The following is a 144,179-nucleotide window of genomic DNA, read 5'->3' as shown; positions in this document are numbered from 1 at the left end:
TTTGAATGACTTATATTTTAATTGTTTTTTTAACATCATCACTGTATTTTATATAGTGATGATATAACACTTGATTCAGTGCAACAACAGAATTTAAAGACAAAAAGTCAAAGGTGTAAGACTGAGGACATTTTTTTTCAGACAGTAAAGGAACTACACATCTCACAATCCATTGTGATTCCCATGATCCATTGCCTGTGATAGCTGTTCAGACTGTTGAACCAAATAGGGACCTACTTTCTACATTTATCTTTAACTGTCAATAATAGCCTGATAAATTGCAGTTTGCTTATAGAGCATTGCATAGTATACCAGCATGCATTGTTGTCTTCAACAGCTGATGTCAGAGGTTATGGTCAGTATTTCAGTGGAAACTCTTCGTTTCCACAAACTTATTTGACTGATGACTGTATTGTCGAGTTCACGCGGGAATAATATGTCAACAGCGGATGATTTTACCTTTTGGGGTTAATTTATCATCCTTAAAAATCCATGATATTACTACTTCCCCCATTGGATAATTACAGTAGGAAGTTAAAAGGTTAATGTTAGCTTAAAAGATCTGTGGTTTTTTGTAAAATTCTTTGGCTAAATGTCCTCAGAATTTAACTTTTCCTCGTCAGTGGTGCCGTTGTAGCTCTATGACCCACTGACCTCTCTGTGACCCTTTGCTCTTGCTACAGGATGAGACGTAATGTTGATATAGTGATGATTTACGATCGAGAGTCCATGCGTTGTGTTGTATTATGAAAGAACCAGATATTCTTGTGACTTCCTGTCTGGAGCTTTCTGATCGATGGGAAATGACGCGGTTTGGCAGCGGCCAGTGCTGAAAAAGACCTGCAGCGTATCTCAAACGAAGTGGAGCATAGTGGCGCTCCAGGGACACGCTGCTGCCGGACTGAAGCGCCGGCTGTGGAAATGCTCTGATAGACGAGAGAGGGAGTGATTTGCTCCACAGTACGATGGTAGTGTCAGAGTTTTTGTAAGCCAGAATTTGGCTGGTTTCACAGACGGAAATCAGATAAAAATATTAATAGTCAAAATGTCTGGCCTAAAAATAGGCTAAGTACCAGATAAGTAAATAGTGAATAATAAATGTTATTTATTGTGTTACCTGGATGATATGTTGGAAGAATCCTTCAGTGTATAACACAAAGTAATCTACTAAGAATTAGTTTTCATGCAGTGGTTGGGTTGTTTGTACTCAGGCATTAAACTGTAAGTAAACCCCCAGCTCAGAGCTAACTCTGCTCATTTCAGAAATGTTAAAAAAGGCACAAAAATGGGCAATTTGGTACTGAGAGGAGGGGGTTGTGTAAGGATCACTCTGACGTCCCCTTGCCAGAAAGTGACACATCGTCCCGCAGCACTGCTGCCTCAGAGCAATCAAATGAGGTGGAGGATTTTTCCATCACAAAAGTAGTGCCTTTTCAGAACAGATTTTTCAAAGCCAATGTCTGTTTGAGCTTATTAAAAGCCATAAAATGCAGATTTTTATCAGTTTGATGCAAATGTCAGAAATGACACCAGCACTGATGTGTTTTATTATAATTCAGTCGGTTACTTCAGTGTACAGCTGATTTTTTTTTGTTTTGTTTTCACTACCTCTTTAAGCATATGGCTAATTTAGGTGCATGAATATTCATGAGATCAACGTGGATCATGTCAAACAAAGCCTAGCTCTGGGGAAGTTTAGAGCTACTAAAAACTATGCAGGGAAATGTTGGCCAGGATACTATTGAAAAAGAGATTTTTAATCTCAGTGAGGTTTTCCTGGTTAAATAAATAAAATGAGCGGTACAGAAGTATTTTGAGTTTGTCATCGTTGAAGCCGAAACAAAGGGAGTTGACGTAGATAACTGAGTGGCAGCTGCTGAGACATTGGCGGGCCAGTGCCGAGTAGAGTTGTCGTGGACTTCAGTGAGAGTGTAGATCTACTAAGACCAATTCTCAGATAAAGTGGAGCTGTATTCAACACAGAACCAAACAGAGCACTGGTTAGTTATTTGTTTGTATGATTCGTTGTTGTTTTCAGTGGAGGATGGTATTTAGTTGTTAACAGCTGCTAGTAGTTGCTAATTCACTGACAGCTAATGGTGCTAATGTGAATCTAGGTGCTGTTATTTGTGTGATAAACATAGGTGTATATTGTATAACTAACTGCTTGTGTGTAAGGAAAATCACAATTTTCATCATGTTTGTTTAAATCACTTACACAAAGATAAAATAATTTAGTAGCACAGTCATTTCCGAGGTTTGGTCTTTTGTTAATGGGTCTAGCAGGCTGTAATGACAGGGTAAAATTACTCAGGTTTAGTCTGGCTCGGTCTCTACTTTCTAAGTCTAGGGTCAGGTTCAGATAGAAAAATATTTCCTCGGTCCTGTTTTATGTTTGAAGGAGGGTTTCTGATTAATGTGTTTTGCTGCTGTTAAATGCTAACCTGGCCCGCCAAATGGGTTTGTTTCACACATCCATCTGGTAAACCACTCATAAACAAGGGCAGAGCCTTTGTAAAAAAAAAAAAATTGAAGGGTGACTGGATGAACGTTCTGTGTCACATCTTTACAGGCCAATTAGAGCAATAAAACACGTGACAGCGCTAGAAATGAGCTGTGCCCCTATAGAAGGAGTAAACTCTGCGAACCATGGCGACTGTGGACACATCAGTACATGACTTTTGTCGTTTTTTAAAAGAAAGTAACTCACTGCTGTTCTTTGTTCTTCTTTAATGAAGAAATTTCACCAATTTCTGATGTAACTGGCGCTTCAGCAGCATTCATGCTAATGTCTTCCGCCATAATTGCACCAGCCTCCTAACCCAACACACCAGATGGATTTGTTTCCCACATCCATCTTTAAAACCTTCGATATACAGCGTTTGGGATAGGGCAGAGCCTTTGAAAAAAAAAAAAACATGCTAACGTCTTCCGCCATAATGGCACTGGCACTCTCTGCTGCTTGCTTACGGAACGACTCCGCCGTACCCGAAAGTACTGCCCCTCTTTGCCGATTGGTCCTGCCACTTTCTAACCGGGCCCAAACAGTTCAGATGGGAGCTTTGCAAGATGGACTTGCTAGTGAGAAACACGGAAACGGGCGTATCTATCTGCTTTGCAAGGTTAGTTAAATGCAGGTTATTGGTCCCACATGGCTATCTAAAGCAGATGTCTGGTAGTCGCCCTGAATGGCTGAATTAATTGAGGACTAATGGTAATTTTGGCCTGAGACCAAAAAGTCTAGTGGAAACTCTGATTAGTGAGGCAGTTTTTTTTTAGGTCACTGCAAATTATAATTGCATTAAGCCGACCAGTCTAAAGTCGATAAAACACATCCTATAAACCAACTTCAAACTGTAATGATGCTAAATTTGTTTACAGATTCTGGCTAGTGCTAGCTCTGGTTGCCTTTGATCCTCTTTAGAGGTTAACATCCATATTCCAGTGATGAATATCGTTATATAACCTGACTCAGCCTCTGAACAACTATATCCCTGTTTTCTACATCCATATGAAAACTCATGCTGTTTGTTCCCCAGGGTTCGTCACTAGTCAAACCTTTATGGCAAAGAGCAACTTGAGCTGAAGAAAAGCATACAGCAAAAGCTACACAGAAATGTTTTGAAGACAACGAGGTGAATGTTCTGGAGTGGCTGAGTCAAAGCCCGGACCTCAATCCAACAGAGGATTTGAGGCTGGACCTGAAAAGAACAGTTCATTCCTGATCCCTGTGCAACCTGACAGAGCTTGAGCAGTTTTTCAAAGAAGAATGGAGTAAAATTGCAGTGTCCAGATGTGCAAGCCTGACTGAGACCTATCCACACAGACTCACATGTAAAGACATATGTTACTGTGAGTAATGATGGACAAATGCAGAAAGAAAGAGATGATAAACAAAAGGGATCTGCCTCTTGTTATTAGAGTGACAGAATCAAACCACTACCACTTTAAACACACTGCAGTGAAAATAAATTAAAAAACTAAAATCAGTCATTTCTGCTTCTTCATAAATAGATTTACATCTTAAACCACACATTTTGCTTTTTACTTTTATACTTATGGGCCAGACAGGACAAGCACACTTGTTTTGAGGAACTGAAAAATAAGTTTGCTAAGTTTCTGCTGTCAATAATAAAGTGCTCTGTATGTGTCAGCATTTATGTGTGCTCCTCTTGCTCTGTGTGTGTGTAAACCAGTGTGTGTGCATCTTGGCATCCAGTGCGTGGTCAGTGAAAGACATTCTTGTCTCGCGCCTTTGGTCTCTGTGGTCCCAGGGAGCGGCTGATTGTCCCACTGGCAGACAGGAGGAGGGCACACAGCTGCCACACAAGCACACACAGCATAGAGACGATTACACACACACATTAACAACTCCATAACCCTCACACTCATGCCCACACATAGAGGGCTAGCCAGAGGGCAGCGTGTCAGGAGGGTGAGCACGGACGAGAGCGTAAAAAATGGAGCCAGGACAGCGCTGGAGCTCTGCCACTCACACAGCGTCAATATCTGTGCCAAGGAGCAGAGCAGAAAACAAGTCTGGACCGACCTCCTGATTCTGGCCTGCTGCTCTGCCTGATCCTCAGCCAGGAAACTCCTGGTTGGACCTCCATAGTGCTCCAGAAATCATGATCATGAATCTTTCCAGATTTTAAATACAAGGTTTTTGTCCTGAGGCTGCTGAATTTTAGGGAGCAGGTTGGATTCTGACTTCAGTGAAGAGTTCCTACGCCAAATCCTGTACATCATCTAAACTTATTGATGTTTTTCCTTAAATCCCTGTCAGCAGAACTCAAGTAAACTTCACTGACACCTCAAGCCATGTAAGCTTTAGCTAACTTTACCAACATGAATCCATAACTGTGAGCATTATCCACAATTTTTAAAGTGCAATCTGACCAACTGCAAGTTCATCTGTAAGTTTTAGCTTATTAGTTCATAAATATTTTAATATTTTCAGCTCATTAGTTTAGCTATAAATCTATAACTTTAAGCCAACACTTGACCGTACTTCTAAAGGCTCATTTTCAACTATGAGTGGAGCTTTCTGTCTGTACCCTGCATTCATTTTATCTCTATTTATGCAGTTTCTATTGAAGCCTACAGATACGTACCAAACATTGCAATACCACCTGTAATCATGGATACAATCTTGAGTAATGTGAACAAAAAACTGTTGGTCAAGATGCACAACACTTACAAAGACTCTGCAGTCCATGCAGTAGAAAGGCTGATGTTTTTTTATGAAGTATTCAACATGAAATTTGTGTTAATCAACATCATTCCAGTAAATTTACTTAATTACATTTCTGTCAGCAGCTGAGTCTGTACGCAGTCTGGTATAGCAGGTAGTGGTTTGCATGTAACTGGTTTTACAAACCTGCCAAGAAGAAGAAGAAGCTACCATGGCAACCACTTGGGCCATGACCTGAGTGAACATTGTTTATGTTTTAACCCAGCGAAAAAGTCCATCCTTCCAACATAGATGTTTAAAAAATCATTTTTTGAGAAGCCAGCAATGTTGCTCTGTATCTACACACTTACCTTCAGCTCAGTGGACTGTATGGGATCATGCTTCGCAGATACAATGTTTTTTTTTTTTGAGGTAACAGGAACCTTTTTTGCCTTTGCATCTCATCTTGCTCACTCCAACTTTTGTTCACCTATAAGGTGAGTCATAACAGTCCGTTTGTTGACTTGATTCTGATTATTTCCACCTGTTAATTGAAGAAAAATGTGGACAAACTGCCACACCAGGGAATAAAGTTTAGTTTTCATGATGACATATAGCTGACGTGACTCTCTGTCGTGTAACAAGGTACGACTGCATTCACATCTCATCCGAACAGAGCCAGACTCAACTGGAATTGCACCAGAGACCACCTCACCAAGTGGGTAGCAAAAGGTTTGCTATGAAGGATGTGTGGTTTCAAAATTCTGTGGCTTTCCACCTCAAAAATGATCTTTTCCTCCTCAGTGGCTGTGTAGTAGCTTTGTGACCCACTGACCTCTTGATGACTTGTGCTTGCGCCAAATGATGAGAAGTAATGTTGAAATAGTGTTAATTTTACTATCTGGAGTCTTAACATTGTGTTGTACTTTGAAGTTAACTGAATCTTTTGCATGTTAGTTTGCTCTGCATGGATTGATTTGTCAGTGGTCGGTGCTGAAAACAGACCTACAGCGTACTGAAACTCCAGTGGAGAAGAGTGGCGTAGCGCTTCTGGGACAAGCCAGACCAGAGAACACAAGTGGATTTAGCTGTGTCTTTTCAAGAAAACTGAACTCTATAGGGTGTAGGCACTAAACAGTAAGCCTGCGGCATTTTTACATTTCCTTACCCTCTCAAAATGTGAAAATCATCAAAGAAAATGAAATGGTTTGCTATATACTGTAGTATCTACACCTCATGGGGCTCAGTTTTTATGAAAATGCACCTCAAGCAATAAAAAGCACCTTGTCATTGCAGTACTTTTGCAAGGAAACCGGTTCCATCTGGTATTTTCTTCCACACAATAGGTGATTAAATTTTTTCATGTTCTGATTCTTGTAAATTTACAACTTTTTAAACTAAAAGATTTTGAGTTTTTCTAAATAAATTGAGACTTTCTAGCTGAAAACAATCCAGTTTTTAAATTTTTTTTTAGTGGCCCTAATATGCTGTCTTAATATATCAATTGTGTAAATGGACTTTTTTTTTCACAACTGGCAAGTGTATGATAGATAAATGAAAAAAGTACTATCTGCATCCAGGCAAAACCTTGAAACCAGGATTTCTTTTACTATTTAGCCATAAGCGTTTGTTTTTTCTCACACAAGGTCACTGAAAAAGCCAAAGAGAGTTACTGAAAGGCAAAGCGAAGCCCAACAAATGATGCTGGATGTTCCCTTCTGACTTCATTATGCATTTGCGTGTAATTGAGATCTTATTTTAACACAGATGCATATCCCTCACTGCGTCTGTCTCAGGCAGCAGTAAAAGGGGCAGCTGTGTGGGTCTGTCCTTACACCCTTACCTTCTATCTAAGACCTCTTGAGGCCACTAGACCACCTCCACCACCCCCTCGTCCAGACGCACACACATGCAAACACACACTGTTCTCTCATTCTTCTTCCCGTGTCTGCTGGCTGCTGAGGGCTCTTATTTGATTAGCTGCGATTTGCTTTGTGAAGCGATGGAGCATTTGGCTCACCGGGGGATCTGTACACAGCACACACACACACTTTCACAGGCGAATGCGGGGGTTTCTGAGAAATCACGCACTGACACTTGCAGGCTACATGCACAAAGGTACATTTTAAATCCAGCTTTTAACCCAGCCTCGTTTGGTACCTTCAGCTGTGCAGTGAACAGATTCCAGAAACATGCAATTTTGCAAGGCTGAGTTACATTAGCTCTCAATGAAAATACAACAAATCAAATGTTCCCCCACTAAAAGTATGAACCTTTTTTTTAACGGCTGTTTACTGGCTGTGACCTCATCCAAGCCATCTCAGGAAATCACCTCTGATTACATAAGGGTGACAGCATCCTGACACCCAATCTACCAGGCCTTAGTTGAACTAACCATCAACCTTTCAATAATGCATGTGAGGTCAATGTGTTGGTGAGTGTGCGTGTCTCTGAGGTGTGTGAAAAGGACAAACCATGGCTGTCATCATGTCAGTGACAGCCTTTGTGTTTTCATTAATGCACCATTTGTCAGTGAAGATAAACAAAAAATAATGTATCAAGGGAAACTATTATTAGGTCTTCTAATAAGGTGATGACTGGGTTGAGCGTACTCAACTTCTTCCTACTGAAGATAATTTTGCATTCATTATCACTGAGGGCAAGGGCGAGACGAACAGAAGGGAGTAGGGGTGTAAACATTCACAGAGATCACAGTTTGGTTTGGTCCAACAGGGAAGAAGGCAACAGGAAGTTCTGGTTTCTACGTCTCTTAATATTTTGAAATGGTAGTCATGAAAGTTTGTTCCATTTATTGTTATTTAAAACTGCCTGCAAGAGTGTAGTGTAGTGTACTGAAGATTTAAAGTGCATAACAAAATAGCACAAAATAAAAAGCAACACACAAAAATATGAAACATTTCCAGATTATAGAACAAATATAACAGAATAAAAGCAAATCAAAATATGTGCACCCTGGGGGCATAGACAGCCTTTCCAGCATGTCTCATCCATCTCTCTCACTCCTGTGTCTAACTCTATCCACCGTCCTCCTTTATCAACTAGGCCACAACCCTACAAGAGTTGGCTCGGACGGCCAGAGTCAAGCTCAGAGTTGGTATATGCTAACGTGTGTGTCGTTCAAGGTCAAGCTAGATGGCATTTCTTTTCCTGGGCCTTTTCACCCCTGGTTTTACGTCGGGAGACCACCAGGGGTTTTTATACCTGAGGGGAATCCACAACATGACCAGGGGCTCAGGGCAATTCTACTACCTGTTCAGACTGTACCCTAGCCTGACTAGCCTGATTTGTTAAACATTCAGCATAAATTTCATCAAATGAACATGTTTTTATTTACATACAACCAATTACACACACATATATTTGTATTTTCATTTACAGTTAGTTAGTACTTACGGTTGGTGGTTGCACCAGTCAAGCAACAAAGCTTGGGCAGGAATTACGTGCAGCATGTGTTAAAATCACATCATGTGGGGACGATGGGCTTTTCTAACCTGACAAGCCCAGATGGATTTGTTTCACACATCCTTCTGGTAAACCATTCATAGACAGCGTTTGGGAAAAGGCAGAGCCTTTGAAAAAAAACTTGGAGGGGGATAGGATGAACGTTCTGTGTGTCACATCTTTACAGGCCAATCAGAGCAACAAAACACGTGACGTAGCCGCCACCGAGGTGCCCCTACCGAAGGAGTAAACTTCATAGAGAACTGCATAACACAAACCATGGCGACTGTAGGCATGTCAGTACACGACTTTTGTCGTTTTTTAAAAGAAAACAACTCTCTGATGTTCTTTGTTCTGCTTTTAACAAAGAAATGTCGTCAAGTTCTGATAAAACTGACGCTTTAGCAGCATCCATGCTAATGTCTTCAGTCATTATAGCACCAGCCTCTTTTCATCAGAGACATTTTGGGGCACTGAAAATGGTAGCCAAAAGTGGTTCATTTTTGGGGTTTTAAATTATTTTATTTTAATTTTTTCAATTTAAAGAATTATTCTCCTTACCAGTGATGCAAAATGCTTACTAATGGTGGAATATTGTCGTATACCTTTTAAATACAAATAGTATTTGCTCAATCTTCTTTCTATGCGAAGAGTCCTGTGATAACTTTAGCCAGGGTTTAGCATTTTAGAAATATAACTTTTTTTGAAAACACTAAAAAGTTAGTGCAGTGTGTTTCCAAACTTTTAACATGGAGTTTTATTCCAGCATTACAGCCAAATATCTACCTGACTTTTTTTTCTGTGCATACGAATGGTGACAAGGAGATTTTTAACCAACACTTTGCTCAGAGCAAATAAGAACTGAAAAACCACTATTTCAAGAGTTTTAGTTTAACCTTATTGACCTCTGCAGCTCTAAAGTAAGAGGGTAACAATGTTTTAGCAGGAAACTTTTGCAGAAAAAAAGAGTCATGGTTAATGAGGTTCAAAAAATAAAAACCTTATTTAGATCAAACATTAAAACCTCATGCTTTGCTTTCAAGCCAGATGAGTATTGTGTGACGGATTGTATTTAATTTATGTTTCATGCTCATAAAGTGCCTAACAATAGTTTACACTAAGGCTGGGCAATTAATCAAAAATTAGATAAAACCGCACTATGGTCTGCTGCAATGATCAAATCACAACAGGTGCAATACTTCTTTGACCTGAAATTTGTGTCAAAATACCAGTTTTAAATTTTGTTTTTGCAGCAGATGGTATGCATGTCATATCATGCAATCATTTAGCTGCCATTTGTTTAAAAATAGTCTACAAAAAATCCTACCTTCTTCATTTTTGTACTTTTTTCTTATTAAATATAAGAGTGGCAAAAACCCTTCGATGCAACAGTTCATATCCAATGTGCAATACAAGTCAGAATCATCAGAATTTGACACTTTTAAAGAACTGTTCAGCCCTTGTTTAGGAATAAAAGAAAGTTAAGGAATAATCGCATATCAAATCACAATTGCAATATTGGGGGAAAAAAATCGCAATTAGATTATTTTCCAAAATTGTTTAGCCCTAGTTTACACTGCCTTTCAAAGTAAGTAGTTACGTCACTGCGCTACGTACTGACACCAGAGGCTGTTAAACTAAAAGTACGGAAATGCATGATGGCCTCCACGTGTCCCTTGCATTAGTTTGGCATGTCTGCTGTGCATGTCTTCAAAAATTAATGTTACACAGACACGAGATGCTCTATTCACATGTGTTGTAGCAGCAGTCTAGAGACAGAGGGGATGTGAGAGTGAACAGAGCAGCAGGAACAGCAATAAGAGTTTTAATACACCAAGTCCACAATTATCCACCTTGTTACCGGGTGTTGTTGTCACTGTAGAGGCAAGCATGTCTGTAAAAGTGGCTGTCACAGATTAAGTTTGCTTTTTAAGGCAACAGTTGAAGCTGTAAAAATAATGGAAATAAGATCAGTGTATTGGTTCAACCAGTCGCTGTAAACTTGTGACTCACACCTTTCTGCATTTGTTCAAGTTTTTTTTTCATTTTATACCATCTGATGAGCTTTAATTTAATCATGTATTAAAAACCAAAGAAATGGTATTTCACAAGGACTTTTTTTAATTGCTGTTGTAAGTACAACTCTTTTGAATGCATTTAGTTGTAAGTCACCAGCTAACACAGTCACTAATTTCAGTAAGACACTGGGGCCATTACCACCATGCACAGAAATGGAGATGTAATGGTATTGTTAATTTCACGGTATTGCAGTGACAGAAGCATGTCTGTACAGTTGTGAAGGGAAGTAGGAACTACAGTCATCACTGACAATTCCTGGCTTGATCTAATAATGCCAAATGGTGGATGTTAAAAGTGGCAAAAGTGAAATGAGTGATGTTTTTGAGATTGTGAAGGAAATTTGAGCAAAAAAATCAACCCCAGCGGAGATGACTCAAAATTTGATTAAAAAGCCATGACTTCAGAACTGTTAACAAAATCGAGCAAAAAAAAATTTGCCAGGAAGAAATGACTCGAAATTTGACCAAAAAGGCATGGCCGGCGTGACCTGTTGCCAAAGTTTAGCAATAAAACAAAACTCGTGGAAACAACTCAGGATTTAACCAAAAAGTCATGACTGCAGACCTGTCACCAAAACTAAACAAAAAAATTGAGTCCAGCAGAAAAGACTCAAAATTTGACCAAAGTCATGCCGCTGAACCTGTCGCCAAGTTTTTGAAAAAAATTGACCCTGGGGGAAGCAACTTAACATTTGACCTAAAAGTCATGAGCCTGTCACCAAATTTGGGCAAAAAATGGAGCCAGGAACAAAGGACAAAATTTGACCCAAAAATTGTGACTGCAATCCCATTGCCAAATTTGAGCAAAAATTCTACCTCGGCACAAACAACCCTGGCGGAAGTGACTCAAAATGTGAACAAAAAGTCATGCTTAAATGGTGGCTCGCTTTAGCTTTGTTAGCTTTAGCTTAAGCTTGCATAGCTATGCATAGCTTTAGCAACGCAAACTTAATCAAACATAGCTAAAGCTAGCGCAAGTACATAGATAACCTGCCTATTTCGTTTGTGTAACTCCTTTGTGAGCTATGGCTACATATGCTACGTAGCTCCATTATCTATTGCTATGTTAGCTTTGGCAATGTGAGTTTTAGCAAATGTAGCTAAAGCTAACTTAAGTATGCAGACAACATAGGTAATGTAGCTTATGTAGTTGCTTTGTGAGCATTTAGCTGTGTTAGTTATGTATTTTGGTTATCTACGTAGCTTATGCAGCTAACAGAGCTACCTAAGCTATCAGCTTAATTTGCTTTATAAAACATTTTTTATTTATGTTTAACAGGTCAGGTTTTTAAGTCTGGCATTCAAACTCTTATCTTTACCCCAAACAGAAGTTTTAATCTGATTTTTTTTAGAATTTTAGTGTGTATTTCTGTTATGAGATATTTGGCATCTCCAATGATCGGTCTGCAACCAGACCATTTTAAAAATGAGATAAAACAATCTAGTTGAATCTTCCCTCTCCTGCTGCCTGGATTCTACCAAGAAAACGAGAAAATGCTATATAAAAAGGTAGCCTATATCGACACGTATATGGCCCGCACATGCTTACAATAATAAAATCATGCAAAAAGACAAAGCAAATAGTCACAAGTACATATAGCAGTTATAATATACAAAGCTGGTTGGTGCAATGCATGCATACATAAAACCTATATGTAAGCATGCATTGCACAAAGACAGGAAGATGAAAATGTATTGAGGCTGTAGACCAGCCTGGGTCCATGAATGACCTGTAAATCCTATCTGCTGTCCCATCTAAAAAATAAATTAAAAAATGTAGTCAGACCTTGACTTTCTGGTCAAACTAGATGAATTTATGTACATCGTATGGGTTATATTTTTCATGAGGATGGCTGTTCTTTACTTTGTCATCTTAATTGCATTCTCTCGTTCTTGTCCAGTGCAATGACAAGCAGAAATTTCTCCTCCCCTGGATTTCTTATTCCCTGTTTCTGCTCTCCTGTCTCTCTCCCACACCCAACCCCCACCACCACAAGGGGTTAATTAAAACTGATTGGGTCCTCTGAGGCCACACCTGCCTCTGACAGGTAAGGTATTGGGCTCATCTGAGCTGTGTATTTGTGTGTGTGACTCTGTGGATATGTGCTTAGCACATCAGTCTGTTAGCACATCGTGTGCTCTGCTGCTCTGGGTTAAAACACTCCCATTAGAGCGCCATAATAGCTATGAGCATGTATGCATCTGTTGGTTATTACATAGGTGCCTAGTCTTTAGTGTTGAACTCTGCATTTGCATGAGATTTGTGTCTGTAAATACATATGCATTTCATTGTGTGCCACATCTTTTTTAGGACCACTTAAGGTGCTCATGCTTGATGTGTTGATTAGACTCTGCACACTGGAACCAATCGCAGCTCGGCTTTTACTTCACGCCTGCTCGCCTGCCTGTCATGTCGAGAGCCACTGGAGTAGGAGACGTATACACAGTTTAAAGCTCAGATCATCATCTCTGCCATCGCTGAGAGAACATACACGACGTAAAGTATCATCAGTTCAAGTGTCATCACCCCTCACATGAATGCAGATGGAACTAACGTCTGTGCACGCCCATGTAAACAGTTGAATGCATGAATGAAACGGTGATAAAAGACATGATGGCACACATTAAGACTGTGATTTTATGTGTGTGTGCATATTTGCTGGCAAGTGAGGTGTTTGTGTGTGCAGGCAAGAAGTAGTGTTGTATAACAGCAGCTGGCAGGGGAGAAGTGCAGCACTCATACACACACACACAGCTCCTGCTGCTAGGCTGGCAAGTAGAACAGTCAAATTAGCCACTAGAGAACAAACCGATCCAAGAGCTCTGCTGGGAAAAGGTGAAGAAAAAAAGTAGGGAGAGAAAGTGATGGAGATGGAAGGAGGGATGAAGAAAGAAGAGCACCGACATGACAGAGTGGAGGAAGATGAGAGGCAGCACCGTGGGGCGAAGGCTCGACAGTTGTAAATGAGTCGGAGAAAAATCGAGGAGGGGGAAATGAGAGAGGCTGAAGAGGTGATTGAGAGAAGGAAAGAGAGCAATGCTGGAGGAAAAAGAGCCGATAGGAGTGAGGAAATGGAGACAGAGACAGTGTAACAAAAGGAGATACACTATGGAGAAAGAAAATACTTTTATGCATCAGAATAATGTGCAACCAAGATCAAGGTGAGGGTAAACATGTTCTCCCCAATGGTGCAGGGTGCCCTTCATGGCCAATTAGCGTCCTTACAAAATGTTACTTTGTGTGCCTAAATTTGTCAGGCACCCTTGGGTCAGGCATTCTGCTTTTGAAGATGCAACGGTGACTGGCATTACTCATCAAAATGCTGTTCATGTTCAGAGAGACAAATGTGTGAGGCTGAGATCCAAGACGAGCACAAAGAAGCTCTCTCTGTTTATCATATAAATGTGCAAAATATAAGGAACACTTTTAACAGTGTTTTGGACTCAAGATCTTTACTTTAAATTTGGTTACAAGACATACCTGTCATGCCTTCATGAGTTCTTATCAGTCCAAAGAATGGACAATGCAGCACTTCACTAGAAGTAGAGCCAAAGTATGCAGGGCTGCCTAGTTTCTTCTGAGGCATAGGTCATAACCTGACTCCTCACTGTAAACAGATGGGACATTGGGCAACCTTTACAAACAAAATATACATAAAACACATTTTTTCTTAAGCCCTTTTTGCGATTAGGGTTAGTGAAAGATAAGAGTGATGTAAAGGTGCTAGTTTAGCTCAGTTGAGTAGAGCAGGCGCATCTAAAAACTGAGAATATCAGGTAAAAGTTCATTTTTTTTCCATGTGATTTAATTCAGAAAGTTAAACTTACATATATTCTGCATTCATTTCATACAAAGTAAAGTATCCCAAGACTTTTCTGTTTGATTTTGATGATTACAGCTTACAGCTCACAAAAATCTTAAATCCACTTGCTCATAAATGCTACCCCTTAGAGCTCACCTGTGCTGCAGGCACGCCCCTTCGTTTGGTAAATTTTGAACCGTAAGTCGTAGGCACTTACTTGTTTTTCCATGTCTTGGTAGTTCTTACAGAACATTTTCTAGCCAGCCTGGAACTTGCCTGACTTTCCAGGGTCTTTAAAGATTAAATCCATATCAGTAACTTGGATATTGGACGTCTTTTTATCCATTTATAATCAATTTTTGATTGTTCCTGCAGTTAACCGGTTAGCCCAGCGTCATATAGTGTGTTTGTATCCCAGGATGCTTTGGGACTAGGCTGTGACAGCCAATGAGAAGCTGTTCCGTTGTCATGTCATGCTTTGCTCAACAGCGCATGTGCACAGACTTAGAAAATTAAGAAGAGAGTCTGAATGACTTATAATAAACATAAAGAGACACAGAGAGGCTGTGATGTGTCCCTCAGAGTGACTGCACTTAAAATAATGACAAACTATATTTTTATTCAGATAAACATTATGGTGAATGTATTAAAGCACTCTTGCAATGTTAATCCTTTTCCCCCTTTACTTTCTTCTCTACAACAGGTAATGTGGGAGCAGAAGGCACTGCATATTTGACTGCATACTAGATCTGAAAACAACAAGTCAGCAGTTAGGGGTGAGCAGCTGTGAATGCAGTGAGAGTCAAGCCTCTTTAACATGACACAGGAGTCAAACAAAAACCAGCGTAAAGAAAATGACATTGTATCTCAGTCCGGATCAAAGCCCTCCATGCACGGTGAGACACTTTGTACATCTCCAACGTTGGCATTGCAAAAGAAACGGTCCGTTTCAGTCTTTTTCCAATCTAATTTCTACTTGTCTCATTCAAAGATTTTCTTTGTTGTTGATTAATGTGTGCTTTCCCTAAAAAAGACCAAACATCTGTGCCATACCTCAGATAAAATGTAATAGATGAAAGATGAGGAGGCAGGACAGACAGGCGTTTTCTGTAATGAGTTGGGCTGAGCTGGAGCCAAGCCTGGACTGGACTACAGAAGCTCAGTCCAGCTCATTATGCAAGACTTCAGACGGCTCAGAAGACTGACAGGGATGGTGATAAAAAAAAACAGGCGAGTATGAAGGGAAAGAAAACGAGAGAATGAAGAAGAGAAGATGCAGTCAGAGGAGGCAGACTAAAGACAGTGATATTTGAGAGACAATGTGGAGGGGACACACACACACAGGGTGAGAGAGAGGGGGGATGGACACAGCAGAAGGGTTGAGGTTTGTCCTTTGGCCGATGGTCAATTAGCAGTGGGGAGAGTAGTAAGCTGCAGTGGTCTGAGGGAGAGAGCTCTCAGCTTGTTTACTCTTCTAGTGAAGGAGACAGCTGGGGCACCTTCAACACTGAGGCTGAACAGCATCATTAGAAGACGAACTAATGAAGTCACAGTGAGATTAAATGTTTCCTTTATTGTGTTATAGAGCGCTAGCTCTAAATTATGATAGACTGCTTGGTGACCTAGATGTAGCTTTGGAAAACATCACAGCTGCATCTGCTGTGAATGATAAAACTTGAATTTTATGCTAATTTCAACTTTCTATTAAAAATAAAGTGTGCCAGTTCATATTAGATGTTATTTTGAAGTGTTAAGTATTCAGTTGGACTACAGTGGCTACAGGTGATGCTGCTGCTGTCACAGATACACCAGCATGATGCTCGAGACAGACACTCAACTACTCAGAGCTGGTCTTAAGTGAGTGTTTTCCCTATTGCAGCAGCACCTCGTCCTTTTGCTCGTTAATATTATGTATGCTCGTTAATGGCATAATCGGGCTGTTTGTATACTTAAAAGCTGTAGGTGTGTGCTGCAGTGTATGACTGGCTAAGGCTGGTGAGGTCAGCCAGAAATTATTTTGAATGTTATTAGAAATAGTTGATGATGTTTGAGTAACACAATGACAAGCAACAAGTTTATTTGTAACATTTTTGTAGAAATGTGATGCTCAGTCCACCTGAATTCTCTCTCCTCTTTTCCTTCTCTCTGTGTCGAGTCGCTGCTTAGAACGTTAAAACAGTCTGTCAGCAGACCTCAAATCTCAGAAGACCCCTTTGCAGACCACTACGGTGAAACACCATCTTTGTCAAAGTGGAAACACATGGTAAGACTTTCAAAATAAAATCAGATTAAACTTTCATTTAGGGTTATGGTAAGAGTTGGGCTACAAAAAGTCAAAAGTGAAAACATGTAATAGAGCCAAGAAAACAGTCTGCTTACAGGAATAACGCTTTTCCTCCATGAAAACACTAACGCAGCTATCATAGTTAAGACTTAAAGCCAAGGAAGCTTTGTTAGCTGTGAAAACTATGCAGGTATTGTGGCTATGTGGTTAATACAGCTAAATTAAAAGCTAACAAAGCTATGTTAGCTTTGTTAGCTTTATTTAAAACTAATGAAGCTAAAACAAGCGAGAGGGGTCTAGCTGCAGACCATACATCTCTGACAGCCACTCTTACAGTGGTTAATCTGAGAAGCCTCCTCTTTTAGAACAGAAATACACTTTACCTCTACGTCACATAAGCACCGCCTTCTCAGAAAAGATTTTTCAAAGCAGATGTCCATCTGAGCTAATTAAAAGTTGTTAAATGCAGATTTTTATCAGTTTGGCACAAATGTCAGCAATAACACCAGCATGGATGTGTTTTATCATAAATCAGTCAGATACCTCAGTGTTCAGCTGAGAAAAAAAAGTTAAAGTGTTCACTACTTCTTTAAGAAATTCAAGAAGGGGGAGACCGGGGTCAATTGTAACATTTTTCACACTTTCCTTCACAACTCACAGATTACTTGGAGCACAGACGCCATTTTTAAATATAAGAAAAATCTATTTTTGCACTAGTTAATAAAGCTATTGCTGTATTTTACCTCATAAAGGCATGTCTGTTTTGTTCAGTTCAATCAAAGTAGTCAGGGTGTTACAATTGCCCCCGTTATGGGGGCAATTGTAACACCAGACATTGACCAGAAACATCATATTTACCCTCTATACTGTAGCATTTCTGCTACAGTATCACATATATTTACCAAAGTTTTTTCTAATATTGTGTCTTATTTTCCCCCAAATTCAAGTAGGCTATAATATGAAGTCAAAGCACACAGTAAGAATTATTTCTACTCAATACATTTTTATTATTTGGTTTTATTAAAATAATTTCAGATTCATCAGTCAAGAACTCTCTGTAGGCAAACTTTAATAAAACTGCAAAGAGGCACATGAACATCGCTACACAAACAGGATTAATCATAATGCCTTTTTTCTTTTAAAATTTGTGAAATATATCTATTCTTAAAAAGAAAAATTAAGTCAGCATTTGGTTACATTAGCAGTAAGGCTTTTAGTAGGCTATGGCAACTGCAACACAATTGTAACAGAGTTACAACTGCCCCCAACCAAGCAGCCATAATAAAGTCTCTCATGCTAGCTACTAGCACTTATGTTAGCATAGGTTGTTTGTGTTGATTTTTTTTTTTACCAAAAGGCCAGGGATAAAATTAAAAAGAGTTTGACTTTACTATCATCTAAACTTTAGACAGTAGAAGAAAAACATCTGTCAAACTTAAAAGTAACTTTCATACCTCAAAATCTGTTTCATACAGCTTCTGTGGTGTGGAAGTATTCCAACTGTGTTTGCAGTGGGCAGAGAACCCTTCTGAGCATGTGCAGAGTTAGTTTCATCACAGCTTGTTTCTAATTGGAGGAACTGAGTGTGTTACAATTGCCTCATGTTTTAACTCCTCTGAACAGTCTGCTTACAGGAAAAAGCTTGTTCTGGATGAATAAAATCTAACACAGTAAGTGCAGCTAACATAGCTCTGTTAGCTGTGTAAGCTACATTGAGTATCCAAGTGTTATTAATGTTTGCTGAAGCTCACATTGCTAAAGTTAACTTAGCTACATTGGCTTATGTAGTAATGCTAATTACGTAGCTAGCATAGCTGTTTTAGCTTTAGCTTAAGCTAAAGCAAGCTACATCAGACCTTTTTCCTGTTTTATTGTAACTGCAAAAACTGCTTATGAATAAAGTTGATTTAAAACAAAACTTCTAAAACGATGAACCGGCAAATATGTCCCCTCCAGTCTGACAGAGGTAGTGGTCTGCTTGAGGGATTGTCTGAGATCTGTGGTCTGCAGCCAGAACACTCAAAGAATGTGGTACTTGAAATCCAAAAATGACTAAAAGACCTAAATAAGGAAAATATAATTGTTTGATTTAAAACTAAATTGATCTACATGAAACAGCACTGCAATAATCTGGTTTAGTGTCACAATTATTAGCACAGCGTTTAACCAGCACTGTAGGCAATAATAAAGGTATTAATCAATATAACCAGCAAGTAATTTTAGGGCCCAACTATGGCGACAACTTTTAATCATTTATGGATATCCATTAAGGAAATAGGTAAAAAGTAAGATAAATTGCTGACATAAGCCACTACAGTTATGGAGAAGAAATACAAATTGCTTATAATTATTCTTTGAAGGCAGAAGGTTGTAGAGAAGTGGGAGAACAGCTGAAAAGATAAATGCTAGCTGAAGATGCCAAATGTTAAAGTAAGCTAAATGTAACACAGGTTATATGTTTGGTACAATAAAACTTTGGATACAGACATGGCACTGGTGTTCAGTATTATGCTGTAAGTAGAGTAGCATTGGTTGAAATTAATCAGAGTAAATTAACTGGCGCAAGGGAGACAGAGAAAGTTGGATACAATGTTTCTGCATATAGAATTGTTTCCTTTTTCCTGTAGTTAAAAAAATTTAACACTATCTTCCCATTGCTAATACCCGTAAAATGTAAATGTGATGTGCGTAAATGTCAAAGCTTTGGCGAAGTGTCAGACACTTGTTCACGTTCCAGCATTTTCTCTTTGAAACTTAAGAGTCAGACAATGAAAGCAAAGAAGAAGAGAAGCCCCCATTTAACTGTTTTTACTCCTGCAGGGCCAGTTTACGCGTCCCTGGCCAATCTCTATTGAAGGCTGGCTGATGTGGGCAGACGTACGGTTTGCACCGTCCTCTCCCAGCATTCCTCTGTTTGTCTGCACCTCCAATAAGCACATGTAGTCTGGCCATTATGTGTTTGTGTGTCTGGCTGGCTCGCTGGCTGGCATGGGCTGGGCAAAAGATGTGTGGGCAGAATGCTAACTCAGTTTGATTGTTTGGTGGTGTTGAAGTGTGTGAAGGTGTGTATGTGTGAAAGTGCAAGACTGTAGCGTTTTTTTGAGGACACCAAGGTCAAGACTATCTTTGACAAATGGCTTTAAATGACTGCAGAAGTGTAAGTTCTGCGTCTTTCTACAACGTACCGAGCATTTGTGTTGTCCTTCATCTAATGCTGGTTTGTTTGGAAGCTCTGTGTTCACGTTTAACGGATAAAAGAAGCAAACAGACGTGGAGCAATGACAAATAAACCTTCTCAAGCTTTTCGGGAAAGGATGAAAAGATGATGTCAGCAGGCTTTACGAGAAAAACTGTCAGGGAGAAGTAAAGAGAAAGGCAGGCAAACACATGTGACGGAGGACGACAGGGTAAAAAGAGACACGTTAAAGGGTGATTTGTATAGAAAACGAGACGTATTTACTCTGGCATTGCATCAAACTTTGAATGAAACTGCCTCTAAATGTCCTTCATTCTCGGAAATATGGGCCTTTACTGCTTGACTCTGCATTTAATTTTGACATTCTAAAAGGGCTTTCAGTATTTAAATGTCCCTTAAAATCAAAAAGGATGCTTTTGTATTGTCACTTATGTGCCAGTATCTGGCTGAGCATGGGAAAAATGTCTCATAGTTGATTTTCTTTTTTTGAAGATAGATACTTCAGCAATAGTTTCTTTTCCTGGAAAATGTAGGGGAAAGAAGCATTTAAGGCAGTTACTTATTTGGCAACCTATCAAATACCTCTGACGTTTATTAGTGTTTGCATTTCTTGATGTTTGCAGGTCTCAATAATGGCTTCTTAACAGCTGTTCTTCCTTTTAAGCCTTGTTCTGTCAGTCGTCTGCATGAAAATTTCTTGGGCTCACAAAAAATGTTTAAAATGCTCATGATTATTACATTTATGGAACTGCAAGTGCATGTGAAATAATTTGGCCAATTAACAGCTGAAGCCATTTAAAGCTGTGGTATTTACACCCCTTTGACAGTTCAACCTTCATTATGAACACAGAAGTGTAAAGGGGATGTGCTAGTGTAGTGTAGTGTTGTAGTCCTCCAGACCGGTCTCAAGACCAGGTTTTGAATGTCTTGGACTCAAGAGCATTGTTCGGTCTCGGACTGGCTGGACTCGTGTTTTTTCTATCAAGGCCAGTCAAGACCAGCACTGATCTGTTATTCTTCGACTTCTTTACTGTGATAAAACAACAAAAACAACAAAAGCTACACCTGCAACAACTCAGACATCAGTCCATCTTATTTCTAGTCAGACATACCTCTGAACACTAACTTTAGGCCTCATTCACCTGACAAAACTATATAAAAATCTAATTTTCAGATATTTAGAATAATTCCAGACTTGTCAGTGGCTTTTATATACATACATGGATTTATTTTTTTACAATAAGATAGTTGAACAAATTTGTTAAGATTTAAGATTTTTGCATGTTGTGCTTTGAAAGAGTTGTAGAAATCTGTATTATCTGTCAAATGTATAAAAAAGAAAACTAAAATTAAGGAGAGAAAGCTTTTTAACCATCAAACCTTGCCATGGTTTTTTAAAATGGTTTTTATGGTCTTGGTCTTAACCTCCAAAAGTCTTGGTCTTGCCTTTGTCTTGGTGCACCCTGGTCTCAGGCAAGTCTTGGTCTCAGATAGTGTAGGCTTGAGTACAACACTACCCATCTGTGGTGTCTTCAGAAGAAAGAGAAGTGAGAATAAGGTCAGGGGAGCCAATGGGAAGACAGAAAGAAATAGGTACAACTTATGTTAATTGAGAAAATCAGTGATAGTCCATCAGTTCACAAAAGCCGGGTTTACTTTGGTCATTCTAGCCTTGCTAGTAGTGATGGAGTTTTTCTTAAAGATCTGGATAATTTCCCCGAGCTCAGTAATAAGAGACAGTCTTTAGGCTCTCAAATGGCTCTTCGTTTGGTACCTTTTTGGCTTTTTAATGTACATTAACTAACAACATGAATGGAAAAAAAGGAAACCAACTGTCGAACCTGAGTTGGCTCATTGTTCAAATACAAGAGCCAGCTTATTTCCCGATGACACAAAACTTTTTGATTTGTTATCAGAAGAGGCACTGACAGAAGCAACGGGAATTCAGGCTTTTTTTAGTGATCTGGGTCATTTGGCTCAGCCCTGCAGAAGAATCGGCTCTTTCTGCTTCCAAACAGCTCTTCATTTGGGTTCCAGTTCAGTTTCATTTGGCCTGCCAAATCTAGCAGAGTTCACGTACAAGAGTCGGCTATTTGTACCAGTTCGTTCATGAAAGACATCACTAACTGCTAGCCTCTTAGCTCCTGGTAAAGTCGGCCCCATTCATTTACACTTCAGTCATGTAACCTTCAGGGGTGCTTAACCACATGCTAGAAAGGCATAAACAAGCCTGAGAGCTACTGAAATGATGTATGGGCTGTTTTTCACAAAACAGTTGTTGCATAGTATGGATGCACATACTACAGTCTGGTCAGCTTGGTATCCAAGCGCTCAGAATGGATGTTAAAGCAAACAGCCCCTGAGATTCATAAGCTAGCAGTAACCTTGGCAGTGCAGGTTGCCATAATTTCACTTCCCAGTTTGATGAATTGTTGCTGTTATTGTCTGCAAGTTGTTGGGTTCAAGCGGGAAAGTATCACAAAAACTAATGGTTGTTGCAAAAAGGAACCATAATCTACCAAATGGCCCTCACATGCATTATGATTTGACAGAAAACACACAAAAACATGAGATCAAATAGCAATCTAATAACTGTTTATGGGATACAAACTGGACTGGAAAACTGTCTTTTTCAGCCCATTTAGAAAAATTTAATCCAATGCTGGCATCTTTAGTTGTCAAGAAAACAAGAAATTTGTTCTCAGTGTTTCTTCTTCTTCTTCTGGCTGTCAGAGTTTCAGTAGACGGAGCCTTTTTATTCAGCAGTACAGTACACTCTCTCTGTGTAACACAGCACTTTTCATTTTCTCGATTTCCTGTCAGCGAGCAAAGGGGAAACCTCTTTTGTTGAAGCTCCAATTCCTCCGCTACACCCCTTCTGTGCTTCCCTGTGATTAGGTTCAAAGCACGTCACAGGGGTGAGGGGCGTGAAATCATTTGTGGTTGTAATTATGGGCTCCCCTCTCCAGAGTAATCATGAGCTATTAAAAAGCACCCTCCGCTCAGCCCCCCAACAATGCCTGTTAACATCCATGTTCCTCAGGGAGGCGGCGGGGAAGAGGCCAACTACCCACAAACTGCAGCAGGCACAGAGCTGTTGGTGTGTTTGATGTACAAGTGTAGCAAGCTCTAGGCATTAGTGTGCAAGACAGACGCTCTGATAAGAAACAAAAGAGAAACTTTACACTGAAGTGTGAACAGCTGGTGATAGTAAAAGTGTGTTCAGACAAAGGAAAAAGTCTGTAAATTAATCCTTTGTTACGTTATTGCAGCCAAAACCAGAAGAATGTGGTTATAGTCAGCCTGTTATTTATGATACAAACCGACATATTGATACAACACCTCACACTCAGTCATGCTAGTTAGTCACAGCTAGAAAAGCAAACTTCTCTACAGTCATTGACTTTCACCAGCAAAGTCAGCCGTGTACTGAATCTAAAATTTTCTGGGGCTTTCCAAATGTTTGTGAAAATCTTAACAACACCCTTTAAGTCTGTACATTTAGACTCGAGACACTGCAGATTTTCACCTACCAAACGATACATCCATGTTTGGTGCTTTAAACAAAGAGGTTCTCAACTGATCAACATTACTGAAAATATTTAACCAAATAAATTCAATTTGAAATGAAATTTTCACGCCTTCATTTGAGGCCAAGACCCCTTAAGGGAGCAATCCACTGTTTCCAGGCAGACAACCTTGGCCTTTGACTTGGAGATGCCGACTTTCATCCTGATGCTTTGCACTCGGCCCTGCCTGCTGGAGGCCTCAAGCCAAGGAAGCCAACAGAACCATATCACCAGCAAACAGCAGAGATGAAATTCCAAATTCCCTGAACCAGAAACCCTTCTCCCCCCAACTGCACCTTGAGATCCTGTCTGTGTAAATCAAAAACAGGATCTGAGACAAGGGGCAGCCTTGGGAGAGGCCAACACGTACTGGAAACATGTCCGACTTTCTGCTAGGATTGCTGACACAACACTTACTTTGGTTAGCGACCTATCTTTTCCCCAAGTGAAGGACTTCAAGTCTCTCGAGGTCTTGCTGAGTGAGGGACCATGAGATTAACAGGTGGATTGGTGCAGCATCTGTTGTGGTCAAGAGGGAGCTGAGTTGGAAGGCATAGCTTTTGTTTTACCAATCTATGTTCCAACCCTCACCTATGGTCATGAGCTTGGTGTAATGACCGCAAGAATAAGATTACCAGTTTTAAGCGATCAAAATACTGTATGATTCCTCAGGAGGGTGTGGACTCAGCCTTAGAGATAGGTTGAGGAGCTTGGACATCCAGAGTGATCTTGAAGTAGAGCCACTGTTCCTTCACAATGAAAGGAGCCAGTTGAGGGGGTTCGGGAATCTGGTCAGAATGCCTCCTGGTCACCTCCCTGTGGAGGTCTTCCAGGCACATCCAACTGAGAGGAGACCCTGAGGGTAAACCCAGGACTCGCTGGAGGGATTGTATATCACATCTTGCCTGGAAGCACCTTGGGATCCTGTTGCTGGAGAGAGGGATGTCTGGGTTTACTTACTTTGTCTACCATCACCATGAGCCAACCTCGGATAAGTGGGAGATGGATGGATGGGAATCTTCAGTGTGTGATCATTTCTACAGATAGCAGGTGTGTGGTCTCATAGTCTGATTGATGCGTTTTGAATCTGTATGACACTAAACATGCCTCCATGCAAACACCTCAACAAAGCGCCCCCTGCTGGCAACAGGAAGTGACACAAATGTGCCATTTGTTTATTCCTCTTACTGTGATGAACATATCAGCTCAGATTTAAACTGAAATCTGCAACATCTGCCCACAACACTGAGATATTTCATTAAGGGTATCCAGCATTGTGAGTCTTCGCCAGTTTCACAGGAAGTTGGTTTAACTCTCAAATGAAACATAAGATTTGCTTCAAATCTCACATGTATGATCAGGGTCTGCCCCTCTAAGACATTTATTTATTGGTTTTTCTGTAGTGCCAGCTACTCTAAGAAGACAGTAACACCTCTAACATAAAATGTCCCATCTTCTTTGAAATTTGCATGATAAAAATATCAGTGCTGGCCTGATCAGTTCTACATATTACCATCTTGCTTTATCATAGGGCCTTTGTTGCTGTTTGCAGCCCTAGTTTCTGTCGTGTTTCATCAGGTGCCTTTGATGAAACATGGAAAATGTTTACCAAGCAGCAGGCAGGACAAATTGTGGGTAAGTTTAAGGTGAAAAAGATTACTGTTTTTGTTCACACATGCTGCACACCCTGAAAAGAAACTATAAATTTTTTCAGCATTTTGTGAATGTGTGAAAGTGCTATCTTGATTTCTGCCCTTCACTCCCTCCCTCTCTCCCTCCTATGACAGTTTCATAGAGGTTGTGCCACCCCTCGTCGCACCCTGGTTGGATGAACACAGTCCCATTATCAGTGACAGTCAATTAAACATCTAAATGCCAAATTCTGAATGCTTGATGCTTTGACACAGAGGGCAATTGAAGATCCTTGGCCTGAGACTGATTGGCCCGTCCACTTCAGGGGGGGGGAGATACAGCAGTGGCAATGTTCAAGCGTCAAATGTTTGAGTCCTTTTACATCTCCGAGAGCACAAAACTGAAATAATGACAGGCAAATCATGTGGAGGTGACAGAAAGTTGCATCCACAAAAGATTGGTTTCTGTTGTCCGCACCACAGCTTGAGAGCAGCATTTTCAGAAAATTACACCCGTTCTGAATGCCCCAAAAATGCCGACATAGTGGGTATATAGAAAAGGTTTGTAGTCTTCTCAGCGTGGTCAAAGAAACAGAGAGAGATGAGTCTCACAAGGTGGTCTAACTGCTTACAAAGACTACAGCAAACAATACAAGGAGAGAAGAAGAGAACAAGAGGAAGACAGACAGGCATGACAGCAGAAAGGTCATATCAGACATGTGTGTTTGCTTTATTGAGAGGGAACTCTTGTGAAAATCTCTGTCACATTGTATTGACACAGCAGGGAGCGAGGGAGGAGAAAAGGAGTGAAAACGACACAAAAAAGGGTGAGAGGAGAAGTGTTTATTCTCTCTCTTCCCTCCACTGCTCGGTCTTTTCCCTCCCTTTTTGTCCGGTCTGTGGTGTGTTTTTGTGTGTCTATACGTGCACACTCTGGCACACTTGAGTCTTTTACTGATTACCTCACACACGTCACGTCTTTCTGAAGGGCTTTTAACGGCGGAGGATTATCAGGCAGTAGGAGCCTTTTAACCCTTTCCATGCCCTTTCTACCCCAGCAAGGCAGCTGAAAAACTCTCCTTTTATGTTTCAGGGCTAAAGGTACCAAATACAGTTTTTTTTTTAAAGAAACTCAAATAATAAATGCAGCGATACCGTGTGACCTCTGCAATGGTTCTAATGACAGTACACAACACACCATTTTACCACCCATCTTTAGAGCTTTATTTCTCCTTAGGAAGGTTTTGCACATATTCTTATACACTGAAATCTGTGTATAGATGTTTGGGAATGTTGATACTAACGCTACTAATGCTAAATGAAATAAAGTTACTCTGAGTACCGGAGAGAGTTGTGAAGGACCTGATACATTTATTTTTTTTGTTGATGTGAGTTAAAGCGAATGACCTTGTCCAGATCATGAATCAGTTTGTTTCATTGCTGTGAAATTATGTCAAGATTGGAATATGTTCACACAGGGTAATTCACAAAAGGACCAAGATGTGTTGCACAAGGAAGATGCTATTTTAAAAGTTTATGTATGCCTATACAAGTATACAGGTGTGCAACTTTATTTAAACCTGAGATAAATACAGATTATATGATTAATTCTAAATCACAACAAATAACTTAAGTGAATAAAATATCAAACTTTATGTAAATTTCATCATGCATCCAAGCATTACAAATCAATGTGATCAATCTATTTTTATTTGCATAGTGTCAATTCATTCAAAAAAGCCTTTTTTTCAAATGAACTGATGTTTGGTGCCAAGCACAATAACCTCAGTCATATCTGTTAATTGTCATTTCTGATCATTCAGGTCTGAATGTCTTTAAAGCATGCCTCTAGTTTATATAACTGATTTTGTCATCCGACTTCATGGATATGTACAGTTGCACATCATCTGCATATGAATGGAAATCTATGAAATAGTCCCTCATAATGTTACCTAGAGCTGTGATATTCAGATGTTTTTTGATCAAGGCACATCTAAGGTTGAGCCAAAATGTCAAGCCATGCCATCTCCATATTCCGAAAAATTTTCTTGACTTGTATCTTTATTCAGTGTTTAGTTGATGCAATAATTCATGGTTGGTCAAATTCACAACACGTACCTGGATATTGCTGATCTTCACCATTTGGAAACACCTGAAGTACACAATTACTATAGATTATTAATGTTTTTGCAGTGTACATTTCTGCAATACCTACCTTAGTCACAGTTGTTGATAAAAAAAAAAACTGCAGCAGATAATAGCAAATCCCCCCCAAAATGTTGCACCTGCCATTAGGCATTTTTACCAAAAATCATCCAAAATTTGTACATATGAAATAAAGGCAGAGTTAGACAATACCAAAAATATCACAGAAAAAACACTGCTTTCTAAAAGGTTGTCAAATTTTTTGTTGCTTTGTAATATTGCACGTTTTCAAACTATACTCTTATGGCTATCTTAATCAGTGATGGATAAAAAACAGTGCAAGCACACGTTAAAGTATCTTAATTTGTTGTACAGTCAAAGTAATGGCTATACAAATTCCCAAGGCACACCAGTGTGCCTCACCACACCTTTAAGAACCTCTGACCTAAAGGAACCATTATACAAAGTGAAAAGAATCGGTCCTAGCACAGAGCCTGGTGGAACGTTGGTTAACTTACTCTAGTGTGCACAGAAGGCTTATCACAAACACCAGGGTTGCCAGGTCTGCTTTTAACATGTTGCCAGAGGTAGATTTTTTTGTACATGGGTTGGTGGACCCATTTTTGATGTCTTGAGAATGTGTGTTTTATATCCAAAGTAGAATAAATGACTTTATTTACCCTCAAATCCAACTAAATCAACCAGCAGAAAAGCAGGAACTAGCTGTACTTACTAACAACAGCAGAATATTGCATTTTATAGGAGAGATTAAAAAAGGCAGTCCACACAAGAGTAACCTGTAAATTACACATACTCTGTTCTCACAGTTGCAGTTTTGTTTTAACCAATAGCACCTGCCCTAGCTCACTAGATGTGCCAATTTCCTTAAGAAAATCTTCATTCATCTTTAATGATTTAACATTTTAAAATAAAATAAATGGTTATAATTGCACCATTTCTTAAATATACCCTTGACAAAGTCCCCAATTTGATGGTAAACAGTGTCAGTTCTGCTGATGCTGACTTCTCTGAACAATAGTGAAGGTTTCACCATGGATTCATGGTTTGGTGAGTAAGACTGTAATATATGCCTGGACTGAAGCCTCTCATGTCCTCCTCCAGTTTACATTTGTGCCATCTCTGAGGTGGTCGAGTGTTTGTCCCCCCACTCCCTCCTCTCCTCATGTTTTCCTCTGTTTCATGTGTATGTCCTGCCCATCCTCTTCCATTCAATCCCCATCTTACCATGACAATAGCTGCCTGCTGAGACCCTCTCCCATGTATAGCTCTGACCACCGCTGGCTGCTGGCAGGGGCCCATTCCCTACTGCAACCCAAACCATAAAGGGCCGGCTCGCCCCCCCTGTAGACAGCCAGCACCACACTTGTTGTGTCTGTGGGCTATACTGTGAGGAACGGAGGCAGGATGGAGGTGCTGCAGGGTTTATGTACTTGGTTTTGTCAGGGGGAAGAGGAGGGGTTTGGTTTTATGTACCCAATAGAATAGACCTGCAGTTTGAATGGACAGGAAAACAGTTAAGGACAAATTGTTTGGTGTTTAACTTAAGAGATGGAATAAAGGAAATGGATGATGAGCAGACGGTTTCAAGACCAGACATGGTGATTGAAGGCTCATTGATATGTATGAGCACGGCCTGTCTGAGGGTCTCATTTTGCATCAAACTTTGGAACTTTTCCATCCTGGAAAAAATGTAAAAATCACTTTATTTATACATTTTCTACAAAATATAGTTAAAATTAGAATTTAGTTTTTGCTGATAAAATAAGGAGGACAGATAAACCCTACAGAAAGGCCTGAAACCCTCAAGAAGCCCCAAACTTTCTCCTTATCAAGCAACTTACAGTCTGGTAGATCCCTATAAAAATGTTTGCCCTCAATTAGCAAACCTTCGTAGAAATAAGCGTACATTTAGGAGTAGAAATCCTGTGGTTTTTGAAATGTGCGTATCTGGCCAATCATGGCATACAACTAACTAGTTGTTGGTTAATGTGGCGGCTGGAAACAATCATATAAATAATACTTAAAATTCAGCTGGCCTCACCCCCAGAGTTCACGACACGGAAGTACTTGATACGGCAATGAAACCGGCCCCCCTTATTGTGGTTTCAGTCTCCAGGTCAGAAAAAAAAAGAAAATTAAATATTTGTGGCATTAAAGTGAACCAAACAGGAAATCAAGGCTGCCATTGTTACAACAAAATTGCAGCTGATATTAGAATATATAATTTATACATCCATGATAAACAGTGCATTCAAAAAGGTTTTACCTTTTTCAATTTTGTTATGTTGCAGCCTGAAACCACAATAAGTGAGGCAAGTGTCATTACTCCACCTCTGACACCACCGTGTCTTGAACTCTGGGGGCGAGGCTGACTGAACTCCAAGTATCTAGGAGCTTGTTGTTGTTATTCAAATGACAATATTTTCAGCTGCAGCATTTATCAACAACTAGTCAGTCATACGCTGTGACTGGACAGATACGCTCATTTCATAAATCACACGTGGACCTTGTCCTTGTGATTTCTACACCCAAATCTACGCTAGTTTCTAGGCACGTTTAATGAATGATATACAGTATATATAACTATCAGGAATACTGTTAATTTTGGGGTTGATTTAATAACTTTAGGGACTTAAAGACAAAAGATACCCTAAAAAACACTCCATCTTTTTCCCTCCTCACATTTTTCTGAATTTAATTATCTTTCGGGGACATAATGGGGAGCGTTTAAGGGCCTGGCCCGGTCAGCGTACTTTCTGGCAGATCCATTTCCTGGTTGAAACCAGACTCAAAAATCGTGAGAAACTCTCGTTTTTCTGCTTTTTCGTTTTTGACCAAATATGGAAAAAACTGAAAAACAAGCTGTGAATGGCTCTTGTTTGACATAGAGGTCACTTGATCTCCTTCTCCTCAAGTATTTCATCAAATGAAGAAAACAGAATAACAGAATATTTAAAAAAAAAAAAAACTGGACCCCTTTTTCCAAAATGTTATTGTTTTTTTTTCCATTCTTGCAACCAAAATGAACAACAACAACAAAAAAATTGCTCATTTTTTCATTTTTTCCATATTTGGTCAAAAAAGAAAAACGGATAATAAGAGTTTCTCCCAATTTTTGACTCTGGTTTCAACCAGGAAATGGATCTGCCAGAAAATACACTGATGATGACTGGTATAGAGGATATGTGACATTACCAGCAGTGTGAGTCTCTGCCAGTTCAGCCACTGAGTGGCAGAAAGTTCATCCTGGTGACACGGTCACCATGGTCAGTATAGATCCTCAGCTGATGGAATATGTTCATAGAAATGTTTGGAGTCTTAACGGTATGTTATTAAACCCACAAGACAAAGCTGGCCATTAAAGTAGCTGTTAAAGAATATAAGCTAAACCCCACTTTATTTAACTTCCTCTTACCTTATCTTAACATAAAACTGAGACCTTAAATTTAAGCAGAACCATACAGTAAAAATATTTAAAGTGATGAGGCATAATGACAACAGATTATGTTTAATAGCTTTAAATATAGTTCTTCGATGTCTGTTCAACGCAGCTGTTTTTATAGGAAAAGAGCAAAAAAGTTTTTAAAAAAGGAAAAAAAAAAAACATAATCTATCATAGATAAAATGAAGTAACCTTTGTGAACTGACATGATTTATATTTGGTTTAATACTGACGCTATGTCTGTGAATGTTTATTGAAGTGAACATATCCGACTCTTTAACAGTTTTTACCACAAAAAGTTACGAGCTTCACTGTGTGAACTGGTCACATTAAAGATAAAATGAAGGTTTCAAACTAGACTAAAAAAGAAGCCAGAAGAACGGTAATTTTGTTTTGAAATTCAGACTGAATTTTTGCAAACCAGTTAAACAACCACGGAGCGATCTTCTCACAGATTACCTTAGGTAGTAAGGGTTAAATAAATGACTGAAATACAGAGAAACAGTGGATCTAAAGCTTCCAATTAACAAAACTTTGACATTAATTCAGTTTCACATCCATCACTGATGAACCAGGCTGATTTGAGCCTGAAATCAGGTTTATATTAATGTCAGAAAACTTGATTTATTATCACATATCAACATCAATGGTCCAAAGTGTCTTTAGGAAAGAGTATGAATCCCTGTAAAGGCCAAGTATCCCTACTTCAAGCAGATATTAGTCTGGCTTCCTCCCAGATAGCTGTTTTTCTGAATGCTGAGAAATTCTACATCATGGTGCCCTCTGTCCTTGCTGTCCTTGACAGTAGCTGGAGGTCAGATGGGTTAGCGACTCACGCCACTTTAGCAGATACCGCGCATGATTGGCCTCATCTGAAGAGCTGCATTCTCTCCAAAATCAGCAATTTGGTTGTGGGGCATTTACAAGGTCTGGATTTGATTGGAGGAGAGGTTGTGTTGTTGTGAATGAATTTGTGTATGTGTGTGTTTGTGTGTATGTGCATGCCTCAGACCTTGGGAGGGCTGGCTGTGCAAGCCCAAGCTTGCCCCGACCGCGCCACAAAGCCCCGTCAGAAATGAAAGATGACGGCAGCAGAGCCAAGAAGCAAAGGAGGAAATGCACCTGTGATTCTTATGAGATCAAATTTAACAGCCAACTGTCACACAAAAGATGTGATATATGATATACATGATGTTACAAAACCTCTGTAGCAGAGGGAGAGAGAGGAGGAAACAAAGAGCGAGGTGCTTATCTTGAGGAAGAGCTTCATCCAGAGGTTATTGACGCAGGTGACCCACGGTAAACAGGTTGAAGGGTTTAAGATAAAGCAGCCAGCTCGGACAGGTGTTTATGTAGCACAGTGTGTGTTCTCTACCTCACACAGGCAGACGTTTAAAAAAGACACAATAAAACACAAATAAATAAATAAAAGAGGGACGCAGCATGATAAGTAGTAACCTTAATCCTTCTTAAACATATTGACAGAAGCTGAAGGTAGTGATCAATTAGAGGTGAGAAGGCCGTGTTGGTGGAATTTTCCACCGGTTTCAACGAGTAAACAGAGACATTTCTTCACCTGTTTTTACACATGCACTTCTAATACTTTCTGTAAATTTTTGGCATAGCCTCCTGTTTAAATCTTAAATCTCACACCTTGGAGTTTCCCCTCAGGATGCCAGATAAAGCTGGGATACAACAAGCCTTCAGTTTGCAGGCCTCTGCTCTGGGTGATGACCAATATATCTTTGAATTCATACACATGTCTGGGCCATTCTTTTGAACACAGGTGCATCTTAAAAACATAGAATATTATGTAAAAGTTCATTTTTATTCACAAAGTTAAATTTCCACATATTCTAGATTAATCTCATACAAAGCATACAGTAATCATTCTTTTTCTCTGGTTCAACATAGTCATCCTCCACAAGGCAGGCTGTTCTCAGAGGCTGTAACAAAGCATATTTGTGCAAAGTTGACAGGAAGAGAAAAGTGTGGTAAGAAAAGGTGCACAACCTGGTCCACTGTGCTTTATCAAGTCTAGAGTCAACACTGTCAGCCGTCTACCAGGATATTTTTGAGCATGTCATGCTTCCATCAGCTGAAAAGCTTCATGAAGATCTTGATTTCCTTTTCCAGCAGGACTTTGCATCTGCCCACAGTGAAGCCAAATCTACCAGACACTGGTTTGGTGACCATGGTATTACTGCACTTGATTGGCCAACCAACAGGCCTGACCTGAACCTTGTGGAAAATGTCAAGAGGAAGATGAGATACACTAGACTCAACAATACAAAAGAGCTGAAGGCTGCTATCAGAGCAGTCTGGGCTTCCTAGCACCCCGGCAGTGTCATGGACTGATTGGTTCCACTTCACGCTACACTGATGTAATAATTTGTCCAAAAGGAGCTCCAACGAATTACTGCATTTCTAACCTGACACACCAGATGGATTTGTGGCGACTGTAGACGTCAGTACAAGACTTTTGTCGTTTTTGAAAAGAAAACAACTCAAAGCTGTTTTTTGTTCTTCTTTTAATGAAGAAATGTTGTTAAGTTCTGCAAATACTGGCACTTTAGCAGCATCCATGCTAATGTCTTCCGGCCTCTTGTTGCTGCTTGCTTACGTCACGACTCCACCGTGCTCGAAAGTACTGCCCCTCATCGCTGATTGGTCCTGTCACTTTCCATGAGAAACATGGGTGTATCCATCTGTATTTGCAAGGTTAGTATGGTAGGTTTGGTTCCTGATTAAAAATGTTCATATAAAGATATTGAGAATTGTCCATGGAGGTTTTAACACCAAATCTACTCTGGAACTAGAGCTGTTCTTAGACAGCTTATGGCACATTCACACCAGAGCTGTTTGGTCCACTTTAAATGAACTCTGATCCGTTTCCCCAGATAGTCCGGTTTGTTTTGAGTAGTGTGAAAGCTCACACCAACTCTGGTGCGGACCAAACAAGCAGACTCTGGTCCGCTTGAAACAAGGGATCTTGGTCCGCTTCCTAACGAACCCTGGTGCGGTTCATTAAGAGGTTTGAAAGCAAAGCAGACCAACTTGTGAACAAAGACAGGAAGAGGCATAAACGGTGATGATATACGGATTTATATGTGATTTAATACGCCCAAATTCATGTCAGTACCTTGCTTCGCGTCTGTGTATCCACGGCAACATGTCGTAGTCCATGCTGATTTATTCATCTCGTGTAAAGGACAACATGCTGGACAGCTCACCACCTTGCCAGCTGCTCATAATGCCAAAATGCAAGAGCAGAAACCAGAAGACAGCATAAATTCTGTGTTTTTTCATTGTTTATGTGGAAGAAAAGACCGGCGGAAGGAGTTTCGTCTTCTGCTACGTTTGTGGCGACAGCATGTAGGTGTTCAGACGGTTTGGTCCGTTGGACCAAAGAGAGCAATGCGAACCAACCCAAAGGAAAGTGCAACAACATTGCAATTTCTGTTCCAAAACGGACCGAGTCCCCAGACTATCAGGTGTGAAAAACGACCTTACTCAGATTTTGGACACCAATACAAAGTAATGTTTCTCACGGTCTTGTGTCCTGTGCAGTGATACGATGGGATTTTACACACAGTCTGTGAGTCAAGGATAGACTGACAAGCTTTTGAAGGTCAAAGGTTGAGGTCGTTAGGCCTCATGTTTATCCTGTTCTTGTGAATGTTATCTCAAGAATGATTGAGGGATTTTCCTCAAACTTTGCAAAAAATCCACTCTGAAACAAAGATGAATCGAGTATACTGTGGAGGTACAAGGTCAACGGTCTCTGCATTCCAAATATTGAGAGAACAATAGTTTAAGGATGCTTTAAAAGGTTTTTTTTTTTTTTTTTTTGGGCAAATTTGACCTAAACCTGCCTGTGGTCTTGAATGTAAACTTTTAGATTTTGGATATCAAAGTCCAACCGTTATTTTATCATTTCATTTTATGCATAAATGTAGCTGCACTACCCTGAACTACTTCTGTAACCCTGTGTTTTAAAAAGCATGCACATACACCATTAGAGAAATAAAGTGCCTACCAATCCCACGAAACACTCCAGTCTGTATCTGAAACCACCACTGTGCTTTGACTGTCCAGCAATCCTTTACCTTGTGGTAGCATACTGCTGGTAGTTGTAGTTTGCATTTATAACAGTGCTACATAATTTGACATTTTACTATATCAAGATGGACCCCCATCCCCCCTCAATTGGATGTGGACATTTTTCAAGAGATCTGGCAGAAAATTTTTTTTTTTTTTTACCAAGTCAAGGCAAATAATGTGGCTATTTGAGTTTTGTGCAAGAGAACTTCTTTGACTTTTCTTTCCACACTTGATACAGATTTTTCTCGGTTATCAGAGTATGTGGTAAGTTGATTGCTGAAGAAACTTTAAAATCTATTTTAAACTCCTGTTGAAATGGCTTCATCACACCAAAAATGAACCCAATCGATACTGTGGCCCATCAACATCAGTACCGTCTACTTTCAGGGATGGAAAGTTAAAGAGAAAATTGTACTTTATATGGAGTTTTGAAGATCATAGCAATAAAACTGATGGTGTCAAACCTTGGCTCATCTTTCGGGGCATTGTGTCCTCCAAAAATATTCATGAGACATAGATTTGGGTATCAAATTGTGTCTGGGACAGGGGAGCCTCTGATTTGTAACTCTGTAAGGCATAATGGAGGAAGATGGGATAGTAGAGAAATTTAATGTCACGACATTTGAATCTGCATTATCATCACCACAGAAAGGCAGAATAAATGCATTATCTTTGCATATATTTGCTGAATACTAATCGAAGCATTCATTTCCTGACTTTTGGAAGTTTGAATATCTGACCCTATTTCATGTTTGTCTTGTCATGGGTTTTGCTGATGATTGACCAACAAAAATGACCATCGGACATGCTCGGAGAAGTGGAACAGCATGTTCTGCTGTGAGACATGAAGACTGGAAACATGGAGTTAATATTATTGGGAGGCAATGTTTGGTTGGCTGCATTTTTGTGTTTATGTTTGCAAAGGTTAAAAGTGCTGCAGGGATAAACTGTACATTCACAAAGTATTCTGACCCCCTACACTTTTAAAATTCTGTTCTTTTGCAGCAAGATACTACAACCCTTTAAATTTTTTTTCTCTCATTAATCTACAATCATTACCTCATTTTGAAAAAGTAAAAATATATTTTTTTGCAAATTGATTTAAAGGGACCAGAAAATCTTGTTCCTCACAATCTGAGGGTTTGTCAAATGTTTTTTGCAAACTCCAAGTGGGTTTTCATGTATTTGCAGTGATGGTTGTCCCTCTGGAACTCTGCTCCATCTCCACACAGGATCTCTGGAGAGCCACCATGGAGTTCTTGGTTGGCTCTCTGACATAGGCACTTCTCCCCCGACTGCTTAGTTTAGCCAGGCGACCAGTTCTTCTTCTATTAAAGATGCCGCTGTGCTCTTGGAACCCTTCAGTGGAACTGATTTTTTTGTAGCCTTCCCCAGATCGGTGCCTTGCAACAATCCTGTCTCTGAACTCTGCAGGCCTCATGATTTGGTCTTTAGAAATTCTCAAGAGAAATGGGAGGCATATTTTTCAAATACTGATCATTTATTTTGTCAAACAACATCTAAACCCCATTTCCTTTCTGAGCTCCCAAATGGTAGCCTTTTGCCTTACAGCTTCTAAAATGTAGCATTGTCACTATCCAGGAAAGTTGTATCATTGGCCTTCTTACACCTTCCTTTTCACTCTTATTGAATAACTTAATCACATTTTCAGGCTTCAAATGTAAATTGAGGGAATCACTGGAAACTGGTGGCGGGGCTTGATAGATGTCACTTGTATACATATTTTTTGTCCATGTCAATGACCATGACTCAAATGAAGCAGGAGCACATCTAGGTCCAGCCCACAATCAAAACATCAGAGAAGGCCAAAATAAAAATAAAAATTGCCTTTGGAGAATATGTAAATGTGTTTGCTGAATTGGAATCCTTCTTAATTAAACTGTGTGTCCTTGTCTTTGTGTTTCACCTTTGCTGAGTCATGACTGCCCATCACACCACCTTGACTGATTGAACAGCCAGCAGCCGCTCCTGTGTCCGGGCAGGCCTAGACTTGCCTTGAACAATGATTAGTCCTGCTTGTCTTACAGGGGACACAATGGTCCCCTCCTCTCTGCCAGGCATCACTATTGACCCATCGCTAACTATCTGGAACTGAATGAAATGTTGAAGGAGAACTAGATTGTTTCGTTACAAACAATAAGAAAAAGCAATGTGGGAGAGCTGCACTCCTCTAATGACTGTAAGGAATATACTCACAACTTCAAATGGGACGGGTGTGTATTGAATTAATCTGTAAAAACTGGGGTATAGTTCCAAATGCTCCTTTTAAAAGCAGTCTGTAGAAAGTTCAGCTTGTTTTCTTTAAACCATAACTGTCATAATATAGATTTCTGGTCCTGATGCGTCTCCCCCTACTCTTATTCCTCATGTTTCCTGTGTCTCTTCAGCTGCCCTGTCTAAATGAGCCAAGAAGCAATGAAAAAATGAGCAACAGCAGAGAGGGGTCTGGCTCTCAGATCATTCATCTCTCACAGCCACTTTCAAAGACATTCATCTGAGACAACACAAAAGAAGTGCCATAATTTGCCAGTACAGGGTATTTCTGCTTTTAGATTTTTTTTAAATTAAACTTTATTTATAAACAATGTTTAGTTCCTGGGTTGCTGAGGTGTCCACTCCTGTTGCACATCACAGCACAAACTTTATCGCTCTTCTTTTGGTTTGCCATTCGGTTTGTTTGCAGTTGTGACTGCTGTGCGTGCAGAGCACTATGTGCTTTTACTGGCCAGTGTCACTGTAGTCATGAAACAATTCGCAGAAAGCAGGACAAAACTCGAACATAATAGTCTGTCTATCAACTGGAGACAGACCAACAGACTTTCTGGGGAAAAGATGGGTCCCAAAACCCTACAGCTGTCGGGTCGGGCTATTATTATTATTATACTGAAGACGTGTGACCTCAGCTAAAGCTCTGTCCTGCACCAGGCCCAGGAAAGGGTCCAAGCACGCTTAAATACTGTTGCTTTATCCACATTAAATCATTAATGTTGTTTTGATTATTTTTTCAATATTGGTATGTTTATTAAGCTCAGCTGAGACCAAAGATTTGCTACATAACAAGATCATTTTATAACATTGCTGGGGACAGTTGCAGCTGTGTGAACTGAGTCGTGTGAACTGTGATTCAGTCAAGCTGCTTACAGCTGGTTTTAGAAAATTGCAATCAGAGTAATGTGAAATTGAAATTTCATTCTGAAAGCCTAAAAACCAACAATTTTGGTTTGAATCAGAGTATATTAACTGGGTAAAAATTGTGATTATCTCTCTTTGTTTGAATAAACTTTTTCCAATCAGGAGTTAAGATTTTTTTGGCCATTCCTGAACACTTGTATGAGACGCTTCCTAGATGAATGTGAAATGTATCCCATGCAATGGGTGTATGAAAGAGCCTATCAGGCATGTCAGGTTGTTGTTTGGTGGCTTTAAATGAATTTAGGAGAATATTACAATTGGATTTTTTTCTCATCCAGTGTGTAGAAACTTGACTAAACATGAAAACTTCATTCACATTAACATCATGGTTAAAAATGGAAATAAAGATATAAAAAGATTCAATATCTTACATGCACATGTAACAAAACTACAAATTACTCGAGCATTTTTTCTCAATACCTTCTAAAATATATTGCTATTGTCTCTATGATAACTTAAAAGACTCACAGTATTGTCTGTCATATGCCTCTCAATGGATAGCAATAGATTCTCTCGTCAGCTGTCTAGCTGAACTGGCTGCAACTGTTTACTCATTCCCCCAGAAATGGAGCCCGCCCGCGAAAGTTAAGTAAGCCAGCCCAGGAAAGTGACGAACGCCACAAGGCCCCACAATACTTCAACATGATTTTTGAAGCTACGCTGTTGTTTTTGAATCATTTCTGACATGTCATTAGCATACACTTGCCATAATATTTTATGATAGTGTTATGAGGCTAATTAGTATGCAGCATTAAAAGACATAGGTCTTAGCATTGATCCCTGTGGTACACCAATAGTAAACATAATGGTTTCCTTTACTCTCCATTTTTGTACCATCCAACTTGTTTTTTCCTACTCAATTTTTCTACCTTATTTCCATGGACTATTCCACCCTGGATCCTTTATGTGCTTTGTTAATATCAGATAATTCCACAAAATTAATCAGCTGAGACATAGCCCGTACAGGATGGGGGGAAGCCAGAGGAGGGGGGTCATGTACACTTGCATACACAGACAGAGAGAGCCAACGAGAGAATTACTAACCATCACATAGATCCTCAAAGGGCATTCAGGGGAAAGAGTATTGTTAGAGTGATTACTAATGAGATGTGTGTGTGTGTAGGTACCACCTTGTGTGCGTGTGTGTTGTTATGTGTATTAATAACTGGTAGCCAATAAGTGGAGGAGGTCTTCAGTGCGGCTGGAGGGCACATGGCAAGGAAAAGGAGGAATATCCTCTGGAGATGACAGGGGAATGGGTGTGTGTGGGTCTGTGCAGGCGGGGTAACACAAAGGAAGTAAGTCTTATTAAAATGCTGTATAAAATCTGTTTGTTCCCCCTGGTTTTCCCCTTGATAATGTATAATCTCAGAAGAGTAGCATGCAATCTGATGATGGTGTTGCTCAGGACTTTTTGTACTTTAAGGCAGCAAACCCAACAAAAGACTCGTTGGATAATTCACAGAATCTCAACAAATGTTATCTAAAGATGATGTACAAAAAGAACAGGCCAGAGCTCTGTTACAATACCCATCCAACTACTGTTTGAATGAAAGCATGAATGACAAAATCACCATCGCTTGGCCTTATAATAAAATATTACTTGTTGATTCTACAAGTTATTTGTTCCTAAATGCTACAAATACCTTTTGCTGGCAACATTGGCTCCTTAAGAAGGCTGCTAGAAAGTAAAAACCAAGAGGGATACTTCATCTGTTTTGTTGTCTGACTCTGTCTACATATTTGGTATTTTGAGATTGTGAATATTCTGGACTCAAAGTTGAAAATAATCATGAATTTCCAAACTGTTTTACCAATTGTTCCAGTACCATATGAATTGAAAGGGGGGCAGCCGGAATTTCTAACAGCAAACAACAATCAAAACAACAGCAAAAAAAGTTATGGGATTTGGAATATCATTAACAGAGGCGACTGGTCAATAGAGGGAGCTAGAGAGCTCTTGACAAGGACAATAACAGACTTCCACTGATTAAAGGCTTATTGAAAAAAAATAGAGGGAAAATAGGAAAATAGATATTCAGGGCAAGAAATACAATCCCACATTCCAAAAAAGTTGGGATATTGTATAAAATGTGAATAAAAACAGAAAACAGTATTATGCAAAGCTTTATTATTCAATGGAATATGGCACAAAGACAAGATCTTTAATGGTCAAACTGATTAACATAATTTACTTATTTCCAGGAATTACATAACCTGACACGCCAAATGGATTTGTTTCACACTTCCATCTGGAAAACCTTCGATATACAGCGTTTGGGAAAGGGCAGAGCCTTTGAAAAAAAAACTCAGGGGGTGATTGGATAAACGTTCTGTCTGTCACATCTTAACAGGCCAATCAGAGCAACAAAACATGTGACGACATCGCCGCCACCGAGATGCACTTGTGCAGCTACTGAGGAATAAACTCCATATAGAACTGCATGAACCACGTGGATTATACACGTCAGTACACGACTTTTATCATTTTTTAAAAGAAAACAACTCACTGCTGTTTTTTGTTCTTCTTTTAACAAATATGTCGTCAAGTTCTGATAAAACTGGCGCTTTAGCAGCATCCACGCTAAGGTCTTCCGCCATAACGGCACTGGCCTCTTGTTGCTGCTTGCTTACGTCACGACTCCACCGCGCCCAAAAGTACTGCCCCTTGTTGCTGATTGGTCCTGTCACTTTCTAACCGGGCCCAAACAGTTTGGATGGGAGCTTTGCAAGATGGATTTGGCAGTGAGAACAAGAAAACGGGTGAATCCATCTGCTTTGCAAGGTTAGGAATTACACACATATTCTGAATTTGATGCTTGTGAAACATTCCAAAAAAAGTTGGGACAGGAGCATGTTGGCCACTGTGTTACATTATCTTTTCTTCTAACAACATTATGTAAGCATGTGGAGACTGAAGACACTTGTTGATGTATTGAAGGTGGAATTATCTTCAAGTATAGTGCAAAACCACTGACTCACTGTACGCAAAACAAAAATATAAGCTTGACAGATTCCTCGCTAACTAGCAAAATAAACATTTACTCACAAATACTATTAACATATAATCTTATTTTTATTTATTTATTATTTATTTTTAACGCCACATAATTGTGCTTATATGACATTTACTACCTAAACCTTCATGCACTTTAGAAACGGCAGCACTTGAAAAATTAATGAACAGCAAGCTAGCTATGCACTTGAGTTTACACTGCGATATGGCCATAGCCCGCTAGCATAAAGCTAACACATTAGCTTGAAAAAAAACGAGTGGCTAATATCATCTAAAACTCACATTTAACAACATTTATAATCACTCAGTCACTTGTGGCATTTCTACCATAGTTCATGAATTAACCTGCTTGTATTTTGTACCACTTAAATGTGCTTTTACACATTTTTATTAGTGTATTAATCTGAGAACAAAGACAGTAAGTCACACAGTTGTAACATCATGTATTGATTTTAGAGACTGGAGACACTTGTTGATGTATTGAAGGTGGAAGTATCTTCTATTGTTGCCTGATTTACATTTCAGACTTATTAATAAAAACTACAACACCTGCATGTGCAGGTGCATCCCAAAAAGTTAGACTAAGTTGTTATTTTCCCACTTATTAAGTCAGGAAGTGAAACATTCTGATATTCTGGATAAATCTCATGCAAAGTGAAATATTTCACAACTTTTTTTTTTTTTTTTGATTACAGCTCACACAAATAAAAAACACTATCTCAAAGTAGTTTTCAGATCAATGCATTCTGGTATCAATTGTCAAGTTTATCAAGTTAAAAAAGTCTCCTTAATTAAAGTAGTCATGCTAACGTAACTAACAGCATTTGCCATTATGTGTTAGCACGAAGCTAATGAACTAAGGTGGCCCATCTGTCAGAGATTGCAAGCCCCCTGCAGAGTCCTGCACCAGCTTTCACTGCTCATTAATGACAGTTTTGGAGAAAGTTTGAATCAGTTTTGTCAAGATGTAATATTTAAGTTTAGAAAAATGTCTTTCTCATGTAAAGAGTACAGTCTTCAATATGGGTTGTTTGAAATAATCTCTTCTGAGACAACTCATTTTTCAAACATCCATAACCAAGTAGTCATTTTCACACATGTATATTGCAGAATATAACGAATCAATATGGTAGAATTTAAGCCACAAAATATGAAGCTGTATGAGGGGAAGAAATGAAATAGAAACCATATAAAATGATTCAGTGAGCACAGAGGAACAGGCTGAGGAGGTTTATCAGCAGGAGTCCAGGTGGTGGATAGGACCATGTGGTTTCATGGGGGCCTATAACGTTACTCTCCATCAGCTCTGTCATAGGTAAGATCATCAGACAGGTGCATGCTAGGCCTGCCTTACCCCCTCCCCCCTTAACTCTCTCACACACAAACACACCCCTCCCCCCCTTTTGCTTGCCCTCCTTCACCTGATGGTCTGGGTGCTGAGTCTGAGGAGAGCGCATGTGTGTGGTGTGTTTAAGTGTAGGGTTGATCCAGGCACAATGAAGGGAGAGGGTCTGTCAGTGACCACCTGTTGGCCAGCTGTCAGGGTCCCATTTCAGGGTCGCCTTTCCATTTAGACAAAAAACAGGAGATGAAGCAATGTATTTATTTATCAATTTATTTACCTGTGTCTGTTTTCATGCATGCACACATGAACATTATGTTTTCTCTGTCAGACTAGGGGCGTGCTGGAAGACGAAGCAAAGTCTGTTAGCATTATGATGTAACGTTTTTGCACTTAATAGAAGTGTATGCTATCGAATGGCAGTAATGCTCAAAACTGCTAGCTGCTGTTCCACAACTACACCATATAGACAATAGTATTCCACCGCCTGACCATAGCACCAACGGGGACTATAATAGCATTGTGGCCCCCCTTTTGCAGCCTACACTCTTCCTACAAGGCTTTCCATGAGATTCTGAAGTGAATGTGCCCATTCATTCTGTAGATCATTTATGAGGTTAGGCACTGATGTTGAATCTCCATTCCAGTTCAAACCAAAGGTGCTTGATGGGGTTGAGGTCAGGGCTCTGTGCGGGCCAGTCAAGTTCTTCCATACCAAACTCGTCAAACCACGTCTTTAAAGTAAATCTTTTGGGGCACAGTCATGCTGGAATAGAAAAGGGCCTTCCTCAAACTGTTGCCACAAAATTTGCCCTTCACTGGAAATAAGGAGCCCAGCCCAAACCCCGAAAGACAGCCTCATACCATTTTCTCTCCTTCACCAAACCACACAGTTGGCACAGTGCAGTCAGGAAGGTAACGTTCTCCCAGCATCTGCTAAACCCAGGTTTACTCATATGACTGCTGAACACAGAAGCGTGATTCGGCACCCCACAGAAAACGTTTCTGCTGCTTCACAATCCAGTGTCTCCACTCAATTCAACACTTGTTCACGTTATTAACAATAATGTTTATAATCTAAAATATTTTTAAATATTCTGATTTTTAAAAATCAAACATCAAGACTTTTGTTTAACAGTATAGTGCAAAACCACTATTAACTCACTGTCAAGGGGGAAAAGCAAAACAAAAGCTTTCAGACAGATTTCTTGCTAACTAGCAAAATAAATATTTACTCACAAATTACAATTAACAATTAAAACATTTAATGTAGGCTATAACAGTGTTAATGACATTTTAGTATCGTATTTTTCGGAGTATAAGTCGGTCCGGAGTATAAGTCGCATCAGTCAAAAAAATGCGTCATGAAGAGGAAAAAAACATATATAAGTCGCACTGGACTATAAGTCGCACTTATTTAGTGTGTTTCTAACACACTGTTGTCCACGCTCTGATAGAGAGGTGGTTGCGTTGCATGAAGCTGTAACACCAGGAAGGCTCGCCTGCAAAGTCATTTATATTCCTCTCCATGGCAACTACCAGGGCGTGGAGACGTAACTGCACCGTTGACAAGCCTCTCCCGGCAGCACGTTGTTCAAGCCCCCATCTGTGGGCTCGTTCCTCCTGCTCTGGCCATCTTGCTTTCAGCCCGTGTTTAGCTTTCTTTGTGTTCTTCATTGCAGTAAAAGTAACCTCTGCTTTCCGCCCGTCCCTCACAAGTTTCTCACTCACTCCAAACTTTTTTTCTGTTTTCTTTAAGTTAATGTTTCAGTTAATTTTTTCAGTGGTACAGGAGCAGCATACTAGTATAGTTGTCACGAGCCTAGAGCACCCTCTAGCGGCTATAGACGGTAATGTTTACTCCTTGGTTCATGTCAGTCAGTATGGATTAACATTTAAAAACATGTTAAATTATATATATATTGATATATAAGTCGCACCAGACTATAAGTCGCAGGACCAGCTGAACTATGAAAAAAAGTGTGACTTACAGTCCAGAAAATATAGTATTAAAGGGATATTTCAACATTTTGGCAAATTTGCCCATTGCCATAATCCCTATAGTCTTAGTAATAGGTTCGTTAACTTTAGTTGTCCGTGCAAGCTATTTTTAAATCAGCTGCCGAGTTCGGAGCTGCTGTGCCAACTCAATGGAGTCTTATGGTATTCCAGCTTTTCCTCATCAAACTCATCAAATACACAATACAACAACTCCAAAACGCTCTCGTGGACCAGTTGTGACCTGCACATTCACCACGCTATGAAATAATAACGTATAATTATTTAACATTATGACACATGAAGCAAATACTCGGAACTACTTTCCGAGTAACCCACAGGGCGGAGTGACACATTGCGCGCCTGTGGCAGTACCGTAGTTACTTGGTAGCTCCGGCTTTGCATTTAGCTTTAAAAGCATCTCCGTCTCATAATGTTCCATGATTATTTCATAGCATGTTGAATGGAGAGGCATCTGGCTGCAGCCCCCGAGCAAACCTCTATGCGGGGGCGTTCGGCTGGAGACCTCTATGGTGGGACGGAACCTCTATGCTGGGGCGTGACGTATATTACCCGCGATGAATTTTCAGCTCTATCTGCTTGCCGACAGGCTGACCCTAAATCTAACCAGTTGGGTTTTAATGCCTAAAACCAACCAGTTGGATTTAAATGCCTAAACCGAACCAGTTGGGTTTTAATAGGTGGGTCGGCGTCTGCTACTGCACGGTCCAGTGTAGACCCCTAAGTTGGGGCGTAGTCCAGCATACAGGGCTATGCTAATGTGTCATAAGCACAGCAGTGTAGTCATGCTAACAACAGCTAGATCATGCTAACAACAGCTAACACGCTGCACGCCCCAGCGTAGGCTTGGGCAATGTACATCACACCCCAGCGAAGAGGTTTTGCCCGGCGTAGAGCTCTCCAGCTGAACGCCCCAGTGTAGAGGTTTGCTTGAGGGCTGCAGCCAGACCCTCTTGGGTGAATGTGCAGGTCACAACTTGTCCAGGAGAGCATTTTGGAGTCGTTGGATGGCGTATTTGATGAGTTTGATGAGGGAAAGCCAAAAATACCATCTATCTCCATAGCGTTAGCTGCGCAGCTGGTATATCAGTCTCCCCAGTTCTAGAAAAAGCTTGCACTGACAACTAAAGGAAGTGAACCTACCTACCTACTAAGACTATAGGAGTTATGGCAATGGGCAAATTTGTCAAAATGTTGAAGTATCCCTTTAATAAACGTATTTTTAACATCACATAATTGTGCTTATGTGACATTTACTACATCATCCTTCATTCACTTTAGCAACAGCTTACTGTAGCTTTAACACAGCACTTTAGGTATAAATGGACAGCAAGCTAGCACCTGCTAGCATAAAGCTAACACGTTAGCGTGAAAAATCAAGTGGCTAATATCATCCAAAACTCAAATTTAACAACATAATCACTCAGTCACTTGTGGCATTTCTCCCATAGTTTATGAATTAACCTGCTTGTATTTTGTACCGTTTAAATGTGCTTTAATCAGTGTATTAACCTGAGGACAAAGACGTCACCCAGTTACTAGCGCGTTCTGACGTTCCTGCTGCTATCTAGCTCTTTAACCCCTAGCCCAGAACTAAAAATTCTTGTCACTGTGTGTGTAGAGCACCATCTCCTGGACATACTGAGTATAGCATATAAGTGTGACAGATATTGGTTATTTAGTGACTTTCTATTTTATAAAATACACATGAATTTACACAAAAAAATACACTTTAACATTTTTAAGGACTATTGACCAACATATAACTTTAAATAGAGTGCAATTTCAAGACCTGTACATGAGGCTTGCATGCAGCTGCTCGGCCATGGAAACCCATTCAATGAAGCACCTGCCATACAGTTTTTGTGTTTTGTGCCAGCTGTGGTATGCTCTTCACAACAACCCATTTGTATCACAAATGTTTGCAAATGAAGACTGAATTCAATAATTATCAGATTTGACCGAATACTTTTGTCCATATAGCTTATTAACAATCAGTAAGTTCACATGACATTTTAAAGAAGTTGATTTATTGTGTTTGTCTGACTAAAAATTGACTTCTTGTAGGCTGAAATATGTTTATGTCAAGAAATTACCGAGGTGAAAATACCTTCCTCTGGAACTGAAAATACAAATTGGATTATGATATCAGGCAGAAAATGCAGCAAAACTTTAATTTTCTTCCTTAATTAAAGATCAATTTGAAATAAAATGAGGCAAGGAAAGGAACAAAAAAGGAACAGGTCAGAGAAGTACCTACGAGGTACCTAAAGTGCCTCGTTTGATGCTGATCAATGGTTCGTGGATACCATCCTCTTCATGTCACATTACCATCTCTATAGGAGCCGTGATGGAGAGTCGAGAGCACTGGAGGGGGGAGGGGTATTGGGAAAACCAAGTGATGAATGAGTGATGGAAATTGGGAGGCATGAAATGAACAGGAGGACGACGTGACAGGATGAATCTGGACTGAAGCAAAAAGGAGAAGAAGTGTATGCGTGTAAGAGGGGTGGGTGGATGTGTGTGTGTGTGTGTGTGGGGGGGTAATTTTCTTTAAGGAGTCTGCAGGGGATGGGGGTGGCGGTGAGACGGGGGAGGGGGTCTAATAGCTTTGGGTGCAGCATCTATTAGACAAAGCACCCACAGATGACAGAATAAGATGAGCCCGTGGATGATTTTTCAGGACCTGAATGTCGGCGGGTCATTAATTTGTCTCTATTAGTTTCTCCAGCAGATTTTAGAGTGCCAAAAAAGAGGAGGGGGCTAGTAATATTAGATCACACAATGTCACATGTGTAGTATATGACACTTATATCTCATTAAGATCTGCATGAAGCAGTAATGTTATACAAATGTATGAATATGACAGTCTGCTACTGATAAACCCAGAGAGATGTATCGGTTGACACTGCAGCTCCTGTTAGCTCCAGAGGGCTTTGTAGCCTATAAAGCTTCTTGTTTTTGTGCCCTAGCTTGTTATCTTACTCCTAATACTATTTGAAATGTACATTTTACACAGTTCACAGCAGAAATAAGGTGTTAAAACCAAAAATTACAACTACGTAACTGCCCACACCATGAGCAGAGAGACACGTTAGCCATTAGCTTCTTAGCACAGTGGAGCATTTAGCAGCTTAAGAGCCAGATGTTTGCACAGGTGTTCATTGAGATGAGGAGGACATTTTGGTCAATTGCTTGCTAAAAGATTACTCTTGATAGATACAACTAAGCTAAGAGCTATAATTAAGCTATATTTTATTAAGTAGAGTCTGCTAGCAACAGCTTGCTAACAAGCCTAAACTTGCCATTTAGAAAGGCTCCAATTTTCATGTTGCGTTAACAGCTCGCCTATAATGCAACTTCGCTAAAGTATCAAGCAAATGAACTGATAATTATCAATCATATTGCTAGTATGAGGTGGGGTTTTATTTTTTCTTTTATGTCCTGCATGCAATTTGTAGTGAGACTGTATATTAAAATGGAAAGAGTTGGCACTGAAACTTGTGAAGATTGTGCCATGCTTAACGCCTCTTAGGATCTAAACAGGTGTAGTTAAAGCTCACGTAACATGACTTAAAACATTATTTAGTAAACTGTGTTTCTTCATATTAGGTTGTGATCTAACCTGACATGGAAGATAGACAGTTTCACATATCAATGTCATGGTTTCCATGGCATGGGATATATGAGGTATGGCTATAAGGCTAAATAATCAGAGTGGGCTTATAAAATGGATTATTCCATGTAGTTCACAGTAACACTGAGTTTTATATATAAAGGTTGGGTTTTCACACACAACTGCTGGAGGGGTGTGCCATAAGTGGTTGGTGAATTGTTAGTGGTAAACCATCATCTACTCATGATGGTTATTTTAATTTACCTACCAGGTTAAAAACCCACAGCTCTAGGTGAGGCTTGAACTCACAACCTCAGCATCACTGCTGGTTACTGTCTTAAAGTACAACACACTGACCAATTGCACCACTAGAACCAGACTATAGGATAACAGGGTAATGTTGGTATGGATTTCTTTCTTGTGGGACAATAAATGTGCATACTTTTATTTGGTTTTGTTTGATCATAATTCACTAACAGGATAGCCAGTGTAGTATAAAAGGAAAAAAGAAGACCTCAAACAAGTGGTCAAGTTAACTGAAATATTTCATCTATTTATTTGAACCTGGAGTGGGACAGACATGGATGTCATGAAAAAGATCATTATAACTATGTTCTTAGGATTAACATTGTTAGTAATATAAAATCCCAATACAAAAAAACTTGGGATAAGTCCACACCAAACATCAGGCTCCAGTGGCGCAATCGGTTAGCGCGCGGTACTTATAAGACAGTAACCTGCAGAGTGATGCCGAGGTTGTGAGTTCGAGCCTCACCTGGAGCAACTGAGTTTTAATTCCAGATTAAACATCAAACAAACAGGGTACCTGCTTAACTGTGATAATACAAAAAGAATCAGTTAAAGAAAACCCAGGATTGTTGTCCAGCTAGAATCCCACATCAGATAAAAATGCAACATTCCTCTGTCGAAACTCCAGCAACTGGTCTCCTTCACTTTCCAGACATTTGCAGACTGTTGCTACACAATGGTAAACATGGCCCTGTCCCTACTTTTTTAAAATGTGTTGCTCAAATTCAAATGTGCTTTTATTTTTCACAAAAAAGTTAGTGCAATACAACACTTTTACAAAGCTTGAAACACATTTACAATAACCAAAACATTTTTTATAATTCATGAAACAAATTCAGTCTTAAAAACACTTTTATGAAGGATGAAACAAAGTGGTTACTTACCTTTTACGTCTGTTTTTTAAAGTGTTTCAGATCTTGTACATTTTTAACTGACTTTGTAAATGTGTTTCAAGTGTTGTAAAAGTGTTGCAGACATTGTTACCTTGTCTCAGACTTTGTAAATTTCATTCAATCTTGTGAAAGTGTTTCAGACTTTGATATTTTGTATTGGACTTTGTAAATCTGTTTCAAGCTTTGCAAAAGTGTTTCAGACTTTTGTATCGGCATTTGTAAATTTGTTTTAAATTTTGTAAAGCATTTCAGATTTTGTAATTTTGTAATAGACGTAAATCTGTTTCAAGTTCTGTAATAGTGTTTCAGACCTTGTTAATTTGTTTCAAGTTTTGTAAAAGTGTTTCAGACTTTGTACAATTTGTTTTAAGTTTGTAAAAATCTTTCAGACTTTGAAATTTTGTAATGGACAAGTTTTGTAATAGCGATTTAAACTTTATTTTATATCCAACTTTTTAAAAGTATTTCAAATTTTGTAAGAGTTTTTTAGACCTTGATATTTTGTAACAGACTTCAAGATCTTGTTTCAACTTTTGTAAAAGTGTTTAAGACTTCCTAATTTTGTACCAGACTTGTAAAAGTGTTTCAAGTAGTAAAAGGGTTTCTGACTTTATTTTTTAATGGACTTTTAAATTTGTTTAAAATTTTGTGTAAGCGTGGGGCGCAGGTGGTTAAGGCACACCCCATGTACGCGGACAGCCCAGGCTCAAATCCGGCCTGAGGCCCCCCACCACGTGCCTCTCCCCTGTCCCCGTTTCTGACTCTATCCACTACCAAATAAATGCCCAAAAATAAACCTTTCAAAAAAAACTTTTGTAAAAGCGTTTCATACTTTATTTTTTATCCGACTTTGTCATTTTGTTATAAATTTTGTAAAAGGGTTATAGACTTTGATATTTTGCAATCGAACCGACCTTGAAATTTTGTTGCAAGTTTTTTAAAAGTGTTTCAGACTTTACAATTTTGCTTCTTGTGCTGGCTTCATGAGCTACAGACTTCTGAGCCGGATTAAAGTTTTCATCAAGCTTTTCTACTGAGCCTCTTTTTAATTCTTTAACCTCCGTAGATAAAATGTCAGCAGTGTAGGCTACATATGAACAAAACTTCATAAAAAGAGGAAAAAAGATGGACAGCAATCCCATCAGCCCTTAGGTAACCTTATGACCAAAATGTCAGACAATCTTTAGACAATCAATAACAGTGGCTAGCCGTAGCAAAGGTCTCCATCGCTGCTTCTTATTATTTCTGTGTGTGTGTGTGTGTTTGTGCGTGCGTGTTACATCGGACAAGTTTCTCCCTGAAGGCCACACCGGTACAATTCACTATGTGACTAGTTTTTAAATGAGTCCTGCTTCAGATGCATGAATTTTCAAAATGCATGATGGTTAGATATTGAAGCAACTCCCACAGTTTTAACTTTTTTATTTCCATTAAAACATTATGAATGTTTGACCTTTGACACCTGGAGAACCTGTTAGACAGTTACAAATTGATTTTCTGCAGTCGCCAGTGCAAAATACTGAGTTATATTTGTATTCAGATCACTCTGAATGCTCCCAGAGCTGCCCTCTATCATAAGTGCACACTTATTTAAACTTAATTACAGACAAGACTTAATGAATGCTAGAGTGATTGTGTTTGCATGCATGTGTATGTGCATGTGTGGGTGTATGTGCGATATCAAACCCAGTGGAGCAACACACATGGAGAATCAGGGAGCAGCAATAAGAGTTCTGCACGCTAATAAACCTTCTGCTTGAATTAATGACATTCAAATCCCAAAGAACAGCGCAACAATGCTGCAGAAATTGATGCCTTCTTACCACAGCACTAGTAACACTTGATCTGGAGGTTAACATGCTTGGGGCGCCATCTAGTGGCCATCCAGAATCACCTTTAGCTGTACATTGCAGTCACAACACCAGAATGAAGTCTTCTGTGTGAAACTAGTAAAATCAGACCATATTCATGCTTGTTTTGACACCTTGTCAACAAAAATAGAAGTCAAGAAATACTGGTTTTTATTTGCATTTAGTTCTACAAATTAGCAGAAGCATGAAAAACATTTCTAATGATTTTCTGCAATTTAGACAGCACACAGAAGTTTGCTTGCAGTTTTCCTCTCCTATGCACTTGTCCAGTGAAAAAAATTTCACTAAAGACTTTTGAAATACCACTCTAAGAGGGGTTTAGTGTCTCCCCTTTGCGGAATAGCTATGGCTGGCTCTCAGATCTGCTCAGAGAGTAAAAGACTGGCATGGTGTGAAGATTTTAACAATGTAATCACAGTTGAAGAATGGCAGAAAATCTATTTAAAGGCTCAAATATCCATTTTAAATTTATACAATTCAAGGGGCTAATGGGGACATATGTAACACCAACCTTATTGAATACATTTGACCCCAGTATCCCCTATACTTGTGGTAAATGTGGAGTGAAAGGTACACTGTTTCACTGCCTTTAGGACTGCCAAACATCCAAATTTTCTGGATGGAGGTCTTGGAAAACCTTTCATGTGTTATAGGTGAAAATCTAAGACTATTATTTGGACCAGTGGTTCTCAACAGGCCGGCGTGAAGACCCACCTCCACCTACTCACGAGAAATCAAATTCCTTTAAGTGTTTAAAGAAATACGTTTTTAAAAGTTCTGCATTACAGAGGGGCAAGTGTGCATACATTTAGTGTAATCCTTTTTTCCCAAGACAACATGGAAATGTGGCAATTTCTCAAAAATTTCCTAATTATCTTGGGAAAAAAGGTTTTGTTATCCAGGAAAAGGAGATCAAATAAGTTGAAAACCTCAAGCTAAATCCACTTGCCATTATAAGAAAACATTCACTGGAAACCACTTTGCCACCCACTTTTGAGGTTGAAAAAATACACAACTATTGTATACAAGTAAAAGAATAGTTAATCTTGTTAAATTTACTTTAGAAAAGGTAAAAGTACTGTTCAAAAGATCTACTCAAGCAAAAGTAAAAAGTATGAAATTTAAAGTTGACTTTAAATACTGAGTGTTAAGTAGGTACTGAGAAGTTGTACAGTAAAAATGATCTTTCCTTATTGACAAGAACAACAAAAGAATACGACTCCAACCAGGTTGTTCATATCACACCTCTATACTAAAGTAAAATACAAGGCAAAATTGGAAGTGTAATGCAACTCTTATAGAGTTCAGTTGAACCATTTTCAAGTGTCTTTGCTTGACCACATCACATATAGTTTAGCTACACTTTGAAAGGGTTAAATATTTTACAATATGACAGAGCTGCAGTAGATCTGTGGCAAGTTGTGGCAATATGATCTACGGGTTCTTAATGAACATCTAAAGTCACAGACAGGAACTCTAACTCAGTGGATAACTTCACTCATGGTGCAAATGTAACAGTCCACTGGAAACTTGACCTGAAGAACCACAGCAGGGATCACTGTAGGCAGCATCCAAGCACAACTGAAAATGTAGAAAACACTTCTAAACACTCAGCCCAAGGGCATGGTGGGTAACTTCATAGATCAACTGACTCTTTACAGAGCTGAACTAACACAGGTGGATCAACACTGTAAAATAACTTCAACACTGAGGACCGTTTCACTCAGAATGGGGTTTAAAATACACTTTAGGAGTTCTAGTCAACTCTGAAATGCTTAAGCCTGAGCTGTTTTAGGATGTAATGTGGAATCATTCTCTTACTTTGTGCTACAGTGTAGTCAACAGAGGTTGAAAAATACGGAGAACATTTTCAGCATTTCAAGAAGAGAGAAAGGCCACATGTCCTAGTATGTTGACATACTGATGATGTTACATACACATTTTGCTTTTGGTTGATTATTGTGCCTTTAGTGACAGAACATCACCTGCCTCGAATGTTAAACTTCTCAGCAAAACCCCTGTCTTGTTGGAGGGACACTGACCATTCATCTACTGACTTGCACCTTACTTGTTCCTTTCAACTTATCTTATTGTAAATGCTGTAATTTTGAAAGTTCAAAAAAACATATTTGTCGACTTTTTAAATGTTTTATTTCAGACAGGTCACGGATAGAGTCAGAAATGGGGAGTGATATAGTGGGGAATGGTTTGGGCAAAAGGAGCCAAAGGCAGGACTTAAAACCAGACTGCCTGCTTTGAGGACAACCGCTTCTTCACATGTGCTCCATTAACATAAAAACATACACCCAATTTCTTTCTCATTCTGATGCTCAGTTGGAGCTTCAGCATTATGTTTAACAGCACTACATGTGCAAATGCATTGAAGTTATGTGTTTGGCTGATTATTGTGATTATGATTATTGAGCAGCTGAAGAAGAATACCTAATGAAATGGTCTGTGAATTTATTGTCTTCATGGTGGGAAATCCTCATCTACACGAGGTTGTTTATATTCATCTAACAGGTTAACACTCAGCTGCTCCAGGTGAGGCTTGAACTCACAACCTCAGCATCACTCTGCAGGTTATTGTCTTATAAGTATCACGCACTGAGTGATTGCACCACTGGAGCCTGATGTTCAGCTTATACTTATGTTGGTAATGATTTTTTGTGCACTGATAACAACCTTTAATTTGGTTTTCTTTTATCAAAATGTACTAACAGGATGGCCACTGCTGAGCAATTGTCGTTTAAATCTTAATAAATAGATAAAAAAAAGCTAAACAAGTTGTCAAATCAAGTAAAAGTCTCCAAATAACTAAAATACTATGACTTTTTTTATACCTTAATGTTCATCCACTTTTTTACTTGTCCTAATGTCATGTGGATATCTCTGCCAGTGGAAAATCTGCCCAAAAATGCAGGAAAGCCCTGTGATCATCACAATTTACATAAATGTTTTATATACACCAGTGAATGTGATATTTTTGAACAAATGGTACTTGTCTGAAAGTAGCCTGCTGAATTAAGACAAAACTGCTGTCAGCACTTGCTACACACAAGACAGTAACCAGCAGTGTGATGCTGAGGTTGTGAGTTCACCTAAAGCAGTGGAGTTTTAACCTGTGATGGATAAAAACGTGTCTGTTACTGAGAGCGTCATGATGGCTCGGCAGTTCAGTGAGTTAGATCTCAGACTGTGGTTTGGAAGTTTGGGGGTTCAAATCCAGAGCTTGGTTTGTATCCAATGTGTGACACATCTGTCTCTTTCTCTGATATACAGGAAAAACGCATCTGCTGATTTGACCCTGTAACATAGGCGAAGTAGTTTTGGGTTAATGTATGATATAATCTTATACAATCTGTTTTTATGTGTGCCATTGTATTTAATTGAAACACGTAAAACAAACACAAGGTGACAAATACACCAGCCATACTTCTTACTACTGGAATATTCTTCTATCTTCTATCAGTAATATAAATGAAATGGCTGCATAAATATCCACCCCACTTCAACTCAGTAGTTAGTATTTCCCCCTTGGCTGCAATCCCAGCACTGAGTCTGTGTGGATGTCTCAGTCAGGTTTGCATATCTGGACACTGCAATTTCACGCCATTGTTCTTTGCAAAACCGCTCAAGTTCTGTCAGGTTGCCCGTGAATCAGGTGTGAACAGCCCTGTTCAAGTGTAGCCACAAATTCTCTATTGGATTGAGGTCTGGGCTTTGACTCAGCCACTCAAGAACATTCACCTTGTCTTAAAACTATTTCTGTGTAGCTTCCGCTGTCTGCTTCAGTTCATTGTCTTACTGGAAAATTAATCCTCCTTTAATTGTTGTCATTTTTTTTATGTTCTTGTGTTTCAAATACATGGGCCAGATGTGGCCATAGAAAAGGCTGGGTTAGATCTGGTACCGTGCAGTTCATAGAGCACCTCCTCTTTTTGCATTCTTTGCACGGGATGGAAACAAAGTAACGTTGGTTCAGCACGTCGATCAACCGTTCGTAGATGTACAGCAGAAAGCCTTTCACAGTAAGGATGGGAATCTTCTTCTTCTACTTCTCTTGCAGACTGAATAAGATTGTCCTCCAGGATTTTCCTGTATTTTGCAGCATTCACTTTACCCTTTACCTTTACAAGCCTTCCATGGCTGGCTGCCAAGAAGCCCACAGCATGATGATGCCACCGTGCTTCACAGTGGGGATGGTGTGTTTGTGGTGATGTGCAGTGTTTGGTGTCTTGTTTGATGGCCAAAAGCACCATTTTGGTCTCATCGGACCAAAGAGCTTTCTTCCTCTTTACTTCCACAAGGCTTTTGTTTAGTGAATTCTAGTCGAGATTTGATATGAGTTTGCTTCAACAGTGGCTTTCTGCTTTGACTGCTGAAGAACCCAGACAACAGTTGTTGTATTCAGAGTCTCTCCTGAAGCTTGTAACTCTTTTAGAGTAGTCTTAAGGCTGGCTAAGACTACGCAATAGTTTGGGCATTCATGACAGCACCATGTCAGACTTTGCAACAAAAATCTTGTCCTGTCTTGGCCGGCCAACTAAACTTTCCTATAGAAAGAAATGCTGGTTTTCTGCTGCTATTCCAAATACCTCTTGTTGTGTTTCCTAGCAGGCTCCAGTGGCGCAATCGGTCAGCGCGCGGTACTTATAAGACAGTAACCTGCAGAGTGATGCCGAGGTTGTGAGTTCGAGCCTCACCTGGAGCAACTGAGTTTTAACCTGGGCTGGGAATCACTTGTAGTATATCACATCAGCAGAACCAGAACCAGCAGGAAGCTTATTCTTTGCATGTAACTTCTTTGAACCAGCAACAAAAAAACACAATATTCAGTGTGTCTTGTTGAATTTATTTTCAGGTGGCTAAAACGCCACCATAGTGTAAAAAAAAACACAGATTCACCTTAGTCACAGATACTCACAATGAAGCATATCACTTTGCATTTGTGCTCTGTACAGATTACTACATGGTGCATGTAAAAAACAACCCATTTGAGATTGAAGTGCATCAAAAACAGTGGTAAAAATGGCATTTTTAACCTCACAACACTGGCGTAAAAACCTTTTTATTTGACAACATGAGTGTGAAAAGAATGTATTTAGAGCAGCAGAACTGCTGACACAAACTGATCTATGGCACTAAATAACATGTTTGGGGTTGTGTCAATAAGGCACATTCATGTATTTTAGAGTCTCAGTTCTTGGCGAGTTTTAACTCTTAGGGCTTCCAGAAAAAGGACAGAGCTGGTTGGATGTCAGTAAAAAAGTAGAAAAACGCAAATCCACAGTAGCTATTTCAGAATGCACTGCTCCCTTTGGCCACTAGGCGGTGCTTTTTCCTTTTTATCAAAGAAGAGAGGTAAATCATCTGGCAGGAAACAACTCTGTAACTCTCCTCTGATATGACTGGTCAGTCATTAGCCCAGCTACAGATCGGCTAAACATAAATTAAGTGTTAACTTTGATCATTCTCTTCACGTGTTGTAATCTTCTTGATTAAAAGCCTAAAGGCTTTTTTTTCTTTTTTTCTCTTTTCAGACAGAAATGCACATGAGAAGATATGAAAATCAAAAAAAAATACTGGTCACTTCAGTAGGAATGTTCTGCAACGCTCAAGCTAATTATCAGTGGAGTAGCTGATGGGTCAAAGGAGGTTAGCATTCAAGTCGTACTTCTCGCAGAACTTGTCCGTGATGGGGATGCAGGTGAGGTACTCGCACCAGTCACACTTCACGGGGTAGACGTAGAAAAGAACAGCCAGAGCAGAGAGCAGACCCAGGAAGACCAGCAGGAAAACACAGATCTGGACCCGTTTCCGGTACATGTCAGAGGTCCCAAAGCTAAGGGGAAAAAAGGCAACTTTAGTTGATTTATAGAGAAGCAAATGAATAAAACGGAGTTCAGTAAGAATGGTATGATTTCACTATGTTAAACAAATGTTTTTGCAAAGCGAAGTACTGCTTTACACTGTTAAGTGGTCAACAGTCACAGAGTTTCTCTGATGACCACAAACACCTCTATAATAAAGTAAAATACACAGAAAAATTATCTTTGTTACTTAAACTCACATAGTTAAATTCAGCACTTTGAAAGTGTTTATATTGGTCCAGGCAACATAAAAGTAAACTACACTTTTAAATTGTTTAATATTTTACATTATGACAGAGCTGCAGTAACTCTTTTAAGTCTTTCATAACGTGTCTCTCCCCTAGCAAAAACAACGCAGAGAGTCAAGCTCATAGCAAGACAATATATACTGATGAAGACTACGAGACTATGCACTGTACATCCTTATATGAGCACCTAAAGACACAATTAGGAAGTCTAAAGCCCAAAAACACCCAGAGGAACACATCGCCACATCTTATGACGAGACTTATTTCTATCCCTAGCACGCCAGCAGCAGCGCATCAACAGTCAAACTCCCCAGCTGCCACTACTGAGTCAGGTGCTTGATACCAGAGCTAAAGTCCACTCTGGGCTCACTTCCCTGCCTCACCTGGTTGGTGAAAAATGATAGGAGCAGTGGTGTTTCACCAGCAGCCGAGGCCTCTCCCTTATTCTACAACTTGGCAAAAGATGAATCTTTTTTCTTTGCTCATTTGGACGCATGTCGACAATTCCAGTTCATTTTGGGCTTAACTCAGTGGACAACATCACTCATGGTGCAAATGTGTCTTAACTAAAAAGCAATCCACCAGAAACATGAGCAAAAGAACCCCAGCAGGGATCACTGTACAACATACAAACACAACTAAACATACATAAAACACATCTCAACGCTCTGCCCAAGGGCATGATGGATACTACCCCACACATCCCCCCAATGGCAATGGCAGTGGTGGATAAACACTGTCAACTTCCTCCAACACCCAAGACCATTTCACTTTGCTTGCTTATGCTTATGTGTGATCAACAGAGGTGGTAAAAGTACAAGAGTATTGTACTCAACTAAAAATACAGTTACTCGGGTTAAAACTTAATTAAGTAGAAGTTAAAGTAGTTATTTCAAAATGTACTCAAATAAAGTACAAGTACCCAAAAACTACCCATTTACAGTAATTCTAGTAAAAGTAGTTATTTACTTTTCACCCCTGAAAAAAAGAAGCAAATTTCCATATTTTAACAGATATGAACTAGTCGTTCCTAACTTACAGTTGTATCACAGAAATGACCTTTTTGACAGATAAAGCAAATATCCAGTATGTTCCCTCAGTAAGCCAACTGCAGCAATCCAAGATTACCCACCTGATGTATGGTAGAAAGGCAAATGACAGGAAGAACCCTGACACAAAACCACAAACATGGGCAAAGTTGTCGATCCAAGGGAGCAAACCAAAGGAGAAGAAGAACACAGAGATGGCCAAAAGCTTTGCAAATGCTCGCCATGGTCGCTCCAGGATCTGCCAGCTCTGAAACAGCTCTACAAACAGACAGGCCAGGATGCCGAACTGACTGCCTGCAGGACCCACCTGAGACGCAAACAAACATGAATTTAACAGCAGCTTTTACATTTTTTTAAAAGTGAAGAGTGTCATATGAGGTTGATGTACCTCTGCTCTGTAGGGCAGGAAGATTGCTGAGGCCAGGTTGCCGGTGATGCCGCTCAGCATGTAAATGATGGAGATTCTCAGCCAGCCAGCCAGCTTTTCAATGTCTCTCAGTACCGTCATTTGAAAAAACACTGACACGAGACAGTGCAGGATCCTACAGACAAAACACAACACCTTAAGAGAATGTTTACCCAATCTATTACCCTTATTATATCTTAAAATATACTGCTTTACTTAACCAACCCTGCATGTAAAAAGAGAGACAGCCAGAGACGAGAGAACTGGTCTGGGATCTCTGGGTTGAGGAAAGGCAGTAAACCACACACATCATCCATACAGGCCACCTGAAAGAGAGAAAGATATTAGGGGTGTTAAAAAGGCACTCTGAAGTGAAGGAGCACCAGAAAGCCCACTGCTGCCATCCTATGGAGGAAAATGTGAAAGCTGAATTAAGTCCAAACTCACTTCAATCATCTATTTACCCTAGGCTCTAGTGGTGCAATTGGTTAGCATGCAGCACATATAATACAGTAGCCTGCAGGCTGAAGTTGAGAGTTCAAACCTCACCGAGAGCATGTGTGTTTTAGTGGGTGTGGGTTATAATGCTTCTCTGAGCAGCAGAAGGTAGTCTGAGACTTCTCATTGGGGAGATCAGGCTTACGGTCATAGAGGCTGAAAATAACACCCAAAAACTGGGCACTTTGCACCACTTGAACTGGTATATAAATGAGAATACTGACAGTTCACATTGTTTGGAGGCCTTGCTTTTATGAGGCCCCCTCCTGTTTTGAAGCAAACTACCATTTAAATCAACATTGAGTCATAAAAACCAAATCCTTTTACTGAAAAATCTCACTGTCAGCTTTTGATTTTGGTCATAGAGAATGAAGGAAATCCCACTGAGTTTATCCAACATTATTTGGTAACTTTAAACATTATTTACCTAGACATTCCAAGGAAAATAAAACAGGTCTTGTTAGTCCTGGTCAGCAAGCATCAAGCTCCAGTGGCGCAATCGGTTAGCGCGCGGTACTTATAAGACAGTAACATGCGGAGCAATGCCGAGGTTGTGAGTTCGAGCCTCACCTGGAGCAGCAAAAGTTTTAATTCAAAATTTCCCAGCAAATGAAACTATAAAACACATGTTAATTACATCTGTAGCAACAGTCTTAGTATGTTTGTCCTACCTGTGAGCAGAGAGTTGCCTCTTCATGGAAGTAGCCGTGCATAAAGTCACAGTACTCTCTGGAGGTGATTTCACACCTGCAACATAAAACAAGTCAATTCAGCATCTCAGGTATGGAAAGGTTTGCAGTGGGTCAGTGACACTGCTGCTTACCGTCCTTTGGTTCCTATACAGCAGGGCCGGCCTGTGATGGTGCAGTCTATGTGAGGGAGGTTTGTGTGATTCCCAGAGTTATATCTTGTACAAATCTATAGAAGAAAAGATCATAGAAAGCTGGTATTTTTCTGTAGTGGTGTTCTGAGTATTTCATTGCTCATAAAATATTAGCTCTATGTTTGATATGCATACAAATATGGACCAAACATTGCATGACCACTAGTTAGATTATGGGCAGTGTTGTACAGTGTAACCTAAAGTTTAAGCCAGAGCAGCATGATACAACGACAAAGAATACTTTGGAAAATGGAGGAACTTTTTGAAGAAATTAGTTGTTACAAATAATAAAGATTCATATGGTGTTAGCTCACTTAGGCACAGGGACAGACAACTATAACAGAATAGCTGGGCAGAAATCAGACGAAGCAGGAGCAAAGAAGAGGTGGAGGTCCATGTGAGACAGTTACCTTTAGTGGAATAATTTGTTTACTTCCCTAACATATGTGCTGATGTATTTTTATCATTAAAGAGGGCATAAATGAGCCTTAAAGCTTTACAGTTCCTGAAAAAGTATATCCAATTTTGTACTTACTGGCCACTTGGTGATGTCATCAGGCCAATCATGAGGTGAAACGGAGGCCGGCTCCAAACAGATTCTACAAAAATTAAGAACAAAAGTATTAAAAAGTCAACATTTTTGCATCTGCATTCTTCTCAGCCTCCAAATATTAATACATATCAGTGAATACTAAAAGAACTGTGCATGTTTAAAACTCAAGAGTCAAATGTAAAAAATGAGTTTTCGGTAACAGTATTGTCATGTTACCTGGGGTCCTGATGGCAGACTGCCCCATGCTGGCGGAGAGTACCATTCAAACTGGGGGCACTGGGGTGTTGAGGCCACTTTACCCACACTGCTAGAGTGCTCTGCAGGGACACACAAACAGGAGTGTCAAAGCTACAGTTTTCTCTGCTCACTTGCTTGAACAGTAATGACTTCATGTGGCAACCAAAATGGCTGAAGATGCTCCATAAAAACTGAAATGGAGCAAAAACAACTTTATCTCCTTCAGTTTGTGAGTTCATGTTTTCACTATGTCTCTTAATTTGTAGCATATTCATTTTTTTTTTTTTAATTTTGCATGAATTAAGAAATAGAGATGGGGCTTACTGGTTGCCTATACTCGTTTTCTGAGTATTTAAAATACTCTGAAATGATGCAATTGTATTGGAACTGAATAACTCACAGTAAAGAATGTTATATTAGAAGATGTCTCTCATGTTCGCAAGGGTGGAAAGAAACTAATTACATTTACTCAAATTACTGTAATTGAGTGTTTTTGGATACTATTAGTTTATTTAAGTACATTTGGAATTAAGTACTTTGACTTCTACTTAAGGAAAACAAAGTTTTGACCAGAGTAATTGTACTTTTACTTCAGTACAATACTCTTGTACTTTTTCCACTTCTGTGGACTACTTTAGCACACAGTGAGGGAATGATTCAACATTACATCCCAAAACAGCAAAAACTGGAGTGAGAGTTTATTTTAACCCCCAAAGAATAATCTTAACTAAATTTTTTTTACACCTAGTTAAATTTTATCCAGAGTTACTATACTTTTCTTGAGAACAATAGTCGTGCACTTTTTCCTGCCTTTGCATATTACACTTGTGACATTCAAACCACAGTGAGCAGACTTGAGTTAAAAATCTTGTTTGCTTTTTCACTAACCGAACACTCCTCCTGAACAGTCTGCAGGCAGCCGGAGCGGTCGTTCCTCACGCAGCAGCCTGACTCTCGCTCCCGTGCTTTTTTCTCCTGGATTAGTTTGTGGATCTCTTGGTCTTGACGCATGCAAGGTGAAAACTTTGCCCCGAGGTGAATTAGCGCCTCCTGCAGGGCCGCAGTGGAAGGTATTCAAAACTTGGTGAGGATTTGGATCTATACAAGTGGCTCACAACCACAGCAGCTTTCAGTGATGTGTAAATTTATTTCTAAAGGGTTGATATTTAAAGCTTGTCTAACAAACCTTAAAGTCATGCTACTTCTGTAAATTTCAATATCTTTATCCAAAAAGTCTAACATGCAACCCACAATATTTGTTGGAAAGTGTTTAAAAGACTAATATGTCAGCTTGTTAATGGCTTTGTCCAATACCTCTGCTTAGAACAGTAGCAGCTATCATTGACCACTACATGGAGCTTCAGCACTGGGCATTTTAATGATCTATCTCTTCAAGCTGCTGCAAATTTACATCAACTTTTTGTATCCCTGGACTCTTAAAAAGTACCTGGAACAACATTTAAATCATTAAAAATGAGAAAGTTTCAGGCAGAGATGCACTAATTGTGAAAATCGCTAACAGTTTCAGCTATATACAAATTACTCTGTAGTTAATACTCCTGATTTGTACAGCTGGAAACCCTCACTTATACACACAAGACCTTTTTTCAATCTTTACAAAGACACCCTGCTCAGAAGAAGTTAAAGGAAAGAAACATAATACTTACTGAGTTTGGACCCACCCAGAAGTTTTCTTGTTGCACAAACTTGACGTTTTCATAAACTCCCTTATTCCTCAACACCTTAAATAAAATTTAAAAGGACATATACTGTTTAGTGAAATTTCCTGATAATATTATACGTGACTGAAAATAATAAGTGACTGAAAATATACTTACAGAGTCGACAGTTTCATGTTGTGAGAAACCAATAGGTGCAATGCCGTAGATAGTTACAGCCAAAATGGTGATGAGCAAATGGACAAATGTGATCCAGTAGGTAAAAAAAGGCCTAAAGAGGACAAATATTCTATCAAATGTGACATATTTAACTTGAAACATCCAACTATTCAGACTGAATCAGCTGTCTTACCTGTGATCGTCCATGTCCTCAATCTGCTTTTTGACAAAGCTGTCGATTCGCTTGCGGTATGATCTGCTTGTAAGACGTCCGACCATGCCGAGCCCATAATGCCTCTTCTCCTTGGCAAACAGCCTCTTCACAGGAACGACGATCCTTTGTCCCCTCTGTTGGTGGCTGTTAGAACTCACTACTTCCTGTTTGAGGCGCACCCTCGGTTGGACCAGAGATGCATCTTTAGTTTTTCGCCATCCTCGCTCTAAGGGTCTGGAGTCAAGGGGAGGAGGAGAAAAGAAAGGTCATAACACAGTACTTTCACACCTGCAGTGTCAAATAACTAAGTGTTTAAGTAAATGATAGTGTAAAAATATGAACCCACAGCATGAGGTGACTCCTCTCTAGTTCATTTTTGTCAAGAGCACTTCCTGTGAGCTCTCTCTCATCCAGCTGTTTGAGGTCAGCCTCTGAGGGTGTCTCAAAAACTTCATCAGCATAACTAGACAGCTCATCCTGCAGGCCGTCCTACGAAAGTGTAAGCAAAGCAAGGAAGATTTACAACCATATCATCCAAAATTATGTTCTGTTTGACAGATCTGATTTGTTTTAAACCTCCTGAGACCCTGCGTAACCATATGGGGACACTGTCAAATTTCTGCTTACCCACAACTTAGTTCTATGTTAAGCATATTTTAGATAATTGTCCAGAACTTCCATAAAAGTTTAAATAATTAGCTTTTGAAATTTTCAGGATTATTTTTGAAACTTTATGCTTTGAAATTTTTGGTGCTTTCGTTTGATTAGATATTTGGATGATGAATTTGTTTTGAAATGGTCCTGAATTTTCATTGAATTTTTAGGAGATTTGCTTTTAAAGTTTGGTGAATTTGACTGGAAATTTGAATGGGGAATTCCTTTGAAAATTTCCTGAATTTTCATTGAGTTTTTTTAAGGAATTTGTTTTTAGGTTTGGGAGATTTACGATACAATTTAAGGTGGAATTTGCTTTTGAAAAATTCCTGAATTTTCAGTGATTTTTCTAGGGAATGAAATCTGAAGGTTCAGGGGAATATGGTTAGAAATGTGGGTAAAATTTGCAAAAAGAAAAAAAAGAAAAAATTTTTTTGTAATTTAAGATTTTTGGGTTATGTTTTGGAGTTTTGGGTGAATTTTGTTTTTTTTATGTTTCAAGTCCTAGTCCAAGTCCTCCAGAACTTTAAGAGGAAATTTAGTTTATATCTTGCCTTACTGACTAAACGGCCCAACACTAAAAATATATTAAAAAAGAGAAAAAGCTGTACGTTGTGTGGTAAAATAAGCCTTTTGCCCTCATATGCAGACATCTCTTTTTCGTGAAAACCTGTTCAAAGACAGGGCTTAGGTTTTATATAGGGCTTAGATTTTTTACCATTATTGATTTTTCCTTTTTTTTTTGTAAATTACTGCTAACAATTTCATACACAATGATAAGGTTGTTTTTATCTGCCTGTTTATTGTCTGTACCTTGGCAGCATTAAATATGGGGTTTCTCCCTCAACCTGTTTTCTGAGGATGTAAATAAATAAAATGAAAAGAATCAGGTTCCACTTATCCTTAATAAGTGGTATCAACCAAAAAATGCATTCCAACAGAAGCTTTGGTCTCAGGACTTTATGCAAATAAAGATTACTACCTCTGCCAAACAGTCAAGTTTAAACTTAAATCCGTCAGTTGAAATTCTGGCAGGTTTGTATTTTTTAAAAGCACAACTTTTAAATACTAAAAAATTGGCACGTTATATCTAAAATCTTAATAAAACACTTAATAAATCCTTTATACAAAGATCTATTGTTGTATACGATGTGCTGACCTATTGTCTTAGGGTTTTATCAACGACACAATTCAAATCAAAAGTAAAAAATGTAAATATATATTTTTAAATGAACATTTCCCCCACAAATTTAGAAGTTTTACTCAAATGGTTGAATTCTCCACCCCGTCTTTTTCTTGGCAGTTCCCACATAAAATTTCTATTAGGAAGCTGATGTGAGACAATGTGGACATACCAGGGAATATTCAGGAAAATTCCTCCAGTATTATGAATGGGTACAACACCACTCAATAACACTGTTTTGTAGCAGCATGCTAGTGTCAGATATGGTGTCACGTTGTGCAGCATCACACACTGGCTGTCAACACTGCATCCATCAAATATTTAATTCTATGCCCACGGAATTTAAGGGAGTGTGGAGTGTGTGCTTTGTACTGACGAGCCTTTGGAAGCTATGAGCTGCATAGTTTGTCTCCCTGTTTACGTAAGTTAGAGCATAATATATCAGAGACAGATATTATTAATGCACAACTATATCCACTTTGTGAAAAAAGGTAACAAGCTCTGTTGATTGAGTAAAGTGAAAGAGCATTGAAAAAAATCTTCCTGTCTGACACTCCTGGTACCATGTCATCTCCCTCTTTCCTTATTCCTTATCCAAGTAAACTCTTGCGACAGAGAGGAAAATAAGAACAGGGTTACAATGTTACAATGTTACAATGTCATTTAGCAGACGCTTTTCTCCAAAGCGACGTACATTTGAGAGCAAGAACAACACAAGCAATGATCTAGACAAGAAGAAACAACATCAGTAAGTGCCATCAAGTGCTTCAGGTTCAATTGGACGCAAGTGCTGCCGTGTAGAGTTTAAGGCAGAGTACCTAAAATATACTTTTTTTTTTTTTTTTTTTTGTTTTGTTTTTATGTTTTTTTTTTTTTTGTTTGTTTGTTTTTAGACAGCAACAATGAATCAAGGAAAATGTGGGATCACTAATTGCCATTCATTAGGCTTCACAACAACTATTTACCAAGTACCAAGTGCTGGATCATTCCCAAAGAGCTGGGCAAAGAAATCCCAGAAGTAGAGCAGGACAGTGCGAGCTAACTATAGTTGGGAAACTCATTCAACCACTGGGGACAGCAGTGGAGAATAGTCTGGCTGAGACTCAATCTACTACTGGGGACAACAGTAGAGAATTGCCTAGCTAAGTGCAAAGTGTTCTCTGAAGAGCTGGGTCTTTAGCCTTCTCTTGAAAGTAGACAGGGAGTCTGTAGATCGAATGGAGTTGGGTAATTCATTCCACCATTTAGGGACAACAGAGGAGAAGAGTCGAGCTAGTGACTTAGGAGCATGATGTGCTGGAAGTACCAGGCGCCTTTCGCTGGCTGAGCGTAGTGGGCGAGAAGGGGTGTAGACCTGGATGAGGGACTCCAGGTAAACAGGAGCAGTTTTAGTTACTGCTTTGTAAGCAATGATTAGAGTTTTGAATTTAATGCGAGCTGCAACTGGAAGCCAGTGTAGAGCGATTAAAAGAGGCGTGACATGAGCTCTCTTGGGTTGGTTGAAGACCAGACGTGCTGCTGCGTTCTGGATCAACTGCAGAGGTATAACTGTGCATGCAGGTAGGCCTGCCAGTAATGAGTTACAGTAGTCAATACGTGATATTATAAGAGCCTGTACTAGGAGTTGTGTAGCATGCTCTGTCAAGTAGGGTCTGATCCTCTTGATGTTGTAGAGGGCGAATCGGCAGGACCGAGCAATCGAGGCCACATGGAGCTTGAAGGTTAGCTGGTCATCAATCATGACACCCAGATTCCGGGCTGACTTAGTGGGCAAGAGATTATTTGATCCAAGCTGGATACTGATCTGCGGTTCCATAGTGGGACTGGCTGGGATGATAATGAGCTCCGTTTTGGGCAGGTTGAGCTGAAGGTGACGTTCCCTCATCCATTTAGAAATATCAGCAAGGCAGGATGAGATCCGAGCTGAGACAGTTGTGTCATCTGGTGGAAAGGACAGGAATAGCTGTGTGTCGTCTGCATAGCAGTGATAAGAAAAGCCATGGGAGCGGATGATTGCACCAAGTGAGGTGGTGTATATTGAGAAAAGTAGGGGACCAAGCACAGACCCTTGAGGCACCCCTGTTGATAAGCCATGCAGTTTAGACACTCCTCCCTTCCATGATACTCTAAAAGATCTCCCTGTGAGGTAGGACTTAAACCACTGTAGGGCAGATCCTGAGATACCAAGTGAAGAGAGTGTGGAGAGGAGGATTTGGTGGTTTACTGTGTCAAAGGCAGCAGACAGATCCAGCAGTAAGAGAACTGAGGACTGACCAGCTGCTCTGGCCAAGCGAAGTGATTCCGTTACCGACAAAAGTGCAGTTTCAGTAGAGTGGCCCCGCCTAAAGCCAGACTGATTCTGATCAAGTAGATCATTGTTCTGCAAGTGTTCTGAGAGCTGGTTGAAGACTGTGCGCTCCAGTATTTTTGATAGGAATGGGAGAAGTGAGACCGGCCTGTAATTTTCAACCAGGGCTGGGTTGAGAGTGGGTTTTTTGAGCAGTGGTGTAACCCGCGCTTGCTTGAAAGCAGCTGGGAAAACACCTGTGGACAGAGAGGAGTTAATGATACAACTCACAGCAGGGCTGATAGTGGGCTCAATCGCCTGCAAGAGATGTGATGGTATCGGATCGAGGGGACAGGTTGTGGGCTTAGAGTCAAGCAGAAGCCTGGTGACCTCGCTCTCACTTAGTGGAGAGAATGAGCTAAGTGATGCATCACTAGCTGGTGGCAGAAAACTGAGTTGGACAGGCTCAGAGAATTGGTTGCTGATGGTAGAAACCTTGTCAGTGAAGTAGGAGGCAAACATGTCTGGAGTCAACATACTAGAGGGTTGTGGGTTTGAAGGAGAGAGGAGCGAGTTAAAAGCAGAGAAGAGTTTGCGTGCATCAGTGGCAGCACAGATCTTTGATTGATAGAACGCCTTCTTAGCAGATTTTAGAGCAGAGGTAAAACAGGACAGTTTTTGCTGATAAGCACTCAAGTCAGTGGTTTGTTTGGATTTACGCCATTTTCTCTCTGCCGCTCTGAGCCCTGCCCTTTGGGTTCTGATGACCTCAGTGAGCCAGGGACAAGGTGGAGTATTACGAATAGGCTTAGACACCAGAGGGCAGAGTTTGTCCAGAGAGGAGGTCAGTGAGGAGCAGAATGTGTCTGTGGCCTCGTTAACAGTGAGTGTGAAGGACTCGTTACATGAGGCTAGTGCAGCTGAGACCTCGTCAGACAGCTGTGTTGGGTCAAGTGACTGAAGGTTTCTGCGGTATGATCTTAGTTGAGTAGTAGATTGTTGAAGTTCAGGTAAGCCAAGTGAGAACTGAATGAAGTAGTGGTCAGAGAGGTGAAGTGGTGTTACACTGGTTGCAGCACATTGCATCACTCACAGGCTGTCAGGAATCAGTGTCATCAAGCTGATTTGGTGCAGACCACTGCAGTTAGGGCTCTGTTAAGCAGCTTCACACTCTCTTCTGCTCGCTACTACTGCCATCTATTTACTCACTGATATTAAAACAAAAATAAGTAATCACAGTGTAGGACCATGTTGCATTGTGTTTCTGTGGCATCTTTTTAAAGTCATATCTTGACTCCTGAGAATCCCTATACTCCCCTTGCTAAATTTTCATTTATTTGGTCACAAATTTCTCATCCAAAGTGACAAGTAAACCTAAAGATCTTATCTGAACTTTTGTTTTGCCCAAACAAATGATGACAAAGTTTCTTGGCAGTGTGTAGGATTGTGTGTAATGCTCACTCTGGTGAAGAAGGAAGTGTCCAGATCATCAGGGAAGTCCACAGTTTCATCTTCAAAGAAACTAGGAGGCATGAAACTCCGTTTGCGACATTGTCCAGTCGTGCTGTCGCCTAAAGTCCGGCCCTAGCAAAACAGCAGCAAGAAAACAACAATCAATAATGATATTGCCAAACACAGTATGCTTCTAAAGCTGCCATGATGGCATGTTTCCCAGGCCAGAAAGTTTATCCCAGGGAATCCCTAATTGTGCTTTACTTTCTTAATAACTTATGCATAGCAGCACAGAGCTCAGTGGATTAGCTCTGCCTGTCCAGAATATCCTATCAGACAGATAGCGGAGCACTTGTGTGTTATAAAGTACCATCTGCTAGTTAAACGTCCTCAGTAACCCCCAGCAAACATATGATGACAGATACTCTCAGTGAACATCAGTTCATCTCTTCATATATGTAAAAGCAGCAAATGGTCCACATAGAGACATGTACTGTCAGGTTTTTCATCTTGGTCTAATCTGCATTACACCAGCTGATCTCATGGTTTACATAACATAGCTACACAGATATTAATGCACAGACACAAACATAGAACCACAGATTAAACTTACATACTCTATGTAGGAGACAGAAACATCAGAATACAGATGCAGATTTCTAGGAATCCCTCCATAAAGACATGCCATTACAGAGATTACGGATGTCTGCATGTGCTTGGAAAATGTTTTCAATGTGTAAATTACAGGCTTACTTTGCTACTGGCCTTTTAAATATTTATTATAAACACAATAGAAATGTTAAGCATGTATTAATCCTGTGATCAGTCCTCTTTTCTGATAACAGACCTTGATAGACTGGCAGATGCTGTTTTCCCATACTGGATAATGGCTTTATCCTGCCACCATTCAATAGCATTAGTTTTAACAGCTGCATTCACATAATGTGGAACAGATAAGTAGTTGCAATTTTGAGAAAAACAGCAGCTAACTGGGGGCTTAGCAGGGGCAAGGGAAGTTTAAAAGATGAATTCAAAGCACAGATTTTGCAAAGCTCACAGTATTTGATGACTGCAAAAAGTAAAAAACAAACACCTTCATTAGCGCCGCTGCAGCCTTTAGACTCATGACTGCAACTGACTCCCGTTTGCGTCTTCGGGGCAACCTGTTGAGGCCGGAGCGGGAGCTGGAAAAGGAGCAAAGCGAGGCGGTGCCGGGCGTGATGGGAGTTTGCGGGACACTGAGGCCGTCCGTCTCTTCCGCTGTGCGGAAAGCACGACCCCGGGCCAGGGGGTCTACGATCTGCACGCACACGCACAAACAAAAACAACCACACACAGTTCTTATGATTCGGTTCAGGAGAGGTTCTTTCATACTCGACTGTGGAGCTGGGTACAACAGTAACAGCAGAAGCACAGGGACGAACAGAACACATCAAAGCTAGGGTTAAACTGATGTAACAGAGAGTTTATGAATTTTCATAATATGTGAGTAATAGAGAATTTAGATTAACATATGTAATAATTATCTTATGTAATAGTTTTCCACTAGCAATTAATGGGCTGTATATGAACTACACACACCTATAGGGCAGTGGTTCTCAACTGGTGGGTTGGAACCCAAAAGTGGATTGCGTGTGTGCATCTGGAAAAATAATGGTGGTAAAAGATTTATGAAGTACTTCACTCCTTAGTAGACATTTATCCATACAATCTATTTTACTATTTTATCATAGAATGGGCAAATTTACATGTTTTCTTCATATTTCAACTCTTTACCTCCTTTTCTTGCAACAACAAAGCTGCTTTTCCCATGATAAGGAGGGAATTTCTCAAGATATCTGGAAATAGGCAAAAAAAAAAAAATTAGCTGTTTTAATGGGGAAATGGGTTGTAAAACATGTCAGTTCTCTCCTGTCCTTTTATTCAAACATATGTTTTTATGCCATCCCAGATCCAAACTGCAACATTATTCATAGAATAAACATGTCTTTTTTTTTATTTTGGGTAACAATTTGTGCTTGAAGAAACTGGTGGGTCCAGAGACTAGACTAGTTGAGAACCACTAGTTTAACATTAGTTTTGGGTTAAATATTTAGATTTAACAAAAATAATGTAGCCTACGTTAAGTGAAAAGTTACATTTATGGTTCAAGCCTTTTTGGCTTTTATTGTGTCAACTCTATTACAAGGCTTTTACTTTGAAATGAAACACATGGCAACTCATTTAATGATGAAAACCTCTGGTTTAGTATGAAAAAACAAGCCTTTTCCCCTCTCTGTCCTAAAACTGTTTTAATTTTTGAAACAGCAAATGACACAATTTTATGTTTTTTCCCATCTGATTTTAACTATAAAAAAAACCCTGCATCTCAACTTTGATTATTGTATTTCAGCATAAAAATTATATTACTGTTTTTCATTACGGGTGAATATACGCTCCTGTGCATAGGTAGGGCACTTCTTCATTTGGCCTAACGTGCCACAACCCTGGGATGGGGGTTGGCCAGAGTCAAGCCCAACATGTCGAGGCTCGTGGGAACCCTACTAGCCAGCTTGACTGTATCCTAGGCTGTGCTAACTCTCCACATCCACCCCTTGCTCCACCCTAAAAGTGGGGACTATTTTTATACAGAGTATTTTCTAGTTAAAAGTTAAGAACATCCAGAGCATGACCAGGGTGGTGTCAATCCTCCTTTCTGCCCTTTGTTTCCCTCAGATGGGCTTCTTTGCCATTTTTTTTTTTTTTAAATTCAGCTTCAATTTTGGTTTTGCTAGGTACTGTATATATTCAAGAAACAATAATCTGGTGACTAAAAGATACACTAACCTTTTTGGCTTCATCAATAACCATTTTGAACTATATAAATTAACAAGATATCTGTATTATCAGCATTTACACATATTTTTAGGACTTTTTTAATAAATGAAATGATGATCCACTGTTAATGTCCTAAACAGACCATAGTTAGGCAACCCTTTAAGCATTTCCCACATTTAAGATGGCCAGTCTGTCACTGATGAAACTCAAAGAAAGTGTAATAAGTTAAGTACTTATTTTACTTATTTTTACTTATTTTGATGTAGTATCATTTCAAAAAACATTATGTCTGCCTCATAGTCTTTAAAAATCATCAATTGAACCCTAGGTGCACAGAAGAAAGCAAGCTCCAAAAATCAAGAGTGAAATGAAGAAAAGGAGTGAAGTAGTGAGGGAGAAAATAAGGAAGAGGTGAGAAAACAGAGAAGTGAAAAGCTATCCTATCTTCGTCTCCATGCCTCAAACGTGCCCGAGGTGCTGGCCTACCCTCTGCATGCCATAGTGGTGGTGACTGGGGTGGTGGGATGGGAGGTAAAGGGGAGGAGGGGTCTCAGTGCTGGCCAGGGAGAGGTTGTCTTGGCTGTGTAGCTCCATCTCCCTCATCACCTGCGGCTTTAGACCCCCGTACAGATGGCTGCAGTGCTGCAGGCTCTTCCTCCTCCATCGCTGGGTGCTGTCGTTGTCTTTGCTCACCCCAAACCAGTCGGCTGTACCCCTGAGGAAAGAGGGACTCTGGTTAGTAAACCAATAAAACCTCAATATCAAACATGACTGTTCAGAAGCATTACATGACAATTTCTGAACTGCCTGCCAAAGGACTATTAACAGATACTCCAGTAACTCTCACTGAAAGTGGCTGAAAAGTTTACATTTCCCCTAAAGCTTTCACAACAGGGCAAGGGACTTTTAGAACCACCGTAAACTAAAGCAGTGGTTCCTGATTTGGGGTCCGACCTCTCTTGGAGGGGCGACAAAGATGCCAGGGGACTCAAGGCACTGTCTCTTGTCGAAATTAGTTTCAAAAATTCAGTACGATAACAATAACAGACAGTCACTCCTTGATAGTTTATCGAAAGGATTGAAGACAAGATTGCACAAAAATGTTTCCTCACTCCAAAATGTTAGACTACTCCACAAGCTACACTTGTAATTCAGGTAAAAATTAAATAAATTGAATTCTGCCAGCTTTTTTGCCTTGGGCACAAGAAGGGAGGAGATTCCAAGTTAAAAAGAGTCTACAGCAATGCTAATGTTAGCATGCTAAAAAAACTCCCAATGCCAGTGCTTACAACCCGATAACGAGCTAGCATGCAAATAACCACAATTACTGTCTTAAGAGTTTTAGCATGTTAGTGCAAAAGATTCATATAAGTGTGAAATAGAAACAAACATGAGACAGACTGTTGGTCATAGAACCAAGCCATCTCTAATGCTGAAAAATATTGTTATCTACAACCAGTGTATGAGGTAACACAGCTGTGTCTGTGGTTACATAGCTAGCTGATTGAGCTAGTGTGTTTAGAGATAGGACTGCAGTACACATGAAATGTTGATTTTTTAGAAGAAAGGAACAAGAACAACATCACAGGGAAATTCAGGTTCAAAGCTTGTGTTGTAGTGTTTTCATCAAAATTGCTTCGTCCACTATAGTGCGGAATACCGTATTACACACAGCCTGTGAACAATGCTGTATTCTTCTACACAATTCCTTGAAAGATTTTGAGCATTTTCAAGAGCTTTAAAGTTTATCCATAGGTAATAATGTTATACAGCTAAACAGTTACAGATTAAGGGCAATGAACTAGTCTGCAGAATGATGGTAAAGTCAACACTTACAAGAGAAGTACAGCAGGCTGCTGTTTTTGCATGTGATGTGGAACAAGTAGGGTTTTGTTTTTTTTTCTGTACTCTCATATGCTAATTTTCTCAGTAGATAATGGTGTAATGTTACAGATTACTTTTAGAGGTAATGCTCACTAACTCTGCATGTAACTTATAAGTGCCAACAAAATAGGAACAAGACAGTACAAGTACTGTCTGTCTTACAATTTTCATACTGAAGTAAAAAAAAAAAAAAATCATCAAAAATATCTTGTTATATTTTTGGTCATAGCAAATGCAGAGGATAAAATAACCATGCCATTGCTGCTGGCATTGTCTATTTTGATTTTATTTTTGTCCACTATTTGCTTTAGAGTTCTAAAATCAACTGAGTAATTTTGGATGTTTGTGCTGGTCCTCCCTCCTGATTAGCAGAACAATGTACTGATTAGTTGATTGAGTGCAGCTGCTTGTCAAGGATTAGTAGTTGATTTGATTGGTTTATCTGTTGATTGCTTTCTTATCTGGACTGATGAAGAGGCCCAGACATGACAAAAGAAATCTGGCTTCACTCTCTTTAAATATTGAACCTTTTGCTACTGTGGAATAAACAAAATCCAACATGCACCAAAACATAGATGATAAAATATCATTGAAAACTGTAAAAAAGGAGAGAAAGATGCAACAAAGGGCATGTAGGGTAAGTGAAAGACAGGAATTACATTAAGTTGAAAAACACTAATAGGTTACAGCTACAACTTTATTCCGGATAAAGGTTAAGTACAAAAAAACAGATTAAACAAGGACTTGTGTCTGTACACTGTAGTATACAGAGTGCTCTAGGATTAAACAACGTTATTTCAAGTTCATAATAGGACAGAGCCTTGTGTAACAAGCCTATAAGACTTAAGAATCCTCATAAATTCAAATTTCATCTGGCAGTATTTTCTCTAGCTTTTTCTAACATTGTGTGTATGTTTGATTACATGACCTCCAATAATCCAGGCTAAACATACTTCATATATCCTTACACAACATCCAACCTCAGCTCTAAGTGCAGAAAAGATGAACAACTACTCTACAACTAACATCATTGCTTATGTTTATTTCCAATTTGAACGTGCATTTAACGTGTGCATAAAAGTCTATTTTTCCATCAAACAGTCTGCATGCCAGGCTGAGTGTTCAGGAGGAGGCCGCATTGGGGGGAAAACTGTTTGGAGAGCAGAGTACTCAGTAATAAACACTGGAGCCTCATCAACAAGAGGGACGCCAGCTGGGGACGCCTTTTATGGCTGCACAGAGGCGGGGAGGGAGCTGCACGACCCTGGTAGTTCTCCACACATAGAGGAATTGGAAAAACCTAGGCAGAGGAGTGGAGATCAGAATATAAAAATTATAATTCATTCAGTGAAGGTAGCAGTCTGGATTACACCAACACCCCCTAAAACAGGAAGAAAATGCTCAGCCACATTATAAATCCCGTCCTCTTTTGTTTATGCGTGCACCTGAGTATAAACATGAACCGACAAGCTGACAAGACAATAAATAAAAATATTACATGACTGATTTATGACAGCACAAATCCATCATCCATTGAAGATTAAAGCTGTTATGCCACATGAATTAGCTTGTATCCTTAAGGTAAGGCTGGTGCACATGGAGGAGTAATCCATTGTATTGCAATTACAGGCTTGGACAGACTTTATTTCATAGCAGAGAAAAGGCCAAGGGGTATGGAATAATCAGAATGAAAGTACAATCGCTGAAAATGCAGGGAACATCACATACGTAATTATAAATGTTGATTACAGGTTTATCCGTAGGCTTTGGCTGATACTTAAAAGCTGTTGTCTTTCAGGTATATTTATGATAAACCATCACTTATCCACAGTGATGCTTCAACAGTTAATCAAAATCATGCTAAGGTTAAAAATCCCCGAAAAGAAAGAGTCTTTTAGCCCATTCCAATTTGTTTCGAGGTGTTCTTCTGTCATGGTGACACATGAAAAAAGTTTTTTAACATCTTAAAAAAACTACTGCTGAAGGGTAAGTGTCAAACAAAGAGAGCTTGTTTGCCACTGTGTTACATTACCATATCATTTTCTTTTTTTTTTTTAAGATGTGATTTTGGGGCTGTTTATGCCTTTATTTAGAAAGGAGGACAGTGGATGGAGTTGAAAACAAGGATGAGAGAGTTAGAGAGAGATGTGCAAGAAAGGAGCCGCAGGCGTGACGTGAGCCCAGGCCACCTGCATGCATGGGGCGCAGCCTAATCACTAAGCTATCTGTGCTTCAGCACCTTCTTCTAACAACATCTCTAACCAACCTCATAATGCCTTATAATAAACCATACATTTTCAATGGAAGACAGGCCTGGACCTCATGCAGGCTAGTCTAGTATCTCCACCCTTTGACTGTGAAGCCATGCTGTCATAAGTCATGCAGAATGTGGTTGGCATTTTTTTGTTGATATAGGCAGGGGCATCCCAAAAAAGCCATTGTCCAGCTATGTTGCTCCAAAACTGAAATGTACCTCTAATGCAGTCTTCATTGATGTGCAAGTTACCCACACCACAGGAACTAATACACCCCTGCATCATCACAGATACTGGCTTTGCTGAATCTAGCATTGGCAACAATCTGGATGGTCCTTTTCCTCTTTAGCTCAGAGGACATGATGGTCATTACTTCCAAAAACAAGTCGATGAAGCGATCTGTGGTGTTAGATGAAGTCAGACATGCAGCTGTATAAAGCTGCTGGGACTGCTGCAGAAGTTAAGTTTAATGATATGCTACTTCTTTCAATTCCCTCACAATAAAAGTCTGTAGCTATTATTATTTGTTGGGTGCTTTCATTGTGAACGCTCCCAATAGGATATATGGTAAAGTAAATATCAGCTTGACTCACCTAAGCACTACAGACGTGAAACTAAAACTACAGGAGTAATTACAAAGAACTGAACACTGAGAGACGTATAAAATATTTTTTTTCTGTGATCTCATGCTCAGACATGAATTCAGTATGCCATTACAGGTTTATTTTTGGAGGAAGAATGGGTTTGTAGCATCTGAATATGCATATAAATGTGCATATTTCAATGTTGTAATACTGTGATATGATACTGTCATCATGAAGGGCAAGAAAAATAACGTTGTTATTTAGGCCATATTACTCAGGCCAAACTGTAGCTGCAGAGAGACGTTTCTTTATTTTATAGGACAATAAAGCAAGTGAATAATGCTATCTAACCACTGGAATTGGCAGCGCATCTTTGCTGTCAAGAAAACATATGTGGTACACCTGAATGTGATAATACACCTGCTCCACAATCCCTGGTCAAAGTAAGCTCTTTTTAAAGCACTTCCCCATGCTCATATTAGACAAGAGAACACAGGACATGTGTCACACATTGGTGCGAGAAATCAAGATTTATTAGCTGTTATTTGTTGGTTGTAGTTGGGGGTACTGCGTGATTATGTGTCTGTCTCTGTGTAGCCAAACAATGTGATGTTTTGTTAAAGCTCCACAAAAGAGTGCACACTCTAAAACTTTGTAATAAGTCAAAAGACACAACTGAAATGCTCCTTTAATTGTGTTGTAGGCCAATCAGTGCATCAATGCACCATCACGCAGCGACGCTGAGCCATTATACAGTGATTTGAGGGGGAAAACACCCCTTTCCATGCAAATTGGCCTCAGCAACATTAAGCATGTAAATACAAAGCTGGAAACAGAATGGCATTATGAGATTAAAGATTAGTCTACTGTCTGTGAGAGCTGGAGGAATTGTGCTGCAGTTTTTATGAAGCACAAACTTTCAAGACATCAGGAAAGAGTTCCACCTCTGTATGACTTAAAAATAAACAGTTTTGGGGTGACGCATTACAAAGTAATCCATTTGAGTACTCAGATTTTTTTTGTTGTTGTTGTAACGAGTAATGTAACCCATTAGTTTTACAATTCAAGTAATCCATTATTAATTACATTTTGATAAAAGTAATCCGTTACTGAAAGAAAAATCCCAAATTTCCCTTTTCTTCCATGACTTTAAAAAAAGAGAAAGGAGAAAAGGAAACTTCTCCAAGCATCTGCACTGTTTGTCCTTTCTTTCTGTATGCACATTGTCACATAGCGCCGTGCCACTGGAAGGTAAACATTCTGTGCTAATACATGCGCATCGCTAGCTTGTGGAGCCAGCCAGATAACAGAGAGGACAGCAGAACACTTTGGAATTATCCCCATTATGTTGGATTTTTGGATAAAAAGGACAAGAACAGCATCATGGTGAAACCTAAGTTTAAAAGCTCTGTTTGCTTTAATTCAATCAGCTGTGCAGCCGATCCAATTATGTTATTACACACTGAGTTATTCTGTGTGCCTCTCCTCAGCTTGTTGTCAGATTGTGTGCATGCTAAAGAGCTATGAAAGTTTTCACGTCTATTAGTGGTGTTCTCAGGCTGCAGAGATACATGGGGCTGTGATTATGGGCTGAAAATCACGCTGTACATTGACATTAGATAACATGACACACCAGATGGATTTGTTTCACACATCCATCTGGAAAACCTCTCACAGTCAGCTTTTGGGAAAGGGAACAGTCTTTGAAAAAAAACCTGGAGGGTGGTTGGAAGAACATTCTGTCCGTCACATCTTTACGGGCCAATCAGAGCAACAAAACCCGTGAAGTCGCCGCAACCGGGCTGCGCCCCTACCGAAGGAGTAAACTCTATATAGAACTGCATAACGTGAGCCATGGCGACTGTAGACATGTCAGTCCATGACATTTGATGTTTTTGAAAATTTTTTTTTTACTGCTGTTCTTTGTTCTTCTTTTAACAAAATAAAGTCATCAAGTTCTGATAAAACTGGCGCTTTAAAGGTGCAGTGTGTAATATTTAGCCTATTAGCATTTAGCAAAACAAGCTTGGTTAAAATGAAACATGACATTTATAAGTAGGTTGATCTAAATTAGTGTTGACATCTGATAACACATTTTTTAAATTTATTTTTTAAATTAACTCAGAATAAGCCTTTTATTCATACATAGGGAGGGTCCCCTCCAAGGAAGCTGCCATCTTGGATTTTTGCATTTTGCCTGTTTCTATGGCACCATAGAAGGAACCAAATAACAGTTAGGCATGTATTGATTTTTAAACTTCACTGGTTTCCACAGTTATCACCAGAGAAATGATCATCACACTCCAGAGTTGACTGTTAGATGTTGATAGTCCCATTTTTACACACTGTACCTTTAACAGCATCCACGCTAATGTCTTCCGCCATAACTGCATCAGCCTCTTGTTGCTGCTTGCTTACGTCACGACTCCACCATGCCTGAAAGTACTGCCCCTCATCGCTGATTGGTCCTGTCACTTTCTAACCGGGCCCATATGGAAGTCTTTCGATGATAAGGAGATGCTCAGGTTTTTTACCTTTAAACGTAAGGGGAAGTGTCATCAACAGTCTTGTTTTATCACATTTGGATTACTGCTCAGAGGTTTGGTCGTGCGCTGCCACATCACACATTAAGAAACTGCAAATTGCACAGAATAAAGCAGCATGATGTTTACTGCGTTGTCCATATCAAATGAATGTTAACGAAATGCATAACTGTCTTGCACAGTTAAAGGTAAAGAACAGATTTATTTCCTCGTTACTTGTTTTTATTAGGAAAATATCTGCGACTAAACAGCCAACGGTTTTATATAAACGACTGTCTTTCAGTTCTGATGAACACGTATATAATACTAGGCATGCTACAGAAGGTAGACTTACCCTACCTAAAGTAAAGACAAATAAGATGAAAAGTACTGTAATGTATAGAGCCATGGTGATATGGAATAATCTGCAAGGACAAATCATTCAAGAAAATAACAAATTCAGATTTAAAAAACTACTGAAAGAAAATTTATTAGCAAATCAGCTCTCGGTGTCGGCTGATGTATAACCAAGGCTGCTGAGTACAATTAATTAGGGTAAGTTTGATTAGCTTTATGAGATCTATAAATTCATATGTATATTGACACATAACTGTAAATGTATATTGATATATTGTAAATTTATATTGCTATACAACTGATCATCTGATGTTATAAGCCACATGCTGGAGGCACTGTTAAGTGGAACTAGGTCCTACTATATGAATGTTGTTTTTGTTTTGTAAATTGTGGTGAGTTGTTTGTAGTTGTTGTTTTTGTTGCTTTGTTGTGTGGTGTGTTTTATGTAATTGTGTCCTGCACTGACAAGACAATTGTGTTGGGTGTGGACTCCAGGAAGAGTAGCAATGGTCCTAGCCAAAGCTAATGGAGATCCAAATAAATGAAGTGAAAAAGGATGTGGGCAGGATTAGACACACCTGTTGTGGTTGTGGGCGAGAGTTAACACATGCTGTAGGAGCGGACAGCAATGGTCAGAAATCCAGCAGGAGTGAGAGGGAGCGGGGTTAAGAAAAGAGTTCTGTGCAGCGCTCTAGTTAAAAATTATTTATGCACAAATTATGGATCTTAATTGTATGTAATGTATTATTTCAAACAGCTGTACTTGCTTTCTTTACTAAAGGAGATAGCTTGCTATTAATAAATGAAGGCTGAGTTTGAAAGAAGCAGGTAGCACATTATGTTACAGATGAAGGCAGGTTAGCAGCTTCTCCCATTTGTCAGTTCTTAATCAGGGAAAATTAAGCAAAGCTGCAAACTTCATATTTTTAGTAAAGACAAGATAGCTAAAATTATTCATTATTGAATCAAAATAAGCATATTCCAAAGCTTGAAACCACTTGATAAATCTATACAAGGTACCTCCATCATAGCTCCATTAAGTGAATCAAGGCCATAAACAATAAAAAATATGGTGCACCAGTTTTTGTAGTCATTATTTGTTTTTATGAAATCTCAACAGCAAATTCTTCCTGTAACCTATCCAAAGTTCCCACTTGTTGATTCACACCAGCAGTTCTGCACAGTAACAACTGAATCCTCCCCTCTTGTTAGCTCCACTGAGTTAAATCACAGCACACTTACCTATCCACTGAGCTCCAGGAGGGGTTTAGGGTCTGGGTCATACCTGTGGGGGGCAGGGACCGTGGAACTGAATCACCTCCATCACCAGCATCACTAACACACTGCTCCGGCTTACCCCAGAGCGGGATTAAACCCCCATCGGCTGAATTATACTGATCCTCCGCAGGACACACATACGATGTTCCAGAAGGGGATTTCCTGATATCCAGGCCAGTGTTACCTCGTGAAAACTCACTGTTATGCAAAGAGAGGATGATCAGCAGTCTTTGTGTAACATCCCAGCGGCTTCTAGTTGAAAAGTTGGAGGAAAAGCTGCTGTTTGTCTCCACGATCACATCCCAGAAAGACTCTCAAGCTCCCAGCAGCTGGACTCAGTCAGCACACTCATGAGCGGGACGATCTTAAATATTCTGACCTTTTGTCACCAGCAGAAGTTTCCAAATGACTCTGTGTTTGTATGGTGAGGGAGTGTGTGAATGTGTCAGCGGCTGGCAGGCCTCCCAATATCCCTCCTCCAGCGTAAAAGGATGTGACCTACTGGGCGAAAAAGACAGCAGCTCTGGTCCTTGTCAAACTGAATATCATCCCCATCAAGAGCCCCAACCATTTCCATCAATCAGTCCTTCTCTCACTCTCTTCTTTATTTCCTGGTTTATCATTGAGTGCCTGTAAACACCCCCTAAAACCAGCTCTTGACAGGAAACAGGAGATTAGAAGGAGGCAGAGAAGAGAGATGGTACATCACACACATTAGAAGGGGGAGGGAGAGAGGGGACGGAGGCTGCTGGGACATGCCTGAACAAGACCCAAAAACATCTTACAGTGGTGGAGCACTACCATAAAGGTTCAGCTCAAACCCCACCTTAATCTGCAGTGATTTATTCCTTTTAAGAAGTCCAACAGAGCATGTGAAGTTCAAGCTCAAAAAACTATCACCAAAAGCACGACTATAACTGAGATAAATAATCATCCATGCAGCTTTCTGTCAAAATAAAAGAATACACAACATGAAAAATTACTCATAAAGAATTTTTCTGTTGGTTGACAAACATCAAGATGTCCTCAAAGTTGCCCCATAAGCCAAAAGTTGCAACCTCTTTTTTTGAAAAGTAAAGTTTCTTCCTGCTTTATGATCATTTTTAATGAGGAGAGACCTCAGCTAACCTCCAAAAAGTCCCACAAACTTCTCCTCAGTCCTATTTATTTTCTAATAAACATCAAACACATTCAGCCTGATTCTCTTGCATACCCCTACACAGCTAGTTAACCTCAATAAGATAACGTTAAGGCATTAAGAAACCCTTTGAACATGGTGTCTCTGGGTTTTAGTCTCTGTGTTCAAACATTTACATTCAATTTAGCGCTTTGAGAGGAGCTGCTTTGATGTGGCCCACATGCTGTGTGAGGCACATAGATAGTCCACATGAGTCATTGTATTATTTTTTCTGGCACCTGGACTGTTACTGATAGACTGTGTTTGTGTGAGAGAGAGCTTAGTGTAGCATTCATGTGTCAGAGACACTATTTAAAGCTTCATATAAAGAGAGTACACTGGATTTTTTGTGCAAAAAACAGTAAATATGCACAACAGTGTTGCAGAAAAGTTTTATGTTTGCAGTTCAGGGAATTTCAATGATATGTAGCTTTTGGTCTCATAAGGAAATATACAGCAAAAACCTGAGGGTTAAAAGAGTCGATTTTTGTTCCAAAAAGTGTAACTTAAACGTCTTTCTTTAGTCTTTAGTGTTTGAGTCATTTGACAGTGCTTATCCAACCAGTGTTAGTCCAACTCTGTAAAGAATCAGTTGATCTAAGCTCCAGAGTTTTCCCCATCATACCCTTGGGCAGAGTGTAAAGATGTTACCTATTGCACAGTGATCACTGCTGGAACTTCCTTGCGCATGTTCCTGGTAGATTATTATTGTTTTTCATGTCAGACACTTAATGCACCATGAGTGAAGATATCCACTGAGTTAGCAACTTCCCACCTGTGGCAATGGGATGATCAACGGGTAGTTCCTCGTTGTACATTTGTTTCTTTGCTCAGTCCTTGCTGGAAGACACCTGACTTTGCCACAGTTGTTCAATATAAGACGGTATAACAAGCTATTTCTTAAATAGGAAACTGCAATGTTTTGATAATTAAAACTGTAAATACTTCAAATTTACACCTGAGGTGGAAGGAAATGTCACAAATTTGTGTTAAAGTTACACTTTGAAGTGTAAAAAAAAGCAACACAGTGTAAAAAAATATAACATTTAAAACTAAATGTAAAATTAAAGGCCCTCCCTCGGATGTGATTTATTTAAACCAACTCAAGTGAGTTGGATGACCTCTGGCTAATATTCACCCACTTTTAGTGATGAAAAGAATCCCTGCAAGATATTTTTTAGGTTTAAAAGATTTTAGAGGGCTGCCTCAGTTTCCAGTCTTTGTGTTCAGTTCATGGATTGGCTATGATGGCTGACATTAAAGCAGTTCAATCCCAAGCCCCGCTCCTAATGTCGTAGGTCAATCTCTTTTCTCCAAGTTCCACAATGCCACAATGCACTTGGACATTTGACTTTTAGATGTCCGCAGAAAGGCATTAAACATTTGAGTTTCTTGCAGTCTTCCTGAAATTTATATGGTTATCCACAGGGGGCGCCCAAATTGACGCAAATGGACAGCAGCTTTAAATTGGACCAAATTTCCAACTTAAAATACAATTGAGGAATTGCCTCTGGGGAGCAATCACATGATGAATCACATGAAGATGCAGAGACCACAGACAAAGCAAGAGAATCCAGTGCAATAATGAAATTTCTTTTGCATTCAAAATGCTATGTGCATTCTGTGAAGTTCAAAACAATCAAGAGCCCCAGCGCTTGCCTAAAGGGGATTTTACTGAATATTTCCTGCCTTCTGCACTTGAGAGGCTGGAGGGGAAAAATGTCTAGGTGAAAGTTTGTCTGTTTGCCTTCACATATGCAGCTCCCTCAGATTTTTTTTTCAGGAGTTTTGTACTAAAGTGAATGAAGTTATACATTTCTATTTACATTATTTCTTGACAATAGTTTCAAATGGCATGATTGCACCTTCAAGCTGTTGTAACCAACACCCTCTTTCCCTCTCTCCCTCCTTCCTTCACTCCTGCTGTACCTGATGATCTGCTTGGGTATGGATGAACGCCGTCTGGACAGTATTTTAGGGATGCAGGACCGCCTTCGGACAGTGGACACCCTCCTCGGGCCCCTCTGTCCCTTAGGGGGGACTGTGTTGACCCGCTCAAAGCGCACCTTTTTCTCGCTTTAACCCCAAAGCAGCATGCAGAGGAGAGAACAAGGAGGCAGTAGGGAGGAGAGGATACCAATAAGGGGAAATAGAGGAAAATGAAGGATGAGCGAGGAAAAAAGAGCAAGATTAATTAGTGTTAAATCAGAGAGGAGGCTGCAGCTTTAATTAGTTTTGTTAAAGATTTATTAATGAGGAAGAATTATTAAAATTAGAAAAGTTTGCAGCATGCTGAGGAGGATTAGCAGCTGGAGTAAATCAGCAGAAAGGGAGGAAAAAGGATATCTAATTGTGCCTGAATTTGTGAGTATGTGCACGTTTAAGTGTGCCAGTGTGTCTCACCTCTTAATGGATTGTGTGAAGGAGGGTAATCTCTCTAGAGGAGGTCTGAGGTAGTTGTTGGAAGTTTCCAAGGCAGCGATGCGAGTCTGGGGGTTTTCACCTGGCATGCTCACACTGCGCAACCGCTTTAACGGCTGAAACAAACAGGACAGAAGAAAATATCATAAATAAGCCATAGCCTGGATATTTTAATATAGATAAATAACCCATACATAATAACATTTAAGTTACATCACATTTTTTTAATTCCTTGAAGTCCCTCTAGTCATCCTGACAACTACATTGAATGTACTTGTTATTTACTGTTGGAATATTTTACCTGAGTGTGTGTGGGTGTGTCATCCGGGGTCAGCTGAATGGTCGGGATGTCCAGTTTGAGCCATGGCGGCTTTTTCCTCTGCAGGCTGCTGCTCCTGCTGCCTGGCTCATCCATGCTCACTAGCTCCCCCTGTGCCTGCCACCTGCATGACATAAACAGAGGAGATGGTCAGTGAGGCACACAGATTCATCACAGCATGAGAGACTAACTTTGACCAGTGTTTTTGCAGACTCTGGACAGAACAGACACAAAAACAACAGTAAAATATGTCTCTCATTGGTGCAGGATCACGCTGTTAGAGTAGAAGACTGCCAGCCACTATCAACATCCCATCCTCTAAATAAACTTAATCAAATTTAACTCAGCTTCTAAGTAATTAGTGTAGTGATGCTGGTGGTTCTCAAACAACACAACTATTGTTCGCTGCAGTGATACATCAAGCAAATTCAAGGACTATGTCTAAGAATAATATATGATGCTTTCTTCAGAGTTCAAACAGCTCCCTCATTAATAAAGGGGTTGGCTGAAAGGTCCTGACTTGTATTTGACATATGTAACACTCAGAGCCTGTCACAATTATGTTTCAGTTAAATGGCTGGAAACTCCAGGAGGTCATAAAATTTTGATTGGACATGATTTCTTCTGAGTAGAGAAGCCTGCAAGCCACCGCAGTCATTGACCAGTTCTGATTTCTTTGATTCAGATACACCTATCACAGTAACTCAGCCACTGCAGCCAATGTTAAAACTCTGCTGCTCCAACTTAAAACCTCAGCACTACTCTACAGGTCCCTGTTGTATGTAGTATCAACTGACCCAATAGTGTATGCATTAAACCCATACTACTGAGGTCACATTTCTGTCCAACAGTTAACTCAAACTTTTAAGTGACGCTATTTCAACCATCGTGGTAAAAAAAAACAACAACAACAACAAAAAAAAAAAACTGAGGCATGTTACTGAGCTAAGTTTTATCCATTTATATCAAATAGTCTCACAGATGCACAAGCTCTAATCCTTAGCTGTTCCAACGATGGAGTCTAATGGAGGGCAAAAGTTGTGCACTCTCACGCTTAGCTAACATGTTTGGTCTGCTCTAATGTACGTTAAATAATCTCACAGCTAAGCTGTCTCCATCTATGCTGCTTTCCCCACTAGCTTGATGAGAGTTTTTACAGCCCGAGACAAAACTCCACTGCTCCAGGTGAGGCTCGAACTCACAACCTCGGCATTGCTCTGCAGGTTACTGTCTTATAAGTACCGCGCGCTGACCAATTGCGCCACTGGAGCCTCTGAAGAGCCAGCATTATGGAATCATCATCAAACTTCATTTAAATCTTGAGGATCATTGTGGTTTCCCACTTTTACAATGATGTTGATAAATAAATAAAATAATAATAATACAGTTAATAAAGATTTTGCTTAAAGAAGCAATGACAAACCAAAGTGAAATGATTTAAAATAACTGACTCAGGGAAATGAGTGTTGATCTCAGTTGTGTGTTGTAAAAGATTCCACATATTTGGAGCACAAAAGCTGAAAGCAGATGATCCCAATTCAGAGTAAAACTGTGGTTATCATTATGAAAAAGAAATATGGATATGAATACGAAAGTCAGGAATAAGAAAGTCTATTTTGTCTTTTGAAAAGGCAGAACACCTCACAATAGGGATTCACATTTACTTAACAGCTGTTACTAGGATATTATGCCACAAAGAAACTAAATTTCAGCTATATTTCTGTCTTGGCTTTAAGCAAAGCCAGTGAAAATGTAGGTTGGGTGATTTTCTTTATGTTTAGATTGGTAATGTCATTAATATCTTCATATAAATGAAATTACATTTCATTAAAATATCAGTATAATAAGAGTTTGCTCTAGTGTTTACTGTAAGAGTGTAAAAAGTAAGATTGAGAAAAGAGATGAAAAATAAAGGTGCAGTGCATTAAGTAAGACGATATCTGAAAGGCTAAAAAGGTAAATGAGAGAAAAACTTACTCTGTGGCTTAAGCTTCAAAAGTCTTGGATATGGCAAAAAAACTAAGGAGTGTGGGCACTACCATCACACTCCCAGACCCATGATAAAAGAAAACACGTACTGTTGACGCGGTTCTCTTTAGATATCCTTGATAGCATTATATCCCATGTTATTGAAAGGAGGGAGAATTTAATCACAATTATTCGCAATAGTCCATCTAGATGGACTATCTGCTGTGACTCCCTGCCCAGGTTAAAACTCCACTGCTCCAGGTGAGGCTAGAACTCAAAACCTCGGCATCACTCTGCAGGTTATTGTCTTATAAGTACCACACGCTGACCAATTGTGCCACTGGAGCCTGTGAGAAAAACCACACCAAAAAAGTATTTAGCAATGGCAGCAGATAATCAGTGCCCTAACACAGCAATAATTCACACCCTTAAACTCCATTCAACATACATTTTACTGTCTTTTTACCAGTAAAACATTTACCTTTATTATCATTATTACTGATTCTTTTGGTATCTTATTCAAAGCTCTATAGACTTTATTCAAGCCTAACACTAACACAGCATCCTTCTTAATAACCCTCAGAGTTTGTAGCTTTGGAAATTCAATGCTGTTTTGATCACTAAAAATTAAAAACTACACATCTGTTGGTAACTTTTGTGCATTTTGACATGTGTGGCCTTTCAGGAAACAGTTCAGAGCAAGACAAGTTGTTCTAAATGTCAACCTTTCTCTACTGAAGTTGATCACAGATGTACTATTAGCACTAGGAAGATAGTCAAGTGATTAAGAGCTCTGGTTAAAACTACACTGCTCCAGGTGAGGCTTGAACTCACAACCCTCAGCATCACTCTGCAGACTACTGTCTTATAAGTACAATGCACTGACCGATTACGCTACTGGAGCCTGTGACAGCCTGGTAATATAGTATTGATTTGGAAGGGCAGCAGTGCAGCTTTGCTTTAAGACCACAAGATGGTGCTAAGATTATCAAAGGTACGTTTCCCCTCATGAGATCAGACACAGTCTGCACTCTGATCTTACAAAGCAAGAGAAGATGCTATTAACTTCTGCTCAGCTTTGCGGACCACCTACTAATGAATGCCATATCAGAAAGGATGAAGCCATATGGCAAAGTAAGAGACCTCCATTAATACTGCTCTTTGCTGCGTTTATGTGTAAGGAAGGTGTATGGAGAGAGAAAGGGGTTGTCCTTCTTCATGTTTCGGTAGTATTTCTATGGGATCAAATAAGACATTTTTCCTTCCTTATGATCTCAGGAGAGATTATCATTAGCCGCTAAAGCAGTTTAAATGAATACCTTTCAAAAAGTGTTGCCAGCACGAACATATACCATTTCTTTTCTTGTTAACGCCAGCATTTTAAAGCTGCTGAGTCTAGGAGGTGACGCCTAAACTTAGAACCTCAGCACCTTTCTGCTTGCTGTGCCACACAGTGACAATAGCACATGCACATATTGTATAAGTGCTGAGCCTATGGAATTCCTCACCACAAAATACATGCACATATAAGCCTATTGGATAGTCAGCACAAAGTCCTATTGACAGCTCTATCTTCTCTCACACAGAACATAATCACAATGCAGCTGACACTGATAATGGAGGCAAATTAATCACTTGGAAATTATGGTAATTCTTAAACAATGAGTCACTGATACAAGCGGGATTCTGGACAAAGAAGCAGGCATTTCTAGAGACTGAAGATGGATTTTCTGAGTTTAAATGACAACTTTAGCTAGCAGATTAATTCTTGTTTGTAAGGTCACTAATGGCTTTCCTTAATATGCTCTTTGGATTGACTTACTTAACTATGGCTTATTAAAAATCTGTAAAATACTACTGAATTACACTTTTTGGCTTTCAGTGACAGTTTGGAGCTACTGTTGTATGTCTCACCCAAAAGTTAAGCATTCTGTTGAACAACGGTTCTCAACTGCTGGGTAAGGACCCAAAAGTGGGTCACAGAGCCTTTTCAGCAGGTCCCAGTGTGCTCAGGAATATGAAAGTCTATGTTGCGCATTAATTATTAGAGCGTAATAAGGAGGTGGTAGGGTCATTCATGGGCCTGTACTCCAAAAATCCATACTGTCACATGCTCCTTGCCGATAAGTGTATTGACACAAATGTTACATAGTCCATATGGTTGTAGATGCTGTGACAGAAGTTTTAAAATACTGTACATATCCCCCATGGTTCAGTTAACAAATAACCAGCAGATGGCAGCAGATGCTAAACTGCATGATGCGAAGTACACCTCACACACCAAAACAGGTTAAAGGTGTTTCTCACACAGGTTGGATATGACTGATGCAATCTGTGCAATAAACAAGGTAAAACACACTTGCAACACCTACCTTTGCCACATGACACCAGGCTAATTTGCAGATAGCAACAACAGCTCTGTGCCATCCCAACCAGCACTGAATGACCCTGTAAAGTCAAACTTCTAAATGGGATCAAAAGATAATGAGTGCTTGTGCTTTATTTGTAAAGGCATGAACCAAACAGCAGCACTGATAAGAGGCTTCAGGCAGCTGTTTAAGGAGTGTAAGGAATAGTGGTTAATCCACATTTGTTGGAATATAAAGAAACTAAACGTAAAATTGTGAAGACTTTGAGTATCTACAGGACATGATATCATCAAAAGATTCAGAGAATCTGGAGAATCTCTCTGTCTGCAAGGGACAAGGCCAAAGGTTGATACTGGATGCTCATGCTCTTTGGGCCCTCAAGTGGCACTGTATTAAAACAGGTTTGATTCTGTACTGAAAATCACTGCATGGGCTCAGGGAAACTTCTAGAAATCATTGTATGTCAACAGTTCAGGGTGCCATCCACAAATCCAAGTAATCACGCAAAGATGAAGCCATACATGAGCAAAATCTAGAAATGCTGCTGTCCTCTCTGGGCTGGACTGAGGCAAAAGGGAAAACTGTTCTGTGGTCAGGTGAATCAAAAACTGAAATTCTCTTTGGAAACCACTAGGGGTGTAACGGTACAGAAAAATCTTGATTCAGTACGTACCTCGGTTTTGAAGTCACGGTTCGGTACGTTTTTGGTACGGTAATTGAAGCAAATAAATAAAATTCTTTATTTAACTTTTTTTTTTAATTAACTTGTATTAAAATAAAGAGGCTGAATAAATTACATTTAAATTTTTAATGATGCTGCGACCTCCTTCCAAAAGTTCTTCAATGATAAAAAATATTAATAAATCAATATATTTTTAAATTACAAGGTTTTTAAAAATTGATACATTGACATATTTATACCCATTCTTTAAACACTAAAATTTCCCAGCCAACTTGAACGCATCATTATACAACCGTGCGTTAGCTTGTTAAGTATCACACGGACTTCAACACTGGATTACTTTTTTAACCAGAGGGACCTACTACAAAGTTTTCACTTTTCAACTTTTCACAGCCCATCTTGGCGGATAAAGAGGTTAGAGCCATGTGAAATCTGAGGATAACTTTACCTATAAAGTTTTACCTGCAGACATGAAGGAGTCTGCCCTCCCCCTGCTCCGTGGCGGATGGTTGAAGGTAAAATTATTTGATTCACAGAGCCAGAGCACCAGTGTTATAATAAAAACTATCTTGAAGAAAAGGAAATTCATAACTGGCTAGGGAGACTTCTTGTTGTTCCTCCTCCTTATAGTGACGTTTTTGTTTGAGTGGAGCCTTTTAAAATGCTCTGATTGAATAGTAAACATGGCCTTGTCCCTACTTTTTTGAGATGTGCAGGTACCATCAAATTCAGAATGAGCTAATGTTTTTCATGAAATTGTAAAATGCCTAAGTATTCAACATCTGATTTGTTGCTTATATTCTATTTGAATAAAATGCCAATTTTTATTTACATTTCAGATACCGTCCCAGCTTTTTCGAATTGCGGTTGTACATCAAAGGAGAACAAAGCGTCCTATCCTAGATTCATTGTATGAAAAATCTACTACATTTGGCTTAATGTGCTTCCTTAATGAGCTTCCTCTACAGTCAATAACAAACTAGTAAATTAAGTATGGTAACTTCCATTCCTGAAAGTATACCAGGTTTTAAATACCAACAAATTAAGGTGAATAAATGTAGTTTTATAGTCTGTCTGCTTTTCCCTATCATCTGTCCACACGCTTCTTCGCTTCGTGTCTTTTCCAAATGTATTTCTCCAGACCACTTTACTAAAATGACATTTATAAAGAGTAATGTCTCTCTGTGTGGCAGCTTGTTGGAGAAACCCTTAGCACTTCTGTCGTCTGCTTGTAGCTCAGCCAAGAGGAAGTCAGTGAACAGGAGTGAAGTGACTATTACAGGATAATGGGACATCTGCATGAGGCTTTTGGTGAGATGTAATGAGCGACCACCAGAGAGGAGCTCCTGTAGATCTCAGCTGTGAATCATTCTGGGATTCTTCGCTGTGAGTGAAATTACAGGCTCCCTCTCTTCCCTCAAACCCATCAGCTGAACAATAACCTCGTCAATCAAACGCTGAGCTGGAGCCGATATGCAAAGTTCTTGCCAAAGCCCAGTCTAATTAGCTCAAAGACATTCAACACACAGACATGCACAGTCACATTCACACCACATTCTTATGTGGAGATGCCAACTTTCAGTCCCTTCAAATTTCCAAGATGATCAGTTTATGTGCAACATGTATCATTTTCATGTGTACCCACTTTCTGGGAAGGATTTCCTACATTTCCCAAGAAGCTGTGCAGCAGTGTCCTTAATACAGGTGTAAACATGTGGCTCCCAGTAAAAGGTGGGTGTTTACCACGTGATTGATTACTCAGCAAAAGATGTGAGCAGTAGCAGACCGAGTGCATGAGCTGGGCATGTGTTTCCCTGCAGTTGAACAAGCTGTCAAACACATCACAGCTTGTTCTTTACATACTGATCTACTGAGGTTAGCAGGGGTGTGGATGTTTGTATTTCCTTCTACAATCAATTTAACACTGTGGAAGACTTTAATGTCAGAATGAGATTATGAAGTCTGAGATTTACACTACTTAATTTCTTGGTTCCACTTTCTATCCTCTATCTGCAACCATACATTTTAAATGGAGGCAATTAATTAATAATTTAAATGCTTAAATCATACATTTCTATCTACAGGATACGTCTAAAGCTGCCAAAGAATCCAAGAGGAAAAGTCTGTCCCCAGTTAAGATGATTTTTCTTTAAAGAAATGTTATCTAGTTCTTATAAAACTGCCTCTGTAGCTACACCTGAGCTTATCGCTTATATCTTGTTAACTGTTGCACAACACTGTCTGAATATCAGCAGATATTAGCTTAATAGTTAAATATAGAAGTGTGAACATATCTGTGGATATTTACAGCCAATATGATTTGGCCAGATATATTGGCCATAAAAATCACACACTGTTGTTAAATTCTGTCAAAATACACAACCCCATCATCAGGTTGGGTACTGATTACCCAGGCCCACAGTGGGGGGGGGCTTTGGAAGCCTGCAATAAAAGTGTGTTTTTATTTATTTATTTATTTTTATATTAATTAGTGCCATTATTGATTTAAAAGCAACTAAATGCATTGGACAACAGACAGAAATGTGTATCAGATAGAGTGAAATAAAATGCTGGGGGGAAATAAAATTCAACATCTTACAACCTTTTTTTTCTTAGCTTGCAGTCAAAGGAGGAAAAATTATCAGACTATTATACTCAATTACTGAGTAGCTATTTTTGATACTCAAGTGGCTTTCATGATGAAATACAATCTTCCTTCATGTGCAATAACTACAATAGAATATGGACCTCCAACCAGGTTGTGTACCATAAGCTAGGGCTGTGCAATTAATTGTAATTTATATGTCAAACTGCAATTTTCAAAATACAGAAGTTGTAATATTTCTTTGACCTGAAATGTGTGTCAAAGTTTTATACATACGTTTTGCAGCAGATATGTTATCATGCAAACATTCAAGCATATTTTTTTCTTGAAAAGTCCAAAAAAATGTATTTTTGTAATTTTTCTAATTTAAAATGAGAATGATATAAAAAAATGTAATACCCGTCAATACACCAATTTACACTGCTTCTGCAATGTAAGACAAAATAATCGCAGATGTCTTTAAAAAAAAGTTTACCTGACGATTGCTACAAAGCTTTAATTTTAACAAAGCAGTAAATTTACAACTGTGATCAAAGTAGATCAATAAAGATCATATTGATTTATGCATCGTATTATGCCACCCTAACAAAAAGGCCTAGAATGAAAAGATTATGTTTAATCTATATAATACTGTGTTGTTTATAATAAAGAGAGATTTATGCTTGTATTTGTTAAAAATTCATAAGATCAGGAACTGAAAAAAAATTACTGGATGTGAAATTGTAAATGGAATATTGGGGAAAAAACTGCAATTTGGTTATTTTCCAGAATTGCTCAGCTCGTCTATAATGTTTAACTTAACCTAAAGTAAAATGCAACAGCTATTTCTGGATGAAATGTGGTATCATTCTCTTGCAATATGCTACTGTCGTCTTGTGAAATTAAACTATTGCCCAGTTTCTTGTTGTCGATGGAAAAATTGGACGTCCTTGTTTTGGCTTTTAGTTTCCATTATTTTTTACTCAGTACTTGATGCTTTTTAATATGTAATGCAGGACAAGACTTCCCCCAAAATATACTAGTAAAACTAACCATAGTGAATTTAAAAAAATCTTTAAAAATACTACTACACAAAAAGCTATTCAATTACAGTTATGTAAGTAAATGTAATTAGTTACTTTCCAGCCTTAAAGCACAAGTACATCATTATCATAATTACCACAAACTCATGGTGAGGCCAGTCTGAATAAGAGTAAAAACATTATTTTCTTAAAAAAAAGCTTTCAGTGTGGTTCTTTGCTTATCTTTTAATAATGTACTTGAATAAATGCTGTCCACTTCGGATAGAAAAATTCCGCTATCATCAAATCTGAGTTGACTGCCTCACCAGAAGCCATTGTTTACAGGCTTGCAGTGCAACTAAACCACATCTGTAGCTACCGTCTCGCTCTACACAAATCATGCACACTGGTGCATCCATTCTCAGACCTGGCATAAACATTTAGCTGGAAACTTTGGAAGATGGATCTGCCATCAGACAGATATGGAATCTGGTAAATCTACTGGCTTTGCTAATTAACGCGTGCTTAATAAGCAAATAGACCAAAAGAAAAAATCACAGTTTTGGCCTTGTCAGCTATTAGTGGCCAGTAGCTGACAAGGCAAACAGCCAATCACTGTTGAGGATTTTGATGTGGGGAGTCCTATTTCAAGGATCAACCCTTAATACCACTGGATCCACACCTGGTCAGGGTGAGAGCTGCCATCCATTCAGCAGAGAGGAGACACTAATACTCATGCTTAACAGGAGCAAAGATGGCAAACTGGGAGTGTTTGTGCTTGAAGATGATTTATGCGATATGCCTTGTAAATTAGATGATGATGACTATGGTATACTTTCAGCACGCTACCATAATGGAGTTGTGTCGTTGGACAGCCTTGAAGAGCTGCTGACATGAATAGTTGAAGAAGAAAATTAAGAACATCTAAACAATCTGATGGATGATGATAGAAAAAGTACACCTAGTGACAACTCTAAGCTATATCAAAATAAATACCCTGCAAAATCACTTCAAATAAAATAACCCTCCTCATTTTGCATCTTTGGTATACATTGAGAAACTTGGTATCTTTAAATATACAAACACATACCAGCTCTAATGATAAGCTACACAAAGCTGGCTTTGATTCTCTCGCCTGTCAATGACCCGTGTCAGTGTTTTGGTCTCTCTGTGGTCATACGTGGAAGCTTGCACTCCTCTTATGGTCCCAGAGGATAAACATACCCCTGCAAATAGAAACCTTCACCAGAACAATCCAAAACCACATCCTTTGCTTATTCCACGGTGGTTAAACTCAGCTTGTGTATGTATGCATGCAGTCAGAAGAACAGACCCTTAGATGAGCATGAATCTGCACATGCAAACCTGCACACACACAGTTAATACAGACTCACTTGCAAGCTCCAGTCTGAGGTTTCTGCAATCCTTCATGAGGCTAAAGAAAAGATGTGCTCCAAAACCAATCTCCTCTTCTGTCATCTTGTTCAGTGTTTGTTCCACTTGTTATTCCATGATCATGATCTCTCTTGTTTTCCTCTTGCTGGGTTTTCATGAGAGGCAGATTAGCGGCTGTAATCCCTGCGCTGTACGCCAGATGATATCGCTTCTGCCAGGCCAGTGAGGCTGACTGACCACTGATTGGACTGTCACAGTCCTGCTTCAATACCATCAGCAATGAACCGGCATCTAAGGCAACAAGGTAATCACTCTCAAAGCAAATGACATGATAGTCAAACACCAGGCTTTAACATCGATCCACTTCTGTTTTAATTCCAAGCGGCTTGTTGCAAAACTGTCAAGCTCATGTAAAGCTGAAGAATTTATTTTGATCTAAATTTCTAAGAAGCTGACAGATAAATGGATGTAAACTCTTTCATTCTCACCAATGTTACGCAGACAGGGCTGTTGCTTCATGTTTCACAGAAAATGTCACTTGTCTGTGCTGCAACATTAGGTGGCTACAACAAAACAGCAGCATTATTGGATCCTTTATACATACAGTGACATGCTGAGACAGAATATAACAAAGGCATCCCATTGGCACTGAGGCCAGACTTGTCCCGACACTGCTCCCTGATTTTTGACTGAGGCTGAAGAGCCCAGTCATGGGAAACTCTCTGTGACTGCATGTCAATCAGATTTAACATTCAAAGAAAGTTTATGTAAAGCAGGGAAAAGAAAACCTAATCTTCAATGTGACATCCCTTTTACCCTTTAAACCTGCCTCTCTTCTTTTTCTCTTTCCTTTCAGTCGTCTTTCTTTTTTCCTTCGGCTGACACTTTCAATCTTCTGCCAGAATTATGATTTACAAGCCTGAATCTTAAATGCCATAAAGTTTCGTTATTTTGTTGTGTATAAATAAGCAGAACCTTTTCATGACTTTTCCTTTAAGTCCTTTAAGTTGAGCTCATGACTTAGTCCCAGTATCGGTTCGTGCCTCTTTTCTATCTTTTCTTTTTGGTTTCATTGACTCACCCCAAAGCTTGTTAAACTCTTTACACACTATGTCTTCCCGGTAACCGTTTTTGAGGAAAAGCAGAGCAGACAAGCTTGTGTCCCATCAGTCATATCGCCCTTTGAATGCTCTTTGATCAAATTTATTTAGGAAACAGTTTACAATAGATTAGTCAAACACGTCAGGACAATTACTTACTACATCATTATCAATATGGATTCTGTGAAAATCACTCTACGTCCATAGCTCTGATCCAGTTGATTGATAATCTACAGCTTTAGATCAAAAGGAGTTTTCAGTTGGAGTTTTACTGACTAAACTAAAGCCTCCAACACTGCAGACCATAGCATGTTGTTGTCTAAGCTTAAGGCTTATGGGGTGTCTGTTACTGAGCTTGATTGGTTTAGAAATAGGGGCTGCACTCAGGGGTTAGCGCTGTTGCCTCACAGCAAGAAGACTGCTGGCTCGCTTACCGGTCAGGGCCTTTCTGTGAGGAGTTTGCATGTTCTCCCAGTGAATGTGTGGGTTCTCTCCGGGTACTCCAGCTCCCTCCCACCACCAAAGACATGCTCATTAGGTTGATTGATCACTCTTAATTGGATGTAGGTGTGAATGTAAGACCAGTCTAGGGTGTACCCCACCTCTCGCCCAATGACAGCTGGAATAGGCTCTAGCCCCAGCGACCCCCAACTGGATAAGCAGTATAGAAAATGGATGGATGGATGGATGGTTTAGAAGTTGCCTGCTTAAAAGTAAAAAATGTGTTGCTTGGAATGGAGCTTAATCATCACAGAGTAATATACAGTGGAGTTCCACAGGGCTCCATACTGGGCCCACTTCTATTTCTTATATACATCAATGACTTACGTTTATTATCAATGGATGTGCTTTTATTTTACCGATGACACTACTATTTTCATCACAGACAAAGATGAACATAAGTTGATTGCTCGAATGAACAGTGTATTAAATAGGATTGACTTCTGGTTCAATTGCAAAAAAAAAAAAGATCTATCAATGTTAAAAAGAGTGCTTACATAATCTTCAAGCCTAAATTCAAAACTCTCAGATAATATCCAGCCTATTGCAGAGGTAATATGTGCTTGATCATGTTTCATATGTTAAGTTCTTTGGTGTTCTCATAGTTGGCATCTCAACTGGAAAAAGCTCACATTATGTGTGTCCAATATATCCGTAAAAATAATAGGATTTTACCATAAGTAAGGCACATCTTGTCAAGAAAAAACCCTTGTGGATGTGCATTAAAGTATGATTAATCATTTCATTTCTCAAAGTGTAATATAGGCATAGGCTACCATGTATAAAATTAATTTCTTTTCCATTTTTAAATCTCTATCCCAAGCGTATGGGCACTTTTCTGTTTTTTAGCTCAGATGCCTGCAAACTGTATTATCTTTCTGCTTTAAAAATTTATCTGAATATGAATTTTCTGGTATTTTGTGACAGGACCTCTCAGATGTACTAGTGTGTTAGGTAGGGTCTTCTTATAAACCCTAGGGGTTTATTTTGTCCCACCTTTCATCGTCTTTCTTCTGCATATGATAAAACAAAATTCACTGAATTTGGACAGCCAGAAACCAGCTGAATTCCAGATCTTTGTTTGATTTTCATTTAGAAGCTGAAAGATTTATTGGGGTAAAGAGTCATCTCTTCTTCACTCTCCAGGTGTAATGTGCTGTAAAACTGACTGATTACCCATGAACTTAAGAGGTAATTGGTTTGGGACTCAGCCGTAGATTAATCCTCAGATGGTCCGGGTGGATTTGAACTTTATTAAGATGGAATTGCTCTGCTCTAATAGGCACCCCATCCTACCCAACAGCACCTCTGGGTCTATTTTACCTTTACGGTTATTCAGGTTTTTCAGAAAGTTACATTTATGACTCACAGCCAGGGTAACTAACAAACTGCAGACTAAAGACAGAGAGCAATTTCTATCGCCAGCGTCTTGTCTACGTCATTGGAAATTAGCATGGATGAATATTTCTCCTCATTATTTATATAAGCACCAAACTAAGCAAAAGCAAAGTTCTTCAACCGTCTGGATGTGATGTAAACAGCTCCACGCCATGTCAAGTAACACCATAATCGTGCAACACAACAAAAGGATGGACAAATCTGTTGACAACACTTGTACTTATCAATTTTATTGATTCCTCGTTGCAGCCCTTTTAAAGTCCATGTGTTTTTGCTGTAGGTGTCAGAAAATGATTGGCTTAAAATCTGAGAAATTTGCTAAAAAAATGTGGGTTTCCTTTAATTAAATTAAAAACATCCTTACAAATTTGCTTGAGTTTTCACCTTTTGATTAGGAGTCAGAAGTTTTGGGACAACTTTGGCAATCACTTTTGTCATGTTCAGATTTTCATGCAAAATTTGCCAAACTGTCTCTTTATCAATGGAGAGCATTTCTGCTGCTATTCCCATGCTGATGTTTTTACAAAAGTGTGCACTGGCGCCCAGATGTTCATGGTCTTGGATATCCTCTCGGCCTCCACAAAATCTTTTGTGCCATACAAACACATGTGAACGTGACATGCAGTGTTCCCCATGCACCTCAGTTAATGCACCAAAACATTTGGCTGCTGTTTTCTTCAAATTCACCAAAAATGTATATTAATGCCACTTAAAAGCTAATCGGCACTTTAACAAAAGTACGCACACTTCAATCAGTAGCTAGTAGTGAACTGTTCACTTTGTTTGCATTTGCATACAATTTCAAGGTCTTTTAGTAAAAGTTTGAAAACCTTTTTTTTTTGCTTAGCAGCACCATTTATTTATTAATTACATATTTTGTTTGTTTGATAAAGTAAGCTTACGTAACTTTAAAATGATCAAGTTTTATTTAATTAGCAATTGATCACTCCTTGCTTCATTCAATATTCTTTTTCAAGATGTTTTTTTCTTGCCCCATATTTAGAGGGCAGGACAATGGATGGATTCAGAAACATGGACAAGAGGGTGGAATGGAACATGTGGTAAATGCTGACAAAATCAAACCCAGAGCTAATACTACAAGGTCTACAAACTCTGTACATGAGCTGCATGCTTTAAATGAGCTAAAACAGCACCCCCACTTCAATATACTCTGGGGCTTTTCTACATCCATGCTTGGTCTTGTATGGTTGGTTGTTTATAACGCTGATCAGTGTGGTTTTGTAAGTAAAATCCATTTCATTTTCTCGACAGCAGATTTGATTATTAGCTATAATGTCATATCCATCCACTGTAGCTTGCCATGGGCAACCTGAGTGTTAAATGACATTTTATGCTCCTAAGAGACACAAATCTGTGTGATATTAACCTAGTTTTAAGAAAAAACATTGGTTGAACTCAAATATCAAAACTACGCTACCCACCTTACAAGTGTCATAGCAACCTCCCTGATAGGTGGAGCTGTTACAATGGAAATGTTTACTGAGCCTGTAAACACAGTACACAAAGTACATTAGCAAAACAACAATCTACAAAGAAGGTCAAGGTAAGTTTTGAAATTTTGAAAAACTATTATTGGTAATGAATTAAAGGAGTCACAATGAATTGTTGGATGTGTAGTTCTCTCACCCTCAGAAAAATATGTACCCAGTCTTGTAACTTTGTCTTTTCCCCATTTTTAAGTGCCAAACCAAATGTTTTAAGAGACTTCAGGTGGCTTCAGGAGATTCTTAAGTTGTTAATGTTGATGCTAAAATTTTGTGAAATGTCAGTGGAGGATTTGAAAGGAGAAATATACGTCTGGAGCTGCTTTAAAGCTGGGCAGTCACTATTGTCGTTGGCTGATGTCAGCTACTATGCTGGCTTTGTATGCTAAGGTTTACAAACTTGGGCTGCATTTCCCCAATTTAACAAATTAGTTCACTGACTTAACATTCAATTGGTCTGTCGATCTGCAGCTAAATAATCTGAACTTTAGAGGTATGTGCATAAAAACCAGACATACACCGTACTAACTACTGAGACTTAGTGTCACTGCAGGGCAGATTTTCTTACATTTTAACAAAGCCAAAACAGCAACACTATCTGATCTCATTTTTCCCATGGAAATCCTCTACAAGCTGTACATCTGCATTTTTCTTCCATCCTGTTCTGATGTAACAAAGCATGAGTAGGCCACATAGATTAAGAGTGAGTTATGCTGTGTTTTAACCCCCTTACCCATATCAGCCTGTATGCTCTGGGCTGTCATCCTTGCCAGATGTTACAGTCATAACACAGTAGGTCATTTCCTCTCTGCTGGTAGAGTCCAATTGTACTGTAAGTGTGTGTTTCTCTGTGTGTGTGTGTAATCTGCTGCTACCTATTCAGACACAGAAAAAAATGATTAAACATCTGCCACAACAGCAGCTCTGAAAATTTTAATCACAGAGAGAAAAACAATAAATGATGAATGGCATCTATAAAAAAACAGAAATGCTGACTCCTTTATCTTTTCGTTATCTTGTGCTGCTCTTGTGACTCCACATCATCATGCTTCACATGATATTACCATCTATTCCTTAAATCACTGAAATGTCAAAAAATCAATCAGACATTCAAAGTTTAATTCTATTTACCTAGATGTATACTAGGAAACTCTAAAACGGATTTGGGAGAGTAAAACGGTTAGATTGGAGCTTATCTCTAAGTGGAACCACAAAACAGCAGATGACTACAGATGTTCAAAACCAACACTAACTTAACATGGCATAGGCCTGGCTGCAGATTAAAAAAAACTTACTCTAATAATTTAAAAGACAATAACTCAACATTACAGACCCCAAATCACTGATTTATAGTCTGAGCCATCGGAGCATGTGCTTGAGCCATGTTTGCTTGCGCTGTGACCTGAAGCGAGGACGACACGTTTCTGTGAATCTAACTTTTGTGCAGCTCTATTGACGTTTTTGAAATGGTAAGGTTGTGGTATTATAAGGCTTACACTTGCATATTTGCTCTGATGTAGGAAGTCTGCAGCTTTTGCACACATGTGGGCCGATTATGACAAACTCCCTTTCCTGCTTTGGTTGTTCTTGATAGAGAGGGAAAAAAACATGAATCCAGTTACATTACCATGTACTCAAGAAACCACACAACTGTCCTTTAACATAAGATTGAATAGTTGGGAGATTGTTAAAAACTAAAAACTTAAAAATCCAAACCAGCAATTTCAGCTCTATTTTTCTGAGTTGATAGAACACATTTTTAGTTTAAATAATCATTACTCAATCACTATTTTTTTAATTGTACCAAAATTATTTGACAATCCTCCCTTAATCGAGAAGGACCTGGGACCTGCAGCCAAGGACCTCCACTTTATACCAGATGTTGGATGAGCACCACCATATCTCATCTTCTAAAACTGGAAGTCACTTGAACTGGACGTCTTCTTCGTTGTTTTCTCCGTGTGTCGCCGCCATATTAATAGAGGCAAGTCCTCCACATAAGGAAACTAGAAAACCACTCGGAGAGCATAGACCTCCACCATTAGCCCTATCTCCCAATAGTACAGAATCCTTTAAAAAATTCCTGGATCCAGACAGTGATCTGGATCACTCCCAAAATCTAATCAGTTCTTCCTTATGCCATTTCTGACATTTCCTGAAAATTTCATTAAAATCCATCCATAACTTTTTGAGTTATGTTGCTAACAAACCAACCAACAAACAAACAAACAAACCCACTGCCTTTTTTTAAGGCAGTGGGTTTGCATGATTTTTTAAAATAAGGTTTACTAATTGGGTTTTACAGTGCAGTATTGGCTGTAACAAATTCATAGTTTTGGATCTACCTCTGCCCACTTAAGTATATTTGATCTCCCCTCCCTCTGTTTTCTGTTTAGCTCTCTGCAGACTGTTAAGGGTGCTGTCTCCTGAGATTATAATAAAAGATTGCACATTTGCAAGACTACATTTGGCTTCAGAACAGGAGGGTAACTAAAAAAAGTAGAATGTAGAGCCTGATAACATGATCTCTATGCTTTGGCTGAACTCTGATACAGGCTTTTTCTTCATGATCTAAGATCACTTTAATGCACACCTATACTTCGGATCACCTTCTACATCAACATCCAATCAAAAATCTAAAAGGGGCCACTTGAGTGAGAGCTGACTTCTGATGTCAACTTAGTTGTCATTAACGGGGCAGGAGAAAGAGAGTTATCCAAGCCTGCATGTCCATGTCGGCCCTATGTGAGTCACATGCAGGCTGCAAATATGGGTCCCAAGTGGGTTTTGTCCGCAAGATCCTTGGGGGCCCCATCTGTCATTGCCCATGTGGACTTCTATCTAATCAGGACATGATTCCTTTATGTTGTCCTCACACTTCCTTAGTTTAAAAAAAAAAAAAGAATCAATGAATAAAAGCAAACATTAAGCATACAGAGTTTTTCAATAAAGACCTGAGTCACTACCTCACAGAAAGCACTGGTGAGAAGCGCTAAGAAGAGGATGGGTACCGCCAGTGAAAAAACATACAAAAACACTTATGTGGACACAGGCTTAAATGCAATGAAAAAGAATTTGCGGCTACACATAAGAAAGAATGTAGCTTACTGCTTGTGTTTCTTCAAATATCAGCCATTTTTCTCTAAAACTCCCTCTTACCTCCTGTCACAAAAAACCCTTGAAGCCTTGTATCCCCTACTTACTCTCTGGTCATGTCTTTTTTTTATTATTATTTATTTATATTTCCTGTACAGGTTGAAGAACACTTTGCAAGTTTCCACTTGCCTTCAATCCTTCCACCATCTGTCATTGTGGGGAAGTCTAAAAAGCTTTAAATCATTTTTAGTAGAAAAGCAGTGCCCTCACTCTGTCCTGTAGAGCATCTTCTGATCCATTCAACAGTCAAATACAAACACAATCTGTTCTTTTCATTTTTGGTTTCATCTCCTCAAAGTAAATATGAAATGGTTTACTAATGCTTTAATGCTAAATTGCAGACTCAGCAAAACGAAACCCTGTCAGCTGAGGGGGTGCTTTGCCAAATTTTGGTCAGTGTCTTCGGTTGAGATCATATCTTAAATTAAAAATAGACATAATGGTAGTTATCCTGCAATGTTATACAATTTATCAGGTGTTGCTAAGCCATGCTGCTTCCTCTGCTTTCATACAAATACACATTAAGATAAAACATTAACCCTGTGGTCAGAGATTCTTCATACAATGTCACTTGTGTCTTATCTGTTTCCTGTGAAGCAGTAAATGCTTCTGGTTCCTGCAGGGTTGCTGCACACTTTTTAAATTAAATTTAAGGTTTTTATTTATTAGAAGTTTCATAGATTGAGCAACAACTTTTCTGTCCTCTGCTACAATGAGCCTTTTAAGCACCTGTGCTAAAAACTTGCCTCTGCTGTTCTGTTGAGGTAGTTTATGGAACCATGAAGTGGTGTGTAGGAGAGCCATCTGTGACTTTTGCATCATGGAAGATCAAAAGTATATAAAATATTCACACAGGTGCAAATCACATGTACAACACAAGTGTAATGAACTGTGTAACAACGTGCAAAAAGCTGCCTAAGAAAGCCTGGGAATAATTTAGTAAAAAAAAAAAGCCAGAAAGGCAATCTACAGTAGAAAAGAAGTTTGTAAAGTTCTTTAGGAAGTTAGACATCTTAAAAAAAAAATCTTCAGCACCATTAACTGAGGGGGCTTCTTATCAGAAACTTGCTCTTTCTGTCCCAATCACTTTAAATAGACTGAAAACTTAACACACTGCCCACATTAACTACATTAAATGTGAAATCCACAGTATTATATTGCACTAAACCATTCTCTTTGTTAAATGTACTCGGCAATCAATCCTCTTAAAATTTTCTTATGTTTCCTTGCCGTCATAAAAGAAAGCTGCTTACTGAGATGAACAGTGAAATCAGTGCAGATCAAGGTCAGGGCTCCGACATCTCTCTTACTCTAATAACTCTCTACTCTTTCAGGCAGGGGAGATTTTACTTGCAAGTTGAAACAAGAAGCTAAATCTATGGTTACAGTAAATCCACTCGTGGTTTTGCATAATTTTTGAGTCTCATACCGCAGATAAAAGTCATTAAGAGATGATAAAGGGACTGCCCTAAGCTTCTGCTACAAAGGGTTTCCTACAGTATTTGGACAAGTAGTCTTCTTATTCAAAACCTGGCAGTGGTATCTTTTCAAGGGTGGATATGATATAAAATATCAATGTAGTTTGCTGATGCCTTCAAAAATCTTCAAATATATGTTGACAGTGAACCCTGTATGTAAATGTTCTGTGCATTCATTATACAGCTGTAGATTTAGTGCTAACATGACAAGGAAACTGTGACCACAAGCTGCTTGCAGAGTGGAAGGCATCAAATACATCAACAGATGAAAAGATGTGAAGAAAAAAGCAGGCAAGACTGTATGTCATGTTGGGGAGGATAAGAGGAGTGAAGAAGTGAAGAGCAACAGACTGAGGAAAAAAAAAAAAAACATTTTGCACCAAGTCAGAGAGCAGAGAAACAAAAGTAGGAGCACTGCAGCAAAGCAGAGAAAAGAAACCGTGACTGAAAGATGAAAAACTGAACCTAAATGAGTTCCATTTTTTTGTCTGGTTTATGTATCCAACATGTGACAGTCACGTGTTGTGTACGTGCAGAGTTTACTGCGTGGGCTTACTGCGTGGTTAAACATTGCAACACTGTGCATACATTCTCATGCATAGATACTGTGTTTGTGCATGTAGTGACTTTGCAAGTCACTTTGCATGTCTGTCTGTCCTCCTACACAGAGTATCTGCATCAGTTTACCTTTTGCAGCCACAGAGTTTAGTTTGAGTGAAACTTTAGAAACCTCCAAGTCTATGCTAACCCCGACAAGTTTATGTGGTTTGACAGATTTCTAGGCATTTCAGATCTGTTTGCAGAAGCCTCGTTTAACCAACACTTTGGCCGCATAGGAACAGTGAAACTAATCAGTAAAATAGGTGGAGACCTGAAACCAAAACCAGCCGTTTATTAAGTGGCTACATGAGGCTGTTTCAAGAAAAAAAAAAACAAAGTCAAAATTTAAATCAGAGTTAAATCTACCTAGTTTGGTAATTAAACGTAATTTCTTAAAATGTACCTTTTAATTCATGGCAACTTTCCAGAGGATATATTCTTATAGAGCTGGCCCGTTTAAGGCTTCAGTCATGTGGAGTAGGGCTGACCTTCTGTGATAATACCTATGCTAACTAAAGTTACAGAACTTGTCATCTTGTTCTGGTATGTGGAATCATTGCCTCTTGCAGAGTGTATTATCGGACACATCACACGGCTTGCTTTGCAGTTAATTAGCCAGACGTTCAAAAGAGTCTACTTACTAAATGTAATGTTGGCTCTAAAAGGGCAGGTTTCTGTGCAAAATCTTGTTAGCTTTTCAAGTGTTTACCCTGCATTAATTATTTTCTTCTGAACTGTACATGGAAGTCAGAATGCTGGCAGGTGTACAGTTAATCTACAGAGAAATACAGCAAATATAAATTCTTGGAAAAATGTTTAAAAAGTCAGCATCGCCACACCTTAGAGGTTCCAACAACTCATGGCATATTCAGATGCCACAGGGAAGAGTTCCAATTCTTTCATATGCTCCTGTTTGTTGTGGATACCTACTGCCAGCAAGATGAATGCCATTTGGGTGGCACTGGCAAAGTCATCAGGGACCTGGGCTGAGAACCAGAGTTCAAGTTGCACTGCATGGAATGGGTTTGATATTTAGAGGTGCAAACTAATTTCCCAAGACCTCAAAGGTGCCTTTGCAAAGCATCGAGCCAGGGCTTTCCACAAGCCTCAGCTGCCCGCTAAACAACCAACTACTCATTTAATGACAGCCAGCCACTTTCCCTTTTGTCAAGTTAGTACAATGGGTTGACTAAGGGGCCGTCCACACGGAGATGAGTTTGGGAGTACCTGCAAAACTATTTTATGTTATCAGCATTTCGTAGGCGCTTGTTGGTGGATAAAACTCATGCCGAAGCAGACCAGGAGAAATGTGAAAACATCTGGTCCTTCAAGATAAGCTTTCAGTGTGGCTCTTTGGGCTTGTATCTACGTCCAAACTAATCGCTACATCAGCGGAAGACATTGCTACCGACTTCCAGTACAACTTAACCCCAGCCATAGCTACTGCCTTGTTTTCCTCAAATGACACTGACTGGTAAGGTCTGTTTTCAGTCCTGGTCCAATTGTTTCAGATTGGAGCTTTGTGAGATGGTTATGCCTGATGATTGACATAGAATATGGCCAAGCAGATGAACTGGCGGTTTTTCAAAGTCCAGGATCCTTCCCCTCCCGAGTCTGGTCCCTTGGAGGCCAGGCCGAAGTCCTCCCTGGTGATAACATATTTACGGTGGAAACAGGGCATTTAAAAGTGTGTTGAGCGCTTGAGGACCTGGTTTCCCTATGAGATTGTTAAATTTATTCTTTTTTGGAAGAAAAGGAAAACCATGCACATTAGATTGTGGGTAATTCCTGAAAGCGGAGGATCCATATGTGCATCCTTGGAAATTCACTGCTTGAAGGATTCAATGCTTGGAAAAATTTTAGTTCTAAGTAATTTTAGAAGTTTTAAACAGCAGCCTGCTTTGTATTTGTATGAGATTAATGGGACAGGCTTGACTCAACCAAAAAAGAAAAGCTGTGTCCATTAAACCAAAACAGCAAACTGAGAGGCACTTAAATGCAAAGTATGTAATAATAACAATAATAAAAGAGGACATCCACGATTAATGAGGCCTGGATCTGAAAAAATATCACGTCACTTAATAAAGAGGTTTTACTGTATTTAAAAACACAAGGAAGCATGTCTGAATACATGTTGGTCACATCATTCCAGATTAATAATCAATCTAATTCTTAGATTAAATGGCAACAGTAAAAAATGACAGCTGCAGAGGAATACAGCAAGAATGACTTCTTGGGAAAACTACAGAAAAAGTCAGCACTGCCATTCATCACCTCAGATGTTCCAAAACCTCATGGCATATTCAGATGCCATATGGGAGAGAGTAATGGTTTCTCAGCTGCTGTGCTATGTGTGTGACTTTCTAAGGTTCAGCTAGACTTTCCTCGGTAGTGAGTCTCTTATAAAGTAGAATGTGGTGACAGAGACCGCAGAATGATCTGAGGTGAAAGAAGGCGAAAGAGGAAGAAAGCCTGAGATCAGAGCACAAGAGACATGAGACATGGCATCCTTCAACCAGGTTTTTCCTCCACTTTCTACTATCCATTGTCTTATACTTAGTAATTTCATCATTTGACCAGTTTTTAACCCCTAACAAATTGCTGTAAACTATAAGCCTATACTTTTTATATGTGATCACATGCAAGTCTCTCAATGGAACAGTATTGATGAAGGTTAAATATCACACATAGACTCTTCAACTGAAGTCATCCTTGGTCAAAACTTTGACAGCTATAGCTGCTTTCACAGACATAAGCTGGAAGAAAGCACAGTTTCACTTTAAATGAGGTTTAGTGATGGCCAGCACAGCTTTAACAGTCTCAGAGTGGGTCTGCCAGCTCTCTTAGTCCTGTGGGAGGCACTTGCTACACTGATAATGGGTTTTCTGTCCATTTCAATCCAAGCCTTGTACACAGAAATTGTCACTCAGACTGGAACAGATCTGTTTCAGTGTCCTCAAAATGCTTTTCAAGAGTCTGTTGACTGCTTTCTAACACATCAATTGCTGGAGAGAAAAGAAACAGTGTTGTTATGTGAACAAATAGGCACAAAAATAATAATACTCTATAACTCTCTATAAAACAAATAATAGTTAAGAGACCAAAACTAGGGATGGAATTGTCTCTTGCAGCCTGAATAAGATTGTCCTCCAGGATTTTCCTACATTTTGCAACATTTATGTTACCCTCTACCTTTACAAGCCTCCAGGGCTGGCTGCTGGGAAACATCCTCACAACATGATGCTGCCACCACCATGCTTCACAGTGGGGTTTGTGTGTTTGTGGTGATGTGCAGTGTTTGGTGTCCTCCAAACATAGCGTCTCGTCTGATGGCCAAAGAGCACCATTTTGGTCTCATCTCGCAGGAGGGTAATCATCTGTTTTTTAGCACAAGTCGGCCTCCTTCGTTCTTTAAACTAACTCTGGTTAGAAAGTTACATATGTCGAGACATAATCAAACCTTTGTTTACTGAACCAGACATGTCTGGGAGACAGAGTAAAGTGTTGACAGGCAGGATATGAAACAAAGAGAGCAGCCCAGTTGACCCTTACATGAAGCTGCTTTGTGTTAGCTGCATGGTGACAGGAAGGTCACCGCCACAATAAGTGTCTACTCAAGTATGGCCATGCCTGGAGACATGAATAGACCTCCTTAGAAGACATCCATCCCTCCTGCCATCCCTCCTTCCTGCCATCCCTCCACGCAGCCAGCAAGCACATGCTGAGAGCGCCAATACAACAGCTTCCTCTGTTGGCTGGCCTTGTATGAAAACGTGATAGTAATTGCCCACAGATGCCACATTAGGACGAGACAGCAGGGGGAGAGCGGATCGACTCTGAAAAGAATATTGAGAGGGAAAATGGAGGTCATAATTGTGGTTTCAAAGACAGAGAGAGGACTCATTCAGGATCTTCACAGAGGCGTCTGGAGTTCTTCAGGAGAACTCCAGCTCAGGGACAGCGCTGTCATCAAGTGGACACTGAAGAGTAGTTTGGAGACCAGTATACCCACAAAATGGGCAGATTAAAATTCTTTTATGATAGACAGTTTACTATTCAGCCAGGCTCTTTGTCACACGTGCCAGAAAAAAATCAAGTTGAAGAATTTCTTGTGGAAAATGTTGAAGAAGAAAAGCTGAATGGACAAAGTCTGCAATAGATACAGTCTGGATTTCTTCATATTTTCCTATGAATAAATTGCCACTAAATAATTTGAAGTTTTGTCAATCCGAGAACTTGATTTTAAACTCTGGTGGGTCAGCGTTCACAGGTCGGTCACAAAGCCATTTTCAGTGGGATGTGCCGGGAAGAAAATATTTGGAAAGAAGTCCATGATGTGTTTTTATTTAGCAGGACAGATCTCTTTGTTCCATCCCAAGTTCAAACCGCCTCATTTTTCATTAAAAACATTTGGTTATGATTTTGCTATTCAGAAGGCAGTGGTGGATCCTCCTGACACTTAACCACTGATTGAAACGATACTGATACATGGTTTCTTCTATTCAGTGGGAATACAAACTTTAAAGCAATCACAGCCCTTGTGTGAAACTTTTCATTTATATTGTTTTAACACGTCTTATCTCCTCATGATTTCCTCTTGCATAATGTATAAACAGTGTTTTCATCACAAAATTCATTCTGCCTTATTTCTAACATTTACTTGAAATGATCATTGAGGGAAATGTGAAATAGTGTGTTCAGGTAGTGCTCAGCTTACCACTTCAACTGACACCTAACCCCCCTGCAGCAGTTTAAGGCATTTCTCTCTTGTACCTAATCATCTAATTTGCTTTTTAAAGTCATAAAGAAGCATCAGTTACAATTTCATTCAGTTGCAGAACCAGCTTAAAAAAGTAATAGTAGTAGCTTTTATTGTGTTTGATAACATTAATTTACTCTCTGCAGTAGTTATGAAAGCAGAAGCCTACTTGCCCTGCCTATGAACCTAGATCACAGCAGAAACCCCTGATGAAGCACTACGCTATCCACTATGGCTACCAGGTGGGCACTTGCATTGGCCCTGATTAAATCCCTTCATAAAGGTCTCTTGAATTTCATGTGCTTGATAACAGTCTGGGCCTGAACACATGCATACTGAACATTTGATAAATTACACAGCGCCACCCTCTGGTAACAGGAGGTCAGTGCTTGTGAATTTTAAATTACAATTCCTAAATGGTTTTCCAAATCACAATAAAAATTGCCCAGGGCCATCCCAAGACATTGACCTTACACATATATGGGGGTCAGAAGCCTACGTAAAAGGATGTAGACATGCTGTTTTCTTATCGCCAAGAAGCAGGAAGTAGATTTTTCAGGTGCTTAACATACATGTAAAGCCATGAAATTTGGAGGAAAATTTCCTAGTGAGGGTCTGAGAAGAATGCTATGGTTTAAGCTGGTGGGTTGGTGGGTGTGGCCTATCTGCTCAATGGCAGCCCCTACAATTTTTTTTTTGTAACAAAACTGGTCCAGGGGTCCTTCTTTCTTCTCCAAGGGCATTAATCCGATCAACTTCATCTTTGTTGTAAAGTCAGGCCAGCCCTCAAGGATAAAAAGTTATCAAAATTATGTACATAACTCAAAATTGTCAAACTTTATATCTCAAAATGGCAAGAAAAAAAACATCTTTTCCTCATATAATGAGTAGTTCCTGCAAAACTGACCAAATCTGCTATAAAATTGCTCAGCACAATCCAGTAAGTGTCCCAATACTATCTTTTCAAGCTCACAGGTCTGAGACTAAAACTGTTGCCATGGGGACACATTATTTGCCACAGAAGAGGAAGTATAAAAATTACCGCATCTTTTTTATCAACCACAAGTCCTATGTGGTTGATCAAATCAAACTAAATTTGCTCAGAAACGTTCATAGACTCCACCTTGCACCACGATGAAGGTCATGAAGTTTGTCAAAAACTGGCCATGGGAAGTAAAGTTTTGTCAGGGGGTAGAAAATAGAACCATGAAACATGGTTCAAAACATTTTTAGAGAGAAAACGAGATTGTTGATCTCAATTTCTATATGGTGGACATGGCTTAATGGGTCAGTGGCACCCCCTACAAAATTTCAATAAAAACCAGCCTCTTCACCACGTTTAACCTGGGATTTGGAATTTTGATACACAGTATCCAGTGTGTGTCAAAATAATTTTATGCTGGTATAAATTCACTGTAACTTTAAGGAACGCTGTTGGCACATTGAAGGAAATAAAGCATATTTCAAAAGATCACCTATTGTTAAGATCAAGTAATATCTTTATGGCGTGTACTCTTATGTTGACTGTGACAAAAGTTCTGAAGCAGCTGATCTAGCTCCTGTGCCACAAGCCCAACTTACACCAAACCCAGACATGCATGGAGGTGCGAGGACCTGCTTAGTGCTGCCTGCAGCCCTAATTTTAATAAAGCTTCTCTAGTAATAGCAGTCAGAAGCTGCTCCCCCGGTGTGAGTTCACTCTTCAAAGTCTCTTCATTTTTCTTTCATGTTCCTCAGACTTTTATGCAGCTTTAACCTAAAAACCTTCAAGTCTGACGTGTCACTCATCCATCCTGTCATACTCTCAACTCATTTATCCATTCATGACCTCTCTGTGACCCTCCACCTTACACTTATAATGCAGTCATTGATCACTAACTTTAATGCTTGGAAGTCAGTTTGATGTGCTTCTTTGATTCATGGGTTCATAATCCCTGCTGTCTTGAACCTCTGAACCTATCTACAACAGAGTCTATGTTACCAACAGATCAGAGAATGGTTTTAAAGCATGTCAGAAGTGGACAGTTGGTGCAAATGTATTTTTTGTCAAAGTAACTAAAGTGCTAAGCAAAGAGTATAAATGAAATATGGTGATTTTTTTCTGTGGAGTAAAAAATGCCATTGGGATTTTTCTGTCATTGTAATTCTCTCCCTTTGTTCTGCAAATAATGCCTTTGGGGATCAAATTCAGTATAATGATGTGTGGGAAAAAGAAAAAAACTGTCAGAGAGACATGATGAGAAAGACAGGGGGTTGGAAGGAGATTTAGAGAAATCCCTGTCCAGATTGCTGAGGATCAGCTCCAATCTTGATCATTTGGTCTACGAGGGCACAGGAGGTAAAACAAACAGCATCTCTTATTGCTGTCATCACCTGTTAGTGGGCACAGTCAGAAGAAAATCATCTGGCATGGGTAGGCAGTGCACAGTTTAAAGGCTGTCAAACCTTGAGAATTCAAGATATGAATTTGTTAGTTCATAAATTACAAGAAACTGCTATGAGCAAAACAAGTAGGCAGTAGTAGGTAAATACTGGTATGGGCCTCTGTTGAAGCATGAAGCAATGATGTCACTTTTAAACTTTATATCAGCACATACACAGTTCGAAAAAGTAAAACCAGAGCCAGACAACTGCAAAGAAACCACTGAAACCTCTTCACTTATGTGCAAAAAAAAACTAACAGGTTATGATGAATGATTATGCACAGTGTTTGCTGCAGTGACAGCAGGGCAAATGTCTGGAGCTCTGCATGACTGGAGGTGGTGCAACACCTCTGGGTTGACAAAAATAGAGCCTTGGAGGGATGCTATCTTCTGTTTGAGACAGCCCTTGAAGTGGCATCACCGTGCAAACCTGCTTACAATGACAGCAGATAAATCATCACAATGTTCATCACTTTACTGCACATACTAATGACAGTCAACAAGCACAAAATTAAAGCTGGAGCTAATGAGAATGTCATTAGTGTAGGAAGACTTTACAAAATGCTGCAAATGACACTGCAGAAATATAGTTTAGAGCAGAGTGATGAAGGCATGAATGTCCTCACCAAATTATGAGACCTTTTAAAAAGAGAGGATATGGATGTGCTAGCTTTGAGTTAACATTAGCACAGCTCAGTGGTTTACATTGCTGTCTGCTGTATGGGAGGTTGGGGGTTCAAATCCCAGGTAGTGAATGAGTGTCCAGTGTGGGCCCTTGGGCAAGGTCCCAAGAACACCAGTCCCAGTTGTAAGTGGCTTTGGATAAAAGCGTCTGCTAAATGAAACTGTAAAAAGTTCACTGGTTTAAAATGACAATACTATGGCTAATGCAGACTGTTCTAACCCAAAATAGCCACAGTATTGCTTTAATCATCATCATGACTACTGTGCTGCGTAATGCATGCACATTTCTAATACATTCCTTAAGATTGTGTGTCTGTTTCCACCTGCAGCACCACTGTCTGTGTGTAAAGATGCTCTAAAAGTGATAGAGAAAGGACAGCTTTGTGTTGGCAAAACACGTATATATGTAAAATACACATATGTACCAGCCCTTAAATACTCGTGTGCCATGGCTTGGCTTGGCCCTGAGAGAGCTCTGGAACCGCAGTAAGGTCTTCTCTAGAATAACACTGTAATACGTGCACAAGTGGCTGTAATGTGACCCATGACAACGTGAGTTTAAAGACACATTAATTCTTCATTTTGGATGTAGATCAGTGATGACAAATTATGAAGTTTATTAATATCCACAGATGCAGCAGCACCACACTGGGCACAATTAAAACCACTGAAGGTTTTTTAAAGGTATAAACTTATCTTTACCCATTTTGATGTGAAATGTAGATTAATTTAATCAGTGCTTGTTGGTCAAGTACTCTGTAACTTTTCATAAGCTCCCTTAAAAGTGAACTTGTGGCAGGGCAGAGCTCGCCATTGAAGCCCAATACTGAAATAAATAGCCTGATATTTCAGTCCAGTAAAGGCCTATCTTCATCTGTTTGATTTGTTTCACAGATCCATCTGGAAAACCGCTCATACACAGTGTTTGGGAAAGGGCAGAGCCTTTTAAAAAAACCTCGAGGGTGATTGGATAAACGTTCTACCTGTCACATCTTTGCAGGCCAATCAGAGCAACAAAACGTGATGTAGCTGCTATCGAGCTGTGCCCCTACCAAGGACTAAACTCCATAGGGAACTGCATAACGAGAACCATGGCAACTGTAGACATGTCAGTAAACAACATTTGAAAAGTAAACAACTCACTGCTGTTCTTTGTTTTTCTTTTAATGAAGAAATTTTGTCAAGTTCTGATAAAACTGGCGCTTTAGCAGCATCTACGCTAATGTCTTCCGCCATAATTACACCAGCCTTTTGTTGCTGCTTGCTTACGGAACGACTTCACCACGCCCGAAAGCACTGCTCCTCGACACTGATTGGTCCTGTTACTTTCTAACCAGGCCCAAACGGTTCAGACGGGAGCTTTGCAAGATGGATTTGCCAGGGAGAAAAACGGAAACGGGCATATCCATCTGCCATGCAAGGTTAACAATTTTGTGCTATGATTGAAAGTCCAATATTTTATTCTTTCTTCAAAAATATCGGTATTATATATTTACATCTAAAAGTATTGGTATTGTATCAAATTGAAAAATGTTGGTATCGCCCATCTCTAACAGATAAAGTGCTGTAGATGTGTATGCTATGCTCGCTGTGCTCATATTTGCACATTGATAAGTGCTCGTACAATGTGATTTTTAAAACACCTGGCTCTAATACCAATACCTCGATAAAATTTAAGGATGTTGTAGTACTAAAAACCTGTTGCAACCTTCAAGCGACGCTTTTATTCTGGAAACCCCCCCCCCCAATCAGACACCAGTGTGGGTTTCTAGCTTTAATTTGCATTAAAGTCTGCATTTCTATCCGTATACAGCTGTTATGGCTGAAGTAGCATGAGTGTTGTCTGATACAGACTCTACAGATAAACAGACAAGGAAAAGTCCACTGATGCATGCCTCCTTTGATACAGCAAAGTTGTGACATCAAGATGTGACAAGTTTTGACATTACAGTTAAGACAAAAAAGGAAAAATGAAAATGAAATAGAAATGGCTAGAAATGTTATTAGTCTGTCCAAAATAGTTTCAGTTCTCTGGCTATCCTAGAAGATCAAAAATGATCTCTTACCCTAAATGGCATTTAAAAGTTGAGTAACCTAGACACAATACTACCCATGCTACTTTTTTCAAAGTACCTTTAGTCAAATTTCTCCTAGATGTCTAGACATGCATAACCAAGATAAAAGAAATAAATGTGCAGGGACAAGTAGCGGCATAAAAAACAGCATGGATAAACAGCGCTGCTTGTAAGCACTGGAGGAGATCCACTCAGGGGGCAAACCGTCATGAAAAATGCACTGGGAAAATGCTGGAGGGCTTCTGTAAAACCAAACCAGTTTTCCTCCTTGATGCACCCATAGGACTCAATCTCCCATAAACAGGTAGCTACATTTCATTTCTGAGAGCAGGACCCAGAAATAAACCTGATACTGTCACTGGTTTTTCTATCCAACATGTTAAAACATGCTTCAAACAGCACGTTCGGCACAGAGACAAAGAAGAAAGTAGGCACCTGCTAAATGCCACTGCACGCACACACACACACCTACTATATTCACACTTACACAGTGACATTCACACACCAGACAAAACATCTTCCAGGATGCTCTCAACTTCCTGTTTAAAGGTCTAAGTGAAACAGTGCGTGTCTAACCTTTTGTAAAGCCATATCATTTATAATTCTGACTGTCAAAGTCAGGACATGTTTTGTTGCAAAGGGGGAATTTTTCACATGAGGTGCTGCCTTCAATTTACAGTTCAAATTGAAATCATTAAAGCTCCTTTGAGAAGTTTTAGCTGGGTAAGACAGACAAAAAATTAAAGTGAGCTAAAAAAAGAAAAGGAAAGCAGATGTTTAGGAAAACAGCACTAACACGTACAGAAAAGATAAGCTATAAGACTGACGCTTCATCCACAGGGGGTGTTATTCGTATAAGCAATGGATCACCTCAACATTACTCTTGTATTTTCTGTTGTGTTCTCTTTGCTGTTCATTTTCATGTGCATTCCTGGCACGAGGAACAGGACGTTTGTGGATGATGCCAACTCATAGTGAAGAACCGTAGATGTGGGACAAGAAGTGATTTCTTCACAGTAAGTGCTATCAAACTGCCAAAGTTTTGTGCTATTTATGACCAGTTCAGTTTGCCAAAAAAAAAAAAATCTTTCACTACTTTTGAGTCCTGAAAGTAGTGGCACATTCAGGGAAATGTTTAAAAGCTCACAGAGAAACAGCTACAGACACTGATTAACTCACTAAATTCTGGAGGAGCGGAGTCAGAGAACGCTCACATGTGGTCCACTTTCTCAGTACAGTTCAGCACGCTTTGATCTTGCTTGTGTTTTCAGCTGATGTCTGTCCAGCCTTGCTGGTCATGATGGGACAATCTTTTTTAGAGTTTCCATTAATAAGAGCTGGTTTTAGGCTCCCAAACGGCTCTTCCTTTGGCACTTGTTTGGTTTTTTAAATTTGTATTAAATAACAACAAAAATGAAAGAAAGAAAACTGGCACTAAAATGGGGGCTACATCCTTTGGTTGACTTAATTGAGTCATTTTGTACAAAATATTTGTGAACAAAACACTGTTCAGCTACCTGCCAGGTCAGGTCAGGTATGGGAGCATAAGCCGGTTCCACACTTTGCCACGTCAGCCCTGGTCCTGTACTGATCTGGCCTCCTGATGGCCATCAACCATGGATTTTTTTGACAAAATGCTTGCCTGCCTCTTCACTTAGTACAAGACTCCTCAGGACTCCTGTCTACTTTTACCTGGCAAGATGAGTAGTAGGTGTGCAGGATGAAGACATCTGTGGTATCAACTGCCTCCGCAGGAAAAACAAAACATACAAAAATTACTCTCTGCACAGTGTAGAGATCATACCTAATGTTTGGAATTTTTCTAACTGACTTTCCATCCGCCTCATCAGGATGACATGACTGCAAGAAAAAAAAACTGTAGCTGTGTTCTTTTTTTTGTAGGTCCATTGGGGCCCATAAGTTAGGGAAGGGTAGGTAGTATCAGTGTTGTCACTAGTTGAAGCTTGCATGTATGGAGCCAGATTCTGTTGAAGATGGCAGTGCTGTTTGAACTGTAAGCGCCATGTGGTAGAAAAGGTAAGATAAAGAGCGCTGATATGTGGATAGTCAGCAATGACAGCTAGCACAAAAAGGGCGTCTCTAAGACGCTTGAGATCACTTTCCAGCCTTCCTGAGGTATTGATAGACCAAAAAAAAAAAAAAAAAAAAAAAAAAAAAGCAGGGGAAGGGAGGTTCCAACTTGGCAAACCCCAGTGATATCCTGGCTCTTGCTGCCCATCGATCAGAGCTTAATTAGGTTTAAGGGTCTCTTCATTTAGCACTTATCCTTTAATTAGGGCCTAAGTATCTTGGATACATTCTAAAAGACAAAATATTGAAGAAAAAAACTTGTGTTAAACATGTAAAAAATTATACAATCAAAAATCATCTATTCTTCTTTCATCACTAGCACTTCAGCAGTATTCTACTCCACCAAAAAGAAATGCTACTGTTTCACCAGCTGACAGATGGATGGGTATTCTAAGAAAAATAAGATATTTTTCATGAAATTTACAAATGGACTTATAAAACAATCATTTCTGACCTTTTTCTCTTTTATTTAATCTGCACAGAGGGAATAGCCCTCCCAGAGTGGCTGGGGATTTTTCTTTTTTTGGTTGTTTACTATATGATAACAGGAAGCACTGATGAAATCAGGATACTGCTGGTGTTGATCTGCGGCCGAGACCGGCCTCCTTTTACTTACTCTAAAATGAAAGCTAAATACCCTATACTGCCTGTGCAGTATGTGTGATGCAGTCTACTCATCATTCTGTCTTTAAAAAGTAGGTTAATTTTCTCAACCCGTGGAGGAACACTTAATCCCTAATCCTTTAAAACTGAGGCACATGGCTTTCATGTAACTATGTAAATTGTAATCTAATTGTGAGTTAAGCTCTGAAACAAATGAACAGGAATCAAAATTACAATATTTGCTTTTAAGAAGTAATCAATTAAAAGTCTTGTGCTTCACAGAACATAAATGTTCAAGAGAAACCTTGAAATTTAATTTTATAAGAAAAACAATAAGCACATGAATTTACATCATTGTCCTGTTCCTATCATAAATAAGTCTATTAAATTTAAGTGTGTCACTTAAATCCCATTAAACAACTAGAAAAGCACTCGGAGAGCACAGACCTCCGCCATTAGCCCAATAGTACAGAATCCTTCAAAAAGTTCCTGGATCCAGACGGTGATCTGGATCACTCCTAAAATCTAAGCAGTTCTTCCTTATGCCATTTCTGACATTTCCTGAAAATTTCATCAAAGTCCGTCCATAACTTTTTGAGTTATGTTGCCAACAAACTAACAAACTAACAAACCCTGCCGATCACATAACCTCCTTGGCAGAGGAAAAAAAGATCAGTAATTAAGTAACTTTAAAAACGCACATTGTAAAATTTGCTAGAATTGTCATGAGATGTACTCAGATGCTTTAAACAACTTCTCAGACACACAATATACCTTTTTTCTACAGACTGATTGTGCCTTTTCTCAACCACAGACAAATTCATGAGAGTTGTACTCACAAGTGTATAAACTGGGTAGGTGAGTGAAATATTAGGATGGGATAAATTGTTGACCAAAAACGTGTAGGTGCGTACAACTCTTCAGGAGGAATGGCAGGCGATCCCACAGAGACAGATTAATGGCCTCGTAACATCTATGAGTGGCCGATTTGGTGCGAGCAAATGGAGGTCATACCAGATATTGAAATTTGGACTTGTAAGAATGGGTGGTACTGTCAACTTTTTACTGCGTGATTGAATAAACTGTTTCCTTGATTCCTGATTTTTGTGTGTATGTCTCCCACAAGATGTGTGCAATAATAAAAATAACTATAATTGGAAATATAGTTCATGAATTACATGTAATATATTCATGAATTTCAATGTGCGTTTTTAAAGTTACTTCGTGTATAATCCACAACTACAGCCGAGTGTTAACAGAAATTGGACTACATGTCATGATACCAGGTTTTTAAACCTATAATACACTCTAGTAAAAAACAAACACTGTCCAATACATTAGCAAATGTTTGAAATATTGCCAACATTTTCATACAGTTTCTGTTGTAAGGCAGAAGTTAGAAATATGAATGAATGTCTTAGGTTGTTCAAGAGCCTCAGGAAATTTCCAAACAGTGGATTTAAGTAACAGAGATGGTCTCTAAGACAGCAGAATATTATCTGCTTTAAATAGTCTATATTGGCTATAATCACTGGTAAGTAGGAATGCGCTGATGCTTCAGTTCAACATCGGTAATGGCTAATGTTGGCCATGCTTACAAACACTGGATATTGATCATATTATATGGCAAGAATAGATATCAGTTATTTCTTTCAAATGTTTATGTCCAGTGAATTTTATGCAGGCATCTTTTGAATCAAATAAAATTCTTTTAGAATGGTAAATTAGATAAAAACTCTGTTCTTTTGATGGGAGTAACTTGGATAAGGGAAGAGGAAATTTTCTGCTGACACTACAAAAGTAGGAAAAAGTCCTAAAGATCCTTACAGATAGTAAACTGATATGTGTGTCAGTGAGAGTTCAGATTTGAAACTTACTTTGAAGTGTGGACTTCGAGTGTACATTTTGAAGTATAGACTTTGAAGTATGAAATTCAAAGTCTATACTTCAAAGTGCAAACTTTAACGTTAACAATTCAAAGTGCAAAAGCAAATTGTACAATTCAAAATTTACTTTAAGCTACACACTTTAAAGAGCACACTATTAAGTATGCACTTTGTAATGTACACTTGGAACTGGACTTTGAAGTGTACACTTCGAAGTGTACTTAATGTGTACACTTTGAAGTGTGCACTTTGATGTGTCTACTTTGAAGGGTACACTTGGAATTGGACTGTGAAGTGTGTACATTGAAGTGTACACTTAGGTGTGTTCTTTGAAGTGTGCACTTTGGACTCTAAACTTCAAAATGTACTTTAAAATGTGGACTTTGAAGTGTACACATTTAAGTGTACACTTTGTAGAGTACTTAAAAGTGTGCAATTTGATAAGAACAATTCGGGAGGTACTTTAAAGTGTGCACTTTGAATTGTGTACTTTGACGTAGTGCTGGGTGATTAATTGAAAAATATTTAAAACCGACATTTAGAGCCAATAACCAACATAAACCTGCTGTGTGAGTTATTTCAGTTTTGTCCCCCTGTAAACCTCTCTAATGCACCATAGAAGCACACTACATGAGAGGTAGTCACGTGACACTGCCCCATCCAGTGCTACATGGAAGCTCTAGTCTACGGGGTAAAACTCAAACTACTGGGCGGCAAGGGAGGGCGAGCTTTGAGCGTTTCTCTCTCTCTCTCTCTCTCTCTCTTTGCACATCAGGCCGGTGTTTGTATGATACATATGATTAAGGTAATACGTATGCAGACCAAACATAATCATATCTGGGCATCACACATTAGTGAATTAACACCAAAGATATCTAGTTATGAATACGGGTGCCATCCATGATCAATCGATAAGTGCGCAGTGGTTGCTCACTCTGCATCTCTCTCCTGTAAATGCATCCTCTCCTGTTAAACGTCAACTTCTACCATTGTTTAGATTGTGGATCTATGTACAAACTCCATCAACTTTGAAAGTGTGCACTTTGAAATGTTTCTTTAAAGTGTGCACTGCAACTTGTTCACTTTGACGTCTGCACTTTGAAGTGTACAATTCGAAGTTTACTTTAAACTGTGACATAGCAAATTGAAGCGTGTGTCAGTGAGAGTTCAGGTTTGAAACTTAACCACAGGTAAGGGGTTCAAATCCTGGCCACACTAATCCTCTCCTCCTCAGGAGGAACATTGACTGGCTGCTCCAGGTGTGTGTGTGCATGACTTTTTGTGTGCTAGTGTGTGCTTCTGCCATCTGGCCCTAAAGTCTGCTTCCTACCTTCTTTCCAAACAGGAAGCTAAAACAAATCCTTGATGACATGGGTCACTGGTTTAATTGTCTCCGTGGGATTTCTGCGCAGCCGGCAACCAAACTGCCCCTCTTTTCATCTCAATGGCAGCAGAGTCTGGAGGTTTCTTCAATCGATTTATCACTCTTACAAGCCAGAACGGTTGCATGTGCCCTGACAACGACACTGCGCTGAGTTCAACTCATCCCATTCAAATGCATCCATACACTAATGGACACTTTTGTGGGAGCAAATTTGGGTTAAGTGTCTTACCTAAGGACACTTAAACATGCAACAGCTTGAGATCAAACCCCCGTTTTGGTTGCAAGACAACTGACTCTACCCACTGAACCACAGTCGCTCTCTGTATGGCCCTTTTTCATTTAAAAATATCAGATAAGATGTCAAAGATATGTGTGTGTGTGTGGGGGGGGGGCTAAGTTTGCTCTGAGGTTTAAAAAAATAATTGTATATGACCTATTTCTTAGAGTTTCATCAGTGAAAAACTATCAATGTTGTTCTTAGCATTCATCAACAATACTGATAAAGCCTCCCACATATTGGCCTAACCCTTTCAAAGTAAATCAATTACACAAGACTGATCATAAGAAATCAACCAAATCTACCCCGCTTAGTGAGACAGGCTAATAACTGTGTGTTGTATGAAGACTATATTGTTTAAAATCCATAGAGGAGTAGAGAGAGCACACCTGTGACTCTCACTCAGTAAGACTCCTGTCATCACAAACGGGCGAAAGGCTTCACCAGAACATGGGATTTTGATTTGAAAGAGAGCCGCTCCAGATGTGTGAAACTCCCTGTAAGTGCACACCAAGCGTTTACTGATCGCACATGGGTCTCCCCTTCACGCTTCGCGAGACCCCACCCAGAGACCCCTGTGTGCTGCAGAGGCGTTACACATTACCTGCACGGTGAACGAAATATCTGCCAACCAATAAAAGAGACAACGAGGTGTGTGGAGACTGACTGCCGGTGTGGGAAGCAACATACTAGGTGTAAACCACCGTGTTCTCTCGCTTACCTTCAAACAGAGTCCGGTTCCCGTAGCCCTCCACAGCACCAACGGCTCCACCGGCGAGATGCTAACGGTCACTTCTTAAGTTATCCATCACGCGGGCAGGAGGAAGATTAGTTTCACTATCAAGCGCGAGCTCCAGATGTTCAGCAGGGCGGTGTTCAAGTCCTGTAAATATGTGAAATATGAGCAGAGTAACCCCGCTCTTCAGTGGAGATGTGTCTCCAAAACACCGGCTCACGGTCTCAGTGTGAATGTAGTGACTCCAGGCTCGCCCACGATGCTGCAGCTGCTGTAGTCTCAACCGCTGGATGACAGGACACCCACCGACCGACTGACTGACTGCTACTACCCGGGATGACCTCAATGCGCCTCCTACCGGCCAACAAGAAAACTACATCTAGAGTGAACTCCAGGACTAGAAAAATATTTGGACGCTTTCTTCAATATGTCTTCACGTGAATTTAATTATGAGGTCTAGCTAATGATACCCAGAGGAGTAAAAACTACACGACTATTGTATTCAGGTAAACGAATAGTTACTTCTGTTAAATTTAGTTAAGTAAAAGTAGTCTACTGGTCTGTAAGCCTACTCAAGTTCAATTTAAGTACTGAGTACTGTGTAGCAACTGAGGAGCTACACAGCAAAATATGATCTTTACTAATTGGCAAGAGCAACAAGAGAATAGGTCTCCAATCAGGTTGCTCAGGTAAAGTCACACCTCTGATAATGTAAAATACACATTTTAACACTTAAAATGATTAATATTGGTCCACAGTTCATATAGCCTAATTAAACTACACCTGAAAGTTTTAAATACCTTTCAATATCAGAGAGCTGCAGTAACTCTCAAAAAAAAGGCATTCAACGTCTTCTCTAGCAAGAACAAAGAACTTTAAAAATCACTTAAAAGTGTGCACTTTGAAGGGTAAACTTTGATGTGTCCACTTTAAGGTATACACTTTGAAGTTTACTTTAAAGTGTGTCCTTAAAGTGTGCACATTAAGATGTGCACTTTTAAGTGTGTTCTTTAAAGTGTACACTTTGACCTGTACTTTAAAGTGTGCACTTTGAACTGTACACTTCAAGGTGTACTTTAAAGTGCACACTCCAAAGAACAAACTATTAAGTTCACTTCGAAGTGGACTTTAAAGTGAACACTTGGAAGTGAACTCTACAGTGCAATTTGCACTTTGATGTGTCAACTTTGAAGTGTACACATCGAAGTGTAAACTTAGAAGTGGACTTGGACGTGTGCATATTAAAGTGTACACTTTGATGTGTGCACTTTAAATTGTGCACTTTAAATTGTACACGTTGATGTGTACTTTGAACTGTGCACTTTGATGTGTGAACTTTGAATTGTGCACTTAAAAGTGTACTTTAAAGTGTGCAGTTTGAAGTGTACATGTTGAGGTGTACACTTGTAAGTGTGCACTTTGTAGCGTACTTTAAAGTTTGCACTTTGAAGTGTGATCTTTAATGTGTAAGCTTCTAAGTACACTATTATTTTACACACTTTACAGTGTACTTTGAAGTGTGCACTTTTGAGTGTGCATTAAGAAATTTGCACTTTGAAGTGTGAACTTTAATGTGTAAGCTTCAAAGTACACTATTACTTTACACACTTTACAGTGTACTTTGAGGTGTGCACTTTTATGTGTGCATTTAGAGATTTGTACTTCGAAGTGTGAACTTTAAAATAGTTTTTAAAAGTGTGTGTTTCAATGCTTGCAATTTTACATGTGCACTTTGAAGTTGACACTTCGAAGTGTAATTTAAACTCTGCATTTGAAGTGTACACATCGACGTGTACTTTAAAATGTGCACTTTAAAATACACATCGAAGTGTACACTTTGCTTCACTTCACACTTCAAAGGATCTACGGCTTGGGAGAACATTTATTTTCCAGCAAGATGATGACCGGAAGCATTCAAGGAAAGCTACACAGAAATGACTTGAAGACAGCAAGGTGAATGTTCTGGAGTGGTCAAGTCAAAGCCCAGACCTTAATCCAATAGAGAATTTGTGGCTGAGCTTGAAAAGGGCTGTTCATGCCCAATTTCTGTGCAACCCGACAGATCTTGAGCAGTTTTGCAAAGATGTGCAAGCCTGACTGAGTCCTATCCACACTTGGTGCTGTCATTGCAGTCAAAGGTGCGTCTACTAAATACTGATTTGGAGGGAGGGGGAGCTCATATTTCCAATGTAAACATCTGTGAAACATTTTTCTTAGATTTAACCAGATATACTTGCATATTTTTTGCCCCTTTTTCAAATTTGCATGGTGTGTTTTCCTGTCTCCTGTCATGCTGTTAGTTGAGCATATACAAATGAAAGTAAGGTACTTTCCAGTCAGAGGTTTGGGGAAACTGAACGTCTCTACTCTGGTTTAGAGACACTGACTAATAAATGTGACCTTCTGTCTTTCTTAGGAAAACATTGGCAGGAAAAACCTCCTAGTAAAACGTAGCTGGTGTCCCAAGAAATACAAATATGTTGCATTGATCTAATCTGCATGCTCTTGGGGACAAAGTAATACAATTATGGCGATTTTTCCTCTTTAAACACTGGCAATGATCTTTTATTTTTAACCCATTTTGATGTGCAGTGACTCTTAGAACAGGTGAGCAGCAGTGCAATAGTAGATTACCCCTCCATCCAGCATTTTCCCCTACAGTGTTGGTGTCTTGTTCCTTCAGCACCCCAGGATCTTTTAACTGTCCTCAACCACAAGCGAGGCAACAAAAAACCTTTGAAGGTTTTATATGATACCATCCCTCATTACCACAATGTTCAATCTCCGTAACAACATGGTCTTCAAATGTGAAAGGATATGACATGATTATAAATCATGCTCTAAACAAGCCTGTCCAGGTGTTCCTGGGCGTGGTGGGGTTGAGTTTTCACCTGAAAATAAAAGATGTAACTGACTCTTTATGGTTGATTAAAGTAAAAGAGTACAGGCAGTGGATATGTTTATGTTTATATGCAATATTTGTCACATTTACTGCATAACTTCTATTGCTCAAGAACAAATTTTGCTTTGGTTGCCTTAAGGTAAAACTATATAATTGCACATAGCTCTTGTCCTGCAAAAAATTTGAATAATTGAATATGAACATGAATGATTAATGTATTATCACATATTTGACCTTTACACAAAATCTAAAAGAAAGTAACTTTGTGGCTCACGATGCTGCATGTCACAACATCTGTTTATCTAAAAAATCTTACTTCAGATAAAGCATCTGGTTTTATGCACTAGCTGTACCACTGGCAGTCTTAAAGATGTGCGTTTGTGCACATATGTCAAAGAGATACACTAGTTTTTTACTGCTCTGTTTTTATCTCTGTTCTTCTCTGAGTCCAAGGAAGTTTTGCCAAGGACTGTCACTAAAAACTCTCTGCTTTTAAACTTCAAACCAAAGTAGAATTTGGATGTCTTACTGTCTATTTTTAGAAAACTATTCAGAAATTAGCATGTCTGATGAAGAGTTATCTCAGGAGATGAGCCTCACAGGGAGATTTTCACTACAAGTAAAATGGGACTGTTTTCGTCTCACTGGAAGGTTAGCTGGATAAAAGACTACCGTTGGCTGCTGTAGAGTCTTGGATTCACTCCCATTTCTTAGTTTTTTCTTTTCCCCTTGATTTAAAGTGGTAGTGGGGAAATCTTCCACTATGAAACAATACTTCCTTTTAAGTTTCTGACACATCATCGATAGTTGTCAACAGTTTTTTAGTGTAAAATGACACAACTATACTGGACAAATGCAATATTATGAGGGATTCTTGAAAAATGCTGTTTGAAATCAAAAGGGCCGTAAAGAAAAAATTTAATCCCACTATTAAGTTGTTAAATTTTCAGATCTTCCCCATGATCCGCTGGGAATTCTCAGAAATTTCCCACCATGCTAGTTTTGGGGTGTGCCTCTGGAAAATATCTGAAAGGACATGTACCCCTGGGTACCCCTAGCACTTTGCGCTGTTTACCCCTTCCAGATCCTCAGAATTCTGTCTCTGCTTTTTGCAGATGATGTGGTTCTGTTGGCCTCATCAGCTGGGGACCTCCAGCAGGCACTGGGATGTTTGCAACTGAGTGCAAGCAAGCAGAATGACAGTCAGCACCTCAAAGTCTGAGGCCATGGTTCTCTACTGGAAAACGGTGGATTGCTCCCTCCAGGTAGGGAGTGATTCTCTGCCTCAGGTGAAGGAGTCCAAGTACTATGGGCTCTTGTTCACAAGAGAGAGTAAAAGGAAGCGTGAGATTGGCAGGCAGACTGGTGCAGCATCAGCAGTACTACGGGCGTGTGCCATTTACCGGTCGATCTACCTCCCAACACTCACCTATGTTCATGAAGAATGAGAATGTGGATACAAGTAGCTGAAATTAGTTCCCTTCCGAGGGTGGCTGGAATCAGCCTTAGATATAGGGTGAGGAGTTCAGACATCTGGAGGGAATTAAGACTAGAGCCGCTGCTTCTTCACTTTGAAAGGAGCCAGTTAAGGTGGTTCTGTCATTTAATCAGGATGCCCTGGGTGCCTCCCTGTGGAGGTCTTCCGGGCATGTCCGGCTGGGGGAAGACCTCGGGGTACACCCAGAATGTGCTGGAGTAATTATATATCCTGTCTGGTCTGGGAACACCTCAGGATCTCTCATAAGGAGTTGAAAAGTGTTGCTGGGGAGAGGGATGTCTGGGTTGACTTGCTTAGCCTGCTACCACCGTTAGCTGGCCCAGGATAAGTGTAAGAAGATGGAGTAAACATAATATAACTTAACTGCCCTGAGCTCAGTTGTTTCTTTTGCTCTTAGACTGAGTTCCACTTTTAGTTTTGCTATAAATTCTATCTTAATATTTGAAGGTTAGATTTGCTTTGAAACATATGGGTGAAACTTGTGAACATATATTGGTGGTGATTTAATGTGATGACTCAATTCCATGTATGCACAAAGGTCTTTTTAGTTTCTGTTTTAAATGTGCATACGTATGCATGTGAATATTGTGTTTCAAAGAACTGCAAAGAGACCACATTTCCTCCAGATGGCCTGGTGGGTAGCAGGTTGCTCAGTTACATGCACCACAGTTTCACTTTTATGCAGATAACCTCCTACAGCAGGCTCAGACATGAAGTAGTACCGGAAAACTTTTCAACAGAACACTGATTTGTAAATTGATTTAGCCTGAACTTTTTAACTTGTGAGGTGCATCATTGGTGAATATAAGGGAGGATCATGGTAATTTTTGAGGTTTGTTTTCAAGTTCAGTGCATTTTTGCACCGCTAAGATTATCATCTTACTTCCTGTAATATGTTTTACAGGATGTTAGGTTAAATTACAACCCACACACACTCCCTCCTATAGGTGTTCACCAATGCCTTCCTAAATCCTGTGCAGCCCAGCTTTCTTCTCAATACTATTAACTGCAGCAGTCTTTACTCTTTGTTGTGCTGCATGCTGACTGTGAGTCACATTACGTGCAGGACATGCAGAGAGCTGCTTTCCTTTTGTAAAGACTGATTACAATGCAGAGCTGCAGGAAAAGAGCTTTACAGATAATCAGCTGGGGCAGGAAGCTGAGGAGGTGTTTATACTCCTTTTTTAAAAACAGACAAATGAGGAGTTGATTGGCCTTTTAACTTGCTCTGCTTTCTTGAATCAGGGGATAAACCACAAAAATAATCAGGAACTAATGGAATCCACTATATCATTAACTTTCACTTGCATGCTGAGGAATTTTAAATGAATTCTGTCAACTTCATTTCAAATTAATAAACAAACTGTATACTGATGTGATTTTAGAATCTCATCATATCAAAAGTTGCATCATTTAGTGCATGGTGATGTTAACCAAAATACGAACTGTTGAATGCCGTTATTTTTTGGATTATGATGTGTTGCAGATTTTTACACATCAAAAAACTAAAATGCAACAAAGGAAAAGAATGCTTGAGTAAGGTGATCTCATTAGATAAGGTGACATTTCCAGGCTAACTAAACCTAACCAGCTTGTGTTCAAGGCTCCTGATAGGAATTTTCACTTTGTGGCCTTTAGCGTCCCCCTGTGGACATTTTTATGGGCTTTCTGGTTTAGTTTTATCCTGCTTTCACTGAGCTGACAAATGTATCACTCACAAGAAGCTTTGCTGTGTAAACTGTAAAATTAAAGAATTAATAACGTATTTAGAGAACTGCTGTTATCATTTTACATCAGAGCAAGGGTTCAGGCATTAAAAATGGATAAACATAAATAATCTGTGTTTATGCTTGACTGTAAGTGAAAAAAGGGGCAAAAAGAATCTCGAACCAGGTTCTTTGGGTAAAGTCACACCTTTATCATAAAGTTAAAGATGACCACTGTTTTGAGATGTGGTATGGATCAGCTGTTGTGCAACTGAAGCCAAACTATTGACCAGTTTCAGGTCATTATTTTTAAAAATCAGAACTTGATGCTTTTTAAATATAATGAAGTACAACACATATTACAAAATACATTTAAGTAAAAATAAAATTACTGATTTCAAAATGTACTCAAAAAAGTACAAGTTTGCAAGAAGCTACTACAGTTATTTGAGTGAATGTAATTTTTTACTTTCCACCCCTGATTAATAATATCCTTTCCTGTATACTATGCATGTTGCTGTTTGTCCTACAGCAGGGGTGTCAAACTCAAGGCCCAGGGGCCAAATTTGGCCCGTAGTACAGTCACACCCGGCCCACAAGAAAGTATTATCTTATTACTATAACTGGCCCTAAAATATAAGCCTGCAGATTTCCTCTACTATACAAAAAAAAAACTATTTTACCTTGATGATATCAGCGGTGAGCAGTGAGTCATCTCTGAGCAGCAGGCCTACACAGGAGCGGCTGCTGGAGAGGAAAACTTTGATTTAAATAAACTGCTAGTCACTGATTCTTTATTTGTTACATAAAGGCCCACTTATCAATAAAGATATGTCCATATTTCACATTTGTTTGCATTATAGAAGACTTCCTAATGGGATTTTAGACTTTTGCTGTGTATTGCATGAGCAGTACCACTTGGGGGTGCTACTCTCTGCTGTATAGGTGCTGTAGGATGTCAGAGTGAAACCATCAGCATTCCCCATAGAAATAGACTTAGAGCCTTCATTTTTTCAAGTCCTTTTGAATATAAAACACTTAAATAAACTCTGTTAAATAAACTCTTTTATGTTTTCATACCTTAAATTTGCTTTTAAGATAAGACTTAGATTTTAGGGTAAAATTTTGATTTTTTACAATTTTATGATAAAGCTTCTTTATTAGAACTTGTAGATGCTATAACAAAACTCAATTCAAAAAAAGTTAGGCAAATGCATGAAATAAATTGAATTGAATACGACTCAAACATAAGGCATGTTTGTGTGGGTGGGGATGGTGTGTTTGTGGTTATGTGCAGTGTTTGGTGTTTGCCAGACATATAATTTTTTCTGATGGAAAAAAGCACAATTTTGGTCTCATCAGACCAAAAAACTTTCTTCCACTTGACCATGGAGTCTCCCACGTCTTTTGGCAAACTCTTGTGGAGGTTTAATGTGAGTTTTCTTCAACAGTGGTTTTCTCTTTGCTATCCCCACTGTGGAGCACGGCGGTGGCAGCATCATGCTGTGGGGATGCTTCTTGGCAGCCGACTCTGTTGTATGCACATTTTCTCTCATCTCTGCTGCTGAAAATTTTAACTTCTTCAGAGTGGTCATAAGTGTCTCTTTCTCACTAGTCTCCTTCTGGCACGGTCACTCAGATTTTGAGGACGGCCTGATCTAGGCAGATTTACACTTGTTCCATATTCCTTCCATTTCTTGATGATGGATTACCTGAGCTCTGGGGGGTTTTCAGTGCCTTGGAAATTTTTGGCATCCATCCCCTAACTTATACTTTTCAATAACCTTTCCTCTGAGTTGCTTGGAGTGTTCTTTTGTCTCCATGGAGTAATGATAGCAAGGAAAACTGATTAACCAGTGACTGGACCTTTCATACACAGTAATCTTTATACCACAATCACTTTTTACAGGCACTACACAGTCATCTTAGGAATCATAATGACTAAATGTATTAGTGCTGAATAATGAAGCCTGTGTGTCTGATGTATAAAGCATAAAAGTTGCTGAAAGCATCAGGGTGAGGTTTAACCAAGGCTACATATGTTAATCTTTGTGTGCCCAGTTTTTCCCTCATGCTTTGTTTCCTTCTGCAATCTTCCTCTCTTAAAGTAATACTTTATTTCTCCAGTGACCTTTTTAATAATTATTCTTTAACTCCTCTGCAGCAGTAGCCAACTGTGTGTGCCGGCTATCTTAGTGTCAGTCAAAGAGGTCAGGTCACTGTCTGGAACAGCAGCCTACACATCCTCATAAGTGTTGCAGTGAACGCCTTAATCACTTTTACAACCAAACTTAGAAATCAAACTTCACCACTAGACTTTTTTATTCGGACTCTCATTAATTCCAGCAGACTGGAGAACCAACAGAGGAAGTAGCCAGCCGAGATTCAGAGGCTGGACCACTGATGCTGTCAACATGGGAGATGTCTAAAAGGTTGCCATAGCAACTTGCCCACAGGGACTTGCACTTTGTGGATGTTTCAGTTGCAACTATCTGAGGATGCGCCCAGTTATTTGGTGAAACTAATTGCTCACATTTTACTTATTGGGTTGTAACTGAAAACCAGTTAAACTACAACTAAATTTCTCCACACATCCAAACTGCTGGTATAAAGTTCATGTAGGACACAGATTCATTAAAGATGTTTTTTTTTATGAGTGGAAAATTTCACTCAGGTGGAAAGAAAACCATACATTTATTGAGTGTCCAGAGCACCCTCTCTCTTCTGATATTGGGGGATGAAAAAGGAGGAGCCCATGCTGTTCCTGAATCCATGTAAAAGCCTTTTCAGAAGTCCACCCAAGAAAAAGACAGGCCTACCAAGGATATTTGAGCCTGCAACTTAGCTCCTGTCACCTTAATAACTCAGCTAAGTAGCCTGATGATCCAGATTAATGTGTAGTAGCAAACAGTGTAGGACTTTTAATTTTTCAGGACTTCTGTGATCACAGCGACATGATCTTCCACAGTCACATCCCTAGCATCCACCGGGAACCAATCAACAGAGAGATCTTTAAGCCTAACACCAAAGTTGTCATGACATCCTCAGAAAGTGAAACCACCTCTGTTCTCTTCCTAAATATGACAGAGACAGAAGCCTTATGCTTGGAAAATAAAGCAGGAAGATGTCCAGAGTAAGAGAGAACGGGGTTGGTTGTCACACTTTTTACTCTGTTGTGACTTCTCATCATCAAAACATCTGTCAATAGTCATTCTTACTTTGAATTGAAGCTTGAGGCATTTTTCAATTTATTGAAACATAGAGACACTTTGACACTTTGTGACAACCAACCCCATCACGGGGATGGTTGTCACACTCTATGGGGTTGTTTGTAACAATGTTATTTTAATGAAAAAAATCTTAAGAAGACGTAACTAAATCTGAAACTTTAAGTACACTGACAAGTTGACAAATACATAACTTAATGCATTTTAAGACAAAATGAGCGAGGAACATGAACATCTCTCAGCCAGTCTATAGGACTATAGCAACATAAAGAACCAATCAAATAGGCCTAACAATAATAGCCTACTAAACTAGGCTACACCCATTCACTATCTGAGTTACAGTGATGGAAAATGTAGGGTCTTTGCACTCCATCTAAGCAGAACTCGTGTGCCCACTGGTTGCACAACCAACACTTCTCCCTCCCATACTTCCCCTGAATGGCTGTGACAACCAACCCCACAGAGAATCACAGACAAAACTGGAATTTCTTGCTAGCATCAAGGCTAACAATTGTCTATCAACTAGTTAGATTGTTGTTAGTTAGCCAAAAATAATCTATACAGTGTCAGACTTCTAATTCACAATATTTTGTGCACGATTCCTGCAATCTCACACTGGATTTTAGGGTTTGTTTGACTATTTTGGATTGAAGACAAGCGAGCATCCATTTGAAGACTTTAAACACAAGCAGGCAGACCAGCTGCAGCACTACTCATTTGATACTGATTCAAATCATCCCAGCACACAGAAGACTGTGAACATCTGACAGCAGTTCTTTCAAGGGGATGAAGAGGCATGGTTCTTTGGGCAATTATTCATCCGTTCGGTTCTGATCATAAAGTTGGTAAAAACAACCAGAAAACCATGACTCAATTTATTCTGTTTACCATTACAAAACCATTCTGCTATGTTACCTTTTTAATACTGGCCTGGTGGCTGGTAGGTTGAGAAAATTCAGCCCACACTGCTCAAAAATACCAGCGTTTGGCTGGTGGTGAGTGCTAAATTCCCACTCTGATTGGAGCTAGTGTGTTAGTACAACACTGTAAAGAGCCAACTGATCCAAGCTCCACCAACAAGGATTTCAAATCTAGGGGGATATGTGGGCGGAGCTCCCCATCATGCCCTTGGGCAGAGTGTTTTGATGTGTTTTCTATGTGTTAAGTTGTGTTTAGATGTTGCTTGTTGTACAGTGATCCATGCTGGGGCACTTTTGATTATGTTTCTGTTGGGTTGTTGTTTTTATAGTTAGACACATTTGCATCATGAGTGAAGTTATCCACTGGTAAGGGTTAGAGTTTCCGCCTGTGACTTAAGGTGTGTTGAGGTAAATTAACACTGTCAATTTTGCTGTTTATTTTACTATATTTTAGCAGTGTGACTCTCCCATCTCCAACCTGGTTAGAGATTTATTCTCACTGCTGTAAATTCCAACAAGGGATGACCATATCTGCTTTCTCTTTTGTCATAGCAAGGAGACGGATGACCATTGGAAAGTACACAAGAGTTTGGAAAGTCATAGCGCATCTCAAAGCTGACAGTGTCAAGGGTTTGAATGGGACATCCCATTTGTAATGCTCCCTGTGACTGAAATCAGTGATGAGGAGTGTCTTCATAGCACATTTTAGTATCAGCTCAGCTCACTTGGAAACTCACCAGAGGGTGAGGCACCAAATACAATCTCTAATGGAGAATAAGAATGATTAAAAAAAAAAAAGTGTAAACTAAATGACTCTAGCTTTTTCACCACAGCTGAAAAACATTCGAACCCCATAAATTAGATTACTGTGGTTTTTACTGTATGTTCTTTCGTGGTTGAGGCATTTCATCAACTCTTCTTCTTCTCTAAACTGTAGTATCAGGGGAAAAAAGGCAAATAACAAGCGGGTACTGAAGGAATTTTTGTCATTACCCAATTCAACATGGTTACGGTCAGATTGACAGGAGTGGGTCGTTGTACTCTGGTCTGGATGACACTGACCTATGTGAGGGTTCAACAGCCAGCTCTCAGTCCATCTGAAACAGCACTGTAGAAACATGGATTATACAGGAGCAAAGGTCTCAAATGTCAAATGCTAAATTCCATATCTTCCTCAGTTTTTTTACTGTTTTAGAGGAAGGGGTAGATGCAAAACAGCTAGTATGACTATGTTTTTCAGTTGCATACTTTTAGTTTAACAGCATTCATTTTTGTGTTAAGAACTGCTGAAACTTCCATTTTTAAGTCACAGAGAAGAAGTTTATGTTTAACCATGACTTCCTTGCTGTCCTTTGACCACCTCTGTCCCCTGTACTCGCAAGGGCCTTGTTTGTGTTTTGTAATAGTAATGCATTTTAGGAACTTGGATACCAACAGACCAAACCACACTGTTGTTAACAGTGAAGACCTCTTATTAGAAATCATTTACCTGCCTCGAAGGTAAACAACAGCCTCTACATCGTTTCCATGGCTCTCTTAGCTTGGCTTGGTATCCCTACCTGCTGTGTGCAGTGAAGCCGCTGGCAATAAGAATAAATGGAGGTGAATTAGCCACAAGCTAAGAGGCGCTTCTTTAACAGCTTTTCTCACTTATTTTGTCATAAACATGCTTTTAGGGGACACAGTGGTGTACTGTTTAGTAAATAAACCTTGTGGGGCACTGGTTAGATTGTACAACAATCAGGTATGACATTATGTACACTGACAGGTGAAGCACTGATTATCTCTTCATCATGGCACCTGTTAGTGGATGGGATATATCGGGCAACAAGTGAATATTTTCTCTTCAAAGTTGATGTGTTACAAGCAGGAAAAATGGGCAAGCCTAAGGATTTGAGCAAGTTTGACAATGGCAAAAAATGTGATGGCTAGACGACTGGGTCAGAGCATCTCCAAAACTGCAGCTCTTGTGGGGTGTTCCTGGTCTGCAGTGGTCAGCATCCATCAAAAGTGGTCCAAAGAGGAACAGTGGTGAACCAGGGACAGGACAGAGTCGTGGGCAGCCAAGGCTAACTGATGCATGTGGGGAGTGAGGGCTGGCCAATGTGGTCTGATCCAACAGACAAGCTACTGTAGCTCTAATTGCTGAAGAGGTTAATGCTGCTTCTGATAGAAAGGTGTCAGAATACACAGTACAGCACAGTTGAGCATGGGGCTACACAGCCGCAGACCACTCAGGGTGCCCACGCTGACCCCTGTCCACTGCCAAAAGTGCCAAAGCACCAAATCGGCAAACTGGTAAAGAGTTAGGAGGTGTTTGGGAGCTAAGAGACCCAGAGCTAAGAGCCCAAAATACACCGCCACCATCTGACACAAATTAAACCATTAAACCATTAAACCCGATAAACCAGGAGAATGGGCCATCTCCACATGTGATTTACCGATGATATGAATGCGTGTTTGATCAGTAGCACCTGGCTAACAGTTACCTCAATTTAGAACTGACAAGTGGGTTCTGATGTTGTAATTATTTATGAGACTTTTTAACCCATTTTCCTTTCATTTGCCAATTTGTTGCTACTTTACACAGACTTTGCCACACTTGAACCCCTTTTTATCACTTTTTCCACCATTTTGTAATACCTTTAACAAATTTTTGCCACTTTATAATCCAATTTCACCATCTTTTCTGTCCATTTCTTCTACTTCTAGGTCATTTTCATCCATTTCAAAACCTTTCCACCACTTTTTCTGCCCATTTTGGCCATGTTACACCAATTTTTGCCCCTCTCCAACATATGTTAACTCTGTTGACCCATTATTCCTGCTACTAACCCTTTTTCACCACTTTTTATGCTCATTTTGCCAATTTTAACCCAATTTCACTGTTTGTTATTCCCCATTTTACTATGTTTAACCCATTTTTGCCACTTACTAGCAACTTTTCTGCCTCTGTCAATCAGTTTTGTCCACTTTAAACCCATTTTCATCTTATTTTTGATATCCCATTTCACACCTTTATGCCCATTTTGCCACTTTTAAGCAATTATTGATACAGTTATCCCTTTTTGCCACTTTTAATGCCTGTGAGTTTGCAACTTTAACCTATTTTTGACACTTCTTACCTATTTTTTGGCCTTTTTAATCCAATTTTTGCCACTTCTAATCCATTTCTGCTACTTTTAAAATCCCATTTCGACACATTTTCCACCAATTTCCAATAAAAAATGTATTCGTTGCTTTGATAGGAGTTTCTATTATTCAGGTAAAACAATAAGCCAGTTTTGGCTGGGCCCAAGAAAGCTCTCCTCTTTTTCCCCCCTTATGAGCGGCCTTGGTTATCAGTATGCTAGGGATGGCAATCAAGTCACGTCACATGTCATGAGCGGTCCATCTCCAGGTAGAACAAATATTATCACACCCAGCAAGGCTAGATGGACATAAATTAAGCCATTTATCAAGTCAGCTGATCTTTTTGCTCGCCAGTATGCATTGCATCTACACAATGTGATTCATATTTAAAGGCTGTAAAATGGTAACATTCATAGTGTGCTTTTTAAGTAGCTTCCCCAAAAAGCCATTCCCCATGGCTTCCCCAAGCCATGCAGAAGCAGACATTGTCACTGTCTGTGGAAAAAAGATGTAATGGTTTTTTTACCAAACATTATGAAAGTGGGTGGTGATACTTCCTGTTATTCACAAGGGCTTTTATGAAGGAGTAAACTAATTTTATGCTCAACTGTCTGGAAGTTTGAACAATAAACCCTAAAATACTCCCAGTAAAACCACCAGTTTATGTGAATTTCTGTCAACACAAAGCAAATAGTCTTCGTACCAACTTTTATTTCTGTCTCTTTTATAAATGTTTCAGCTTCAGTGAATCTCTACAGCTGATGGTGACAAGAGCATGTGGACTCCAGTTTGTGATCTGAAGTCTTGTAGTGATCCTGGAGTCAGACTAACTGGATTTTACAATCTGTGAAACTATTGAGCAGATTGGTAGCTGCTCCAGAGATACTGTGACTAAAGGGTACAATAAAGAAATGGGTGCAAGTAGTTATGATGGCAATAATGATGAAGTCGTTTTTATTTCATGGCTGTCATAAAGGAGATGGTTGCTCAGAGGAGCGTTAGATATGCAGTTTGTAAATTCTGCTGGTCTTCTTTTGCAGTTTTTTCTGAGGTGACAGGAATCTCTCTGACATACTCACATTTATCATTTTAACTGAACGTCATTCTACCTGATAAAGTTTAGTTTGGGTCTTTTTCAGAAGAGAATTTTAGGGTGAACTGATTAGATTTTGGAGGTCAAAGGTCATAACTGTATGCATCAATTTGATCTCCATACACTCCAATAGCCCTGTAATCCAAAGTTTATTACAAGACATGGGGCCGTCTCTGCTGTGAAATTAAAATTCAGATTTACATATACATATTTTTAAAAAATCATGATTAGAAACATTGTGTTTAGGGACAACCTAGAAAGAAGAAAAAAATAAAGAGAATTCATTAATTTTTGTCCAAAAAATAAAAGCCCAAATTTTAAGAAAAAAAAACAACATTTTTGAGATTATAAAGTCATATACTTACGAGTTTAAAAGATATTCTATTTTTACATAAGAAACTCAAAAATTTCATTTAGAAAATCATAAATTTTCTTTCTTGAAAAAAATTTTACAAGTAACCAAACTGAAAACAGTAGTTGGAATTTTTGACTTTTCAACTTTAAAGTCTCAAAATTTTATGTTTTGGTTCATGTGAATTCACAAATTTTAAATTTTGAAAAAAAAAAAAAAATGTTTTTCTTCTCTTAACAACTTTTTTTTAACTTGACAATTTTAACTTTTCCTTAAAAAAAAAAAAAAAAAATCCACAGCGCAGATGGTTAAGGGGTTTAAGGCACTACCCATGTACGTGGGCGGCCTGGGTTCGAATCTGGCCTGTGGCCCTTTGCTGCATGTCTCTTCCCTGTTTCCGAAGCTATCCACTATCCTTCCTCTATCAAATAAAGGCATGAACAGGCCCAAAAATAAATCTTTAAAAAACAAATGAACAGATCCACTTTACATTTTTGTTTCTAGAGTGGCCCTAATACACTGTGGTAATAGTGGATAGTTTAAACAAATATGTTTAGTCAAAAACAAGTGCATTTGGTCTATTGTGATGGTATTTTGTCAATGAAACAATTAAAATTGATTTGTACCTTTTCCAGTGGGGGCCCTGGAGGGGCCTAAGCTTTTCTTAGACACAAGTAGGAGGGGCTGAATGAAACAGGTTGGGAACCACTTGTCCGGGACCAGAGACCGGGGACCTAAAGGTGGTTTAACACAGCCATGCACAATTTGGAATAGTCATGTGCAGACAAGGCCGTTCATAAAGGGGGATAAATGGGAGAGCTTTCTGATACCCAGTCAAACTGGGGGCCCATGGAGGTCGGCAAAACTATGGTCCACTGTAAAGTTAAGCTGTGATTACCATATTTCATATTTAACCTGAATAATAACCACACTTATCAAAGAAACAATCTTTTTTAATCATTCGTGTAGTAAATAGCCTTTTTAAAAATGTAAATCCCCTTTGTTAAAAAAAGAATTCAAATGGTTTAAAATAGCTACATTGGGTTGATGATGGCAAAAAATTGTGGAAAAGGTGGTGAAATTGGATTTTAAAGGTAGCAGAAATGGGTTAGCTGTGGCAAAAATTTGACAAAAATGGCAAAAAAGGCAAAAAAGGGTTACAGTGGCAAAAACAGGCATAAATATTGGTAAAAAGGAGTTAAAATGTGGCTGAAATAGCTTTAAACTGGCAAAAATAGGTTAACTGAGAAAGAAAAAATAAGCAGATATTTGCAGAAATTGGTTTAACTAGCAGAAATGGGCATGTCAAATGGTGAAATGTGCTTAAAATGGGAAAAATTGGGTGTAGAAAGTGGTAAAAAGGGGTTAAGAGTGGCAATAATGGGTCAACAGAGGCAACATGAAGCGAAAAAAGCAGTGGAAAGAGTTTAAAACTGACAAAAATAGGTGTTAAATGGTAAAAATGTTTTAATATTGATGTGGCAAATGATGAAAAAGGGTAAAAAAAAAATTGGCATAATTGGTGTAAAGTGGCAACAGTACAATTAAAAAAAAATGTTCTTTGTTTTTTGGGGCATCTGGAGACCCTCTCTCAGTGTCTCAACCTCTCCAAGGGGTTCCTGACCCCAAGGACGGGAACCACTGGTCTAGGGTACCGTCCAGGCAGGCATCAGGGTTGCCATGAGCCCCTGGTTAGGCTGTGGATGTCCTAAAGGCCAGAAAACCATCAGTAGTCTCTTGATGTATTACCAGGGATGAAAAGGTCCAGACAAGAGGGATGCCTCTAAGTTTGAACCTGGGTTGCCAAGCAACACATACGTGTTGACATGTATCCAGCTTGACTCCGGCTGCCCTCTTCTCCCTCTCCTGGCCTGGGTTGAGCCCTGCAGTGAGTCCTTGGAACCCTAAATGCCTAAAAGTTATACACAGTGCTGTAGGCTATATAACAAAATGATCCTTTAACCTAGTATTCGGGGAAGATTTAAGTTTCCCTGTGGAGTTTTTGACAATAAATTAAATCAGATTGAGTTATAACCATTTTTATGTTGAGTTAGCAGGAGCAACAGCAAAGCAGGAAGCTCCATCCTCTCAAAGACAAAATCTCAACAGCGCAGCACATCACAAAAGCTTCTCATTGACAGGTGACTCTGGGGATCATCGCACACACATTCACTAATGACCCAATGTCTTAAATACATCAAGACGCACACGTCAACAGTCTTATTCTTCACACTTTGTCTGATCCATAAGTTTTCCCCCAGATGTTAACCGCTGGATGATGAGTCCCAAACAAACAGCTGTCCCCATAGTGACTAATCTGGTTGAGGCTTAAAATGCCGTGTTTTTCTGGAGAATGTTGACAACAGAAGAAGATCTGAACCACAGAAAATATCTGCAGAGTTAAAGATAAATAAATAAATAAATGTGAGCTCTTATGAGTTTTAATGCTAGTAGGAATGTCTGGAACTTTTCAGAGCACTTTAGCCTCCTACACATTTCTATACGCTGACCCTGAGGTCTAAAGAAATAAAGACGAAGTCTAAGCAGAGCCAGAGTAAACAGCAGTATGAACTGCAGATGTACATATTTTCACACCTCAGATTCTTGTGTTACATCGCACCTCTCAGCCTTTAAACACCGTCTGCTCTGCGGTTACATTCATTCCTGGAAGGCTATAGTCGTAACATTCAGCCTTTATGCTCTTCAAGCACATTTTCAATCCTGTTCCTCCTCACTAGTGATGTTTCTCATTTTAAAGCCCCTCGTGTAAGCAGAGCCAGGCCTCTGAGAAAACATTTAAACAGCGAAAGAGGAGGAAAAGATACCGGCCAATGACGTAAAATCACATTTACTCTTACGCCTAGTGGGATCAAAGATGTCTTTGCCACGCATTTAGAATTTCTGTGATGTCTTTTGAAAAACCTGACCACAACACTGTGGCCCAGAGGTGTAAACAAAATCAGTAAACCAGAGCGGGAAATGGAGCGGCTCTCCACAAGGAAACACAAACAGTTACATTACACTTTAAGGCCATTTGTAAACTGTCACAAGATGGAAATTCATGTGTGCAGAGGTCCACATTTTCAGCTTGAAAACAGCAAAATCATTATTTTTCAGAAAACCCCAAAAATCTTTATATGCTGCTCACAGTGGCCTTAATCACATTTACAATCATCACAGATTGCATACTGCTTTCTCTACGCATGCATGTGCTGTTCATGTTGGATTTGGAAGTGAGAGCAGATGTGTCCTGGAAGTCCAGCAATATTCACAAGTCAGACATCCCGGCTGTGTGTCAGTGCTCAGTGTTAAGGGTCATTGCTGCTGCAGGCAGAGACGGAGAGACAATTATGGAGGCTGGAAACATGGTGCTGGACTGGTGCTTTATCCACAGAGGTCAACACAGAGAAGAAAACACATTACTGCCCATGTTAAACATGGCGCAGACTGTAGCCAACACATAGACAGTGGTTTGCAGAATAAAAGCAGCTACTACACAGATAAGGAAACTTCCAGTTGTCTTTGAAAATTTTGATATAACATTACAAAAAACCCTCTTTAATTTCAGAGTGACAACAGATTTCAACATAGTAAAGCCAATTAAACCAAAGTATTTAATATAAGTGATAGCATAAATTCTCACCCCCTGTATAGTGACTGACCTGATTTAACAGTGGTCCAGCCAACTGGTGCTAGTAGTCCCACCATTAATGAAACGGTGATTACCTGAGTGCAGTGAATGCGTCTCAAGTTATTGTAGTATAAAAGACACCTGTGTCTGGAAGGTCCAGTCATTGGCTAATCAGCATTCCTGGCTACAGTTACACCATGAAGACAAAAGAACGCCCCAAGCACCTCAGAGAAAATCTTATTGAAACAAGAACTTGTAACTTTTTTTCCAGTACACTGCAAGACTGAACAGTAAAAAGTTCAAAATTGAGTTTTGTTCGCTCAAAAATCTAAATCCGCTATTTCAATTCAATTTTACTAAGTTGATAGAACTCATTTTTTGTTTAAAGTTAACAGTACCCAAACAATTTCAGTATCTTTTTGTCATTGTACTCAAATTGGTGCCTTTTGCACCACGAGTGAAGAGACCGACTCAGTTAAAGAGGTCCTGTCTTTGTGGGACATTCTTAATGTTGAGTGGAGGGTATGCTAACTAAATGAAACAACAGCTATAAGTTCAGTGGGCCACTAAGAGCCATTGTTACATATGGTTACTAAAGTTAGCAGGTTTGAACGGTAACTTAAAATGTCTGAAAAAAAGCTGAGGTTAAAAACCTACCATCAGGCTGCCTTCAACTATCTGGGCTGCCTATTGAAATGTCTGACTGAAATGTGTGTTCTGGCAGGGTGATTATTTGGGGTGTGTGTGTAAAAAGAGTGTGTTTTAAAAAGAAATGTGGTCCAATTCCAAGTTAAAGGTGCAGTGTGTAATATTTAGCCTAGTAGCATTTAGCTGAACAAACTTGGTGAAATAAAGCAAAACATTTCTAGGACGGTCTATCTAAATAAGTGTTTAGTCATCTAAATTCAAAAATAACTATTTTGAAAAAAAAACAACAACTCAGAATAAACCTTTAATTCATACATGGGGAGGGTCCCCTCCATGGATGCCGCCATCTTGGATTTTTACATGTTTCCATGGTAACATAGAGGAAAAAAGGAAGAAAGGATAAATAAAGTTACTGTATTGTATTGTATTGTATTCACATTACAGATACACATTAAAATAAACTGGTTGCCACAGTTTCCAGCAGAGAAATGCAATCTAGAACCCACTTCTAGATGTTGATATTCAGTTTTACACACTGCACCTTTAACTCTAGCTGTCCTACGGTGACATCTGAGCCAACAGCAACGTGGCAGCAGGCCCTGAATTTACCAAACAAGCCTACTATTTATGCGCAAAACAGACTGGGAGTAGAATGAAAGCATCTCTTCTGTCATGGAGAATTTCAGTGTTGCTGTCTGCCCTCTTTTAAATAAAGACAAGTTGTCGAGTTCAGACAAAACCGCCACCGGGGATAAGTCTGAGGTAATCATTCCACTAGCAGGCCTTTTATACAATCACTCACAACAACTAACCGTTTCCCCATAACCATCAGACACTCATGGCAAAGCAGGTCATATTCTGTCATGGAAAGCATTCAGTGTTGCTCTCTGTGCATGTTTTGTCCAGTTGTGTCCAGTTCTGACAAAAGTGCAGCTGTGGCTAATAGCGAGCTAATCACTCCACTGGCAGTCATTGTTTACAAGCATTCACACAAACTCAGTTCTGTTTGGTATGACTCTGAAAGTACCATCACTTACTCAGCCAGATACAGACAGACCCATCTGACTGCCAAAATACTATTATTTTAGTGAATACTATTTAGATTTTTATGAGTTAAACCATTACCTATAATATTTTGCGTTCTGTGAGCTTATCAGGTTTTCAGTGCACTAAAAATGATTGAATTAGAAGAATTGCACACTCAAAGTAGATGATTTAGCTCAAGTACTGCAAACTCAAATTAACATTTGAATCTCAGTTTTGAACACTTAGATGATTTATTTTAAACTAGTATAGCACATTCAATAAAATAAAGTTAGAATCAGTATTCATTACCAGTGCTGAGGTAGTTACTCAAAAAAGTAATCCATTACAAATTACTAGTAACTTCCTGAAAAAGTAATGAGTTGCATTTCTTATTTACTCACAGCTAAGAGTACCTAGTTAAACTATTAGTTATATGGCTTTTGCATTACTCTTTGTCATCTGCTAAACTGTACATATTCCCCACATTAGTGTAATGTAATGTAATGGCACTATTTCATGCAGTAAAAGGCGTAAGGATACATGAGTGATGTCAACATAAGAAGTGATGTTACATCAAAGGATAGTCTGTCATGTGTTATGTTGAGTCAAGTTGTGATAGATATTGCACAAGTTCTAATGAGGAGGACTGACATGAGACCTCTTCTTTCTGGTCTTTCTCCTGCATGCCAGAGGTCTGTTTATCCCAACCTGTGTTGTTGTTACACCCAGCACTGTTTATTACTCAGAAATATTAAAGGGGACACATTTTACCCTGTTAAGACAAGTCTGTATTGGTCTCAGGGGTCCCTAAAACATGCCTGTGAAGTTTGTAGCTGAAAAAAACACCTTAGTATTGGATTTTTGCTTAAAAAAAAAAAAAAAGCCCCTCTGTTCCAGCCTTTCTCAGAACGAGCTGTTTCTGTGGCTTTAAATGTTGATGAGCTGTGTGACTTGGCCCCTGACCACACCCCTCTCAGTAAATGGATGTGGTAATCCTGATGTTACAGACACTTTTATCCAGAGTTTGGGACTTGACTGGGATTTGAACCAGCAATCTCACAGATCAAAGTCAGCGGGGTAACCCACTGAGCTATCCAGCATCTCAGCATGGAGCTGAGAGGAGGATCAGGAGAGGAGGGCGGAACTTTCTTCAAGGCAGGAAGGGCCAACCAAACCGGGCAGTGCTTATTCCCCACATGAGGTCATGAGGGGAAAATCTGAGAACGGCTTGTTTCAGCACACATTTTCTAAAAGGTGGGGGGGTTTCTGGTATTTGAGGGGATTATGGACAAGCCAGGGGCACATAGTTTAGTTAGAAAAGCCTGAAAAAGTGATTTTTGCATATGTTAAGTTAGTGTGACTGCAGCACATTTAAAATAAACAAGTTATTTGGACTCACAAAATCAGGTTCAGTTTACTCGTTATTTCCAAGCCAAAGAGTTTTCACATATTTTTAAGACAGCTCAACCCATTTTACTTTACAGTGTAGAAAAAGAGAGACAGCCCCACCCACTCTGTTTGTAGTGGCACAGTGACAAAGTACTGTTGTAAGAGTACAATTCAGAGAAAGCCACAACAATATATTTATGGTCTTAAGCACTTCAAAGGAAAAAGAACCATGACATGTTGGGCTGCACTTGGGTGAAACACTAAGGGAAGGGTTGGGGAGGACGGGAAGTGATGCAAAGAGGGAGATTTGTTTTGGTATCAGAGACTGATACTGGAATGAAACATCATTAGACAGTTGTATTTCATTCTTTTTGAAAAGACAGAATGTGGGCCTTTGCAGCATAATGGAATATGTCTGTACTACTACTTACCTACAGAATCTAACTGCTCAATATAACACTACATTCAGTGGAATGGGTGGCATACAAATGAGGAAAACAACCAAACACATACCTGTTTATTATCATTATCATTACTGATAAATGATCTTGTAGCCAAGTATCTCAGAAAATTGATGTTCAGGATGTTGAGCTACCAGGTAACTGCACATACTGTTGCCTGTTTCCTCTGCTTGTTTGCATCCAGGACGCTGCTCTCTGTAGTGTATTTCCTGCTCCTGAAGCATCAGGCAAAAGAAAGTTAAGAAACAGAGAAGTCTTGTGGCACAGCTGGTCAGTTTTCTCTGCTTTTGGAGCGTCAGAGAACAGATGGCTTATAGTGAGAGGTATGAAGGGACCATGAATCAAAATAACTCCATTCAAAACTGAAAAGACACAATTACATAGCATGAACATCATCGTAAAAGTGGGTGGAGACACCAAACAGCACAAGTGTTTGACAGGCAGCTGTCAGTTTTAATGATCCTCCTCTCTAAGATGGATTTACTCTCAGCGTGAGTGGTGACAGTCAGCCTGAACTGTCGACTTGGCCTCCAGCCTCAACCATTCCTGGCAGCCCACAACTATGTCTCTTTCCAGATCCCATCTGTGTTTAGTGGTGAGGGATTCATGCCCTGTGACCGCCGCTTCTGTGTGTGAGCGTGCATGGGTGTATGTGTGCAGCATGTTTCCAAGCATTTCTGTAGCAGAGAGGAATTTAAGAGTGTCAGAAATGGGGGATGTGTGACATAACATGAAAGCAGTAATTTGACTCTGAAGTACTAACCCCAATTCCCAAAAACTTGGGACATTGAGTAGAATATCAATCAACAGAATGGTGATTTTCAAATCCTTTTCAACATACATTCAAAAGAAAAGAGCACAAAGACAAGCTATTTAATGTTAGAACTGATAGGCTAACACACATTCTGAATTCGATGCCTGCCACAAATTTCAGTCGACTGAGGCAAGAAAAGACCTGGAACTTTCTACATGTAAGGAGGTCAACTGGTAACAGGTGATGCCATGACTGAATATGAAAGGAGCTCTCCTAAAAGCCTTCTTTTGCATCAGTGACGATGAAAGGTTGTCCACTTTGTGAAATCAGCATGGACAAATAGTCCAACAGTTTATGAACAGCATTCTCACCATCTACAGTCCAGAATATTATCAAAAGACTTCGAGAATCTGGAGAAATCTCTGCACATAAGTGGCAAGGCTGAAAACAAACACTAAATGCTTGTGACCTTTAACCCCTTGGGAGGCGATGTTTATAACTAGCATCATTCTGTTATGGATATTATAACATGGCCTCAGGAATACTTTGGAAAACCATTGTCAGTTAACACAATACGTCACTGCATGT

The 144,179-nt window shown here is 39.4% G+C and overlaps 1 protein-coding gene and 4 non-coding genes across 9 annotated transcripts; 3 read left to right on the top strand and 2 right to left on the bottom strand.

The window, feature by feature from the left end:
- Window positions 1-48,803: 48,803 nt before the first annotated feature.
- trnai-uau lies at window positions 48,804-48,897 on the top strand. Its single transcript has 2 exons — window positions 48,804-48,841; window positions 48,862-48,897. It is a non-coding gene; the product is annotated as a tRNA-Ile (tRNA).
- Window positions 48,898-55,807: 6,910 nt separating this feature from the next.
- On the top strand, window positions 55,808-55,901 carry trnai-uau. The gene is made up of 2 exons: window positions 55,808-55,845; window positions 55,866-55,901. It is a non-coding gene; the product is annotated as a tRNA-Ile (tRNA).
- A 128-nt stretch (window positions 55,902-56,029) lies between these two features.
- Window positions 56,030-121,104, bottom strand: rhbdf1b (rhomboid 5 homolog 1b (Drosophila)). Of its 5 annotated transcripts, XM_041815180.1 has the most exons (20): window positions 120,838-121,104; window positions 84,159-84,300; window positions 83,840-83,973; window positions 83,366-83,512; window positions 71,866-72,094; window positions 69,656-69,862; window positions 68,572-68,694; window positions 63,333-63,475; window positions 62,966-63,220; window positions 62,773-62,884; window positions 62,602-62,676; window positions 61,823-61,984; window positions 60,914-61,014; window positions 60,680-60,743; window positions 60,085-60,179; window positions 59,933-60,008; window positions 58,989-59,089; window positions 58,746-58,899; window positions 58,441-58,664; window positions 56,030-57,032 (listed from the first exon to the last, which is right to left on the bottom strand). In XM_041815180.1, exons 2-20 carry the CDS (start codon window positions 84,270-84,272, stop codon window positions 56,837-56,839), a joined length of 2,712 nt encoding a protein of 903 aa, XP_041671114.1. In that variant the 5' UTR covers window positions 84,273-84,300; window positions 120,838-121,104; the 3' UTR covers window positions 56,030-56,836. The 5 variants fall into 5 exon arrangements, with proteins under 5 accessions (XP_041671114.1, XP_041671115.1, XP_041671116.1 ...); XM_041815181.1 differs by lacking the exon at window positions 83,366-83,512 and having other exon boundaries at window positions 120,838-121,102; XM_041815182.1 differs by lacking the exons at window positions 83,366-83,512; window positions 83,840-83,973; window positions 84,159-84,300; window positions 120,838-121,104 and adding an exon at window positions 80,224-80,674.
- Window positions 59,746-59,839, top strand: trnai-uau. Its single transcript has 2 exons — window positions 59,746-59,783; window positions 59,804-59,839. It is a non-coding gene; the product is annotated as a tRNA-Ile (tRNA).
- trnai-uau lies at window positions 85,354-85,447 on the bottom strand. The gene is made up of 2 exons: window positions 85,410-85,447; window positions 85,354-85,389 (listed from the first exon to the last, which is right to left on the bottom strand). It is a non-coding gene; the product is annotated as a tRNA-Ile (tRNA).
- Window positions 121,105-144,179: the final 23,075 nt, after the last annotated feature.

The sequence above is a fragment of the Cheilinus undulatus genome, linkage group 20 (genome assembly GCF_018320785.1).
Source record: "Cheilinus undulatus linkage group 20, ASM1832078v1, whole genome shotgun sequence".
In the NCBI taxonomy this organism is placed as follows: domain Eukaryota; kingdom Metazoa; phylum Chordata; class Actinopteri; order Labriformes; family Labridae; genus Cheilinus; species Cheilinus undulatus.
The sequence above is the reverse complement of the archived record's forward strand: the minus strand, read 5'-3'. Positions and strand labels throughout refer to the sequence as shown.

Bases quoted from the DNA above. Each gene is read 5' to 3' on its own strand.
- rhbdf1b (XM_041815180.1), bottom strand. From the start codon at position 84,272: ATGGATGAGCCAGGCAGCAGGAGCAGCAGCCTGCAGAGGAAAAAGCCG. The intron at 83,974-84,158 runs GTAAAATATTCC...TGTTTGTTTCAG, and splicing joins ACACACCCACACACACTCAG to CCGTTAAAGCGGTTGCGCAG. The intron at 62,885-62,965 runs GTAAGACAGCTG...TGTCCTCTTTAG, and splicing joins GAGGACATGGACGATCACAG to GCCTTTTTTTACCTACTGGA.